At 47.1% G+C, this 140,733-nt stretch overlaps 4 protein-coding genes and 1 long non-coding RNA gene across 13 annotated transcripts; 3 read left to right on the forward strand and 2 right to left on the reverse strand.

Moving 5' to 3' along the window:
* The first annotated feature begins 222 nt into the window (after positions 1–222).
* CDC42EP1 (CDC42 effector protein 1) lies at positions 223–56,700 on the forward strand. 3 transcript variants are annotated; one of them, XM_074226876.1, is made up of 4 exons: positions 223–419; positions 45,989–46,356; positions 49,903–50,751; positions 54,890–56,700. In XM_074226876.1, the coding sequence occupies exons 3-4, from the start codon at positions 50,295–50,297 to the stop codon at positions 55,510–55,512; spliced, it is 1,080 nt and encodes a 359-aa protein (XP_074082977.1). In that variant the 5' UTR covers positions 223–419; positions 45,989–46,356; positions 49,903–50,294; the 3' UTR covers positions 55,513–56,700. The 3 variants fall into 3 exon arrangements, with proteins under 3 accessions (XP_074082977.1, XP_074082978.1, XP_074082975.1); XM_074226877.1 differs by lacking the exon at positions 223–419 and having other exon boundaries at positions 45,941–46,356; XM_074226874.1 differs by lacking the exons at positions 223–419; positions 45,989–46,356 and adding an exon at positions 47,002–47,095.
* On the reverse strand, positions 7,606–46,753 carry LOC141515372 (uncharacterized). 2 transcript variants are annotated; one of them, XR_012476314.1, is made up of 4 exons: positions 46,330–46,753; positions 26,518–26,765; positions 19,144–19,200; positions 7,606–8,804 (listed from the first exon to the last, which is right to left on the reverse strand). It is a non-coding gene; the product is annotated as an uncharacterized LOC141515372 (long non-coding RNA). The 2 variants fall into 2 exon arrangements; XR_012476315.1 differs by lacking the exon at positions 19,144–19,200.
* Positions 56,701–57,654: 954 nt separating the features above from the next.
* Positions 57,655–64,990, reverse strand: LGALS2 (galectin 2). Of its 3 annotated transcripts, none has more exons than XM_074226878.1 (4): positions 64,885–64,990; positions 61,741–61,827; positions 59,241–59,400; positions 57,655–57,891 (listed from the first exon to the last, which is right to left on the reverse strand). In XM_074226878.1, exons 2-4 carry the CDS (start codon positions 61,815–61,817, stop codon positions 57,745–57,747), a joined length of 384 nt encoding a protein of 127 aa, XP_074082979.1. In that variant the 5' UTR covers positions 61,818–61,827; positions 64,885–64,990; the 3' UTR covers positions 57,655–57,744. The 3 variants fall into 3 exon arrangements, with proteins under 3 accessions (XP_074082979.1, XP_074082981.1, XP_074082980.1); XM_074226880.1 differs by having other exon boundaries at positions 61,741–61,823; positions 64,885–64,989; XM_074226879.1 differs by having other exon boundaries at positions 64,874–64,983.
* A 29,703-nt stretch (positions 64,991–94,693) lies between these two features.
* GGA1 (golgi associated, gamma adaptin ear containing, ARF binding protein 1) lies at positions 94,694–106,511 on the forward strand. Of its 3 annotated transcripts, none has more exons than XM_074226881.1 (18): positions 94,694–95,160; positions 97,178–97,326; positions 97,819–97,903; positions 97,995–98,070; positions 98,525–98,623; positions 99,209–99,332; positions 99,505–99,605; positions 99,845–99,925; positions 100,554–100,691; positions 100,780–100,861; positions 101,289–101,396; positions 101,613–101,762; positions 103,527–103,591; positions 103,806–103,966; positions 104,212–104,384; positions 104,686–104,855; positions 105,046–105,156; positions 105,303–106,511. In XM_074226881.1, the coding sequence occupies exons 5-18, from the start codon at positions 98,540–98,542 to the stop codon at positions 105,411–105,413; spliced, it is 1,659 nt and encodes a 552-aa protein (XP_074082982.1). In that variant the 5' UTR covers positions 94,694–95,160; positions 97,178–97,326; positions 97,819–97,903; positions 97,995–98,070; positions 98,525–98,539; the 3' UTR covers positions 105,414–106,511. The 3 variants fall into 3 exon arrangements, with proteins under 3 accessions (XP_074082982.1, XP_074082983.1, XP_074082984.1); XM_074226882.1 differs by having other exon boundaries at positions 94,842–95,160; positions 97,183–97,326; XM_074226883.1 differs by lacking the exon at positions 97,178–97,326 and having other exon boundaries at positions 94,842–95,160.
* A 10,214-nt stretch (positions 106,512–116,725) lies between these two features.
* SH3BP1 (SH3 domain binding protein 1) lies at positions 116,726–139,665 on the forward strand. Of its 2 annotated transcripts, XM_074226884.1 has the most exons (18): positions 116,726–116,861; positions 119,194–119,236; positions 120,482–120,586; positions 122,504–122,580; positions 122,779–122,890; positions 125,852–125,928; positions 127,287–127,422; positions 128,617–128,685; positions 129,011–129,101; positions 131,073–131,218; positions 132,020–132,131; positions 133,406–133,487; positions 133,923–134,003; positions 134,156–134,272; positions 134,697–134,794; positions 136,529–136,667; positions 138,024–138,121; positions 138,767–139,665. In XM_074226884.1, exons 1-18 carry the CDS (start codon positions 116,800–116,802, stop codon positions 139,237–139,239), a joined length of 2,118 nt encoding a protein of 705 aa, XP_074082985.1. In that variant the 5' UTR covers positions 116,726–116,799; the 3' UTR covers positions 139,240–139,665. The 2 variants fall into 2 exon arrangements, with proteins under 2 accessions (XP_074082985.1, XP_074082986.1); XM_074226885.1 differs by lacking the exon at positions 116,726–116,861 and having other exon boundaries at positions 116,917–119,236; positions 120,422–120,586.
* The last annotated feature ends 1,068 nt before the right edge of the window (positions 139,666–140,733 follow it).

The raw sequence follows: 140,733 nt of genomic DNA on the forward strand, positions 1-140,733 counted from the left end.
CACTACCCCTAAATGCCAACTTCTTTAAGTCCTCAACACATTCTTTCATTTCAAACTTTTAACAAGAGTCTGAATTTCTCTTAGCCTTTCCAAATGCTCAGAAATTGGTTTTTTTGTTTCTTTTGAAGCCATTTTTCTTTCTGGGATTCTGAGCCCAGGAACATTTCATTCTTTGTGATAATCAGAGTAGGTTCTATCTGTCCCTAGTTTATCTGAAGGTCTTGAGGCAGGAAGGGGTGGAACATGGGGGTTACCCAGCTAGGGAAGTCAATGAGTTAGACAGTAGTTAAGTAGGGAAATGTGGTTGAAGTCCCCAAAAGCCACCAACAATGGAGATGCCCACCACCTTCTGATTGACGGAGAGCAAGCCAAGGATTGCCATGCAGACAAAAACAAGTCACCTTATCTGGAACACCAAGGTAAGCGCCAGTCTTATACTCTGGGCAAGGGGGAGTGCCCTAACAGGGAGGGATGGCATTCTCCTACAGACATAGCGGCTTAAGCACCAGACCAGGTCTGGAGGCATATTGGTCACCATCCTATCCATCTACTTCTCTCTTCTTCTGTTTCTTTATCTATCTTACGGAGTTGCTAACAAAAGTTTCCTGTTGGTTCTTTGTAAACCTCAAATGACTACTAAAATGTGAGTCATCCTAATAAGCAGGAATCGTGGTAGGGGAAATATTAATCAGACAGGATGAATTAGAAAGTATTCAAGACATCCAGTGTACCTTATGAAAAATGTCAGCTCTTGGAAGAAAAGCATTGTTTTTGTGTTTGTCTTTCGGTCTCCAGCACCTACACAAGCGGCTGGCCCAGCTAAAGGCTTATTTATTGTAGGTTGGATTGGACTGAATTGTGTAAAATTCTCTTGGGAACCTTCTTGATTCAATGAGTCTTACTTCTGTGGTTTCCTTTGTTCTCTTTTGCCTTGTAAATAAATGCCTTGGCAGGCTAGTGGCCTGAGATGATGTTGTAGGGGGCAAAAGAAGAGAAAAGGAGAAGGGAGTTGGAATATACAGAGATGGTGGTAGTAGAATGATCACGGGTTGGCAAAAAATGACAACAACGTGGAAATGGGATGGTAACTGAAACTGCATTGAAGTGGGATGGCAATAGATTGGCAGCAAGATATAGCAGGATGACAGGGAGAGGGACATTTGGGTCCAGGACCACATTACAGCAGAATACTGAGTTTTACTGTTGGTTCAGCCACAAAGCAATGGTTTCAGGCAGGAGCCCATCATGGAGGAAAAGAAGCCCTGGTTTAGGGAGAAGAGTTTCCCAAGTCAATCTCTAGAAAAAAGAATACTCTTCCTTTCAGGTGCCCCTCCAAACCATTTTCCATTCTCTGTCCAAGAAATCTTCTGATATTCCACTATAATTTGTCATTTTTATATCCACCAGGAAAAAAAACTGAGCCCACAATACATATATATATATATATCATATTTTACATAGATACATATATTTTAAAACCTATAAAGCATATCCCAATTAGTTCAACAATAAACCTCCCAAATGGTTTCATATTTTTGAATTTGTACTATTCGTGTTTTTAACTAAGCAAACTCTGGGAATAGGTTCCAGCCCAATGAAAATATGAAGCATGAATCCAAGTAACCGAGCGACTCCGGGGGCCTCGCTCACCCTACTCATCAGGAGCTCAATGCGTGCTTATTTCTAAATTTCGTCCAAGTCCCACAGTGTATATTATAAAACCATACACGAAATAAGATTAAAATAATGAAGCAGGGAACAAACAGTATTTGAAAATATGTTGATTCATGTAACAACACAAAAATCTTTTTTTGCTTTCTGTAAAGATTAGTATATTAATAATATTGTTAATGAGACAAGTGACTGAATGCATTTAATTCTTTTTTGGAAAACTCAGTTTCATTCCTATTATAGTTATAAGCTCAGTTTGAGGATTTGGGTTTGGTTTGGTTTTTGGTAGTTGGTTTTCCTGGTTGTCACAGCTGAATAAGGTAACTTCCAAAGCTACCTAGATCCAAATGAAAGGAGTGTTTATTAAATCGTGACATTTGTTTTCCAGTCCAATCCGACAATTATGCAAGGTCTTTGGTGAAACTCAGCTATTCAATTTCCATCTTCTCTAATACGTATCTGTGGGGTGGAGTAAGATAATGTCTGGAAGTCAGGACCCAAACCTGGAGGGCAGCTTTTCCAGGGAGAAGACAGAAGGGAGCTGCAGCAGTGGGGATGGCAAGATACCCCTGTTTCCTGGTGATGGATAGCCTTCTTGATTGCTTCCAAGCTATCTGAAAGAATAAAACTGAATTGCAGATCTGAAAGCTCTGCAAGTGGCTACCTGAAGGCCAAAGCTTGCTGGCTGCAGTAGCCCTTCACCTCGGTTTGGCTGCCAAAACCTACTATGAGGTTTTGCCCACATTGGCCTTTTCCCATTTGGTGCAAGTCTTCATTTTTCTCCTAATAGACAGTGAGAGGAAGACCACCTGCACCCCAGGATTGGCCTCAGTCTGGGGACAAAAGACTTGGGCTATGCTGCTGCTGCTTCTATATTAAAGACTAGGGAGGGAGGATAAGATCATTGAGGACTAGGCAAGAATAACTCCTTCCCACCTCCTCACCTGCTGCTCACCTGCCCACCTACCAAAAGTTAGCAGTCTAGGCAGGGCAGACACTGTGGCCAAGCAGGGAGGAGAGTCTTTGAGAAAGGTAGCAGTTGGGGCAGCTAGTGGTGCAGTGGATAGAGCACCGGCCCTGGAGTCAGGAGAACCTGAGTTCAAATCCAACCTGAGAAACTTAATACTTATTGTATGACCTTGGGCAAGTCACTTAACCCCATTGCCGAGAGAGAGAGAGAGAGAGAGAGAGAGAGAGAGAGAGAGAGAGAGAGAGAGAGAGAGAGAGAAAGGGAGCAGCTTCAAGAGCTGAGTCACTTCCCTCAACCCTAATGGTTTCTTAAACATAAGGACATAAGTAAATTGGATCACCTAGCGCACTCATTAAATTTTAGGGATGTTCAGCCTAGAGAATAAAACCCAACTGCTGCTGGCTCTCCATAGGATGAGTCCAACACAAAGATCCACTGGTAAATGTTTAACAACCAGCTTTTCAGGGAAGGGAGAAAAAGTAACTAGATAAATCTTCATTTTAATGGGCAGCTGCTTCTGCCCCTTCTACCATCATCTTTTCCATCACTTTCTTAAGTCTAAAGAATAACCAAAACCGTAAACCAAGCCCCAATTTGTAATCTCTGCTGAATTCTGATGTGGCAATGCTCACTCTAGTCGTGAGAGGGTCACACAGGCTCTCCACAACCCATTTTCAGCCCAGGCAGCCAGTCTTCCATAGTTCTCTTCCCACCCCATCCCCCCCAACAGACTTTTTTACTGTAATCAAATTGTAACTTCCTTGAGCTCAGAGTTGGGGGTCATTTTTGCCTTTGTCGCTTAACAACAGTCCTGGCACATGGGCATTGGATCCGAGCTTATTGTCCAGTCTCCCCTCATGCCCCATTGTCATCCTGCTCCAAGTCTTTGTACAAAGAGTGCCCCATCCCTGGGAGTTAACTCCTCTTCTGTCTCTAGCTCTTCATGTCCTTTTCTTCCCCCAACTGCCAACACAGATGCCCCCTCCTGGGGAAACCTTCCTGGATACCCTCTTCAGCTGAAAGCAACAACTGAATGAACTGTTTTCAGTTTCCCTAGAATATTTTATTTTGCTTTGCTTCCTTTTCATTACTTTCTTTTAATAAAGATCTATTTTCTCTTGGTCTCATCTCCTCTGTTCATGGGAAGAAAATAAAGAAAATAAACTTTTCTAAAGAATATGCATGAAAGGGGACAGCTAGATACAGCTAGGCACAGTAGATAGAGCATCAGCCCTGGAGTCAGGAGGACCTGAGTTCAAATGCAGCCTCAAGCACTTAACAATTCCCTAGCTATGTGACCTTGGACAAGTCACTTAACTCCATTGCCTTGCAAAAAAAAAATATGTGTGTGAAAGGAGGCAGCTAGGTGGTGCAGTGAATAGTGCACCGGCCCCGGAGTCAGGAGGACCTTGGACAAGTCACTTTAATCCCATTGCCTTACAACAGCAAACCAAAAAGAAAAGAATCAACATGATCAAGCAAAATAAATTATGATGGAAGTCAAGTCCAAAGGTGCATTTGTCTCATTCTGGCCATCAGGGCCATCTGCTTTTTATCAGGATGTGTTTTGTCACCGGGTTGGTCATTAACCTGATCAGTTAAATTGTTCTTCTGGTTCTGCTTGTTTCCCTTTTCATCAGTTCATACAAGTCTTCCCAAGTTTCTCTGAAGTTGTCCCCAGGGCCCTTTGAATCTGCCCTCTGTCCCCATGACTGACTGTGCTTGTTAAATCATGAAACTCATGTCCCAATTCCATCCATCAATTATGCAAATGACCCTGAGGGAAGTGACTGAGCATTCTTCCTGTTTCCAAGTTCAAGATCATATACCTAGGAAGGGCTTAATGAATGCCTGTGGGAGTGCTGGGACAGTTTCATTTTTGTCTTCGTATCTTCACCTCCTATTCTCTGATTTTTTTTTTTTTTTAGTTTTTGCAAGGCAATGGGGTTAAGTGGCTTGCCCAAGGCCACACAGCTAGGTCATTATTAAGTGTCTGAGGTCAGATTTGAAGTCAGGACCTCCTGACTCCAGGGTCAGTGCTCTATCCACTGCACCACCTAGCTGCCCCCGTATCTCCACCTCCTAGAACAAGAAATGAGGAAAGGCAAGGTGATCTCAAAGACCAGGGTTCAAATCCTACCTTTGACACATACTGAGTCTGGGACCCCAGACAAGTCACCTAACCCTGAGTGTCCAAGACATCCCTCTAAGACTATTCAGAGAAGATGTCCACCCGCTTTGAAAAGAGACTTTCCTCACCTGGGAGGAAAATAAAAGCATAGATCCAGTTCCTATTCTTATCTTATATTGGGAATCTGGTAAATGGTAGGTATTTAATAAAGACTGATTGAATGAATGAGTAGAATTAGAAAGTTAATGTTCTCCATGGAATCCATGGTCAATAGTGATTTTTTTTTTTAGGTTTTTGCAAGGCAATGGGGTTAAGTGGCTTGCCCAAGGCCACACAACTAGGTCATTATTATATGTCTGAGGTCAAATTTGAACTCAGGTCCTCCTGACTCCAGGGCCAATGCTCTATCCACTGCACCACCTAGCCACCCCAACAGTGAATTTTTTAACCATATTCATAAGGGTCATTAAGCTCTGGCCTTGCCCATCTCTGGCCAGGAGACCCTGCCCATCTTCCCCATCATCCATCACTCTTTCTTTACTTCTTTCTTTTTAACCTGGTGCTATTTTTCCTCCCCCCGCCCCAAGAGAAAACCGGATGGTAGTAATATAATTGAAAATCATTTCCAGTAGAAGCAAGAAGAGCAGAATCCCTCCAAAGGTGTGATTTTGAGTATGTCCTTGTCCCCTCTCTATGCCTCGATTCCCTCATCTGTAAATGAAGGGGGGAGGGGAGTAGGCTTTATAATCCTGGGTTTGAGAGTAGAAATGGTCCTTAGAGGAAATTTCAACTTCCTTGTTTTACAGAGACTGACACTGAGGCCCACAGAGGGGAAGGAGCTTGACCGACGTGTCCTAGTGAGTTAGCAGCAGAACTGAGATTAGAACCCAAGATGTTGGGCTCCCAGACCAATACTCTTCCCACTTTACCACACTCCCTATTTAAGGAAAAAAGGAAGGAGTTTGGAAGACTTAACTTCAAATCCAGCCTCAGGTTCTTACCAGTTCTATGATCCTGGACAAGTCACTGAATCTCTGGCTGCCTCAGTTTCCTCAACCATAAAATGGGAGTAATCGCACATATCTCACTGGATTGTTATAAGGATTAAATGAGATAATATTTGTGAAGTGCTTAGTACAGGACCCACCTGTTTGTTCCCCTCTCAGATAAGGATCCTTCCATCTATAGTTTTAAGGACTATGGAAAGAGAGAGGAGAGCTAGATCCCAGTCCTGCTTTGACCCTGGACTCCTTGTGTGACCTTGGGCAACTTGAATTTTCCTCCACGTCCAGAGGGGGTCCACTGGCCAAAGGCACTGGAACTTGGGGCTTCAGGAAGAGAAACTTGTAGGGATCTCTAACTTTGGAAACTGGTCTGGCCCCACCTCTCCGGGAGGGAGGGATTCCCAGGCACCCAACCTAGTCCTGCTGTGCCCTCTCCTGGTTATGGAGGAAAGAAGGTGCTCTCAGCTGATTCATTCTCTCTGCTGTCCTGTACCCAGTATCCAGGCAAGTGAAACTGGCCTGCTCTGGGGCTCAAAGAGGCCTTCCATAAAGTGTGGGAATAATCTCTATGCTCTCTCTCCTACCTCTCATGTTCCCTAGATGGTTCCTTCTGGATCTGGCATTCCCTGTTCTAAGGCCCCTCCCAGGTCCATTGTTCCCTAGAAGGTCCCTTCTAGATCTGACATTCCTTGATCTACGGCCCCTCCCAGCTCCATTGTTCCCTAGAAGGACTGTACTGGATCTGATATTCCCCGTTCTAAGCTCCCTCCCAGTTCCAATATTGCTCGCTCTAAGGTCCCTCCCAACTAGCTCAGCATCTTGTTAGCCTAGAATCCCATGCAATGATCTGTGCTTTGCACTCTGAGTCATGAAAAGAAGGGAAATATTTCAACTCTCCATGTCCCTACAAAGCATACAGGGAAAGAGGACTAGATTGAGAGTCAGAGAACCTGAGAGAGAAAGTGAGAATCCTGACCCTCTTCAATTCTGGTTTGTTTTGGGATGGGGAGAGTGCAATGAACCTGTGGTTTCATTGGCTAGCATTGGAGATGGGCACCAATTTTGCCTTTCTTTCCTTAAAGAGCAACCTGGGGCACCTGAGGTAAGTGACTTGTCCAGGGTCATTCATCCGGGATGTTATCAAACCCAGTCTATCCCAAACATTTCAGACTCCAAAGCTGGCTGACTGATCACTTCAATGCATTGCTTCTCTTTGCTGGGATCAGAATGAATGATTTCCATTCCAATTACTCTCATTCCTATCATTCTCTAAGGAAAACCTCCCAGATAAGGATAACTCTTTAATACAGAAATTGAAGACTTGCAGACTCCTTTCCTTCCACCAGTCCAGCCATGTGAGTTCTATAGGAACCCCACTTCACAGAGGAAGAACTGAGACAGAGACACAAAAGGTCTTATTCGTGATCAGAAGTATCTGAGGTGAAATTGGAAGGCAAGTCTCTCCATTCTAGGTCCAGAGCCAGAATGACAGCAATTTTAAAAGTAATAGTAGTAACTAGCATTTCTATAGTCCCTCGTATATAATACCTTATTATGGCACCTTCAGGTCAAAAACTTCATATATATGCACTCATTACACCATCACAAAAATCCTAGCAAAGAGATACTTTTATTAGCCCCATTTTATAGAAGTAGATCCTGAGACCTGGGAAAGTTACATGATTTCCCCAGGATCACATAGTTGAGAAAGTATTCAAGGCAGCATTTGAATTCAGGCCTTCCTAACTCTCAGGTCATTACTCATTATATTACTACATATATATATATATATATATATATATATATATATATATACATATATATGTGTGTGTGTGTATAATTGGAAGCATCAAACTAACTAGATAGATGGATGGATGGATAATGGATAGAAAGACCAATGGATCGATGGATAGATGGATGGATCGATGGATGAATGAATGAATGAATGGGTTGGTTGAGAAAGTGAGGTATCACCATCACTAAGGACTCTCCAATATCCCTCTTCCAGCTCTATCACTAATTTACACGTTATAAACCAAATCACTTGAATTCTCTGGAGATTCATTCTCTCATTTGTGAGATGTGGGAGAGGGGGAACTGCATAGTTCTGATATCATAGAATTTGGAACTGGAAGACATCATTTAGTGCAAAACTCATTTTACAGCTGAGGAAACAAGTGCAGAGAGGAAATGATTTGCCCACGGAGGGATATTCGATGAATTGCTGGGAGAGGCAATATTAGCATCCCAGACTTGGAACTCCAGATTCAAGGCTCCTTCTACCACATGACAAGCCCTTCCCAGGTCTAACAGCCTCTTGGAGGCTGTGTCTCTTCTGTCCTTGAAGAGATCAGGGTCATTCCACTGGGCTCTGCCTAGGTTGTATTGACTGAGAACTTATCTGACTTTTTTTCTTCCATCCTTCTTTCCTTTTTCCCATCCTTCCTTGCTTCCTTTCTGCCTTCCTTCTTTCCATCCTTCCTTCTTTCCATCCTTCCTTCCTTTCCATCCTTCCTTTCTTTCTTTCTCTCCTTTTTTCCAATTTTTATATAAAGATAGTTTTCAACATTCATTTTTGTAAAGTTTTCTCCCTCCCACCCTTCTTTCCCTTGTCCTAAGATAGCAAATAATCTTTACGTAACTTTCTTTTTGGATTTGAGACCCAAATAGTTTAAGAAAAAACCATCCAGCTGAGGAAACTGAAGTCCAGAGAGGGAGTAATATCCCCAGGGTCCTCCAGGGAAGTCTTGGGTTCTTAGACTGTAAAAGCAGATTGGAGTCCATGAGTAGAGGAGCCTTGAATTCAGTGATGGACTGTATGCTGCTATGGGCAATGGGGAGCCTTCGGAAGATTGATGAGTTCATGTGAACAAGATGGCCAGGAGATCAGTGGGGATGGAAGGTGGCAGGCAGCTGGTACCATCAGCGCTATCGTGTTATCAAGACCCTTCCTGTCATCTTTTTGTTGTTTGGTGGCCCCACCTTTCCTCTCCCCAATTTGACTGTTTCACATTTCATGTGGCATTTCCTGAAAAAGAAGAACAAACAAAAACCAAGACTGATGTGAAGTTATGGACGTCAAGGGGATGCCTGGCAACCGAGGGGAGCTTGGGTCAGAGTGAGGTAGCGGATCTTTTATCATCACAATCTCTTCACCTTAAAAGTTGTCTGAGGCAAAACCTTCACATTACAAAGGAGGAACCCAAAGCTTAGGGAGGAGACTTGGCCAAGGTCTCACAGAGAATAACCCACCAAAGCTGCTTCTTATGTCTCCTCTGGACTCTGGGCAATTCTGGGAGACATGATGAGAGGAACCATCCTATCTCAGGGTACAAGGGGGAAGCAGCATAGCAAAAATCAGAACAGTACTATATTTTTTTGCAGTCTGGGTTCAAATTCTATCTCTGCCACCTTTTTGATCCTTAATCTCTCTGCACTTCCACTTCCTCATCTAGAAAATGAGAGGGTTGAACTGGCCGATATATAAGACAGCCTCTGCCTCAACAATCCATGTATGACCTCAGAGGTGATCCATCCTAACCTGAGCAGAAAACAAGATTTATTTACACTATATTCCTGAAAAGCATTCGGCTATGTAAAAAATTATTTATAGCAGCTCTTTTTGCAGAGCAAAGAATTGAAAACTGAGAGAATGGCCATTCACTGAGAAGTGGATGGACATGTTGCAGCATATGAATGGAACAGAATAGAATTATTCTGTAAGGACTCGTGAGTAGGCAGACTTCAAAAAGACCTGGAAACACTTATTCGGACTGATGCTGAGTAAAGTGAGCAGAACCAGGGGAACATTGTACACAGTGATAGCAACACCATGTGATGATCAACTATGGAAGACCTAGCTCCTCTCAGCACCACAGGGATCAAGACCAATTCCAAAAGAGTCACCTGGAAGATAACATCCACATCCAGAGAAAGAACTACGGGTGGCTAGGTGGCACAGTGGATGGAGCACTGGCCCTGGAGTCAGGAGTACCTGGGTTCAAATCCAGCCTCAGACACTTCATAATGACCTAGCTGTGTGGCCTTGGGCAAGTCACTTAACCCCATTACCTTGCAAAAAAAAGAAAAAGAGAAAAGAACTATGGAGTCTAAATGCTTATCAAAGCAGACTGTTTTCACTTTTTTGTTTTATATTTTTCCTTTCTCATGGTTTTCTCCTTTTGCTCTGATTCTTCTTTCACAACATGACTAATACAGAAATATGTGTAATGGGACTGTACATGTAAAACCTTTAGCAGATTGCTTGCCATCTTGGGGAGGAGAGAGGGAAGGGGAGCAAAAATTTTGGAATGCAAAATCTTATCCAAATGAATGTTGAAAACCATCTTTACATGTAATTGGAAAAACAAGATACTATGAAGAAAAAAGATTTTTTAAAAGAATGTATTCAGCTTTTCACTTCAGCCCCACTAGTGATGGGGAACTTACTCCCTCCTGAAAAAGATTATACTGATAGATCAAATTATTAGGAAGCTCCAAAAATCTCAGAATTGACAATCTGTGTGTGAGCAAAAGTGCCTTCCATGGCATCCCCAATGAATGATTCCCCCCCCTTCCAATTAAAGAGCTCCAGGGGTAACACATTCCACCTTGGACAGCTCTACAGATTCTCAAGTCTTCCTCAGTTGGAACTGAGATCTCTACTCCTTTGCAACTTTCACCTGGGGCTTCCAAATCCTTAAAAGAAGCTCACCGACTAGGCAGAGACAAAAGATTGCCAGCCATGACAGAGAATAATGCCAGACAATAGAAAGTCCTACCTATGACGATGTGCCCCCAGGAAACCTCCCAAAATGAGTCAAAAAGAAACCAACAGAGAAAGAAATTGATTACAAGATAAGAACAATCTTCAAAAGAATTGCAAACTTTAAATGAACATAGGAAAAATGTTCTGAATCTCTATTAATGAGAGAGACACAAATTAAAACAGCCATGAAGTTTCTCATCACTCCACATGAACCAGCAAAGATGATCAAACATGAAATGTAACTTGTCCATTTTGGGGGGCAATGGGGAAACAGGCAAGCTGATACATTGCCGGTGAAGCAGCAAAGTAGTCTAATCATTGTGAATAGCAACTATTTTTACTTTTATTTATTTAAGGCAATGGGGTTACGTGACTTGCCCAAGGTCACACAGCTAGGCAATTGTCAAATGCCTGAGGTCAGATTTGAACTCAGGTCCTCCTGACTCCAGGGCCGGTGCTCTATGCACTGTGCCACCTAGCTACCCCTGTGAATATCAATTTAAAATAAAACAAAGTGATTTTTTTTTGCTTTCTCATGGTTCATTTCTAAATTGTCTCTATTTTTAATCTGGTGATCCTACTGTGTGGATCACATGACACTCCAAGGATACTGAGGGCAGAAATGAAGGACCAATCCACACCACAATAATCACAGCAACATTCTGCATGGTAGCAAAGAATGGGAAACAAAATGGATGCCTAATGATTGGGGAATGACTAAAAGCTGTGGGTGGTGTGTGATAGCGTTGTGCAGTCAGAAAAAGCAAATACAAAGATTTCAGAGAATAAGATTGCTTTTGTTCAGTTGTTTCAGTTGCGTCTGACTCTTTGTGATACCATTTGAGGTTTTCTTGGCAGAGATACTGGAGTGGTTTGCCATTCCTTCCCCAGCTCATTTTTTTTTTGGTTTTTTGCAAGGCAGTGGTGTTAAAGTGACCTGCCCAAGGTCACACAGCTAGGCAATTGTTAAGTGTCTGAGGTCCGATTTGAATTCAGGTCCTCCTGACTCCAGGGTCAGTGCTTTATCCACTATACTACCTAGCTGTACTATACTATACTATGCTATACTACCCATCTCATTTTACAGATGAGGAAACTGAGGCAAAAAGGGTGAAGTGACTTGCCCAGGTTCACATAGTTATTACATGTCTGAGGTGGGATTTGAACTCAGAAGGACTCATCTTCCTGACTCTAAACCCAGTGCTGTAGTTACTGCGCCACCTCGCTGCCTTGTGAGAAAATAAATTTGAATTAAAGCAGGGCAAAAGTAGTAAGTCAGTTTGTCAATAAATATTTAATAAGGGCGGCTAGGTGGCACCTTGGAGTCAGGAAGACCTGAGTTCAAATCCCACCTCAGACACTTATTACCTAGTAGTGTGACATTGAGCAAGTCACTTAATCCCATTGCCTTGCCAAAAAATTTTTAAAAAGAAGCATTTAATAAGCTTCTATAGGTGAGGCACTGTGCTAAAGAGGACCCAAATCAATAGAGCCCTAATAGATAAGCATGCTGAGACTGGAGCCAGAAAGACCTGAGTTCATAGCTGGACTCAGACACTTACTATGTGATCCTAGGCAGGTGATGTCATCTTGGCTGCCTCAGTTTCCTCATCTGTAAGATTTAAATGATAATAATGGAAGCTTCTTCCCAGGCTTGTTTTGGGGATCAAATGGTATTTGGAAGATTCTTAGTACATAGCTAACAGACCTTTAAATACCCATTCTCTCCCTCCCAAGACACACTGGGAGGACAACATTCCAGGCTGACAGATCACTCAAAGGAAGTCTAAGCCCAAGAAAGTCAGCAGCAGCTCCAGTTTGGGAGAGCTGTTACTGAAACAAATCTCTTCCCTCCAGGCTCAGAGAGAATCTGATGGACCATTCAATCCGTCACTGAGAAAAGCTGTTGACGCTGAATTGTTTGTCCTTATCAGAAGGAAGGATTCTTTGTAGAGTGGTTAAGTTCCCAGAAATGACTGCGATTGAGAGACAAAAGGCAGCAATAAAGTGTATTTCTTTTAAAGCTGCAAGCACAGCCTCTGTCGTTTGCTCTTGATAACAATCACATTCATACCTCACTCCTCTGAAGAATCCCAGCAGGGGCCTGACTATCCATAACTCACTTCAGAGCCTTTGATTACTGAAGCTGGCAGGTAGCTCAGGCCCATCTAATTCAACTAGGCTAGGGAACTCCCTTGTGAAGTAGGTCCCTTCTAACTCCTGGTAGCTTAAATCATTGGGAAAGTCTTCAGAGAATCTCAGAGTGAAAAAGGACCCCAGAAGTCATCTCATCCAAAACCCTTCATTTTACAGATGGGAAAACTGAGATTCAGAGAAGCCAAAGGATTTATTATCCATGCTCTAACTAGAAGGAAATGGCAGATCCAGGATTCAAATCCAGTTTGATTCCAAGCGTCACATTCTTTCCTGTGTGCTACATAGGATTCTGGTCTATTCCATATATGGGGCATCTCTTTTCCAATCTCTCTGCCTCTATTGATAGTCCCCCAAGCCTAAGATGATTTCCCTTCCCACTTCTATGTCTTGTGTTTAGTCGTTTCAATATTGTCTGATTCTTTATGATTCCATTTGGGGTCTTCTTTGGCAGAGCTGATGATGTTTGTCCTTTATTTTTGAAGAAGGTCATGACAAGGAGCACTTATGTGCTACAATGGATAAGCACTGGCTCTGAAGTCAGGAGGACCTGAGTTCAAATCTGACCTCAGGTACTTAATAATTACTTAGCTATGAGACCATGGACAAGTTACTTAACCCTATTCCCTTGCAAAAACCAAGGAGGAAGAGGAGGAGGAGGAGGAGGAGGAAAAAAAGAAGAAAGAAAGAAAGAAAGAAAGAAAGAATGAAAGGAAGGAAGGAAGGAAGGAAGGAAGGAAGGAAGGAAGGAAGGAAGGAAGGAAGGAAGGAAGGAAGGAAGGAAGACCATGATATCAGGGAGGTGATATGACAAATAAGTGAGTTGATTTGAGTGAAGGGAGGAATGTACTAAGTCGCCAGCCTCACTTTCTCCTCTGGTGTCATCTAGATCCATGACCAGAAATGAATCACGACTAGAGATGACCAGGATGAGAGGCAATCAGCATTGAGTGACTTGCCCAAGGTCACACGGTTAGTTAAGTGTCAGATGTCTGAGATCAGATTTGAACTCAGGTCCTCCTGACTCCAGGGCCATAATAGTTTGCTTTTTCCTTGTCCTGCTATTTTTTTTTTTTACAGATGAGGAAATTGAAGCAAAAAGGGGTAAGTAACCTGATTAAGATCACATAACTAGTGAGTATCTAAGGCCAGATTTGAACTCATGAAGATGGGTTTTCCTGATTCCAGGTCAAGTGGTTTATGGAACCACCTAATCGCTCTGATACTTATACTTTTGATGTCTTAAAATCACTAATTTCCTTCCCGACTCAGCTCCAGTTGAATGCTCCCCCCTCCCTAAACTGCTAGTGCTGATCCCTCAAATCACTTTGTACCCACTTTGTCTCCATCTATCTATCGATCAATCAATTTATCTATCAAGTGATCAATCCATTTCTCTACTTCGCACTCTATCTCCCTACCCAGCTATCTCTCTAGTCTGACTCTCTCTATGTACAGAGGGAACCAGGTCCCAGAGTGGAGAAGTTATTTGTCCAAGTCATACGGCAGAGTAACAGAACTGAGAGTGGCCCCGGTCCTTCTGGGTCCCCATCCAAAGTGGCAGATCCCGAGCAAGAGACCAGTCCAAGAAAATTATGTTTGGCAATGCTAGCTTCAACTCAGATCAGACAAACATAGATAAGCAAAGAGTGTGTGCCCGGTACACTGCACTAGGTAATGGCAACACAAGGACAAAAATGAAACTATTGTGATGGGGGGTAGATCACCTGTACAGGTAAATAATACCAGGTCCTTGGAGAAAGACAGACAAAAGGAGAGGGAGGAGGGAGGAAGGAAGGGAGAAAGAAAAAGAAGGGAGGAAGGAAGGAAGGAGGGAAGGAGGGAAGGGAGGGAGGGAAGGAGGAAGGGAGAAAAGAAGGAAGGGAGGAAGGGAGGAAGAGAGGGAAGAGGGAGGGAGGGAAAGAAAAAGAATGTGTGGAGGAGAGTCCATTCCAAGCCAGGAGGGTTCCTAATGGAAATGCCTGGAGGCCAGAGATGGAATGTTGAGTTGGGGACCGGTAAGCAAGCCAGTTTGGCTGGAATGTAAACTGCCTAAGGGGAAAAAATATGAGAAAAGACTGGAAAAGTGGGTTAGAGTCAATGTGTGAAGGACTTACAGAGGAATTTGGTTTTTATCCAAGAGGTACTAGGGAGCCACTGAAAATTTCTAGGGTTACCTAAGTGACACTGCAGTAGATAGAGTTTTAGGTCCAGACCTAAACTCTCATCTTCCGGAGTTCAAATCTGATCTCAGATACTTAGGAGCTGTATGACCCTAACCAAATCACTTAACCCTTTTTGTCTCACTTCCCTCAACTATAAAATAAACTGGCAAATCCTCCCTGCCAAGAAAACTCCAAATGAGGTCGTAGAGTCAGACATGACTGAACAACCACACTTTTAAGTAGGGTACTTACATGGTCAGATTGCTTTGACAGTTATGCTGAGGATAAATTGGAAAGACAGAGGTTGGAAGCAGGTAGATTAATTAGGAGGCCATGATTTTGGAAGTTGTTTTTCTGAATGAAAATGTTTTTCTTTTGTTCCCTTTTTGAAAGCAAATTTCATAATTTTTGTAGCCGAGAACTAGACTCTGAACCATTCTATCAAATAAATCACTGTTTGGGGGCAACATGGTGCAGTGGAGAAGGGCACTGGACTTGGAGTCTGGAAGACCTGAGTTCAAATATTGCCTCATACTCTCACAAACTCTATGAGACTGGACGAATCTCGTCGTGCCTCATTTTCTCCATCTGTAAAACAAGGAGGTTGGACATGACGGCTTCTATGATTTAGGAGACCATTCTAAGAGTCTGGGCTTAAAGGTGATGAAGGCAGTGGCCCTCCCTGGAGAAAGAGAGAGAGATGGAAGGGGATGCAAGAGATATTATGGAGATACACTGGACAAGACTTGGCAACTGATTGACTATGAAAAGTATGGGAAGAGATGAGGATGCCTGTGAGGCGACAAGCCTGAGTCAGTGGAAGGATTGTGGGATCCACAACAGACAGAAGGGAAAGTTTAAGAGGGGAGAAAATGAATTTAGCTTTGAACTCATTGAATTTGAGATATCTATGGGTTGTCCAAGAGAGCTGGTCCCGCAGACATGGCCAGTGACTCAGGGCTGACGCTAAGGGAAAAGATTGATGCTAGATGTTTAGATGTGGTTATCTGAGCAGAGCTCACGCAGGCTGAGTAGAACTGGAGAAAATCTTCATCACATCAATGTGCTGATTGGGTCTAAGGCAGCTCTCACAATCACAGAGCGATCCCTTGACACAGCCCTAAAGTGATTCCCTATCACAGCCTCCTCTCTCCTCAAGCTTCCCACTCCTCCCATTCCTCCTATTTGAGCAGCTGAGAGCCCTGACTCAGACATAATAAGATGATGGAGGCTATGTCCTTTAAGGTTCCTCTTCTACCCTTCTCTATATCTCAAAAAAATTCTGACATCATCCCCCATCCCTCCACTCAGGAAAAATGCAAAACTGAAAAGGGACCCCCAAACCCACATTCTCTCTTAGGACATTTGGTTTAACTGCCCTATCTTCACACCAACCCCATCCTTCCAAGGCGATATTTGAAGGATCCTGAATCAGTCAGCAAATGGGAAGAGAAAAAGGATCCCTCTCTAGGGTCCATTGAGTCAGTAGTTTTTCCTAATCCCTAAGAGTGTTGAGGGTTTAGACATATATTCTTGGAAGTCACCAGGCAACTCTAACACAAGCTCTGTGAGAGACAACTCTTGCTACATTAATATTGAAATTTTATTTTATTTATCTTATAAGGTAAGCTCTCTGAGGGCAGCATCTGTTTTGCCTCTTTTTTAATCCCCAAACTTCACAATGCTTACTTAGCACAAAGTAGGTGCTATATAAATCCTTATAGATTGGCTGGCTTAGGTGATCATTGAACTTAGAAACATGGTTGTACATATATAACTTATTTCAGATTACTTGCCATCCTAGGGAAGGAGGGAAGGATAGGATGGAGAAAATTTTACAAAACTGAATGCTGAAATTATCTTTATATATATACTTGGAAAAATGAATAATTTTTAAAAGAAAAAAGAGAGATAATTGAACACATCAGAGTGAATGACATCACCAAAGGAAAGTTAAGGGTGGGAGGGAGAAGGCCCAAGGCAGAGTCTTGGAAAATGTCCATAATGAGGAAGAAGGGGATATGACAAATAATGAAAAAGAGATTTTTTTTAAATGATAAAGGAACAGTCAGAGGAGGTAGGATGAGAACTAGGAGTAATCATCAGATCATAAAAACCCAGTTGGGACAAAGTGTCTAGAGGAGAGTGGTCAGCCACTAGTCCATCATGCTGAAGATAATCACATCAACCAAATCTGTAAGAAAATAAAAGAAGTCAGCTAAGACTAGTCACGGGTGACAGGATAGAGCCTTTAGGAGAGAGTTTATGACCTCAGAGAGAAAGGAATGGAGGGGTCAGGTGGTGTGGTCAGAGGCCAAACAACAGGAGTCTGAGAAGAGAGTGGGACGTGAGAAGGTGAAGGGAGCAGCTGGAAGATGGCAATTTCTAATACTGAAGCCAGCCATGAAACAAAGGAAAGGACAATAAATAGTTTGAGGGACTCACTGGGCCAAGTGATGGGTTTTATTTGTTTGTCTGAAGACTGGTAGAGACCAGGACATGTTTGTAGACAACAGGGAAGGAGCAGTGGATAAGAAGAGATGAAAGATGAGAACGGAGAGAACATGTTTCACACAAAGGGAGGGACTGGTCTTGGCCAGGAGAAGGGTCAGTTCTTCAGAGAAAAAGGGAACAATGAGGGATGGTGAAGATGTAAAAGGAGGGGGCAGTTCAGAGGTCAAGGGAAAACCAGGGGCTCACAAAGGATGAGCTCAATGTAATGGCTAAAGTTGGAGGGGAGATCCTCTGCTGGGGATGACATCAAGGATTGGGGGAAGAGAACAACTGTTGGAACAACTGCTCCAGGTTTTGGACAGAGTCCATAAGTCAAGAGTAAAAGGATTATGCCAAAGCAGGGGGCCCTGTGGGGATGAGAAAACATACTTTCCTATAGGTTGGGCAGGGTTTCATGATTACCTTCAACATTATTTGGCAGTGTAAGAAGAGGAGTGAAAGTGGGAGTGATCACATGCTGGGTATGTTCTAACAGAGACGTCTCTTGTAGAGGCTGGCTTGCCTCTCAGCTCCCTCATATCTCACCTTTCTGGTCCATTCTGCATTCTGATTGGGCTGTGCCAAGGTGTGAATGGCAGGAGACCAAGGAAGGAAGCATTCAAGGGGAAGGGTGAAGGATGGTGGAACTGATCAAATGTAGGGTCCTAGCATCAGGAAGGAATGGGAGACCAGAGCAGAGTCCGTCTCTGGGTTTAAAAAAGGAAAAGTTCCATGGGGTTTAGGAGAAAGACTAAAAGCTGTGGGAAAAGGTGAAGACTAAGTTTGGGAGCAATAAGGGAGAGGGAGAAAGGGAAGGAGAGATTTTTAACAGATAGAGCCTTCTGAGTTCAGCATCATGGCTAAAGGAGGAAGGGACATCGCAGGTGAGGTGGTGAGATGACCATACTAGCACAGGGGTAGAAGCTAAAAATGTTGGAGTTGAAATAGCTGATAAACTGAGAGTCCTAAGACCCCTCCCAGCTCTGACATTCCTTGTTCTAAGGTTGCTCCCAACTCTGATATTCTCTGTTCCAGCTCTGACATTCTTTGGGCGCTTCCAATTCTGACCAATCCAGCACCCTCTAAAGATATTATTATCATGCTATCAACACTATATTATCATACTATATCATTTTATTATCCATAGGTTTTTTTCCCACTGAATAAACAAGTGTTACTTAAATTATTAGATCTCTAAGTAGCAAACCTCAAACCCAGAAAGGTGAGCTGAATTGGAAAAACTATCAACTTTAAATAAAAAATAATAAAATTTTATGGGGCAGCTAGGTGGTGGCCCTGGAGTCAGGAGGACTTGAGTTCAAATCCAACCTCAGTCACTTAATAATTACCTAGCTATGTGGCCTTGCAAAAACCTAATAAATAAATAAATAAATGAAATTTTAGCCAGGAGGCATATTAATAAGTGGAAAAAAAACTGGATTTAAAGTTAGAAAATGTGAGTTTGAGCCCCAAACTGCCATTTATTGCCTAGGTGACTTTGGGCAAGTCATTTCTCCTCCCTTTCCTTCTCTGTAAAAGGAAGGGGCAGGACTAACTTTAATCCTAGGAAAGAACATAAACATAGTACTTGTGATCAATCAAACTGGAGCAATCCCAACCTGGTTGTCATACAGACTCTTCCTACCTCAGTATCCTCAGTCTGTGTACATCAGCATGTCGAGGTGCGGGTCCCCAAGGTTAGATCCCCAAGTTTCTTTCCATCTCTAAATCTATGGTCCTGTGTAAGATGGCCCCATGTGAGGACTAAAGCTTCAGCCTGCACTTACCCAAATCAGCCACAAGGTGCCACAGTCTCCTTGCCAGCATTGAACAGGACCCCAAGCCTGTAATGACACCCAAAATCACTATTTGGATCTTCAGGAGAGGCATGGGAAGATGAGCAATGACTGCATTAGGATGAGGCAAGTAGGTAGGAGTTTGGGGTCCAACTTAAGTCTCAGAGTTGCCCAGGAAAAATCACCCACCTGAGTATCACCTTCTGCAACAGTTGGGCACCCCCTAACCATCAGACCAGGATTAACCCCGAAAAACCATCAAATGGTCATCAAAAAGGACAGGGGAGACTGGGTTCTAATCTGACTGGCACTCTAACTTGCCAAGTGACCCAAATAAGTCATTCCCTCTATCTGAGCTCTAGCTCCCTCATCGGCAAAATGAGAAGCTAGGCAGCCAAAGAGAATGAAATGATCCATTAGATACTCCCCTAGTTCATGGCCTAAAAAAATGACACTTAGGAATCCTAGAATGTCAAGTCAAAGGAAACCTAAACAGAAATCCTAAGATTGTGGTTTTGGAGCTGAAGGGATCCCTCCCAACCTCTAGTCCCAAATCTCTAATTTCATAGTCGGAGAAACTGAGGCCCAGACAAGGAAGTGTCTCATGGGTCACTTCCTTCAGAGGCAGGATCTAAATCCTGGGCTTCAGCCTTTAATGTCAGTGCCCCTTTCTCTCCAATATTTTCTCCTCATTTTACAGATGAGGGATTTTGCCTGAGGCTGAGGAAGTTACTTATTCCTCCAAGGTCACTCAGGGTGATAATCCTAGTGATACTATATTCCTGCCCCTCTGAGAGAGTCCCTCTCTTCTTATTTCCATGACTCAAGAGGGGCAGGAAGGCATCTTTCATAATAAATACCTCATATAAGATTCTGCCCCCACCCATGCCCTTTTTCATACGCTGGCATCACCCAACCACATATAAGTCTATGGGGATGAAGGTTTGCAGTATCCTAGCCACCTAAGAACCCCTTTACAAATAGTACAAAGCTTATTATCCCATCTCACAGAGGGGAAAAATTGAGGCTCTAAAAAGTGGGAGGGGGGGTTGTGATGTTTTGTGTCTTCAGTCAATTAGGTGAAATTCTCTTTTATAAAATGGTCTCATGAACAGAGGAAGATAGCCATAAGGAGGAAGAAGAGGAGGAGGAGAAGAAGGAGGAGGGAGAAGAGGGGGAGGAGGAGGGGGAGGAGGAAAAGGAAGCAGGGTTGAAAACTAATTACTGCCCGTGTGACCTTGGACAAATCCCCTGACTTCCCTGAGCCTCAGTTTCCACATCTGTAAAATGAGGGGACTCGATGACCTCTGAGGTCCCTTCCAGCTCTGGATCCATGATCCTATAAGTAGAACTGTCTAAATGGACTGGAGTCACCTTGTGAAATAGTGAGATCCCCGATTCTTAGAGGAATTCAAGGAGAGACCAGTAAGTGACCTTATGCCAGATACTGCTACATGGGGTTGGAAGCTGGACTACATGACCTCTGAGGTCCCTTCCAACTTTAAGTCTATTATCCTGTGATGGTCCCCAAACACTTCTGGCTTATTCAGGGTTTGGGTCAAACTGTCTCCATCTCTCCCCCTCCCAAGGATTGGTTCAGATTCTGCCCCCACCCATGCCCTTTTTCTTACACTGGCATCACCCAAACACATTCTCTACACAGGGTCAATGTGAGATCCCAATTCAAACAATTGTACCTTCTTCAGTTTCTTAGAACTAAACCTCTCAGCCCCCAAATACAAGTTCCCCCCATTCCCCTCCCATTAGTCTCAAGGGATTGCCCTGGAGCCTAATAGGTCCTGGTTTCCCTTCTTTCTTTGTTGTGTTCCTTCCTCCTTTCTTCCTTCTATCTCTTTCTCCCTCCTCAACTGTTCTTTTTGTCTCCCTTTGTCCATCTCTCTCTCTTTGTCTATCTTTCCTGTCTCCCTGTCCTCTATCTCCTTTCTGTCTCTCTCTTTCTATGTGTGTGTCTCTGTCTCTCCATCTCTCTCTCTGTCTCTCTCTCTCTGTCTCTCTGTCTCTCTGTCTCTCTCTCTCTCTCTCTCTCTCTCTCTCTGTGTGTGTCTGTGTGTGTGTGTGTGTGTGTCTCTTCCTCTCCCTTTCTCTCTGTCTCTTTCGGTCTCTCTCTCTCTCTCTCTCTCTCTCTCTCTCTCTCTCTCTCTCTCTCCCCTCTCCCCACCCCAGTCGGGAGTAAGTTCCAGGTGGGAGCAGCCCTAGACGTGCAGAGAGGGGAACCTCTAGGTGAGTCACTTGTTGTTCTCAGAGACTGTAAACTAAACCCCAGCAAGATTAAAAACTTAGAACGGGTGAATCAGAGCCCAGGACGCCACCAGCGCCAGGCACGTCAAGGGAGGTGAGCAGCCCTCTCTCCCTCCACCCGCACCCACCCTGACGCCTTAGGCCCTCTTCGTCCCAGATGCTCACAGCTGTTCTGCTCTGAGAGCTGTTGCAGCTGCGGGCTCTGGGGAGGGCGTCTGGCTGTCTGATGCAATTACAGAGAAAGGACATCCCCTGGCTCGCCTTCAAGGATCAGGACCTTGACTTGGGGCTAGGTAGAGCCTCGGGAAGCCCAAAAGATAGACCAAAAGTGTGTGGGGAGGGTGAATTGTAGTGTGATCACTGAGGCCCAGGGATTAGTGACTTCCCCACCGGCTAACACACAAGGGAGCTAGGATTTGGCCTGGATCCTCTGCTTCGTATCCAAGCTCCATCACTCCCAGCACCCCATCTCCATACCTTCGCCCAGGATCCATAGCTCTTATCATCCAAGATACAGCTCCAGTGCCACCTCCTACTATTAGGCCTCTGCAGATTAAGTGGGACTGCTATGTAAAACACCTTGCAAACCTTGCCTAAATGCTAGCTAACTTTTGCTATTAACATCATCACCACCACCACATCACCACTCTGAGTCTCAGTTTCCTGATCTGCAAAATGGATCCTATAAGGTATATATCATGTCCCTCACAAGAGTTATTATGATGAAATTAAGAATTAGAACTATATTGCAAATGAGATTAATATTTGCTCTGCAAACCTTAAAACACTGTACCAGTGTTAACTATTGTCATAAGAAGAATGAGACGTTTAAATAAAACATGAGGTATTGTAGCATTGGTACTGGTTTATATACAACAGATACCAACTAAATGTTTACCGAGTGAGTGAATGAATGAATGATGTAGTGATCTGAATGCTACACTGGAAGTCAGGACTCCTGCCTCAGACTTATTAGCAGTGTATCCCGGGGCCAGTCATTTAACTTCTGTTTGTCTCAGTTTTGTCATCTGTAAAATGGGGTTAACAATGGCACCTACTTCCTTGGGTTGTGTGAATCAAATGAAACTCAAGAAGGGAAGGGAACCTTCCAATACCATATAAAAGTTAGCTACTATTATTAGTCTTATGATTACTACCATGAAAGAATGCTTTACCAGCAGGTTTGCTCACCTGCTTCCTCACCAGGCCCCAATGCCTCCTTTCCAGGTTAGAATGAATGAAATTGGTTTCAGGTAGCATCACCCCCCCCCACCGGCCCTCAGTTTCCTCCTTGGTAAAATAAGAAAGTCTGATTTGATGACCTCTGAGGTCTTCCCATAATAGCCAGGGGTCCCCATACAGGGGAGGGGATAAGGGAAGGACGGAGCACTCACACCTGGAAGCAGGGAAAGCTGCTGAGTGGGGGGGGGGGTAAGATCTGGTCTGGGGCCTACAAGTAAACAAAGGATCCAGCCACCAGGGAGAGTCTATTCCAAGCAGGAAGGATAAAAAACAGGAGCAAAGACAGAACATGGGAGAAGGCAGGAGGAGGAGAACAGTGATCAGTCCAATATGGTTGGAAACAGAGGGGCAATGATACAAGATAAAACTGGGAGGGATGGAGTGGAATATGACTGGGAGGGCCTTGAATGCCAAACTCAGGAGGCAGTGGGATGGTGGAGAGGACTTCAGCCTTGGCATCAGAATCATCACATCTAGTTTCCAATCTGACCTGGGATCCTTAGAATTTATATCAATATATCTATATATGTATAAATATACATGTGTGAACTTAAATGTGTAAATCTACATGCATTGACATACCCCCCTCCTTCCAGAACTATTGCCAATCACTTAATCAATCACCAATCATTTATAATAATAAAATATATAAAATACGATAATAAACAGCAGGCATTATGGTAAAAGATGTTGAGAATAAATATGAGCAGGGACAAGATCATTTATAATATGAAGGCACCGGCCAGTGCGGGGGTCTCAGGGAAGGTCTCCTGGCAGAAGTATTGCTGAGCTGGGGTCCTAATGGGCAGAAGTGAAGAAGACGGGCATCCTGGCATTCCCATCCATTAGGAACCTCCGGAAGGTTCGTGTGGAGTAGAAAGAAGGGAAGTTCAATGAGACTGAGAAAAGAGGCAGGGTTGGGTGGGGAAGGCTTTTAAACTCCAAGAGTGGCCTTGATGTTGTGGGATGGCAGCTTTGTAAACCGGAGAGGACAGAAGAGAGGTTGCATTGGGCAGGTAATTAAGAGGGCAAGGGCGAGAGTCTTGGGGCACAGGGGAGGAGAGCTTCAGGAGCTTACAACTCTGCAGAGAAGCAGAGCATCCTCCTAAGGGACCAGTCAAGGAAGGGGGTGGGTGTGTCTCAGAGCAGGACGCCGCCACCCCAAGGCTTTCAAAGGCGTCTAGCAGGGGGCCAGCTCCTTCCAGACTCTGGTGCCCAAGCCTCCTCTGCCAGGGCCCCTTCCAGGATTCCCCCAAATGGGTTCCCTCCCTTATCATGCAGACATTGCTCTGGGAAGTTGAGAGGATACAGGGACGGCCCAGATTCGAATCCTTCTTTATCTGCCATACGATGGCTGTGTGACCCTATGTGGAGTCACGTAACCTTCCAGAGAACCCTCTGAGATAACTCAGTTAGAGCTGAGGTGCCAGTTCCATTCGGGGATTTTTTAACTCTGATAAAAATCCCAGATTTTTCCCTTATCCTCCCTGCCCCTCCAAATTCCACTTAGCTGCATAAATAGGAGAGCTCTCCCAGGAAAAATATGAGCTCCTTGGAGTCAGAGACTTTTGTCACCACGAGTTTAATGTGGCCTCAGACACTTCCTGGCAGTGTGACCCTGGGCAAGTCACTTCACCCTGTTTGCCTCAGTTGGCTCCTAGCAGAGCAGAAAATGCCAAACCACTCAAGCGGCTACTGAGCAAACCCCAAATGGACTAGAGTTGGGCACGACTAAACAATAACATTTCTGAATGCCGGATGTCAATGAGTGCCGGAAGAGGAGTCTTCCCGACTCCAGGCAGAGCGTTCCATCCACTGCTCCCCCTTGCAAGCCTCAAAATGCTATTTACGGGCTAGATGCTCGGGATTCTCAGTACGATTGATATTGTCGTTATCATCATCATTATTATTAGCTCCAAGTCATACTATCAGTGCCTAAAAAAAATGGAATTTTCATCTAGACTCAGAAAGCGAAACTGCTAACCACCAGGATATGAACCCAGGACCCTTACTCTGACTTCTAGTGCTTTGTCCACCCCCCATGCTGCCCTGCTTCTCCATTTCCCACTATCCTCTTCTCGGTCGAAGGTACCTAGGGACCCGTTCAAACTAACACAATAGAATCACAGTATGTTTGAGCAAAACAGGATCTTAGTGACTATCCAGTCCAAGCTCTCCCTTGGACAAAAAGGGAAACTGAGGAAGAGAGATGCTTCACTGTGGAAAGAATATTGGACTTGGCTCACCCAGCCTCAGTTCCCTCCTTTGTATAATGGGGGTAAAATTCTTGAACTCTCCATTTCATAGTGTCCTTATGAGAACAGATGATTCAAAGTGTGCCAGTGGTGTTCCTGTGAAGACCCCCTGGGTTCCAGCAGTTAGCATAAACTACTGAACCCAGTTTTCTTTCCTTCTCATTATTGCACCCTACTCTCTCTCTCTCTCTCTCTCTCTCTCTCTCTCTGTCTGTTTCTTTCTCGCCCCTCTGCCTCCCAGCCCCCCCCCCCAAACAGGCCCAAACGAGGCCCTGGGGACTGAGAGGGAGACCAGAGAGATGGAGTAGGAAGGTCTGCTTGTCTCCAGGCCTGCTAGGAAGGCTAAGCCTCAGAGAGGGGAGAGTCTGGGGGACTGCTTCCTCTAGACATTTGACTCCCACATTCCTGACCATTCCCAAGGCGTCTCCTCATTCCTGGACTCCCAGCCAACATACCCGTCCATCCTCCTCCCTCCCCCCGTCCACCATCCTGCCCACAGAGAGAAACTCAGGCCAAGGACAGAGACAGAGAGGCCCAGTGGGAAAGGGAGAAGGGTCCCCAGCCTCCCCAGTGCGGAGGTGCAGCTACCCCAGACACACCCCGGGGAAAGGCAGCTGAGCCCAAGTGGGCTTCGGGGGAGCTGCCCAGCCCCAGTGAGGGAAGGGACCCATCCCCCTGCTTCCCCCTCCCCTCCCCTCCCCCCAGGGGGTCTGTGAGTCGGATAAACAGGAAGAGGCCACCCTCTCCTCCTCCTCCCCCCAACCTTTCACTGCTGGCAGATGAAGTCCTCGTGCTCTACAGACGCCCCGGGGGAAGGCGCTGCTGCTGTCCAGCCCCTGACCTCGCTGGCCGCATTTCCTGTCCCTTGGAACATGAGAGAAAGAAGGAAAAATGGGAAGAAGAGGGGTGGGAAGAGACTAGACTTGGAATCCATGATGGAACCGTGGTGGGGAGGAAAGGGGGTGCCCAAAAAGTGACCCACTGTGGGGCAGCCAGCTTCAAGCCCCAGCTGGAGAGGAGGAGGAGGAGTGAGGAGATGGAGAAAGAGACAGACAGACAATGTCCACTGATAAAGCACCCACTATGGGCCAGGCCCTGCCCTCCATGTTTTAACAAATATTGCCTCATTTGAATTTCACAACAATCCTAGGAGGTAGGTGCTATTTTTATTATTCCCCTTTTACAGTTGAGGAAACTGAGGCAGAGATTAAGTGACTTTCAAGGCTGGTCAGTATATCAAGCTAAATTTGAACTCAGGTCCATCTCCCTACCATTATCCTACTGGCTGTCTCAGGGTGATGGGGGCTGGGATGAAGAAGTAGGGGGAAGAGAGAAATGAAGAAGAACGAGGAGAACGGGAAATTGTTGGAGAAAGAGGGATGCAGTCAAGAATGGAGAAAAGAGGAGGGGATAAAGTGAGATGGAAATAGTGAAGAAAGAAGGGATGAGGGAAATAATAGGAAGGAAGATAATTCCTCGCCATTATTAAGATCAGAATGAGAACTAATGGAGAGAAGTAGGAAGAAAGAGATGGGGGAAGGGAGAAGAGAAAGGTGAGAAGAGAGAAGCATCCGTGGAGAGAGATTCCATGCTGGGAGCCCCAGACTACCTTCGAAGCAAAGCCAGCAGCCCACATTCCTTCCAGACACTCCAAGCTGTCGGTGCTACTGCTGGTGATGCTTGTCCTTCCTTCTCAAAGTAGACCATGACATCAGGGAGGTGATGCCTCGACAAGCATGGGAATTGGATTTGAGGGCCGAGGGCCGTGCTAGGTCACCAGTCTCACTTTCTCCCCCAGAACCATCTGGGTCCAGCGACCAGATATGGGTCAGAATGACTGGAGGTGCCCAGTTAGTGCTAAGAAACAAGCAAAGAAATGAATTAATAAATAAGCAAATAAATGAAAAGATTTATGTTGCATATATTTAAATGTGTGGAGAGAGGTGGGCCAGCAGCCTCCTTTTATAATGAGGAAACTGAGGCATAATTTGAAGCAGACCTGAAGGCAGGTAGAACTGAGTTCAAAACCCCAAAATGAAGAAGGCTAGAGACAGTGAGCATCAAGGGATGGGAGTTTTCAGACCCCATGGAGCAAATAGAGGTAACCTTGCATTAAAGATGTAAGCCAGAGCAGTTGGGTAGTGGAGAGGATAGAGCACCAGCCCTGCAGTCAGGAGGACCTGAGTTCAAACCTGGCCTCAGATACTTAATAACTACTTAGCTGTGTGACCTTGGACAAGCCACTTAACCCCATTGCCTTAAATAAATAAAAAAAATTTTTAAAAAGATGTAAGCCTCTACCATTGCATGTAGTTGGAAAAAATAAATAAATAAGATGTAAGCCCACTGCCCTTTCTCAGGGCACCCAAGTGAATTCTCTTGCTCCAGAGTGAGTCTGCCAAGGGGGGTTGAGATCAGGGCAATCCAGAGTATCAGATTTCCCCCACCCACCCTGCCTCGGACCCACCACCTATAAGACCATGTGGTCTGGCCTCTGCCTCGAGGCCCTTTATTTTTAAAATCCCTGTGGGTTCCCTCCCCAAACCAAAGACCACTATGGTAACCCTGGCCTTGGGCCCAGGAGACTGGGGTGGGGCATCCGGCCACACCACCCCATCCCTGGGGATGGCCCTGGGCCAGTGGAAGGGGCAGGGAGGCGCCTGGTCCCAGCCTCAGGCAGCTCAGCTGAGAGCCCTGGCATGGCCCTAGCATGGCAGAGAGAGAAAGGTATTAACCCTCCCCTACAACAATAAGAAAAATAGTCATTTTGGTGAGTTCTTAGCAAAGCATTTGACATCTATTGTCTCATTTGATCTTCACAACAACCCTTGGAGGTAGGTGTTATTATTCTACCCTTTATGCAGATGAAGAAACAACCAGGGCAGGCAGTTTACGGGCCTTGCCCAGGGTCACACAGCTGGATTTGAGGTTGGATTTGAACTCAGGTCTTCCTGACTCCAGCACAGGAATACAACATCCCTGCATTCTGTACCAGATCCCTCTCTTGACCAGCCTGTGTCCCTCACTTCACATATTAAAATGCGCCTGGCTAGAATCCCAGGATGTTATAGAATAAGGGGGCTCTAGAATAGAAAATGTTAGGAAACAGAACGGCAAGGCAGGGAAGAAGCAACAGCAGAACCCAGAAAGTCAGAGCTGGAAAGGTTCCGAGAACAGGGAAGGTCAGGGCTGGAGGAGTCTTAGAACAGGGGATGTCAGAGCTGGGAGGGGGCTTAGAACAGGGGGTGTCAGAGCTGGGAGGGGGCTTAGAACAGGGGATGTCAGGGCTGGAGGAGTCTTAGAACAGGGAAGGTCAGGGCTGGAGGGAGAGGGACCTTGGGGATTAGGTGATCCATTCCCTTCACTTAACAAGTGAAGAAACTGAGTTATGATTAAAGGAGCCTGTAAATCAAATCAGTTCATACATGCTAAGACCCCAGGCATGGGTGTATAAAGATGCCAACACCAGAGTTTCCACCCTCCCGGCTGCTGTGAGATTCAGATCTGAGCAGACCCAGTTTCAGAGCCTAGAAGACCTAGGGCTCATTCCTGCTTCTGACATATAAAATTTGAGTGACCTGGGCAAATCACAAACCCAAGGGTTCCTGTCTGGGCTCCCTGAACTTGTTTATCCAAAATATGAAGACATGATTAATGAATATTTCTAATTCAAAATTCATTGCCCTTGGGGCCTGGAACTGTCTGTTGCCTTTCCTTGTATCTCCAGGACTTAGGCTACTTGTGTTCTTCAGCTATTTCAGTTCTATCAGACTCTCTGTGAGCCCATCTGAGGGTTTTCGTGGCAAAGATTCTGGAGTAATTTGCCATTTTGTTCTCCAGCTCATTTTACAGATGAGGAAACTGAGGTAAACAGGATGAAGTGACTTGCCAGAGTCACACAACCAGTTAAGGCTAGCTAAAAGGAGTCTTCCTGACTCCAGGACCAGAGTTCTATCCACTGTGCCACCTAACTGTACCTTGACACAGCATGATGATGTTTATACTTCATTTTCAAAGGCCGTGACATCAGGGAGATGATGCCCTGATAAGCACATGAATTGGATTTGAGTGAGCACTGGTCCTGGGCTTGTCACCGGACTCACTTTCTCCTCCAGAGTCATCTGGGCCCAGTGGCTAGATAGGAATCTGGCCGACTGGAGAAGGCCCTGGATGTGAAGCAATCAAGGGTAAGTGCCTTGCCCAAGGTCACACAGTAAGGGTCTGAGGTCAGATTTGAACTCAGATGGTCCCAACTTCAGGGTCAGTACTCTGCTCACATCTCTATAGTAGGTGTTTAATACTTTGCCTACAGACTGCCATTACTCAGTGTATAAAATATTTTGCTTTATATTTTTAAAAGAATGTTACTCTGACAAAGGGCCCGTGGGCCTAAGAACTCTTCACAGATGCCTCTTTAAGACCTAAGTTACAAATATGGTGCTAAACTTCATTGGTGGAGCAAGTTTCCTCACCTGGAATTTCCCTCTACCAAAGAAATCCCCAAATCTGGTCCCCGTGACTCTTCCCCCTTCCGTGAGCACTCAGCGCAGTGAATAATCATTGCCTCCCGCAAATATCCAGACCTGCTCATACATGCACTTTTATTTTTAGGGGAGCAGAGGGGAATGATGCATATTTTTCTAGACACTGCTTATTCATGTGCAGGGATACTTGGGCTGCCACTCAAAAGGATGCTCCCTCAAAGGAGACCCAGTCAGGTCAATAGGCCAATGCCTTGGCCCATCACTGTGGGCCCACACAACCCTTCCCATGTCCACCTGGAAAAATGCAACGTCTTCAGCCTATCAAATACTTTTGACATTCTTTCTTTTTGGGAAGGGGGGGATGTTTGTGGGACAATGGGGTTAAATGACTTCTCCAAGGTCACACAGCCAATATCGCCAGATTTGAAATCAAGTCCTCCTGCCTCTAGGACCAGTACTCTACCCACCGCACCACCTAGCTGCCTCCTCCTTTTGACTTTCAAAAGTATTTCTCACCCTCCTTCCTTCCTCTGAGCCAACTGCAAAGGAGGCAGGGGAGTATGGGGCACCTTAGAGATACTGAGACCCAGAGAGGCCCAAGGTGAGTAAGGACACAGAGCAAATCAGTAGGAGAGTTCCTATTGGTTATTCTTGGAGATGTATCACCACAATCTCCAACCCCAAATATAACAACGGCCACAGTGACAATAAGCAACAGTTTATCAGAGCTGGTCCTTTGTTCCCCTTGTGTGGTGGGCCACAGAGATATAAGAGAACAGCAGCAGGAGAGTGGCCTAGATCACTTTTATCTCTACTCCATCAAAATAAGCAGATAAGAAGATAGATAGGTAGACAGACAGACAGACAGATGGCTGGACAGATATACAGACAAATAGAAAGATAGACAAACAGATAGATAGATAGATAGATAGATAGATAGATAGATAGATAGATAGATAGATAGATAGATAATAGACAGACAGATAGAAAGACAGACAGACAGGTAGATAGATAGACAGATAGATAGATAGATAGATAGATAGATAGATAGATAGATAGATAGATAGATAGATAGATAGATGATAGATAGATAGATAGATAATAGACAGACAGATAGACAGACAGACAGGTAGATAGATAGACAGATAGATAGACAGATAGATAGATAGATAGATAATAGACAGACAGATAGAAAGACAGACAGGTAGATAGATAGACAGATAGATAGACAGATAAATAGATAGATAGATAATAGACAGACAGATAGAAAGACAGACAGACAGGTAGATAGATAGACAGATAGATGATAGATACATAGACAGATAGATAAATAGATGATAGACAAACAGAAAGACAGACAGACAGATAGATAGATAGATAGATTAGAAGACAGGCAAACAGACAGATGGGCAGACATACAGATAGGTAGATTAAAAGACAGACAATTAAGCAGACAGATAGACACGTAGATAAAGTAGGTAGACTGACAGATAAAGGATCAACAATTACCAATCACAATAATAATTATAATATTTTATATGGTATTTTAAGTTTTCTAACTGAATTTCCCTAAAATTTCTGTGCTAGGTGACTGCTGGGTGTCACTACAGTGATTAGAGGACTAACCCTGGAGTCTGCAAGGCCCGAGTTCAAATTTGGCCTCAGGAACTTGATACTTTCTAGCTGTGCGACCTTGAATAAGTCATTTGACCCTATTGTCTCACGAAAAAAAATTCTCTACTAGGTTAACAATCAATGCCTACTGTGAGCCAGGTAATATGCCAAGTACAAAGGATGGGGGGGGCAAGGCAGCCCAAATAGTAGCATCTCCATTTTACGGATGAGCTGACTGGCCATTCTTCAGTCAGAATAAGCCTTCATATGAACAGCTTTGGCCCTGTCGCTCTGCTTAGAAATCGCCAACGATTTGCTACTGCCTGCCCAGTTATTCTATTTCCTTTGTCTAACATTCCAAGTCCTCCATCGTTGGGTCTTCTCTTCCATTACTCAGCTCCCACATTCTAGGGGGTGGCGAGAGGCTGCCTCCACCCTGGCATCAGAAAAACCCTGAGTTCAAATCCAGCCAGAGACACATCCTCCTCCTAGCTGGGTGACCCTGAGCAGGTTGCTTAAGTTCCAATATCCTCAGTCACCTCATCTGTCAAAGGGGGAATGACAGCAACTGCAGCCTCCCACGGTGGTTCTAAGGACAAAATGTGACCGTGTTTGTCAAGTCCTTGCCAACCTTTCAACACTGTATAAATATTAGCTATTATTATTGTGCTCTCCCAGGAACTAGGGCGGCCCCATGCCTTTGAGCAGGGCTTGTTCCTGGAATGTCTTCTTTGCCCCTCTTTACCTGGGGCACCCATTTTTCCCCCTTCTTTCTTGTAAAGACCAGACTTGTGATTTCATTTGATGTGGAGAACTCTCCCATGAGGAAACTCCTTTTCTTCAGCATTTTTTTTTGTTTTTTTGCAAGGCGATAGGGTTAAGTGGCTTGCTCAAGGCCACACACGGCTGGTAATTATTAAGTGTCTGAGGCCGGATTTGAACTCAGGCTCTCCTGACTCCAGGGCTGGTACTCTATCCACTGCACCACCTAGCCACCCTGAAACTCCCTTTCTTAATGTAGATGGACCCTTGAGCTGTGACTGTTTCTGTTTCAGAGAATTTTCTGGGGTACTAAGAGGTTGAGGTGAACTTCCCAGGTTCCCATGGGTCCCAGGGGCGGCTTTCTGACTTCAAGACCACTTCCCACTATGGCACTCTGCCCTCTCCCAAGTGAATGGGAGTTGTCTATCCTATTGCAAAGGCCTCTGGTGGGTCTCCCTGCTTTCACTCTCCAGTCCCATCTGTGCTTCATCGTTACCACGACCATGGTTCTAGATCTGGACAGTCCCTCTTCCCAAAAGTCTTCAATGGCTCTCTGTGGGCTCCATGGACATAAAGGCCATTTGGTGCCATTCTACTTTTCCAGATTTATCTCCCCAGGCGACATCTCTTCATTCACTGAATGAACTGCTCTCTATGGCTTGGTTCACACAACTCCCTGTATGGGAATGCCCTCCTTCCCCTCTTTGGCTGTTGGAATCCCTCCCTATCCTTTAACAGCCAGATGAAATGCAGTGTCCTCCAGGAAGCCAGATCAGTAAAGCTCTTTTCCCTCAGACCTAACACATTGCACATACCTTCCTAATGCACCTCATGGAAAGACTTGGGGCTGGAGTCAGGAAAACCCAAGTTCAAATGCAGCCTCAGTCACTCACTAGCCATATGACCTTGGACAAGTCACTTAACCTCGGTTTGCTTTAATCCACTGCAGAAGGAAATGGCAAATCACACCAGGGTCTCTGCCAAGAAACCCTCCCTGACAATGTCATGAGGAGTCAGACAGGACAGTCATGAACAATAACAATGTACTGTGGATTCAAGTGGATAGAGAACCAGCAATGATGTTAGGAGATCCGGGGGTTCGAGTCCCCCTTCTGGTGAACACACTGACTCCGGGCAAATGGCTTCAGCTCTCAGCATTCCTACACCCATGAAATCAGAGTACCAGTCTTCCCCAGTCCCACCTCTCACCCCAAGAAATGGAAAGTGTGACAGAGGGTTTTGGTGCCTTATCTCCTTTAGGAGCTCTTAGAAAGCAGAGACCCCGGTATCTTATCACAGTTTCTGAACTCCCAGGATCTAATCCCATTCTCTGACAATTGTTGACTGGATAAATGAGAAAAAGAGATAATATTCAAACTCCAAGCTTCTCCTTCCAGTGCCAGCTTTCATTTCCCAAGGTTAGTTCTTGTACTTCATTATCAAAGATGACCAAAATGTTATCACTATGCTTGAGACAAATGGCAGTGGGTTCGACTATGCCTGATCAGATCAGTAAGAGCTCGGAATGTTCTACCACAGGTCGGGCACAACCAGTCCATGTGGACACCTGGGATGTTTACTCTAAACTTATGGATCTCACATTTCTTTTTGAGTTACTTCCATTCTGCCTTGCTCATAGAGCACACTACCCTCTCTGATGAGGGCATGCCATTCTGGCCAGTCCTGTGCCCCTGATGCACATTCAATTCTAAGTTCTTAAGAGAGACCTTCAGGGTGTCCCTGTATTACTTCTTCTGACCCTCTTGTGAGCCCTTGCCCTGTGTGAGTTTTTCAAGAATGACTCAATGAAATGGACTCAAAACTAGTCTCTAGCCTCTGAGTTCATCACCCTTTCCATTAGGGAAGAGACCTGGTCTTATCTCACCTTTGCATCTCCCCCAGGAGGATCCCTGTCCTCAAAGTTTGTTAGGCTAAAGAGCTTCCAAGAACCACCTTAGACCAGAGCTGTTGGAGCCCCTTTCTCTAAGATCGATGAAATGCTTTTTAACAGTCCCCCAGAGCAAGGTGTCCAACCTGATCTCCAAGAGAGGGAAGCTCAACCAAGGTTGGAGCAGGGTTCCAGTAGCCTGGGCTTCCCCTGCCCCAGCCACTGACTCCCCCAAAAAGATGACTGAAAACTACATGTGAAAATAAACACAGGGCAGGCAGGGACCTTGGACATGTCAGTTGATGGCTAAGTAAACAAAATGGCCCTGGCAAGGTCTCTAACTTCAGTGTCAGAGACCTTGAGAAGGGCCCAGCCCCCCCTCCATGCTGTGCCTGAGTCTTTCCCAGACCAACACACACACACACACACACACACACACACACACACACACACACACACACACACACACTCATCACCGATACTGCCCTTCCTCTGGGAGCATCAAGTCTGCTTAACCCCTTCAGACCGGGACTGGGAAGAGGCTCTCACAGCTATCTTCAAGTTGGAGATGACCATAGAAATGATCCTCTCTAACCTTGTCATTTGACAGATGAAGAAATTGAGGTCCAGGGAGATAGACATTTCACACCAGAAGAAAGTAGCCAAGCCAGAATTCCAACAGAGTCCCTCTGACCCCAAAATCTAGACTGCTTTTCACTGAGGTATTTTTGATTCTTTTACCAGGAGATTACAAACTCCCTTAGGGAAGGGACTTTGTTTTGAGCTTTGTGAAGAAGAAATGAAACAAAGGATTCCCTCAGGAAAATGTGGAATGTAAAATATGTGTGTATACACACACACACACACACACATATACACACATGTATATATACATATATTTATATATATTTGGGATGATCATCTGCCTCAATTTACCTTTTATAGACAGGAATTTGACCATTGTCTTGATATGTCCCCTGTTTCAGTGGAAGACGAGGAAAGCTTCCAGCATCTTAAGTGGATCTCCCATTAGTGAACTTAACAAGAGAACGTGAACAATTTTCATAAATAATGGTGGGATGTGGATGAGTGAAAACAATCATCTCATTGGAGTATCTTCCTCAACATCAAGAGCAGAGTTCTGTATGCAGAACTTTGGGGTCAATGAACTGGGAGATACCGGCAAAGGACCACCCAGCATGGTATTCCCATATCAAAGAAGCTGCTGGGTTCTAAAGGGAAGCAGAATTGCAGTAGGTCAAAAGAAGTCTGAGATGCACAAATTTAGAGCCATCTCTATTCCAAATGTTCATGTGGACTATTTGTGACCAATCTTCCACACTGGTGTTGGTCTGGTCAGCCACAGTGGACACCCTGTACCTTGGCCCCAATATCATGATGTCATTGGTCCTCTTTGAGAACAAAGGACAACAACCATAACCATAAGAGGTCTCAAACATCTTTGTTGAATGAATGAATGTGAGTGAATAAATGCATCTCTGGGGTGCTTGTCCAAGTCAGCATTCTAAGTCTGATTCATGGGAATCAGGATGATCTGATAATGTCTGTGATGATATCTCTATCTTCTCCAGGCTATTAGCATCTTATCTAGATGTTAATAGCCTGAAGAAGACACAGGGGAGTGCAACATCTTCAAATACCTGAAATAGCACATGGAAAGAAGGGTTAAAATTGTTCTGGTTAGTCCAGAGGCACAAAGAGAAGGACAGGAGGCAGTTAAAGCAGGCAGATGTCAGTTGGCCAGAGGGCAAATCAGAACTAACCAACAATGGAATTGGACAGCTTCTTCGAGGAGTGAAAGATGCCCGAAAATAGTGGTCTGTTTGTTGGTGATCCAAGACAATAAGCAGAAGAGTTCAGGGGTACCAGAGGCACAAAGGGGGTGGGGACCAGGCTCCTCTAAATCATTCCTAAAGCCTTATCACAGAGTGGGCTCATAGTAGGAGCTTAATCAATGGAATACCTTTCCCTTCCCCTCTAAGGGGGTTCCATCTCAGAATTGCTATGGGTCTGACAGGAAACCACACAACCCAAGAGGGCTGGTTTAGTGGCCAATTAATGAAGTATTTATCAAATGCTTCCTGTGTGACAGACATTTGGAGATCCAAACCTAAAAGTCAGCTCTCAGGGGGCTTGTACCCCAGTGGTTCAGCACAGAGGATTTGCTCTCAGTAAAGGAAGGAGAGAGATATGGTCTCTGATATTGGGGAGTTTGCACTCTCCTTAAGGGCCACCAGATTATTGATTCTGAGGCTATAAACTGGAGACTGACACACACACACAAATACACACACACACAAACACAGATGCACATATAAACACACACACACATAAATACAGATGCACATACAAACACACACATGCATCCACCACCCTTCACTGGATGGGGCTGCTAAAGGGAAAGCTGAGGGAAGAAGTTCTATGGGATTCCAAAGAAGGGGTAGATCTTTGTGAGTTGGGGGAGCCCTTGGACTACTTGAACCCTCCCTCTGAGATTACCTAACCACTTCCTACAGAATATTTTGTAAAGGCCTACTTAAAGCCACCAGTGGCACCATAGTGCACCAGACAGGAAGATCTGAGCTCAAATCCAATCTCACACACTAGCTGTGTGACCCTGGGCAAGTCACTTCATCCTGTTTGCCTCAGTTTCCTCACCTGTTAAATGAACTGGAGAAGGAAATGGCCAACCACTGTAGTACCTCGGCCAAGAAAACTCACATGAAGAGTTGGACTCAACCAAATTGAATGACCTTTTTTCCTACTTCCTTTTATAACTCCAGGGGTTACCACATAGTAGTACATAATAAAAGTTTGCTGACTGACTGTGACTGAACACTCACTCTTACTAAATGGCAAACCTTGCAATGGTTGTGCTTCCTCCAAGTGTGGAAGAGGATAAAGATATTCTCTGACCTCTTCCATGTCTCTCACTCGCACCCTGTTAAGAGTTAGGACCTTATGGAGAAAGAATGTAAGACCATCAGGTGGATAGGAAGGAGGGCGGCGTGCAGAGACTGTCAGAGCTGGGCAGGGAGCCTTAGAATAGAGGTAGACACCCTGACTAGGGAGGATCCTCTTGGTTGACCTTGACTGAAGTCCCTAGAGAGAAAAGATGGTAGAAAGTCAAAGACAGAAAGGACCAGAGAAAGATCCCTTAGTCCTTTGGCTCATTTGACAAAAGAGAACATTCAGTGCTTCCCTTACAAATCTGCAGAATTCCCAGAGGTCATCTTAACCCACCCCTTCCTGAAGCATGGATTCCCAGGACAAGAAGCTCCCACCTTGACTTCAACCTCCTTTTCCATTATTTTTATTGCATGCGACTTTGCTTTATATGCTGTATGGTCCCACCAAGCTGTCCGCCACACTGTTCCTCAGAGAGTGCATCCTATTTCTCAATGCCACATTTTCCTACCTCCACACCTTAGCACAGGCTGGGCCCTAAGCTAAGCATTCCTTCTGATTTTCCACCTTGTTGTTCTTTCATGATGACTCCTCATGACCTCATTTGAGGTCTTCTTGGTGGTACTTTGTCATTTTCTTCTTTAACTAATTTTAAAGATGTGGAAACTGAGGCCAGAGCGGGGAAGTGACTTGCCCAGGATCACACTAGTAAATGTCTGAGGCTGGATTTGAACTCAGGTCTTCCTGACTACAAGTCTAGCCTTCTAGCTAGAAAAGGGGCCACAGGATCATACAGATGAAAGTCCAGGATTGGAGACTGAGCATTGGTCAAACAGAGAGGAGGAGTGTCATAAAAACCTAGAGAGAAAAAAAGAATCAAAGAGAAGATGGCAGCAGTGACTGACAAGTGCTAAAAACTGCAGAAAGGTCAGAAAGGATAAAGATGGAGAAAAAGCGATTAGACTTAATCCCTCTTGCCTGTTTTATGTGATTTCTACCCATCTGCTTTTTTGGCACATTGGGTTGGGAAGTGCCCACCTTCCAGGGCCCATGCCCAACAGAGGGGGCAGACCCAAGTCAAGGTCAGAGAGGGAGCCTCTCTGTCTTCTTGTCCCCGGTCCCAGGGACCCCTTCGGTACTCTGACTGGGCCCCTGGCTCTCCGCCCACCTCCCTATCACCGCCTGACAGGCCCAGACTGGACAGAATGACCCATTGTTCCCTAGCCCCAACACTCTTCCTGTCCCCTCTGAGGGCTAGCCAAGAACAAAGGGCAAGGGAGTCCAGCCCAGAGTCAAGGACCCCTCCTCACAGAAGTACCTCCTCCTACCAGCCCCAAGCCCCAGGCCCCAGAATAGCTATCTGAAAGCCAACTCAGCAAGAAATCCAGACCTCCGGAGCCTCAGAGTCACTCCTACTGAATCCTGTGACTCCTGCTTCCCCCCCACCCAAGTCAAACCACAACTGCCCTCCCTGCCAAGTGCCCCCCAGTTCTGTTCACTGGGAGCCACTGCCTGCCTGATAAGACTGTAAGCAGGGAGAGAGGGCAACCAATTCAGTTCCTTTCCCCATCCCCAAGTCAAATGAGAATCACTGAGCCATAAAGGGTCAGAGCTAGGAAGGACCTCAAGACATAGAATGTCAGAACTGGGAAGACCCTTAAAAGACATAGAATGACAGAGGTGAGAGAGACTTTAGAACAGGGGATGTCAGTGTGGGGAGGACCCTCGGCACATAGAATGTCACGGTTAGGAAGGGCTTCAAGACAAAGAATGTCAGAGATGAAAGAGACCTTAGAACATGGAATGTCAGAGTAGAGAAGACCCATAGAACAGGGAATGTTAGAGTAGGGAGGACTCTTAGAACATGGAATGTCAGTTAAGAAGGATCTCAGGACACAGAATGTCAGAAATGGGATATGGAACCAGATGGTCTTTAAAACACAGAATGTCAGGACTAGGAAGGACCTCAAGACATAGAACGTCAGAGCTGGAGGGACCTTAGAACAGATCCGAGTTAGGAAAGATGTCAGTGATCATCCTTCCCAAGCCCTTCTTTTGGGGGTAGAATGACTGAACCCCAGAAAGGAAGGTTTTTGCCCAGCTCACCTTGGACAGAGCCAGGACGAGGCTCCCCGGCCCGCTTAGGAGCCCAGGAATTCCGTGTATTCTACCACCCTGGTGCCTTTCTTAGCTAGTCCTGCTGCACAGGAAGACAATAGCTAAATGAAAGAATCCCTGCCCCCCCTTCTCCCTCCCCCCACAATTACCACTTCCCTGGAATCACAAAGTATAGTCTGACACTGATGAAACCAGACTTTGGATGGGGGGGCAGTCTGAGCAAAAGCTTCCCAGTCAGCCTTCCCCGCTGCCTGGAAGGCCGGGGACACTTCCGCTCTCTGACAGCTGTTCCTGCTCCAATGGGTGTCTCTTGCAGAAGTACAAGCGTCCCTCACCATGAATGTTTACTGCTGGCGCCCACTCTGTCCCCCTCCCCCAGCTCACACTCACACTCCATCTCTCACACTCCAGGACGTGCTTTTTCCTCTCCTCACAAACCCTTGTAAAGTCATCCATCTCCTCCTTCCCTGGGCCTCTCATTGTATCATTCACCGTCTCTGTGAATTCAGCCCAGACCTTCGACTGAGTCTCAGTTTCCTGGTTTGTAAAGTTTTTTTGTAAAGGTATTTATAAGAACAGGAGCCATTCCCTAGTAGAGGAATGGTAAAAGAATATGGACAGGCAGTTTTTAAAGGAAAAAAATCCAATCTCTCAACAGGCAGATGGAGGGGACAGTGAAGAATGCTCCAAAACATTAACCATTAAAGAAATATAAATTAAAGCAATTTTGAGGCTGGCAAAGATGGTAAAAAAGAAAAATTGTATTTGTTGCAAGGACTGTAAGAAAACAGGCACATTTAATGTAGATAGTCTGGAAAGCTAAGTTAGAACTATAGGCATATCACATTTTATTATTTTTGTTTTATTGCTTTTCCCAGATACTGTGGGGGTTTATTGGGTTTTGTTTGGCTGTTTGTTTTTAACAAATTGAAGGTTTTGGCAACCCTGTGTCTAGCAAGTCCATTGGCAACATTTTCCACCTCAGGTCTCAGTTGGGTAATTCTCACAACATCTCAAACTTTTTCATTATTCTTTTATCCATTTTTCCAATCCATGCACGTGGGGTCACTATGTAATTGTTTTGGGGTTTCAGGAATTGCACCCATGTAAGACAGTGAGCTTAATCATTGTTCTGGCTGCTCCACCAACCATCCACTCCCAGTCTCTCTCCTTCTCCTTGAGCTCTGAGTCATACCAACACTGAAATTAGGCCAAATAATAACTCTGCAATGGCCTCCGAGTAGTCAAGTGAAAGGAAGCGCCCATCTATGTAGCAAACTTCACTGTTGTCTCATTTTAAGAACTGCCACGGCCCCTCTAATCTTCATTAACTGAGCACTCTGATTGCCATCAACATCAAAGCAAGATCCTCCAAAAGCGAAAAGATTACAACTTGCTAAAAGCTTAAAGGATGATTAGCATTTTTTAACAATATAGTATTTTAAATTAAGATATGTACATTGCTTTTTAAGCCATCATACATTTTCACACTTAATAGACTACATTATGATGTAAACATCATTTTTATGTTCTCTGGGAAACCAAGAAATTAATGTGAATTGCTTTAGTGAAATTTTCCCTTTATTGCTGTGGTCTGTCTCTGTGATTTGCCTATAGGTCCAAAACATCAGGGAGATGGGAAATGGAATATCACATATGAAAAATAGCTAGTAATTCATTGTGGTTGAATCACAGAATACATGGGATAAGCCTGGAATCCTAGTCTGGACACCAGGACCTCTGACATCCCATCTACTTTTTGGGTTTTTTTGTTTTGTTTTGTTTTTCATTTCACCACAAGAAGGGAAGAGATTTATGCAGGACTTTGAAGGACAGAAGAGATTTTGAAACACTGAGAAGGGCATTCCAGGCTCACCTTTCCTTCATAAGGAGATACTCACTAAGCCCTTCAAAAACTGGTAGTTATCTCAGATCCAGTCAAACCTATATATGATTCCCACTCATGCCGAGAAGATAGTCAATGTTTCATATAGTGGATTAAGATGTTGGCTCATGGGCGGCTAGGTGGCGCAGGGGATAAAGCACTAGCCCTGGAGTCAGGAGTACCTGGGTTCAAATCCAGTTTCAGACACTTCATAGTTACCTAGCTGTGTGACCTTGGGCAAGCCACTTAACCCCATTTGCCTTGCAAAAAAAAAAAAAAGATTTTGCCTCTTGTTTTGCCCAACTATATGTCAATAAATCTGACTATCTAAGTGAAATGGATGAATATTTACAAAAATTCAAATTGCTCAGATTCCAGAAGAAGAAAAAAATACTTAACCCCATTTTAGAAAAAAAAAAATTGAACAAGCCATCAATGAATTCCTTAAGAAAAAGTGTTCAGGGCCGGATGGGTTTACAAATGAACATTTAAAGAACAATTAATTCCAATATTATATAAACTATTTGGAAAAATAGGAGGAGTCTTGCAAAATTCCTTTTATGACACAAATATGGTGCTTATACCTAAACCAGGAAGAACCAAAATTAGGAAAGAAAATTATAGATCAATTTCCCTAATGAATGTAAAATTGATGCAAAAAATTAAGGAAAATATTTACAAACTGATCACAGCAATTTCTCACCAGGATAATACACTATGACTAGATAGAATCTATAGAGGAATGCAGTTAGTTCAGTATTAGGAAAACAATCAGTATGACCGACCATATTAATAACAAAAATCACATGATTATCTCAAGGGATGCTGAAATAACTTTTGACACAATACAGCACCCATTCCTATTTAAAAAAAATAGAGATCATAAGAAGAAATGGAGTTTTCCTTAAAATGATAAGTGGGATCTATCAAAAACCAACAGCAAGCATTACATCTAATGGAGAGGAACTAGAAGCATTTCCAATAAGATCAAGGGTTAAACAAGGATGCGCGCCATCACCACTATTACTCAATATTGTACTAGAGACGTTAGTGTTAGTGATAAGAGAAGAAAATAGTGTTGGTTTTGTTGAGGCCATGGGTTCAAATCCTGTTTCTGATGTTATTTGTGAACTTGGGCAAGTCATTTCTCTGAGCCTATTTCCTAGAGTGTAAAATAAAAGGGGGGCTAAGTGGTCTCTTTCAGCTCTGGCTCTAGCTTCTGATGACAGTTCCTTCACCAGCTTTTCTCAAGGCAGGCTACAAGTCCTGCCTCCTAAACAGAGAATGTCCCAATGTTCTCCTAACCACACTTCCCCTTTATTACATATGCCCCAAAAAGGACAAATGCTTCATTTTTTCAAGACTTAGTAGCATCTTCCCCACCAGAGCTACAGAGTTCAGGTAAAAACCAAGTCAACTAGCAACCCCCCATGCGTGAAGAGGGCAACGCTATTCCCCCTGCCCTGCCCCATGAAATCATAATAATAAATCCATCATCCATTTACTGAACATCCCCTGGGTGTCTGTCCCCTCCCCAAGTTCCCAGTGGCTTTGGGCACTACAGAAGAAGATTCCATCCTGCCCCAGAGAATTGAACAATGTGATGGCAGAGACAGGAAGCAATACCGAATTCTAAAACAATAGCAGCCAGGATAGAAAACAAAACCGCTGAGTACAATCATCTGATGTTAGAACTATAACTGGCCTTGGAGAATGGTCTGTCACGCCTGGGAGGGGCCACCTCAGAACAAAGGATGTCAGTCCTGAGAAGAACCTTAGAAAACAGAATATAAGAGCAAGGGGGCCATTGAATGTCCGCGCTTCCATTGTCAGAGTCTTTAAATAAATAGTTTTTAAATAAATAAAGAGCTGGGAGGGACTTTAGAATAGGCAGTGTCAATGATGAACTAGATCTTAATGCAAATAAGATCAGAGCTAGAAAAGACCTTAGAATAGAAGTACTGGAGTTGAGAACCTTAGAACCTGAAATGACCCAGCTGGGTAGAACAGGACCGCAGAACAGGAGATGTCAGAGCTGAAAGAGAACCTAGAACATAGACTATCAGAGCAGGGAGGGGATGTCAGGGCTAGCAAGGGGCATTAGAACAGGGAATGTCAGAGCATGGAGGAAACCTTAGAACAGGCAATGTCAAGGCAGGGAGGGCCTTTCAGAAGATGGGATGTCAAAGTTAGGAGGGGCCTGAGAATTTGGGGTATCAGAGCTGGGAGGGACCTTAAAGCCTGGGCAATCCAACCTGTTCAGTGATGTAATTACAGAGTCTAAAAGTTGTGGCCATTGCAAAAAGAGGACACAAGGTGGAGTGTCCTTCTGTGACTTTCTGAGGCTTCCCTCCTCCTCCCTTCCCTCTCCCTCTCCTACTTCCCTTTCCCAACAATTTTCCTCTCAGCCCTTTCCAGGGTGGAGGTGGAGAGGGACTGAGCCAGTCCAGCAGCTGACTTCATGTGGGTATGATGGGGCAAGGGCAGGCCTTCTATCAATGGCTTCTGTTGGCTAACATTGGCCAGAGATAAGAAACTTTTAGTGGACTAGATGGGGGATGGACAACCGAGCATGGAGGCCAATGGCTGGACCAACAGACAGACTGGTGAGGAAACCAATTGGCAAGGAGAGGGTCTAGTGGACCTGTGTGGCTGAACAGATGAACAGACTGATGGATGGAGACACAAGCTGTGAAAAGCAAGATAGATATCTAGATGCACAGTCTGAGCAGAGGGAATAGCTGGACAGAGAGATGGAGGTACACGCTATCAGGTGAGCTGACAGACCAACAGAAAGAACAGGTCATATCATGATAGAGGAAGGGGATAGGCGTGGAAGAGGCAGGCCTTCTATTTTTAATTGGAGACCAGATCTGTTTCCACATGGGCAACCATCAGGGTAATGGGTTGAACACTACCCCTGTGAAAAGGGTGATGCCATCCTCTCCATCCCCCATGTCATTCTCCAAGCCCTAAATCCCTCTCTGTTCTCAATTCATCTAAGACATGAAAGCCAGCTAACCAGGGGAGCCTATGACCATAACCTGAAGGGATTCCCCCTACTTCCCTGGAGAGAGAAAGAGATGGGAGGGGGGAGAGCAGGCAGCCCTTGCCCCAAGATAGTCTCCCCCTGCCCCCATCTGGAAGGGATTCGTTCTGCATTCTGCAGCTCAACTGTGCAGCCCACACTTAACCCTTGAATTGCATCCACACTGCTGATGATGATCTAACTGGTCTGGTTTCATTCTAACCCTGTCCAATTAGACTAGCTGGAAGAGGACCATTAGTAAGACAGGTTGGACCTGACAAAATCCCTTCTACCTCCTCCAGAAGGACAAACTGAGGCATAAAAATCTAGAGAAAAGTCATCTGGAGATGCCACCCCACAAGTATTTTACATAACTGGTACTAAAAATACAAAAGAAGGAAGGAAGGAAGGAAGGAAGGAAGGAAGGAAGGAAGGAAGGAAGGGAGGGAGGGAGGGAGGGAAGGAGACGGGGAGGGAGGAAAGATGAAAGGAGGGAAAGAAAGAAAAAGAGAAAAGAAATAATTCTTTCCTTGAAAGTGTTTATATTCTAATAAGGGAATTCAGTCTATATAGGGGAGCAGTGCCCAGGAAGGGGCACTTTAGAGGAGTGTTGAAAGGGCCCATTAGGGAGAAAAAAATGATACCTACCCCCCACACACAAAAACACATAGTTTGATCAGAGTTTCACAACTGGGGGTGGGGAAATAAAGAAGGTAGGAGAATGAAGGGTAGTTAGCAAAACAAAATCCAAAATGTTGAAGAGTGGGATTGGGGGGGAATAGAACTAGAGATGATGCAAACATGGCCTGAACCTACCTCAAATGGTGAGGGTGGAGCAATTACCATTTGGGACATCAAGATCCCATGGCAGAAGTTCAGGAGATAAGAGCAAGGCAAATGGTGAGAAGATAGTCTGGAGTGAGGAGGAAAGCATCAATCGTTGGAACTAGCAACGAGCGGGGAGCCTTCCACTTCATCCTGCCCCGCTCTGTCCCCAACCATGGTCTTCCCTTATAATAAAAGAAAAAACCAAAACCCAATTTGGTCAAACTAGCTGAATGTCATTTGGTATATTTAGTATTCCTCTCCCAGAAGCCCCCAGCTCTTCGACGAAGGGTGATCCTCTGCTGTTTCCTTCCTCCCTCCCTCTGCTCATCGCCTCTGCTTCTCTGGTCTTCATATTCTTGCTTACTTCTGTATTGTTTCTGGGGTAATATTCCACGCTATGCATGGCCCCAAATCTGGCCTCCACCTCTTGGCTTACTACAAGGAACCTTTTCAAACTGGCCATTGGATCCCCCAAAGTGTTGCCTGGAAATCCCAGGGTCACTGATTTAAACCAGGAGCCTCCTCAAACAGCACCTCATCCAACCCTCTCGTTTAAAAAAAAAAGCAGGAAACTGAGGCCCAGAGGGGACACATCCCTTGTCTATGGGGACACGCATGTTAGAAGCAGGCTCAAGAGTCCAGCCCAGGTCCAGATGCAGGCCCTGAGGGGAGAGGCTAGTCTCACAGTAAAGGGATGAGGGTTTGCCAAAGGGTTCTCGAGCCAAGTGCCAATGGGTCACCCCTGAATCCTCAGGGCCCTCATGGGTGACTCCCCAGGGCAGACACCAGCCTTGTCTCACTTGCTTCATGCATGGTCATCTTGTCAGTCCCCTCTTATGGCCAGGACCAGGGGCCAAGCCCTCAGATTTCAACCTGAACCTTTTCTTCTCCTGAACTTCTCTGCCAGACAAAAACCTCAAGAAGCTATTGGTTGGGGGGGGGGGGGCGGGGATGATCATTCTTATTTATTTGGCAATTTGAAGTTTGCAAGTGATAGCTATATCCGCATCTCTCACTTTCTGTATGTGTGAACTTAGATGTATGTGGATTGTGTTTGTGGGCATCTCCACACATCACAGATATGCAGTATATTTATGAACATGTCGCCAAGCCCTCATGTAGTCTCAGTAGAAGCCATGCCATCCTTCCTTCTTCTGTGCCCTGTTCTTCCCCACTTCCCTGCCCCTCTGCCCCACCAGCCCACCTCCATCATAGTGGTACCCAGACTTGGCCTGAGGGATGGACTCACTCCTCTTGACTGATTGCCTCCCCTTGCTCTCTCTGGCTGTCTCTCTGTTTCTGTCTCTCTGTGTGTCTCTCTCACTCTGTCTCCCTCTCTCTGTCTCTAGTTCTGTGTGTGTATGTGTCTGTGTATTTGTGTGTGTGTGTGTGGTGTGTGTGTGTGCATGTGTGTGTCTGACTGTGTGTTTGCCTCTTGTCCCTGTCTCTCTGTCTCTGTCTCTGTCTCTTTGTCTCTCTCTCTCTCTCTCTCTCTCTCTCTCTCTCTCTCTCTCTCTCTCTCCCTGTTTTCATCCCATTTGCCAGTTCTGCAGGTGACAGCTCACTGGCCCCCAGATCACGGATCATAGAGTTAAAGCTGGAAGACGCCAGAGGTCTGAAAGTCGCAGCCCCTCGTTTTACAGAGAAGACTCCTGAGGCTGGGAAAAGCGAACTGCCCTGCCGACGTGGGGACGCAGGATTCTAACTCAGCTCCTGTGATTCCACAATCCCCCCATCTCCCCCGGTTCCTTCCCTATGAAGGAGGAGGAAGAGGAAAGAGGAGGAAGCTTCTGTCTGGAGAGTAGGGGTTCCGCACCGGGATCCCGGAAGGTGCCAAGGGGTGGGGGTGCCATGCCAGGCCCGACTGCCGCAGCAGGGCCACTCACCTGGGTCCCATTTCTAGAGGAATAGAGGTTAGTGAACATCGTGTCCATTTTACAGGTGGGGAAACCGAGGTCCAGGGAGAGATGAGGGGTGGCAGGAGGAGCGCGCGCGTTTGTGCGTGTGCGTGTGTGTCTGTGTGTCTGTGTGTGTGTCTGTGTGTCTGTGTCTGTGTGTGTCTGTGTGTGTGTCTGTGTGTGTGTCTGTGTGTGTCTGTATGTCTGTGTCCGTGTGTGTGCCCATGTGTGTGTGTGCCTGTGTGTATGTGTCTGTGTCTCTGTGTGTGTCTGTGTGCCTGTGTGTGTGTGTGTCTGTGTGTGTGTGTGTGTGTGTGTGTGTGTGTGTGTGTGTGTGTGTGTGTGTGTGTGTGTCTGTGTGTGTGTGTGCCTGTGTGTGTGAGAGGGAGGGCCGCCCGGCGCCCCGGCCCGAGCCCCGAGCCCCCTCCCCGGCCGGCCCAGGCACATTCTTGCTGTCCCGGATCCCGGGAGGCCATTGGCCGCCGCGGCCGCCCCGCCCCCCGCCCCCTCCCCGGCCCCTCCCTCTAGAAAGTCAGGGCTCGGGGGGCGGCGGGCCGGGCAGGGAGGGCAGGGCAGGGCGGCCGGCCCCAGCAGCAGCCCCGCCGCAGCCCCGCCGCAGCCCCGCAGCAGCCCCCGGCGGCCCGGGCCCCGGCCTGCCCGCCCGGCCGCCGCCTCCGCCCCGGGGCAGGGCGCCGCGCTCTCGCCGGGGAGAGAAACTCGAGGGGCCCGGGGCCCGCCCCCCCGAAGCCGAGAGGTAAAGGTGCCCGGCGGGGGCCGGGGGGGGGGGCGAGGACGGGGGGAGCCGGGCTGGAGCGCCCCAGACAGCAAAGGGGGCCCCTGGGGGCGGGGGCCGGCGGGCGGGGAAGGCGCTGCCCTGCCCTGGCTGCCCTGGCTGCCCCCCGGCCCCCAGCTGCGGGCCTGGGGAGCTGGGAGCAAGGCTGGGGGAGCGCTGCGGACCCCCGAGGCCGGCCGGCCGCGCTTGCCGAGTGCCAGGACTGGGGGAAGCGGACGAGGGCATCTCCCCGGCCGGGGACCTCCCGGCGCTTCCAGCCCGCGAAGGGCAGAGCTGACCCCCCTCCCGGGCGGCCACTCCCCGGCCAACAGCTGGATGGCCCTGTCCGAGCCCCGAGCCCGGGGGGGGCCCAAGGTGACAGGAAAAGGGAGAGGTCGGGCCGGGCCGGGGAGGGGCGGGAACCAAGGACAAGTCCCCGGGAGGCCGGGGAGCCCCGAGCTGGGGGGCCAGGCCTTGGCGCCCGCCGTGGGGCGAGGTCCTGGGCGCCGCCGGCCAGCCGAGCTCCCTGCGCCCGGGGCACCGTCCGCGCCTGCCTGCGCGCTGCCGGGCAGCTGGGGGTGGCAGGGGGCGCCGGGGGGCGCCGGGGTGTCCGCCGCAGAGGCAGAAGGAAAGCCTTCGCAGGGGCCGGGCGCGCTGGGTGAGATCGGGGCGCTGTCAGACCGGGCTCGCTCTGTGGCCTCAGTTTCCCCCGGTGAAAACGGGGGGCTGCAAGGACGGGGCGGAAGGCGGCAAGCCTCCCTGCCCTGGGCAGCCCACTGGTGTTGGGGGCGGGCTTACATTCAGGAGGGGAGAGGTGGGGAAGGAAGTGGGGATCGCCCATCACCCTCCCCTTACACCCTTCCCCAGACTTCTTCCTTAAGGCTTGCCCGTGGGGGGCGGTGCAGGAGGGCGGGCCGTGAATGAGCCAAGCTGCCCTCCCGCCCCCCTCCCAGCCCGCCTTCGGAGCCCTCGCGCTCCCTGGCACCCTGGCACCCTGGCACCGCGGCCCCGGGGACTGGAGCCATCTCCAAGCTGCGACCTCCCTGCCCGCGGCCCAAAGGACACGTGGCGGCCGGGCGGCCGCTTGCCCCACACACACAGCGAGGGAAGCGAAGTGTGGGCGCCTTCACCCGGCGGGGTGTGCCCAGCGCGCCCTTGGGCCATCCCTGCGCCTCCCCGAGCCTCAGTGTCTTCCCTCCTGCGGCGCTGGGCTTCTGCAGCAGTTCCAGCTCTCAGCCCTGGCCCCCCAGGCAGTCCTGGACACTAGCCAGCCCTTCCTCCTCCTCTGGGGGCTCCCGCAGCCTTAGCTTGGAGCCCCCCGCTTGGCCACGGCTGGCCTTGGCACCGCACAGGCGCCCCCTGCCGGTGGCCTGGGTTCCGGCCAAGGACCGAGCTATACCCCAGAGCCCCTTAGGAACCCCACGGTTGAGGACTCTAAACTAGCCTGCAGCCCATCAGCTTCTTTTTCACATGGTTTCACCCTTATCGCTGCTTCCTCTCTAATGCCTCCGCCGCCACCACTTTGTTTTAAACAAAGGAGAAAACCAGTTCAATAGAATTCAACAGACATGCGCCAGACACTGCGTTAACTAAGGCTCAAGAAGGTGGTGACTTAGCCAAGGTCACCCTGCTGCTCCTCCTGAGCTGAGGATTATCGAGCACATCTCCTAAGCATAACGCTTGGCAGGATTAGTGTGCCCATGGGGTGGCTGAGGCCCTGAGACAACCCAGTCACACGGCTAGGCTCGGACCTGTATAGGATCCGAACCCAGGGCCGCATCCTCTTCCCTCATACCCTCTGCCTCTCTGGGAGACACCCTTGTAAGCAAATGAGGGCAAATAATAACCCCTCTCTGGTGAATAATTAAAATACTTTCCCATCGGTTATCTGATCTGGTCTTCTGGCAGGGCAGGGCTGATGATTCCCAAAAATCCGTACCAAGATTTGAGGTGATTTTACCAGAAGTTTAAAAAGGAAAAAAAGGGTTGCTGGGAAGTGGCAGAAAGGATTGTGGGAATTCCAAGGAGGCTGGATGGCAGCAGCTGTGAAATGAAGAATTTGGGGAAGGGGGGGTCATCTGGGGAGGGAATTCCTCTGACAGATTATTGACTGCTCAGCAATGTACAGTCAGAGAGTCGCCTGGGTCACTATGATCTCATCTGTTCCAACCCTGTCATTTGACAGATAAGGAAACTGAGGTTGTGAGACAAGTGTCTCCATCTGCCTGGAAAGCTCCGGGCTAGGCTCTCCATCGCTGATCCTACGAAGCAGAGGCAGGCTCTCTAACCACTGAGCCGCCTGAAGAAGAGTTGGGACTTTTATATAGCTAGAGAGGAGGGGAGCTGTCCCTGTGGGAAACCACATAGCTGCCGAAGGCCTTTAGGAAGAGTCTTAGAGGACTGCTTGGGATCCTGAGAAATGACTTGGCCAAGGTCACACAGTCAACATGTGTCAGAGGCCTAAAGCACTTATTATGTGCTAAGAACTTGATACTGATCTGAGAGATATGATCTCCATGTGACAGAAACTGGGACTAAGAGATGAGGGGCAACTTACCCAGGACTCTTAGAACTCACCTCTAGAACAGAAAGGAACCTGGGAACCAGAGACCTGCCTTTCCCCATTCTAAGACCTCTCCCCACTGTGACATTCCCTGTTCTCACTAGCTGGGTAACATGAGGCAAGCGGCTTCCTTCTTGGAACCTGTTTCAAGGGAAAGGGCCAGCCTTGCTGACTAGTTTGGTGATTCTGAACCATGTCTTCACTTTCCACCCCTCCCCTCCTTCAGGTCTCCACCCATTGGATTTGGCCAGCTTGTCCCCAGCCAACCCCTCAGGAAGAAGGGAGCTGGCAGATTCTCCTGCTAATCCCCCTGTCCTCCCTGACGGTGGGGCCTAGTCCAGCCAGTCAGACCTGCTCCAACTACATCCGGGAGAGCTCCATCCCAAGTCCTTCCAGGGCCATGGCTCCCCCATGAGCCACACCCTCTAGGGCGGCACCTGTCCCCTAAGAGAAGGCCAAGGAACGGGAAGAGGGGAAGGAGGAGAAAACAGGACCCTCATCTCCAGGACTGACAAACCCATCCCTTTCCACAACAGCCCCTGGCAGGGGGGAAGCAAAGACTGGGGCAGGGCCTTCTAGCCCCTTGACCATCCATTACCCTCTAAGAAAACGGTTGGCATGGACACAAGGAGGATTGAGCAGCCCAAGGTGGCTGGGCCAGCACTGGGTTGGATGTCTGGCTCACATAGGAAAAGGAGACCGATGAAGGCCGACCTGACAGCAGACATGATCAGCCCACCCCTGGGCGATTTCCGACATACCATGCATGTAGGCCGAGGCGGGGACGTCTTCGGGGACACCTCCTTCCTCAGCAACCATGGTGGGATGGGCCGAGGCAGCGGGCGCTCTCCCAGAAGCTTCCTGCTCCGGACCCTTCGGCAGGTCCGGCGAGGAGGGCATGCTTCCCGGGGGTTCGCCTCCGCCTCCTCTCCTGACCCACCTGCCATCTCTCCCATCATCAAGAATGCTGTGTCTTTACCCCAGCTGCACCAGGCAGGCTATGACAACATGGTGGTGAGCAAGCTGAGCTTCCGAGACAGCCCCCGGGGGTCCCCTGATGGTCACCATGGCTATGGTAAGCATAATCTTCCCACCCACCCTCCCCTCTCCCTGGTTCCCCTCCAATTCCCCATCTCTGGTCCCTTCCTGAAGAGGTAGATATTGCAGGTATTGTAATGCCCATTTTCCAGAACAGTAAACAGAGGCCCAAGTTACCCAACTAGTATTGGAGGGAAAATCCGACTACCAGGACCAGCCCCCTAGATGGTGTATCTCACTGCCTCTCAGGATCCCTCCTGACTCGTTCCTGAGCTTCTGGGACATCTCCAGGCCCTTCCAACTATAATAGCTTCCATTGTTGGGGGACAGGGTCTTGGCTGGCCTGGAGATAGCTATAGAGTGATGCTGCCATCTTGCGGCAAAAAAAAATCATCAGCCCAGAGAAATTAGGCTCGATTCTCCAGAACTGGATCCCAATCTCCTCATTTTAGAGATGAGGAAAACTGAGGCCCATTGGGGTGAAGGACTTGTCCAAAGTCTCCCATGTACACAAGGAACAAGTATGAGGGATGGGATTTACACCCCTCTAGAGCAGGGGTCCCTGCAAAGAACCAGGCAGAGAGACCTTGGGATCTATGTCAGGTGGCCAGACCCAACCAAGGACATCGCTCCCTGGTTTCTCCATTGGTACAGAGTCACTCACAATAACTCAAGTGGATTCAATTTAATTTAACAGAGGGTAGGACGTGGCCTGGTGACTTTGAGTGACCTTCAGCCCTTTTTGCCTGCTTTCTAAAATAGTCTAATAGAATTTAAGCTCTTTGAAGGATAGGGTCAACTTTGTTTTTTGATTTTATATCCCTAGATCCTCTGACTTAATAGGAGCTTAAGGAAGACATATTGAATGAACATTGAATGCATAGATCTATCCCTAGTCTGATCTGTAAACAGACAGGACCAACACATTAGTATCCAGATGGTGCAGTGAATAGAGCACTGGACCAGGAGTCAATTAAATCCTGAGTTCAATCCAGTCTCCTTTCAAAATCAGGAAGACTCATGTCCTGACTCCAAGCTCAGCTCTATCTACTTTCTACTTAGCTGCCCTTGGAGTAAGGAAGATGTGAGTTCAAATGTAGATGTAGGCACTTGGTGACCCTGGGCAAGTCACTTCCCCCCATTTGCCTCTGTTTCCTCCAATGAGCTGAAAAATGAAATGACCAACCACTCTTAAAAACCCTAAACACAGAGAGTCAGAAACAACTGAAAACAACTGAACAATAGCTAGAAAATGGAGATAATACTAGAATGGCCCTCAGGGTTGTTGTGAAGATCAAATGAGAATATCAATTCATATATAGATATATATATGGGGGATACATGTGTGTTTATATGCATGTATATAGCATGATATATGTCTTAAGATGCTATATAAATGTCAATTCTTCATCTTCATCATCATCATCGCCTCTGAAATAGTCCATATGGGAGGTGGAAACAATATGATGTTGGGGGGGGGGGTGGAGAACCAGCCTCATGAGTCAGGAAGTTTGAGGTTCAAGTCCTGATTCTGATTCTTCCTGGTTGTATGACCCTGGTCAGGTCACTTCCCTTGGTGCCTAGGACTCATCTTTAAGCCTCTCTGGGGGAGGGGGGGATTTGCAGGGCAATGGGGTTAAATGGCTTGCCCAAGGCCACACGGCTAGGTAATTATTAAGTGACTCCTCCTGACTCCAGGGCCAGTGCTCTATCCACTGTGCCACCTAGCTGCCCTCCAAGCCTCTTAAAGTTGCGGACACACATGACCTTTAATTAGCAGAGAGGGAATCTGATGAAATCCCAGGTGTGGTCTACTAGGGGACTGGGTGGAAAGCCATGAACTAGGAGTCATGGGGATCTGGATTCAAGTCCTGACTTCTCTAACTTAATAGCTGTGGGATTCTAGGCAAATTACTTAACCTCTGAGGATTAGTTCTTTTATTTATCAAATGTGGTTTTCATTGGGTGTTCCATCTGGGGGGTCCATGGGGGGGGGGGGAGTCAGATGAGATTAAGACCTTCATCTCCAGACTGTACCTTTACCCAAGCTGTGTCCTTTCTTCCTCCTCATCTTCCCTTCCTGGTTTCCATGGTTTCTTCCCAAGTGTCAGTCAAAGATTTACCTCCTGAGGCCCTGAATGCCAATGTCTCCCTCTGTGATTATCTACGTTATGTCGTATGTCCCCCATTAGACCATGAACTTCTAAAGGGCAGAAATTGCCTTGGTCTACAGTGCTTAGCACACTTCTTGTTCTTCTATCATCTTTTAGTCATGTCCCACTGGAGTGGTTTCTCCTTTTACAGATGAGGAAACTGAGGCAAACAGGGCAAAGTGACTTGCCCAGGTTCCCACAGCTAGGAAGTGTCTGGAACCAGATTTGAACTCAAATCTTCCTGACTCCAGGCCCAAGTGCTAGCCCCCATCCAACTAGGCCTTTCATGTCAATTGACTCACTTCTATAGAACTCTGAATTCATTGGTGTGGGTGATAATAATACACCCAAATCTCTGAGCTTTTGAGTTTCACAAAGGTCTTCCCCCCCCGCCCCAACTATCTTGTGAGTTAGGCAAACTCCATTTTAATGGATGAACAGATGGAGGCTCAGGAAGGTCCCAGAAAGTGGGAACTTGGGTCCCTTGCCCATACAGTAGGTCCTTCATAAAATGCTTTTTTCATTCATTCAGACCTGGACCTTTTTATGATACCTAGGTCAACCCTGTTCCCACTCTATTTGGGTATTTCAGCCAACCATGTAGGCAAGTCACAATTCTCCCCCACTCTGCTCCCTCCCTCCCATTTGAAGGGACATCTTCCTTGGTGGGGGTGACCAGTCCTGTGGTCTTTCTGACACCCATTGATGGCTGGTCACTTGAATAGGGGACTTTGTCCATCAGTGAGGGGGCTTCAGTGGAGGCTGAAAAGTCCAAGGGATTAGATTTCTATCTTGGGGTTCGCTGGAAGTTGGTGTCAAAGGACCTGGGTTCAGATCCTACCCTGCCTTTGCAGCTTGCTAGCCTGTGTGATCCTGGGCAAGTCACTTGTAAAATGAAGGGTTGAGTCAGAGGGTTCTTGAGAATTTTGGGACTGCAAATTCTAGGAACCTATGATTATTTAGATATCATTCTCTCTCCAATCATGCCATCCAACCTAACTCTGCCTCCAGAAGATTTCAGTTAACATTTAGGGGAATCTTAAACAAAGCTAAGAGATCTTAAAATTCAGCCTGGGTTATTGAGCAACCAAGTCACAATCCCAACCCTCCTCCCTCTGGGAGTTAAACAAAGGGACCTTTGGCCTTTCACTGATAATGTAATCCTTTCTCAATGGAGTGGGATGAGTGCCAGCCTGCCAATCTCTTCTGGAGGACAGGGAAAGGGTAGATTGCCCCTAAATGGCTCAATTACCAAACCACTTTGGGGCCAGGAAGGCAATATTATCAATTAAACTTGGTGATCACCCTTAATCCATTCAAGAAAAGGATCTCTGTTCCTTTGTCCTGGTTTACCTACCATCTTTCCTGGGGACTTTTCACCATCTGGAAAGAGCTTTAGAGAAAATTATTATTGCTTCATGGGGCAGCTCAGTGGTGCGGTGAATAGATTGCTGGGCCTGTAGTCAGGAAGATTTGAGTTCAAATCTGGTCTTATACATCTACTAGCTGTGTGACCTTGAGCAGGTCACTTAATCCATGTGTCTGTTCCTCATCTCTCCATTGGGAATCCATTGAAGAAGGGAAGTCCCACGGACTTTCAGGTAGGATCAGACACAACTCCACAACAAAAATTATATGTTTAAATACATTTCCAAAACTTGGACAAGACATTTTTCAACCCTGGGCCTCCATTTCTAAATCTATAAAGGGATGGGCTGGACGGGATGGCTTCTAAGACTCTGTGTAACTGACCCCAGGTTCTAGGTTCCTTTCCCCCTCTCCAGATGGCCTCTGAGAGTCCTTTGGATCTTAGAGTCCTCTAGAACATTTCTCCTGCCCTGACTATGGATTCTGTGACTATAGCAAGCCCTGTGATGGGTGCTTATAATAGGAACAGAAGATGAGAGGCTCCAGGGGCTCAGCAGTGGTGCCTGGCCAGGACTGGGCAGAGTGGGGGACAGCAGTGGGCCGGCCCGACCCAGGAGCTCTCTCAGACAGAGTCCGTCTGCTCTCTCTTTGCAGGCCTGGATTCTGGATTCTGTACCATCCCTCGCCTCTTAGCCTCTGAGAGGCCCCTGGACAAGGACAGCTCCTTCCCTTCGGAGTCTGAACTGCCTCGGTCAGACTCCGAGCCCGAGCTGCTGCGCTCTGATTCCGAGCCCAAGCTCCATCGCTCTGACTCCATGCTCTCCTTTCGCCTCGACCTGGGTCCCTCCCTCCTCAGCGAGCTGCTCAATGCCATGAGCCTCTCGGAGACAGCTGGGCAGGAGCAGGGCCTGGCCCAGAAGGCAGAGCCCCAGCCACCCGCCCCAGAGCCCCGAGCTCAGGGACACTGTCCCAACGGGGTCTCAGTATCCAAGAGCCCCACTGGGGAGAAGCCTGTCGGGTTGACCTCAGCCAAGGGACACTGGGGGGGCAGCTGGGGCCCCAGGCCCCACTATAGTGAGGTGACCGCCCGCCAAGAGCTAGCCAGAGTGCTGCCTCAGAGCCGGGCCTCATGGGAGAGCCAGGATGAGGGACTGGGTGTCTCCCCTTACTGGGCAAGGAGCGGCTCGGAGAGGGAGCCCAGGAGAGTTCCAGTCCCCAGTACTGTTCAGGCATCCTCGTTCCAATTTGCCGATGAGGATGATGAGGTGAATATGTGAGTGTAACCCTGGCCAGCACCAGCACCTCCAACGAAGGCCCTCCTCCCACCCATCTTGGAGGGTGGGGGATTTGGGGTGGAGAGGGGTCACCCACTACACCCAGTAGGACAGACGGCAAAGCCAGGAACTGGAAGGAACTGGAGGGCCCGGGGAGGGACAAGGAAGGAACTGGCATTGCTCCCCCACCCACCCACCTCCAGTCCCTGGCCCATGGCTCATCCTCCCAAGGCCAAACCAGAGTGAGTGGAGTATTCAGGGATTTGGCAAGTCTCACCCCCCACCACCCATTCCATCCCCCCCCACCTCCTACATATAGATCCTTCAAAGGGTGATGGGGCAGCAGGGCAGTCTTGCCCTCTCGACCTTCCCCCCCTTCCATGGTCAGATGAGGCTTCCTAAATAGGGGTAGTAGGTGGGTGCTGAAAGAGGAACAGCTGACAGGGATTTGTTCTGAAAACAGTCATTGCAGAGTCCCTGACAGCCAGCTTTGACCCCCTCCAGCCTTGGGCACCAGATGCCCAGCTTCCCCCAACACCACACCCACAGCCTAGCTGGGACCAAACAGTGGAGCCTTTGTGAGAAGGGGAGAGGAGGGAGGGGACAGTACAGGAGCCCATTGTCTTCACCACCACCACCACCACCACCACTTTGTTGGCCAACCCCCAGGGGGTCCATTCCAGGCCCTGGGGAGGGGGCCTCCTTCACCTGGGGGAGGTTCCTCTTGGCTCCCCTAGCCTTTGCCCCTGCCACTGAGGTGATGGACCCTTCTGATAACCCTCTCTCACGCTGCCACCCACTCTCATCTCTTCCAGACTATTCTAGAAGCCATAACCAAAAGGTCACCATGACCTAAGCCAGGAGGAATGCCTGGCCTTGGCCCTCAGGCCATTCAGAGATCTCTCTGTCCAGCCTTATTCAAAAAAAGAGGGGTTTTTTATTTGATTTTTTAAAAATACAAACTCATCCCTCCAGATGATGCAGAGAAACTGTCTCTATTCTTGTCTGTCTCTGTCTTTCATCACTAGCTATCCTGGACAGAGCCCAGGTCCCTCCCAGAGAATGGGGGGATATCCTTGCATCAACCCCCACTGTGGGGTGAATGATATGGACTAAGGGGCAAGTGCATCCAAATGCTATGGAAGACACCTCCCCAGCTGTGGATATTGGGGACCGGAGGACTGATGGGGACTGGGGGGCATAGGGGCAATGGGGGCATTGGGGCAATGGGGCCATTGAAGGCAAAGGGAGCATGGGGGCTGGGAGAGGAGCCATGGGGGTGGGGGGGGAATGGGTAATGAATAACAAGATTGGAATGTCTCCACTGATAAAGGTGCAGGTGCATGCCTATACGAAGGGGATAGGGAACAAGCCTTATCTCCCTTTCCGGGAACATGGGGCTTAAACCCTCCCCTGCCTGCCCCCCAGGTGCCTGGCACAAGGTACTGCCAGAAACAACAGCAGTTCATGTTGTTGGAGAACTTCAAGACTTACAAAGCACAATGGCCCTGGGAGACAGGGGTGAGAAAAAGTCCTTTTTCCAAAGGAGGAAATTGAGGTCCAGAGAAGTGATGAAAGGACTCACTTTGGATCATGTACTCCCCCAGCTAAAAAGGGGTCTCACCTTCAGCTTATTCCCCTGGCCCCAGTCACAGCAACAGAGGCCTAAGAAAGAAGAGTCCAAAGCACTAGGGACTATCACTTGTCCCCTGGAAGAGGTTGTTCTAGATGAATTCTAAAGGTCCTACCAGACTTGCCCACCTTCTAAGATCTTTTCCAGCTTTATCATTCTAGGTTGGAATTCTAGGTTCCCTCCCAGCCCTGACATCCCTGTTCTAGGCTCCCTTCCAACTATGCTATTATTCCCTTTTCTAAGGTTCCCCCCGGTCCTGACATACCCTGTTCTAGGTTCCTCCCAGCCCTAATTTCCCCTGTTCTAGGCTCCTTCCCAGCCCTGACATCCCTTGCTCTAGGTTCCTTCCCAGCCCCACATTCCCTGTTCTAGGTTCCTTCCCAGTCCTGGCTTCTTTTCTCAGGCCCCTTGGCCATCATGGTGCAAGGAATGATAGAGGCAGATGAGAAGCCCAGATGTTGGGCAAAACAGAGGTGCCAGAGTCCCAGGAAATGGAAACAGCCCAGACTGGGTGCTGAAAAAGAAGATGAGTAGCCTTTATTGGGGCTTCAGTGGGGCTAAGGAAGGAGAGGTGGAGGGGGAGCTGCTCAGGCCATTCCCCCTCACTCCAGCTTGAAGGAGATGAGTTGGATTCCATCACTCACTGAGAGGTAGGACAAGTTGCTGCACTTGGAACGGTTGGGGAATTTCACCTCGTGGTCGTCAGGAAGTTTCACCTGAAATTCTTCATCATCAAAGGTCACGATCAGCTGGGGAGGGGGGGAGAAAGGAGAGAAAGCCAGGGGATTACCCAAAAGTCCCAAACAAGTAAAAGACCATAAGAGGATCATAAGTCTCCAGATGAGTCCAATTCATTTATTTACAGATGAGGAAACTGAGGTCAATTTGGTGAAGGACACATGGAGAGTAAAGTCAGTCACTTTCTGATTCCAGAACCAATGTTCTCCACCGTATCATTCACTGCATCTGTTGGAACTGGCTAGAAGTGAGGTCTGAAAGGTCTAAACAACAGCTATTTATTTCCTCCTAAGTAACAGGAAGACATCTTCTTGAGTTCAAATCCGGCCTCAGGCTCTTCCTAGCTGTGTGATCCTGGGCAAGTCACTTCTCTCCAGTCTGCCTCAGTTTCCTCATCTATAAAATGAGCTGGAGAAGGAGATGGCCAGCCCTCATCTCTGCCAAGAAAACCCTAAATGGGATCACAGGGAGTCAGACACGACTGAATTAAAATAGAGGCAGCACATATCTGATAGGATGAACATTGTATTTGGACCTAGGTATGAATCTCAGGTGTATCCCAGAGGGGCTGTGTGACATCAGGGAGTCCTTTACTTCTCTGGGTCTCAATTCCCTGTAAAAATAGGGGGAGAGAGCTGGGTGCTAATAGCTCAAAATTCTATGAGGCCCTTTAGATTGATGAAGTAGTCTCCCCATAAACCATTATTACATGTCCATCATGGTGCCGGGGGAATGTGGGGCGGGGAACACCTTCCCTCTATCCAGGGAAACAGTGAAAGTGCTTCTAATCAAACTCCCTCCTAAGGGAATTATTCCAGACAAGTAAAGCCACTTATGCTAGATCACATGGCCTTGGTCTCCCAAGCGCCAAATCTTGGGCTCTTTTCACGCTGTGTCCTTGGGAGCCTGAGTCACCTGATTTTCATCTTTAACAGTCTTATCTTTATTTGACCTTTACCAATCACCCTGTTCCAGAGATATCATGGGCATTATCCTCCCTGTTTTACAAAGGAGAAAACTAATCCCAAAGTAAAATCCCCAAGGTCACCCAGTCAGTGTCTTGGGTCGGGTTGGAACTCAAGTCTTTCTTGCTCCCAGAACCGCAGCTCTTGGGGCAGCTAGGTGGTATAGTGGATAGAGCACTGGTCCTGGAGTCAGGAGGACCTGAGTTCAAATCCAGCCTCGGACACTTAATAATTACCTAGTTGTGTGACCTTGGGCAAGCCACTCAATCCCATTACCTTGCCAGAGAGAGAGAGAGAGAGAGAGAGAGAGAAACAAAAAAACAGAACCACAGCCAACCCTGCCTTTCCTCCTAGAACTGTGTGACATGCCCCCAACTCCTGTTCCATTTCCTCACCTTTATCTCCATCCCTTGTTGAAAGCACATGTGACTGTCACGATGTTCCTTCTCCCAGTTGCCACCATTTTGGGAGTTGCAGACAATGGCTTTCTCCCCAAATCTTGGATTGAAATGCAGCGCCAGATCTTTAGGACCACAGCCCAGATTAATAAAGAATCTGTCAAGGTGGGAGGATGGGGTGTCAGTGATCAGTCTGGGTCATGGGAGCAGGACGGTGTCCTCAAGGGATCCCAGAGAGATGAAACTTAAAGGGACCTTGATGCAATTCATTTTACATCAGAGTTGGGATATGAACCCAGATCTTGGAGGCCAGCCCTGCCTACAAGTCACACTGTCACCATCAAGGGTTCTAGGAATGAGACCTTCTATATCTCAATTAACTAGAGTTTCTTTTTCCCTTTGGGGAGAGAGAAAGCAATGAGCTAGGGTAGGAGGACACTTCACCCTATGTACAGTGATGAACAGAAACCAAGGACTAGAGGATACTGGGTTAAACAGGAAAATCCCACAAGCCTTCAGGAACTGCCCCTGTGTGAGGAGCTGAAACCACCAAGACCTACTAAACAGTATTGGCCTTTAAGGAGCTCCAGTTCTCTCAGGGGGAAAGGATGAATACTTATGTACAAAATATACATCATCTTTCTCCCTTCCTCTTAAACCTACTATTATGACCAGGGGCATCCCCACCCTGCCAGTTCCTCAGGCTCATCACCTTGGTGCTCACCTCATTGGCACTCACCTCACATAGCCAATGTGTTGCCAGATCTTAATTTTTCCCATTTTTACAAATCTCTCCTATAATTGAACCCTCATTACTTCTACCCCAACTATTGCTCATCATTTTCCAGTTGGCCTCTCTGCCGCACATGTCACCTCTCTAATCCATCCTCCTCGCAGTGGCCAGTGTGGTTTTCCTGAAACCTCAGCTGGGCCCAGGCCATCCATCTGCTCAGGCTTCAGTGACCCTGAATTACTTTGAGGTTCAAATTGAGAAATCTCTATGTGGTTTTTGAAACTCTTCACTTAGCCTCCTCCTACCTTTCTGGTGGTATTTTACTTGATTACCCTCCAAACACCCTAAAATGGATCTTTTTTTTTTTTGCCTCTTTGTTGCTCTACCTCCCAGGCCCCTCAAAGTTTGATCCTCAGTCTTCGGATCTTTCTGGCTTCTTTCAAGACTCAGATCAGATCCCAGTATTGAGAATTTGCATTCTTTGTATTCCCAGCACCTAATATACTAACTGACAAATCATAGGCACTTAATAATTGGGCACTGGCTAACTTTACATGTACCTTATTGTTCTCTCTCTCTCCCCTCTAATAAAATGGAACCTTTTTGAAGGTAGAAGTTTTAGTTTTGTGTTTGGAGTCAGCCCAAGCTCAAAGGTACATTGCCTGACTCGTAGGAGGTGATATGTAGCATCTATATCTGTTCATATATCTATTATCTTACTGCTTATTGGTTTGTTGATTGCTCAGTTCCAAAATTATAATATTCATTTTTAAAAATTCTTATTATTTTAAACATCCTTTTTTAAAAATTATTTTGAGTTTCAAATTCTCTCCCTTCCTCTGGCTCCTTCCTCACCCCCTGAGCAGTTAAGCAATATGAGAAGATTCTAATGTTCTAAGATTCCAGAATGGTCAGATTCCAATGATCGCAGAAATGGGAGAGTTGAAAGGGATCTCAGTGTAACCACTCCAACGAGCCACACCAAAGGTCACCCTCCCATGTCCAAAAACCCCCAAGGAGGAAGAACCCACCACCACCAGAATCTTTCCATTTGGGAGCAGCTTAATACTCAGCATTAGGAAGTCTTTCCTGACTTTGATCCTAAAGGTGTTACTACCTATTGTGCCAGGTTTTATCCTTTGGGACCAAATGAAACACTCTCATCCTTCCTTCAGGTACTAAGTGGTGCTGGGCCTGGAGTCAGGAAGACCTGAATTCAAATTTAACCTCTAATATGTACCACAATGTGTGACCCTGGATAAGTCACTTAACTTTTATCTAAGTTTTATATAAATTCCAGAATCAGGAATCAGGAAACCTGAGTTCAAATATAATCTCAGATACTCATTAGCTACATGACCCTAGGCAAGTCACTTAATCTCTATCTCAGTTTCCTCCTCTATAGAAATTAGACATAATGACACACCTTACTTTCTATAGTTTTAAGATCAAATGAGAATATTTATAAAGTGTTTTGCAAGCATTTGGGTGCTTTAGAAACACTTGCTATTCTTGAAAACAACCATCATATCCTCTCTTTAGTCTTCTCCTGTCTATACACTGCATGGTCCTGGACTCTCTCCTGATTACTTCCTCTTTGGGCAAAGCACTTCACCCTGATTGCCTCAAATCCAGAGCCATCTCCAGTCATCCTGATTCATATCTGGCCATTGGATCCAGATGGCTCTGGAGGAGAAAGTGAGGCTGGTAACTTAGCACAGCAGTCACCTCTTTCAAGTCCTACCCCCAGAACCCCAGACTTACTGATTTGCATTATTATTAATCTTCCCCTTCAACTTCAGTGTCATTCCCTTCTTCATTTCCAGCTTGTGAATCTCCATTTTATCCTGCCTAAAAGAAGAGAGGGTTACACTTATCCAACATTCTTAATTCCCCCTTGTCTATCACAACTCCTGATCCCCCCAGTCTCAGAGAGCAAAGGAAGGCACCCACGGCCAATCTAGTACCAGACTTGTTTTTAACCATCTCCTCCTCTGCCCTCTCTGCCCTCATTTCAAAGTTTACCTCCAAGGGCCTGCTGACTTCCCTTGGTGAGAGGAATGGATCTCTCCATTCGGATATTATCAAGGGAAACCTGGCACAGTCTTTAACCCTCTAAAACATGGTTTTTCTCTTCTTTGAAATGAATATAATAACACATATTAGCTCCTTAGCATCCATTAAGAAGCCTTTTCTCATCCCCTTAATGGCAGCACCTTCAGTACCTTATTTCTTATTTCTATCTTGTTTGTCCATAGTTGCTGACTTATTGACTTCCTCATTAGACTGGGAGCTCCTTGAGGGCAGGAACTGTCTTTTGTCTTTCAGGGTGCCCCAATTGTTGTTTGCCATTCATTGTCAAAAAGGACCAATGACATCACGGGTGATGTCTTGAACCATGTGTGAATTGGACTTAAGAGAGGCAGAGCTGCACACAATCATCGACCTCACTCTGCCTTCCAGTCATCAACGTGCAATGGCAAGACAAAAATTAAGGTGACGTGATGGTCCAGGATGCAGTGGATGACCTTGACATCTTCAGTGTCTGACCAATTCAAAGTGTCCCTGGAGGGGTGGCTAGGTGGCACAGTGGATAGAGCACCGGTCCTGGAGTCAGGAGTACTTGAGTTCAAATGCGGCCTCAGACACTTAATAATGACCTGGCTGGGTGGCCTTGGGCAAGTCACTTAACCCCATTGCCTTGCAAAAACTAAGAAAAAAAAAAAGTGTCCCTGGAGCCTCCTTCAGCCACCTTCATGTCCCATTGAAGACATTGTTCTCACCCATCCATTGAGGTAGAAACCTCCCTAACTCGCCAATGTGTTTAGGATCTGTTAGTTACCCTCAATCTGCTTTAGCCCGATTGCCCAAACAGGGTGTCACTGCCCATACACCAGCTTTTTGAAGCCACAGGTGAGAGTTAGGGGAGGGTGGACACTAAAGATGGAGGGACCACCCTCCCACAGAAGTGACCACCCCATACACTCCTATGGACCTGGTACAGTAATTGCTGCTTACTAATTAGAGATGAGAAAACTAAGCCCCATTTCTGCCCTCCCCCAAAAAGTCACTACTGTGAGGAAGGCATAAGAAAACCACAAGGTGCCCAGCATCGAGTGTCATAGGATAGACCCAATGGAAACAACACAGAAAAGTAAGCAGTTATTGTGAGGATCACCTTATGGAACCAGTCACTCTAAGGGGCTGGGCACTCCCCCCCACCCCCCCACTTCCTCCTCCTGAGGGCTGATATCTTAAACAAGAAGGTTAGGTGGAGAGAGGACAAAGAAATGAAGCACTAATAGTGGAAATTCAGACACTGTGCCACAAGAGAGGGGTAAGAGCATATGGCAGAAGGAGGTTAAAGTGCACCATAAAATTGATTCGTCACTATAGGAACCCAGGCAGTCCAGCCTGGCATGGACTGTTCATTCCCTTCTCAAGAGCCTGGCATAAGACAAGGGGAACAGACAGCAATGCATTTGAAGTCAGAACCTCAGGGCTGAAGCCCACCTCTTCCACCTGGTACCTCAGACAAGTCATCATCACCTGCCTCGGTTTTCCCAGTTGGAAATGAGAGGGCCTAGATGACCTCAATGGACCTCTGGTTCAACATATTCACACCTATATATGTGGTCTACAGAACTGTGCCTCTGGGGAAGTAGAGATTGGGGGTCAGAGACCTCAAGTAAGATCTCAAAGAACTTTGGGGAACCAAAGGCAGGGAAATTAGCAAGGAGACAGTCAGCTAATCAGAGAGCATTTAACACTTGGTAAATGCAAAGACATATATATGTATTAGGTACTAGAATTTAAAATAACAATTTAACAGTCCTTGCCCTCAAGGAATTTACATTTTATAAGGGGAAATAACATGCACATCCAGAAGTACAGTATAAAATGAATACAAAGCAGCCACAAGGGAATTACTGAAATTTATTAGCTGTGTGACTCTGGACAAGTCACTTTACCCTCTTTTCCTCAGTTTCCTCATCTATAAAATAATTTGGAGAGGGAAATGACAAAGAACTCCAGTATTTTTTGCTAAGAAAACCCCAAATATCAAACAGCTAGGTGGTGTAGTGGATAGAGCACCCACCCTGGAGTCAGGAGGACCTGAGTTCAAATGCGAACTCATACAATTAATAATTACCTATTTGGGGGTAAGTCACTTAATCCCATTACCTTGCAAAAACAAAAACAAGAAAACTCTAAGTGAAACCATGAAGAGTCAGACATCACTAAAAACAACTAACCATCAATTACCGAAGGGATGCATTAGCAATTGGGAGGATCACTAGAGGCTTCACCTGGAAGGTAGCATTTGAATGCAGCTTTGAAAAAAGTTGGTCAGTATAAGAAGCAGGGATGAAGGTTTATATTCTGGTCAGTAGGAAGAAAGCAGAAGGATCTAATGGAAAGGACCCTAGAGTCAGAATCAGGACCTTAGCTTGAAGAATTCTAATTGCTATTTAATCCCTTGGATACATTACGTCCCCTCTCTGGACCTCAGTTTCTTCATCTATAAAAATGGAAAGGGGTGAACTTAGTGTCCTCTTCCAGCTTTTGATGAATGATCCACTAGAATGAGGACCACCTCCTTATCCCTTCTCCCACTGGACCCTCACAACCCTTTTTTAAAGACAGGCTAGGCAGACGGGTAAGGGTTTCTATAGAAGGAAAGTGAAGACCCCCAAAGTTTTGTGGCTTGTGACTACACAAGGTGACTTAGGGGAAAGACGCAGACTGGCACCCAAGAGTTCTGATGTCTAATCTAAGATCCTTTCCATGATCTCATATCGCAAAGATTGCAGGGCAGGAGGAGGATAGGGAGGCCCAAAGGAAGATAGAGAAATGAGGCAAAGGAAGAATGGGGAGAGCTCTCCCCACCTCCTACCTCTTTCTTACCGATGGAGTAGTGACTGGTGGACGCTATTTGCAATAAGTTAGGAAGATCTGATCTGAGCCTTAGAAGTTGCAAGGAGCTCTCAGCTGTCCAGGTAGAAGGTTACACATTAACTCTGGGAAGGTTACAAAGCTGGGGACTTTGCCCACAGGATCTGAGCTCTCCTCTTCCCATCTTCCTTTCCTGAAGAACAAATATATTATCTACATCTCTTCCTTCCATGATGCTGTGCCAGGCACTCCTACCTCCCCCACCCCACCCCATCTGCCTATCAACCGTGAAATGAGAACTTTATGCAAGTGGGGCCAATTCTGTAGGACTAGATTATTTAGTTTCCAATTAATTTTTGATTATTTAATTTTTTATCACATCATAACCTGAAAAGGATGCATTTAATATTTCTGCCTTTCTGAATTTGATCATGAGGTTTTTATTCCCTTTTTACATGGTTCATTTTTGTGTGGGTGCCATACCCCCTTTCAGTAGTTCTATCATATCCAGATTTTCTAAAATTCTATTGAGCTCGTTAACTTCTTTCTTGTTTCTTTTGTGAATGGTTTCATCCAGTTCTTAGGGCGGTTGAGGTCCCCACTAATACAGTTTAGTCTCTATTATTTTGACTCACTTAACTTCTCTAACAATGTGAAATTGGTACATATATATAATATTGATATTACTTTACTTTCTGTTAAATTTTAGCAATATGTAGTTTCCTTCCTTGTCTCTATTAATTAATTTATTTTTGCTTTTACTTTGTCTGAGATCAGGATGGCTACCCCTGCTTTATTTTACTTCTGCTGATACAAAATATATTCTGCTCCTGTCTTTTACTCTGTGTCTCCTTCTGCTCCAAATGTGTTTCATGTTGACAACATGTTGTATAATTCTGACTTTTAATTCACTCTACCATACACTTTGTTTTATGGAAGAGTCCATCCTATTCACATTCACAATTATGATTGTTGTGTATTTCCCTTCATTCTTTTTTTCACCCAGGTTTATATTTTTGTCTCTCCTTTCACCCTGCCCCACCTCAGCAGAGTTTTACTTCTGACCACCACTTCCCCCAATCTGTTCTCCTTTCTATCATTCCCTCTCCCTTTTTTCCCCTCGTTCCTGTCCTGCTTCCCTACAAGGTAAGATAGGTTTCTCCATCCAACTGAATGTGCCAAAATCCAAGGAGAGTAAATTTCATACAATGCTCACATGTACCCTTTTCTCCCATACACAGTAAAAAGTCCTCTGTACCTCTTCATGTGATATAATTTATCCTATTCAGTCTTCTCCTTTCCTCTTCTCACAGTACAATCCTTGTTTAATCCCCTTAATTTTTTGATCATAACATTAAAGTCAATTTATACCTATACCCTCTATCTATGTATACTCCTTCTTACTGCCCTAATGGAAATACAATTCTTAAGTGTTACAAGTATTATCTTCTCATGTGGGGAAGTAAATAGTTTAACTTTATTGAATACCATGGGTATCTTTTTTCCTATGGAATTAAGTAACTTACCCAGAGTCACATAGCTAAATAAACATTAAGTGTCTTGAGGACAGATTTGAATTCAGGTTCTCCTGACACCAGAGCCGATGGTCTATCCACTACATCACCTAGCTGCTCCAGTCCAATAATTTTTAACTTCTCTCTCCTAGATCTACTTCCCAGGTCAGTTGTTTTTTCTTTTTTCTTTTTTTTTAAGGTTTTTTGGGGGGTTGCAAGGCAATGGGGGTTAAGTGGCTTGCCCAATCCATTGTTTTTTCAATGAAGTGCTTTATATTTTCTTATATTTTTTCATTCTTTTGATTTTATTTGACTGATTTTTAATGTCTCATAGTGTCATTAGCTCCCATTTGCCCAATTCTCATTTTTAAGAAATTATTTTCTTTAGCTAGCTTCGGTACTTCCTTTTCTATTTGACCAATTCTACTTTTAAAGATGGTATTTTCTTCAGTTAATTTTTTTTTCCATTAGACAAATTATCATTTTTAAGGAGTGGTTCTTCAAATTTTTGTTCTTTCTTTTCCAAGCTACTAACTTTTTTGCATGACTCTCATTTCTTTTCTAAATTTTCTTCTACTTCTCTTACCTAATTTTTAAAATACTTTTTGAACTCTTTCTAGAGATCTTTTGGGGATTACCAATTCATATTCTCCATTGAGGCTTGTATGCAGAGTTTTGATTGTTGTCCTCTTCTAAGTTTGTGTTTTGAACTTCCCTATCACCACAGGAGTTTTCTATGGTCAGGGTTTTTTCTGGGGTTTTTGGTTCATTATTAAAAGTTTAGTTGTGTCCCTGGGGTACAGAGGGCATTGTCCCAAGTTTCTTGTACTGGGGGTCGGGGATTTGGTCCCTAGCTTGCTGTGTTGGGGCCTCAGGCGTTGTCAGCATGTTCATTGCACTGAAGGTTATCAGTCTAGTTGCATCTGCTGAGTCCTGGGTTCTAGGGCTTGAGATTTCTCTCCTGCACTAGGGCTGGAGGCTTCACTGAGGCCTGGCAACTGAGTCAGAACTGCGTGGCCTCAGCCGCTGATTTCTGCTACAGCTAAGAGGTGCCCACTGGTATACCTGGACACTTCCTACACTGGCCTGTGCTCCCCTTTTACCCAGTGAATCAGACCTTTCCTGAAGTCTTTCTAAGTTATCTTAGGCTGAAAAATTGTTTCATTCCATCTTTTTTGTGGATTCTGTCATTCTGGAAGTTTTTAAGAGTCTTGATTTAACAGGGTTTCTAAAGGAAACTGTGGGAAACTCAGGGAACTTCCTGGCTTTGTCCCACCATTTTGACTCCACCCTATCTGGAGTCAATTCTACTGGGCAGGGGATGATGAGAAGTGTCTAAAGGATGAACAATCTTGTGTGTTGTTGAGCTAACTGGAGATAAGCACTCATAGGAGTTGGAGAGTTTTAGGAACTGAGTGAGCAGGGTGTAGGAATGAGGCAGGGCTTAATGTAGAAGACTGACCCAAGTACTGAATGGAGAAGGCAGAATGACTTGGAGTTAGAACTACAAGGAAAGGGACTGAAGCTGCTCCTTCACTGGTATCGGGAACACCCACGAGTGAAACATCCCCGCACCAGTGCAAGCTGCTACCTTCTTTGGCTATAGCACCGGGAACTGAAGGGACCTGCACACACTTGATCTTACTGGTTTCAGGGATCATTCTCAATACACAGCACCACAGGGGAGGAAATTTCTGAAAACTGGTGTCTGTGTGTGTGTGTGTGTGTGTGTGTGTGTGTATGTGAGAGTGGCCACGTGGAGTGAGGAAGATGACGGCTTCTCATCCTGTGTGAGGGCTGTACCTTAAAACAGGAGCAGAGAGGTGTCAGCAATCAATAGGCACTGATGAAACCCTTTCTCTACACCAGCACTATGCTAGGAATACAAAGAGAAAGGCAAAAACACTGCCTTCAAGCTTACAGACTAATGAAAGGGAAAATAAACAAGAGAAATAATAGACTAGATATCCTAAAAGTGGAAGCCTTTAGAAGCTGGAGGACTGGAGTTTTCAGGGGAAAGTTGGGTTACCAGAACATGGAATAAATGCTAGAGGAGGAGATCTAAGATCACAGACTCTCATCTCTAAATCTGGATGCAATCCAGAAGTCATCAAAGCCAAGCCCCTCAACTTACAAATGAGGAAACTGAGTCTCAGAAAGGTTAAGGAGTCAGGAAGACCTGAGTTCAAATCCAGACTCAGACACTTACTGGATGTGCTGACATGTCACTTCACCCTGTTTGTCTCAGTTTCTGCATCTGTAAAATGAGATGGAGGAAATGGCAAGCTAGTTCAGTATCTTTGCCAAGATACTCACATTGAGTCAGACGTGACTGAATGACTGAACAACAAAAATGCGGAAGGTTTAAGTTAACCACAGCAGAAAGATAACAGAAGGGGCACAGAAGAAAGGGAGGATAGAGGAGAATAGGGACAGAGGAAGGTGGAGAGAGGAAATGGAGGAAAGGTGTGGGGAAAGGAGATGTCTAGGAAGAAGAATCACAGATTCCTGAATCACAGAACTACAGAAGCTGGAGGAGTTTGCCAGCCTTCGTGCAAGAGGAAGCTCAAGTATGGGGAGAGGCTTAAAGGGCCCTGAGGCAAGGACTTGGCAAAACCTCTTCAGTGGATACTAAAAGGGGAGGGGGAAGGGATGGATTATTTCTTAGACCGGAAACAGATCCTGGGTAATAAGGCTCAACAAATATTTAATGAGTTACAGGGCAATCAAAAGACAAAAGGAGAGTCAAAAAGGCAATGAGATCACCTTCAGAGATATGGCAGCCGGTAGAACCCACCTGCCTCTATGGCTGCTATGGGGACAATGGGGGAGATGATGGTTACTGTCACTTCTGCCTCATCAGACCTCCCAGGTCAGCCTAACTCACAGTTCTCTTCTCCTATACCTACTCCCCCTCTCCCCCCACCAAAAAAAGTCAGGCACTGGTCTTTCCATGGATGTAGCCTAGAAGTGTCCAGATCAGATTGATTTGGCTTTTAAAGTCCCCTCCTACCTTCCTCCACTTTACTCACCTCCACACACTTGGGGTTCCAAGACTCTAGCTTCCCCAGGTGTTCCTCCATCCCCACACTCCATGTCTTCTCTCTGGCTCTCCCCCAAGCCTTCTCCTCTCTGCCTCCTGGCTTCTACCTTCTGCAAGAATCCCAAGTAAGACTCACATCTTTTCCCATTTTTATCTCCAATTGATCCTGCTATAGTTTGTTTCTACAAAATCACTTTCATGTTTTTTCCAGCATCTTTGCTCTCTTTGTAGCCCCAGTCTTAGCTTGGCACCTATCATATATTTGTTATAAAAGTAAACATAACCCCCCACACACGCAAAAAAGAGAAACCTTGAGAAAGATAAATTAGAAAATAAAAGCATGCTTCAGTCTGTATTCAGACACCATTAACTCTTGTCTTTGAGATAGATACCATTCTTTACCATAAGCCCTTTAGAGTTCTCTTGGGTCATAGCACTACTGAGAAAACATAGGTCTTTCTCAGCTGATCGTTCTACAGAATCATTGTTAACTTTGTATAAGGTACATTTCCCAATGAATCTGCTCATGTGAGTATTTTTTAATAAAAGAAAGATTTTATTTATTTTGAATTTTACAGTTTTTCCCCTAATCTTGCTTCCCTCCCCCCACCCTCCACAGAAAGCAGTCTCTTAGTCTTTACATTGTTTCCAAGGTATATATTGATCTAAGTTGAATGTGATAAGAGAAGGAAGAAGCATAAAGTATAAGAGATAGTAAAATTACATACTAAGATAATGGGGGGTTTTAAATTAAAGGTAATAGTCTTTGATCTTTGTTCAAACTCCACAATTCTTTCTCTGGATACAGATGGTATTCTCCATCACAGATACCCCAAAATTGCAACTGATTGTTGCACTGATGGAATGAGCAAGTCCATCAAGGTTGATCATCACCCCATGTTGCTGGTAGGGTGGACAATGTTCTTCTGGTTCTGCTCATCTCACTCAGCATCAGTTCACACAAATCTCTCCAGGCTTCCCTGAATTCCCATCCCTCCTGGTTTCTAATAGAACAACAGTGTTCCATGACATACATTATACCAGTTTGCTAAGCCATTCTCCAATTGAAGGACATTCACTTAATTTCCAATTCTTTGTCACCACAAACAGGGCTGCTATGAATATTTTTGTACAAGTGATGTTTTTACCCTTTTTAATGATCTCTTCAGGGTATAGACCCAGTAGTGGTATTGCTGGATCAAAGGGTATGCACATTTTTGTTGCCCTTTGGGCATAATCCCAAATTGCTCTCCACAAAGGTTGAATGAGTTCACAGTTCCACCAACAATGCATTAGTGTCCCAGATTTCCCACATTCCTTCCAACATTGATCATTGTCCTTTCTGGTCATATTGGCCAGTCTGTGTGAGGTGATACCTCAGAGATGCTTTAATTTGCATTTCTCTAATCAGTAATGATTTTGAGCAATTTTTCATATGACTATGGATTGCTTTGATTTCCTCATCTGTAAATAGTCTTTACATATCCTTTGACCATTTGTCAGTTGGGGAATGGCTTGGTTTTTTTTTTTTAATCTGACTCAGTTCTCTGTATATTTTAGAAATGATTCCTTTGTCAGAAATACTAGTAGTAAAGATTGTTTCCCAATTTACTACATTTCTTTTAATCTTGGTTACAGTGGTTTTGTCTGTGCAAAAGCTTTTTAATTTAATGTAGTCAAAATTATCTAGTTGTTTCTATTTCTTCCTTGGTCATAAACTGCTTCCCTTTCCATAAATCTGACAGGTAAACTATTCCTTGAACTCCTAGTTTGTTTATAGTATTGTTTTTTATGTCTAGATCCTGTATCCATTTTGATCTTATCTTGGTATAGGGTGTGAGGTGTTGGTCTAATCCAAGTTTCTGCTATACTAACTTCTAATTTTCCCAACAGTTTTTATCGAAGAGAGAGTGTTTATCCCACTAGCTGGACTCTTTGGGTTTATCAAACAGCAGATTACTATAATTGTTTCCTGCTATTGCACCTGGTCTATTCCACTGTTCCACCACTCCATCTCTTAGCCAATACCAGACAGTTTTGATGACTGATGCTTTATAATATAATTTTAGATCTGGTAGAGCTAAGCCACCTTCTTTTGTACTTTTTTTCATTAAATCCCTGGAAATTCCCCACTTTTGATTTCTCCATATGAATTCTCCATTTGGAATTTTGATTGGTAGGGCACTAAACAAGTAGTTTAATGTTGGTAGACTTGTCAATTCTATTATATTAGCTCAACCTATCCATGAGCAGTTGATTTTTGCCCAGTTGTTTAAATCTGATTCTATTTTTGTGTCTGCCTTGGCATGTAAATTCCCAGGTATTTTATATTGTCTGAGGTTACTTTGAATAGGATTTCTCTTTCTAGCTCTTCCTGCTACACCTTGCCAGTCACAAATAGAAATGTTGAGGATTTATCAAGGTTTATTTTATATCTTGTGACTTTGCTATAGTTGCTAATCATTTTTAGATGATTTTTGGGGGATTCTCTAGGTATACCATCATGTCATCCACAAAGAGTGAGAGTTTTGTCTCTTCCTTCCCAATTCTAATTCCTTCAATTTCTTTTTCTTCTCTAATTGCTGAAGCTAACATTTCTAATACGATATTGAATAGTAGTGGTGAAAATGGGCATCCTTGTTTCACCCTGATCTTACTGGGGATGCCTCTAGCCTGTCCCCATTGAAAATAATGCTTGCTGATGGTTTCAGATAGATACTGCTTATTATTCTAAGGAACAAACAATTTATTCCCACACTCTCTAGTGTTTTTAGCAGGAGGGGGTGATATATTTTGTCAAAAGCTTTTTCAGCATCTATTAATATAATCATATAATTTCTGATAGGTTTGTTATTGATATAATTGAGTATACTAAGAGTTTTCCTGATATTGAACCAATCCTGCATTCCTGGGATAAATCCTCCTTGGTCATAATGTATTATCCTAATTGTTTTGCTAAGATTTTATTTAAGATTTTTTGCATCTATATTCATTAGGGAAATAGGTCTAAGATTTTCTTTCTCTGTTTTAACTCTTCCTGGTTTAAGTATCCGCACTATATTGGTGTCATGGAAAGAGTTAGCCAGAGTTCCATCTTCACCTATTTTTCTAAAGAGTTTATATAAAATTGGAACCAATTATTCCTTAAATGTTTGATAGAATTCACTTGTAAATTCATCTGACCCTGAAGATTTTTTCTTAGGGAATTCAAGAATGACTTGTTGAATTTCTTTTTCTGAGATAGAGTTGTTTAGGTATTTAATTTCCTCTTCATTTAACCTGGGCAACTTACATTTTTGTAAATATTCATCCATTTCACTTAGATTATGAAATTTATTGGCATAGAGTTGGGCAAAATAATTCCAAATTATTAGTTTAATTTCCTCCTCGTTTGTGAGTTTATCTTCTTCATTTATGATACTAGCAATTTGGTTTTCTTCTTTCATGTAAGTTTTTACTGAGAAAATACTGTTTGTCATTTCACATAACAGAACAGCATTTCATCTCAATCACATACTACAATTTGTTTTGCCATTCCCCAACTGCTGGTTATCCTCTCAATCTCCAGCTCTCCGCTATCAGAAAAGAGCTGCTATAAATATGACTATACATAGAGATTCTTTTCTGCCCACATTTATTTCTTTGCCCCAGGAAAAATATGTTCAGTTTTGCTGAGCAGTTGATCCTCAGTTATAAATCCAAGCTCTTTTCCCTTCTTTATTATCATAATCCGAGTCCTATGATCCCTTTATGTAGAAGAGGCTAAATCTTGTGTTATCCTGGTAGTTTCACAATATTTGAATTATTTGTTAATGGTTGCTTGCAATATTTTTTCCTTGATTTGGGAGTTCTGAAATTTGACCATAATATCCTGGCAAGTTTTCATTTTGGGATCTCTTTCAGAGATGATCAATGAATTCTTTCAGTTTCTATTCTACCCTCACCTTCTAGGATATCAAGGTTGTTTTCCTGGCTAATTTCTTGATATATAACTTTCTAGGCTCTTTTTTGGTCGTGGTTTACAGGTAGTTCAATATTTTTAAATGATCTCTCCTGAATCTGTTTTTCTAGCCCAGTTGCTTTTCCAATGATGTATTTCACATTTTCTTCTAGTTTTTCTCTTTTTGGGGGGTTTTGTTTTATGGTTTCTTGATTTCTCACAATGTCATCAGCTTTCCTGAGCTCCATTCTACATTTTAAGGAATTATTTTCTTAAGAGAGCTTTTGTATTTCCTTTTCCATTTGACCAATTCTGCTTTTTAAGTCCTTCTCCACCTCATTGGCCTTTTTTGGACTGCTTCTTCTATTTGACCCCAAAGTGGTTTTTAAGAAGATATTTTCTTCAGTATTTTTGATATCTCCTTCACCAAGCTACTGATTTGGTTTTCATCATTTTCCTTCCTTGCTTTCATTTCTCTTACCAATTTTTCCTCTACCTCCCTTGCTTGATTTTTTTTGAGCTCTTCGATAACCTGAGACCAATTCATATTTTTCTTGGATATTTGCATACAGAAGCTTTGACTTTGTTATCTTCTTTTGATTGTATATTTTGATGCTCCTTAGGACCAAAATAATTGTCTATGATCGGATTTTTTTCTTCTGTTGTTTTCTGATTTCCCCACCCTATGATTTGATTTTAACTCTTTACTAAGGTGGGGCTCTGTTCCCATGTTGGAGGACACACCATCTCAAGATTTTGAGGGTTTTTGTAGTTGTTTTCAGGGATACTCCTAAGAGACCTGCAAGTTTTCAATTCTTCCAAGGTCTCAAGAGAGGCTTTGCCTACTCTCCTGTCCTGTGCTCTGGTTTGTGGATGGCCACAAGCACTCCTTTCTGCTCTGGAATTGTGAGGAGTCCTGCCTTGCTTAGGCAGTGATTTCTGTTGTGCTTCTGCTTCTTTTCTTGAGACTAGGACCCCAGACTGTAAGCCAGATATGAGTATAGGTGAAACCACAGAGTCCTGTCTCAGGAATAACAAAGAGACCTCTGCAACGTCCCCTACCTCCTTACAGTCCATGGGCTGAGCATTCTGGAAGCAGCTGCAGGGTGGCTCCCTGGGCCCCTAGGGCCAGAGCTGTGCTGAGACCTGCACTAGCCTGGACTCCACTCTCACTCGGATGTGGCAGTTTTCCTGCTGACCTTCCCAATTGTCCTTGGCAATCTCTGGGCTAAGAGGTATGGAAACTGCAACAGCTGCCACGGCCCCAGGTATCCCACAGTCTGTTCCTGGATGGCTGGAGCCGCTTCACTCCAGTGTGATCTGGGCTGCACCGCTGGCCTTTTCTAACCCTGATGTAACATACCCTTCCCTTAGATCATCCAAGTTGTCTTGAACTGGAAAATTATTTCACTCAGGCTTTTTGTGGGTTCTGCCACTCTGGAATTTGGTTAGAATAATTATTTAAAGGAATTTGGAATGGTTGGGGGAGAGCTTGTGGGAGTCCCTGCCTTTACTGCATCATCTTGGCTCAAAACCTGCACTCTTAATGCTAATTCTCATGTACTAGATGCCTTTAGGATTACAAAGTTATTATTCAGTGAAGTAAGGCATCTAATTGTTATTCAGCTCAGTTCAATAGAGTTTTCAGTCCTGTCCAACTCTCCATGATCCCATTTGAGATTTTCTTAGCAAAGATACCTAAGTGGTTTACCATTTTCTTCTCATTTTACAGATGAGGAAACTGAAGCACAGGATGAAGTGACTTTCCTAGGGTCTCACAGCTAGAAAGTGTTAGAGATCATATCTGAACTTAGGAAGATGAGTCTTCTTGACCCCAGACCCAGCATTCTAGCCACTGTACCATGTGGCTGCCCTCCCAGTGTTACTACCATCCTTATTTGAAAGATGAGAACTGGGAGAAGCAGAGGAGAGGTCAGGGGGTTTGTAGAACTAGGGTCAGAACCAAGACTTGAAAAATGGGGTCTTCTGGCTACAAGACCACCATCTTTACCCTAGTAGAGCCCACTGGGCTCATCAGCCCTGAAGCAGAATTTTTTTTTAAAAAATATGTTTTTGAGCAGCTTAGGTAGTATAGTGGATAGAGCATTGGCCCTGGAGTCAGGAGGACCTGAGTTCAAATCCTGTCTCAGACACTTAATAATTACCTAACTGTGTGACCTTAGGCAAGCCACTTAACCCCATTTGCCTTGCCAAAAAACCTAAAAAAAAATATGTTCTCAGGATTCTACATGTGGATCTGGAGAGGACTTCAGAAGCCATCTAGCCCAATATCCCTCATTTTACAAAGGAGAAAACTGAGCTCAAAAGGATGGTGACTTGCCCCAGGACTCACAAGTAAAAAGGAGCAGAGTTAGATTTCTAAATCAAATCCTCTGACTTCTTCCTTCAAGTCTCAGCTTCCATCCCACAAAAAGCCTTTCCCAGTCCTCTTTAATCTTTGGTCCTTCCCTCAGAGACCACCCCCAATTTATCCTATGTATGTCTTGTTCATACAGAATTGTTTGTATGTCATCTAGCCCATTGGACTGGGAGTTCTTTGGGCAGGGATGCCTTTTCACCTTTCTTTACATTCCAGTGCCTGAAAAAGTGGCCAATACTACTTAATCTGCTTGTGAATTTGGTTCTGATTTCCTTCATGCCAAATCCAGTGCCCTTTCCAGTATGCATGCCCACTTTATTAAATCCTTTCATCTTTACATCACAACTATTTCTGGAAAGAGCTGCCTTCCCCCACTCCTCTGCAAATCAAATCTTCCCTTGTAACAAAGAAGACTGGACTTGCCTAACAATGTATACAACATTCTGATCTAGTAGCCCCCCACACACACACACACACCTCTCCTGGACAGATTGGTCATCCTTTACAGGCAACAAGTATGGGAAACAATAGGGTGCCCCAGAAACAGCCTTGAGAACAGCATCAGGAGAACTAGGTCTTTGCCTCACCCTGCTCATTAACTCTGTGGCCTAGAAAATGACTTTCCTGGGCCTCATCTATAAAATGAGTCTGATTCTCCATAGACTATTGTTAGGATGAAAGGGCCTATCATCATGTTCTAAATGTAGGGTGCCCCTGAATATAGACTATAGAACATAGCATGAATAGGCTGAATATAGAGCTCTAAAAATGGGCTCTCACAGGCTTCTGATAATAATAGCCAACATTTATATAGTGCTTTCTGTATGCCAACCACTCAACCAAATGCTTTATCAATATTATCTCATTTGATCCTCACAATAACTCTGGGAGAGAAGAACTTTTATCCAGTTGAGGAAACTGAGGCAAACAGAAGATAAGTGACCTGTCCAGGGTCACATAGCTAGAAAGTGTCTGAGGTTGAAATCTCCAAAGTGTTGAAAGTGTCTTAGAAATCATCCAGCCCAATTTCTTCATTTGACAGAGGAGGAAAACTGAGGCTCAGAGAGATGTCAGAGTGACTCAAATAGAAGAAAATACACATAAATGCATAGGTATACACATGGAGTTGGGTATATGGATATGGACAGAGAGGTAGAGATGGACAGAGAGAGGAGAGGGACAGAGACAGTCACACACACACACACACACACACACACACACACACACACACGACAGACTGACAGAGATGTGTCCTAAAACACTAGGATTTGGGACCAAAGACCACCCAATTTCAATGACCACAATAAGTAAAAGCCCTTGCTGAGGACAAAGAATATAGTCTGATTATTGCCTGAAGGTGGCCTGTAGCCCAGACACCATGCCATGCACTGTGGGGGGAGATAGAGGAGAAGTCCCAGACACGAGCTAAGCAATGCTTTGGGGGAGATGAGACCTGACCTTCAATAACTTGAGAGGAAAACACAAGCAAGTAGGTCATGGAGGGGAGCTGGGGCCTCTCCACTCCCTTTGGGATGAGCCTTAACTTTAGTCTGAAGACAACAGTTTTACAGATGCTGATTTTCCCTTCTATATCTCAACCCCTTCTCACCACTGGCATAGCTGCCCCTTAATGCAGCCCTCAGCCCTTCCTCCCTGGCCTTCTAACTGCTCATTCTGCCTCAAAGCTAAGGGGAAAGGAGAATCTCAGAAGGTTTCTGAGAGAAGGTGGGGTTGAGCTGGACTTCAAAGACTAAAGAGGATTTGAGGGAACACACCCTTTGGGGTGAGGCAAGAACACTGGGAATCTCCCTCCCTGGATGATAAAACTGGGTAGCTGTTTTCCATGCAAAGGCTGTCCAAGAGTTAAGCAAAGATCATTAGAGATAAGAGAAGGCAGAGGCTCCTTTGTCTGCTGCCTGACACCTGGAGCCTTGCCAAGTGGAAAAGAGGGTGGTGCCCACCTCCACAGGGTGGACTCTGGTACCATATAGGATTTAAAATGGGAAGAGAACTTGAAAGTCTTCTAGGTCAATGTCTTCACTTGAAGGAGGATATCCTAGAGAGGGGAATTAATTGGCCAATACCAGAGCTAAGACTTGAACCTGAGCCCTCTGAAACAGAAGCCAGCTTCTACACCAAGCCCCGTTTGGTGGAGACAGAGATATACAGGACTAGGCTAGATCCTGGAAGACTCCAGTGCTCTGAAGGGTGTGGGCACTACCTCCACCCAGAAGATCAAAACCCATCCATGCCCACAACTCTCCTCTGGGTTTTCCCATGAATTTGCCACAAAGGATCCACCCAAAGTTCTGGGAGCCTTCCTTGAACTTATAATGTGACTCTCAGTAGAACCCCATCACTCCATCAGAGGTCCCCCATTCCCCAACACAACTAGCCCTTTGTTCCCCCCCGCAAATTTCTCAGCCTGACACTCTTCACCCCACTTCTTGAAATTCCTTGTTGGTCCTAGGCTAAAGGCTTCTCCAGTCTCCTTGGGATGAACTTTAACTTCAGTCTGATGACAGCAGTTTTTAAAAATTTTTTTTAATTTTCTTTATCTAAGGCAATGGGGTTAAGTGACTTGCCCAAGGTCACACAGTTAGGTAAGTATTAAGTGTCTGAGCCACATACGAACTCAGGTCCTCCTGATTCCAAGGCTCTGTCCACTGTGCCACCTAGCTGCCCCTTAATGACAGCAGTTTTCAACAGCTACCAAGTCTTGTGGATTTTACCATTTGTATTCAACCCCTTCACTACACGAATAGCCACCCCTAATTCAGCCCTCATCTCCACCCCCTTGAACTACTGAAGGAACCAGATCTTCCTGCCGCAGGTCTCTCCATGCTCCAGTCCTTTTTTCAGCAGCCAAAGCAATTGTCCTAAAATGCAGATCTCACTAGGTCATGCGCCATCTCAGGACACTTGGAATGGCTCCCTATGGCCTCTGACATTGCACATTTAAAGTTTTCATAATTTGGCTTCAACCTGGTCTTCAAGATTTACTTCCCATGGCTCCTTTTCTCATATTCTATGCACTATGTCCAGCTCCAGTCTCTAGACCTTTGTCCCCTAGGCCTGGAACACCCTCCTTTCTCACCTCCAATTCTTGGAATTCCTCCCTCTCTTCAAGGCTCAGCCCCTTGGTTTATGTACTATTCTCTCCCATCTTCCATTAGAGTGGAAGTTCTTTCAGGACAGGGATGATTTCAATTTGATTTTCGTGTCATTAACATCTGGCCCCAAGTAGGTGTGAGACAACTGCTCGGTGAATCAAACAAAAATTCTGTCATTCCCTTTGAATGATATCTGTGTTAAAGTCTAGGTCATAGACTCACAGATTTGGAGTTCAAGGTTCTTAGCATGCCAGGGTTGAAATGAGATCATCTGGGGCAGCTAGGTGGCACAGTGGATAGAGCACCAGCCCTGGAGTCAGGAGGACCTGAGTTCAAATCTGGCCTCAGGCACTTAATAATTACCTAGCTGTGTGGCCTTGGGGAAGTCACTCAACCCCATTGCCTTGCAAAAAAAAGAAGAAATTAGATCATCTAAACCCTTGGACAATCAATGAAGCCTATAGATCTCTCCTCATAATTGTGTTTTATAATATAATATAAAATCAAATACAGAGAATTAGAATCCTATCTCATCATCATCCAAGGGAAGAGAATGAATCCAAAAGAGGGGCAGAAATTTAGTTGGTGAAGCTAAAATCCTTCCTTTTTCCAAAGGTCTGTTCCCTGGAGGGAAGGCCTTGAGAATGGGATTGGAAGCTCCAAATGCCCCAGTATCCAGGTTGAGGGCTAAATATGGGGGTTAGAGGGAGGCAAAAATAGAAAGGTGAGGGGAAAAACAATTCCTCTTCATCTTGGAAGCTTCTTGGATGCCTCTTGTGGGAGATGGTATTTCAGAGAAAAAGTCCAGGAAGCTGAGATGTGTCAGCCAAAGGTCAAGGAGTTTTGGGGAGTCCCCTGTCTCTCTCCCAGCCAACTCTCCAGTAGAGAGTCCATCTCCCTCTGCCTCTCCCAGGTTGAGGTGAAACTGAGGCTCTGAAGGACAGAGGAGCAGGTCCAGCAAGGGATTGAGGAGGAAACCAGAAAGAAGCTCCTCCGAGCTACATCCTTTCAACCGTGTGACTTGTGACTCTTCCAACTTTAGCCTTGGGGAGTCCAAGAGAAGGACATAAAGGGAAGAGGAAGGAGATAGAGAAAAACAGGAGTAGGAAAAGGACAAGAGAGCAAGGGAGGAAGAAGAGAAAGGAGGAAGGATAGAAGAAGAAAGGAGGCAGGAGGAAGAGAGCCAACAGAGGATGAGAAGGAAGAAGAAGAGGAGAGAGAGATAGAAGGAAGAGAAATTGTCCCCTTCCATTACAGAAGACAGGACTTAATTGGGCAGGAAGAGGGAACTGAGATTTATTAAATCACAAAATCTGAGACCCAGAAAACATCCCTAAAAGGAAAATCAGTTGGGTCAACCTAGATGGGAATTTTTTCTTAAGTGATTCCTGACAAGTTATCATTCATGTTACCAAGCCACTTACAATGTGATCCCTACAACAACAGGGAACTCAGTACCTTAAGAAGCTGCCCATTCCTCTAAAGTTGAGAAAGATGCACACACACACACACACACACACACACACACACACACACATTCTCCTTCTATTGACACAAAAACCCCTCTTTAAAAATCCTACCAAAATTCTTAGTTTTTCTGTCTGGGGTCATAGAGAACAATATTTATCCCTTCTCCCACAAGGCAACCCTTCAAAAAAGATGTCATTTATCAGTCAATTCTAGCTCTGGAATCCCAGAACCCTGAGACCAAGATCAGCCCAAGACAGGGTCCCCATGGGCTCACTCCCTGGAGGAGCCCCCACCCCCCCACCCCTACATACACATACAAACACCAACACAGACACACAGACACACAGACACACACAGACACACACAGACACACACAGACACACACACACACAGACACACACACACACACACACACACACACACACACACACACCCCTAACACTTCCTCCAGCCTTTCAGCTCAGACCCCACAGTATATAGAGCATTTATCTGTCCTTCGTCTGCTTCCTGGCCTTGAGGCCAGAGACTGAGGGGAGATTAGGGTCTTAGGTCCAATGTTGGATACATTTTTCCAAGTGTATCAAATTTTGCAGTAAAAAATACTTGGAAAGTTCATCCCTGGTGTCAATTTCTTTTATTTTAGATTTTTGAAAGTTCCCGAGTATAGCAGTCACCTAAATGATATAATAAGCACTTGAAATATTCCCAACTACTTGAAGACAGGTCGATCCAGGATGCTGGTTGGACTCAGTGGCCTTGGATCTTCCCCTCTTTGACTCAGTTTTCTGAAATGTAAAGAGATTGGACTAGCTCCTCTCTGGGTCTCTTCTAGTTTAAATTCTCAGAGTTTAGATGGTTGCTCTTATCAGTGACATGTACAAGTCACCAGCCATATTTTGGTGGTAACCCTCAACCTCCCAAGGGAGGCATCGCATTGTGCTTCTGAACAGCTCTAGTCATCTAAGGAAAGTCATTTTCTTGTTGTTCAATCATTTCAGTCATGTCCGACTCTCTATGACCCCATTTGGGGTTTTTCTTGGCAGACATACTGGACTGATTTGCCATGTCCTTCTCTGACTCATTTAAAGATGAAGATATTGAGACAAACAGGGTAAAGTAACAGTGAGGCCAGATTTTCTTCCGGACCCCAGGCAGGCACTGCTCTAACCACTGTACCACCTCTTTACAAACTTCTACCCACTGTTCTTGGTTCTACCCTCTGGAGTCAAACAGAACAAAGCTGGCCCACATGGTAGCTCTTCAAATACTTGAATCCTGAGACATAGGTACTTTTATTGTCCCCATTTTGTAGGAAACGGCAGAGAAAGTTCAGTAATTTGCTCAATGTCACCCAGTTAATAAATATCAGAAGTTGGATTTAAATCCAGTTTCCTGAGGCCAGGCCCAGGACTCTATCTACCAAATCACCTAACTACCTCATAATTTATTATTTCTATTCTCGGTGGAGAATGAGAGAACTGAGGCTCAAGGAGATTAAAAGACTGGTTGATCATTCCACAGGGACAGGGCAGGATTTGAACTCAAAGCTGCCTGACCCAAGTCTGGTGCTTTCTATGATACAATCATTGGAGTAATCCCTAGAATTGATCCATTCATGCTTTCTAGAGAGAGGAAGCTGATAAGTTGGACCTCCCCTGCACTAAGGAGGATTGACAAAGGGAGAAGTCCAGAGTTGTACAGGATAAGATCTCCAGGTATCACTTAGCAGCCATGGCTGAATTAATGAGTTCATGGTTCTATTGAAATAACACGGTTGTATTTATCAGACAGAATTTTCTGCTCCATTTTCAATTTTAATGGCCAAGAGAAAGTTCGATTTATAGGTGAGACAAGCAGTCACAACCTAGCAACTGCAAGTGACTTCTCTGGAATTCTGGTCCATTATTGTTATTTATGGTCAATTCTGGATCCGCGTTGACAGCTTCCTCCTGAAACAATATCTGGAGCAGAGCTGTTTCTCTGCTTTCCCTCCCTTTGGTGGTTACATTATGGATTTCAAGTTCTGGGAAAATAAAATGTCCATCTCACTACAGATCGGGATACAGTGCTTGTGGATGGACTGGGGGGAGGTTAGAAAGAGGCAAATAGAAGAAATAAACATCACATAATTCATTGTCCTCAAGGGATGGAGGGTGGTCTACACAGGAACTGGGAGCCAATGGTGATGAGCTGAAAGAGACTGCCCTGAACCCTTGGAAACCCTTGAGATAAGGTAGTGGAGAAGTTTCTATCAAAAATTGTCTATCCAAGGGTTGACAGGTGAAAGCAGAACCTGGAAGAGAAGGTAGAAAGCCAGATTCTGACCAAGACCCAAGCCAGGGCAGGTTCCAAGATGGACCCTTTACTCTCTATTTTCAGCCAGTCAATTGTTTTAATTTTCATCAGAGAGTTATTAGTCCCCACCTTCCAAGGTCACCCCAAAGGAGGCTCCCATGGGAGAGAGAAGACCTTAGCCCTGGGGGGGGGGGGTCACAAGTCAGCTGGTGCAACCCCCATACGTCACAGAAAAGAAAATCGAGACCCAGGAAAGGATTTTCTCAAGGTCACAGATGATGAGAGAGATGGGAAAAGAGAGCAAGGGGGTGGCTGCGTCTGGGCATGCTCAGTTGGTGGTGAGCCAGGGCAAGACTTGCAAAGCTGAGGGCCCGCTCAGACACAGGTGAGGTGGTGCCAGCCCAGGGCTGCAGCACCACCCAGTGGTCTGTGCCGGTAATGCCCCATGAGCAATCCTCTGATGGCATGCATGTTTGTGTTTACATGTCTGGATGCATGCATACAAATGTCAGTCACCTGTGTCTGGGGGTACATGCCTTCACATTCTCTTTACCTCTAACCCTTCTACTTCTGCCTTCACTCACTCTGCAGATGGTTTCCCCACTTGCCCTGGCTTCCCCTATCTTATCTGTGAGGTTATGGTTTCTACTGCTTGCTTTGATATATCACAACATGCCCTTCAGTGCACCATTCAAACCCCTTGCAAAATACAATCCCCAGATGCCATGAGCCATTTTGCTTCTCCATTTTGACAAGCAAGAGTGGTGGTAAAGACAGCAGTGCCAACTAATACTCCAGTAATATGTTTTGGAAAGACAATTTCAAATGGGAAAACTGAGGCTATCAGAGAATTATGATGATGTTTGTCTTTTGTTCTCAAAAAAGATCTTGACATCAGGGAAGTGTCACCATGGCAAGCACATGAATTGGATTTGAAGGAGGGGAGCTGTGCTAAGATCAGTCTCACTTTCTCCTCCAGAGTCATCTGGGTCCAGATTTGGGAATAGAGAAAACTGGAGATGTCCCTGGATGCAAGGCAATCAGGATCAAGTAACTTGTCCAAGGTCACACAGCTAGTATGTGTCAGGTGGCTGAGGCTGAATTTGAACTCAGATCCTCCTAACTTCAGAGCTGGTATTCTATCCACTGCACCACGCAACTGCTCACAACTCCATCATCTCTGGAGGCACAGCCAAAATTCCACTTTCTAATAGCCCTGATGACAAGGTTTGTTCTAGCTTCAAGCCTAAATTGCCTTCTTTGCAATTTCTACTGAATATGTGGATTCTTGACTCTGAGGTTGAAGAGAACAAGCCCTTTCCTTTCCAGCACCTGAACACAAAATCTCAACCCTTCTCACCCCAAGTTTTCTCTTCTCCAAATCAAATGACCCAGTTGCTTCAACCAGTTTCATAGAACATGGACTCTAGGGTCTTTAGCACACGGGTGTTTTTTTTCTGGACACAATTTGGCTTCTCGGTTTGTTCTGTGAATTTTTTATGGGACCCGGAATCGAATACAACACTCCAAATGGGGTCTAAGTGGGGCAGAATACAGAGAAATGACGTCACCTCCTTATTTTCAGATACAACCCAAAGTCACATAGTAGGAAGTGGCAGGGCTGGGATTTGAGCCTTTTCACTTTACATTTTATAAACCATAAAGTCACATTAATAACAAGCAGGAACTTTAACCATCTGATTCCAAATCCAGAGTGCACAGTGCAAGGATTATTGTACCCACTTCACAGATAGATCAACTAAGCCTTGGAGAGATTAAGTGCATTGCCTCAGGTGACATAGGATAAATATGAAGAAAGGGTTGAAGATGCTGAGATGGGAAACCTGTGTTTGTGGAGAGGGTGGTACTCTCACAAAAATGAGAATTAGGGAGTGGCCAGAATTGGGGAGTAAAGAAAAAGAGGTCTATTTTGGGCTGCAGGCAACTGGTGACACAGGGATAGAGTCTCTGAAGACTAGTTCTGTATATAGAGATCTTAAAGTCATCTATATTGAGGTACAGTTTGAACCCCTGGACACTGCTAACATCATTTAGAGAACAGAATGAGAAGAGAGTGCCTGGAACTGAGCCTTGGGGTATATATATCCACCTGTAGGGAGCAGGATATGGGTGATAGATACAGTCAATCAGTTTAGAAATAAACTCCCAAAGGAGGAAGAAAACCAGAAAGAGAATGATATCACCTGAAAGGAAGGGAGGAGAGAGTACTCTGGAAGTGAGCAGTTAAATGCTGCATAGGATTGAGAAGTTTAAAATTATTTACTTAACAAAAAACTGTTTTTTCTCCCTCTATCCTCTCCCCTCCCCATTAGAGAAAGAATAGAAAAACAAAACCCCTTATAACAAATATGTTTAGTCAAACAAAATTCACCCCATTAGCCATGAACTAAAAAATACTAGGTCAGATTTTGCACCCTGAGTCCACCATCTCTCTGTCTAGAGGTGCAATGTATAGAAGAAGGCAATGACCAAGAGGCCATCATATCTGGGGCCTGAGAGATCAGTGTTGTCTTAGAAACAAAGCTTCAGGTGAGTGATGAGGTCAGAAGACAGATTGCAAAGGGTTGAGGGGCGGAGAGAAGAAATAGAGGCAATGAGTGTAGTCAACTTTTTCTAGGGAGGTATTATGAAAAGGGACAGTAATTACTAAACCTTTATTTGGTGCCCATTGCTTTATAAACATCTCATTTTATCCTGATAACCACCTTGGGAGGCAGATGTTCTAATTAATCCTCTCCACCCCAAGATTATTTATTGGTGGTAGATATTCAATGCATTTTGCTTCTCACTTTGAGCAAGAACATACCAAAGTCTCATCTGGTCGTCAGAGGCAGTTGATCTGCCCCTTGTAACTGGTTCTTATCAAAGGATAAAGGAAGTTTGGGATGATCTAAGTCTTTCCTTCCTCTAATTAGATCTCCCAGCACAGGGTGGGCAGGTTGAGCAGAGAGGAATTTCCTGAAGGAAATGTGGACAGCTTCAGTTTCTCCCAAACTCAAAAGAATATCTTCCTTCCCCTTCCCCTCCCTCCCTCCCTTCCTATATAACTTGAACTCAAAGCCCCAGAACCCTGGAGGGTTGAGGAAGAAAAGGTTGGAGAGTAATGAAGGGTGGGGAGAGAAGTACAGAGGATGGTGGAGGATGGGGGGGAGGCACAGGTAGAAGAGACAGTGGGGGGAGGGGGCTAGAGAAAAGGAGGAGGAAGACTGTTCAGTTTGGGGCCTGCCAGATCATTTCATTACACATGTGCAAACACACTCATATACATACATATATGTAAATAAACATATGTGTGTATGAATATATGTACGTATTGTGAAGGCAGCTAGGTGGCTTAGCCTGGAGTTAGGAAAATCTGAATTCAAATCCAGCCTCAGAACCTTACTAGCTTTGTGACCCTAGTAGAGTCCCTAACCTCTGTCTGCCTTAATTCACTGGAGAAGGAAATGGAGATCCCCTCCAGTATCTTTTCTGTGGAAACCCCAGCAATGGCACATGATGGTCTGCAGAGGCACAGACCTGGACACTACTGAGCAACAATATATTTTTGTATAGACATATATATGTATATACATATGCATATATGTATGGTATGGCTACCTATGTGAGCATGGATATGTGTGTGTGAGTGAATGAATGCAGGTCCACCTCCTTCCTGACCAAATGTCAGTTCATTCTGATTTGCCAGGTGGGTGGGTCACAATCAACCTATTTGTCCCTTTAGAGCTATTTTTAAAAATAAAGATTACTTCAGCAACATGGGGGCAATGATCAACCTTGATGGACTCCCTCATTCCATCAGTACAACAATTTGGGGCTGTCTGCAATGGAGAATGCCATCTGTATCCAGAGAAAGTACTGTGGAATTTGAACAAAGACAGACTATTACCTTCAATGGGGGGGGGGTTACATTATTATGTAATTCTGCTATCTCTTATAATTTATTTTTTCCTTAAGGATATGATTTCTCTCTTATCACATTCAACTTAGATCAGTATATACCATGGAAACAATGTAAAGCCTAACAGACTGCCTTCGGGGGTGGGGAGGGAAGCAAGAATGGGGGGAAAATTGTAAAACTCAAAATAAATAAAATATTTCTAAAAAAAAAAATTTAATGGGGCAGCTAGGTGGTGTGGTGGATAGAGCACTGGCCCTAGAGCCTGGAGTACCTGAGTTCAAATCCGGCCTCACACACTTACTAATCACCTAGCTGCGTGACCTTGGGCAAGCCACTTAACCCTATTGCCTTGCAAAAACTAAAAAAAAAAAAATGAAAAAATGAAAACAATAAAGATTTGACCACAAGAAATGAGCTTCCTGACCAATTATCTAATTCCTTTTGGAAGGTTGTTAGGGTCTTTTAAAAACTATTAGTTGGGGCAGCTAGGTGGCGCAGTGGATAAAGTACCGGCCCTGGAGTCGGGAGTACCTGGGTTCAAATCTGGTCTCAAACATTTAATAATTACCTAGCTGTGTGGCCTTGGGCAAGCCACTTGCCTTGCAAACCACCCCCCAAAAAACCCCCAAAATTCTTAGTTGCTGTGGTGTCTAAGGCCATCAGCAGATATGATATTTCTCATCATGGTTGCTACCTTTTGCCCCATCAGTCCAGACTTTCTAGTATAAATTCAATACTGCCTGATATTGCTGATACTCTTGCCTGATTGTCTTTTTTTATTGAAATTTTGTTTTGTTTTCCAGTTACATGCAATGGGAGTTTTCAGCATTCATCCATTTGCAAATTTATGAATTCCACATTTCTCTATCACCATCCCTTCCCATTGCAGTGAATATGGTACAAATCTGTTTAACATATTTACATATTAGTCATGTTGTGAAAAGGGGATTAGAATTAAGGGGAAATGGGAAAAAATCATGAGAAAGAAAGGAAAAACAAAAAAGTTTTTAAAAAATGAACACAGTATACATCCAGATTCTGGATGGGGATAGCATTGTCCATTGCAGGTCTCCCAGGATTGTCCTAGCTTTCTGAACTACTAAGAGGAGTTGCATCCATCAAGGCTGATCAACTTACAATGTTATTGTTAATGTATAGAATGTATTCTTGGTTCTGCTTCCTTTGCTCAGCATCAGATCCTGTAATTCATTCCATGCTTCTCTAGACTCTAACCACTCATAGTTTCTTACAGAACACTAATACTCCATGACATCCTTAAACCACAGCTTGTTCAGTCATTCTCCTTCCAAGTCTGCACTTGGTTCCCTTCCTCAATGACATTGACCCTGGGCTCAGCTTCTACCCTCCTCTTAGAGAAATGGGCATCCGAAGAGGAAACTGGCACCTGACAGTGAGCAGAGATATAGGATAAAGGTTAGAGATGACATGACCTACTACTACAGACAAGGAGGACCATCAGCTTAGAAGCCTAGATCAACAATGAACAGAGAGAAGGTAGGCAAACTGGATCTCATGGAGCAAGGCTGATCTCAGAGCAGAAGAAAAGAAAAGGGCATTGGAAGAGCCAATGTCCCTTTGTGCAGCCCCTTTGGGCTTTAAAGACTCACTACAAATTCTTTGGACTCATTAAGCAAAGGTCCTTAACCTTTTGAGTGTCATGGGCTCCCTCTGACAATCTGGTTAAATCTACAGGCTCCTTCTCAGAATCATGCTTGTGTCTACATTCATAATTTTAAAAAATTCATATCTTCAGTTCAAGGTTAGGAAAAAATAAAGATTTCCATCTATCTATTTTATCTATCTATCTATCTATCTATCTATCTATCTATGCAAATATATTCTTACTGGGCTCCAGTTTAAGCCAAACCAAAATATTGGGAAGGAGCTTTTGTACATTGTAAAGCACTTTAAAAATGCTTAGCATTCATTCATTCATAATATCCCCTTTGTAGAAGTCTCTAGAAAAGCCTGGTTCTTGGCCCAGGTCAGGATGAAGAAGAGACAATGAAAAGTAGAATGGAGGCAGCACTTTGAGGAGGGAAGGGAGAGGCTAAAGTTTATCCTCATCATTCACATATGTCAAGAGGGAAGGAGAAAAAAGAACAGATAAGGTTGGGGAGACTTCAAAAGGGATTCAGGGTAAGGTACTAAGGTAGAGGGAAGGGATAGCAAGGTAGTGCAGTGAATGGAACACCAGGCCTTGAATAAGAAGGACCTAAATTCAAATCTGGCCTTAGATATTAGCTGTGTGATCCTGGTCCCTTCATTTTATTTACCTCAGTTTCCTCATCTGTAAAATGAATTGGAGAAGGAAATGGCAAACTGCTATAGTATCTTTGCCAAGAAAACCCCAATTGTAGTCCAGGAGAGTCGGACATGAGTCCAAAAAAAATAAGGGAAAAACAGGAAAGAAAAAAATTATTAAGCATTTGCTTTGTGCAAATACGCTGTGCTTAAGTGCTGGAAATACAAGTAGAAAAGACAGACCCTGCCTTCAGGGACTTTGCCTTCTAATGAAGGGAGACAACCAATGTGGAATTCCAAGTTCTTCCCAAAACTCTTCCAGTGAATCTGGCTGGGATGTGTCAAGATGGAGTCATCAAGGAATGACACAGATGAAACCAAAAGATAGATATAACACAAGAAATCCTCTTTACTATTGTTTTGTAATAAATGATGAGTAGGGGCAGCAAGGTGGTGCAGTGGATAGAACACTGGCCTAGGAGTCAGGAGGATCTGAGTTCAAACCCAACCCCAGACACTTGATACTAGCTGTGGGACCTTGGGCAAGTCACTTAACTCTGTTGCTCAGCCCCTCTCCCTTCTACCCCAACCTGGAGTGAAGTGAGCAGAACCAAGAAAACCATGCTCACATTAACAGTAACAATGAAATCAACTATGATGGATGCAGTTCTCTCAGCAGTTCAGTTATCGGGGACAGTCCGGAGAGACCTGCTAATGGACCATGTCATCCACATGGAGAGAAGAAGCTATAGAGACCAAATGCAGAGTAAAGCTATGATGACTTTTTAAAACTTTTTATGTTCTTTCTCATGGCTCCCCATCCCCTTAGTTCTAATTCCTCTTTCACAACAACAAGACTAATACGGAAATATGTTAAACACAATTGTACATTTACAACTTTTACCAGATTGTTTGCCACCATGGGGGAGAGGGGAGAGGAAGGGTGGTAGAAAAATGTGGAACTTGTAAACTTGCAAATGGATGAATGTTAAAAACTACTTTAGCATATAACTGGAAAAAAAATAAAATCCTTAAAAAACTAAAATTTTTTAAAAATCATGCTAACTTGGGGCGGCTAGGTGGCGTAGTAGATAAAGCACTGGCCCTGGAGTCAGGAGTACCTGGGTTCAAGTCCAGTCTCAGACACTTAATAATGACCTAGCTGTGTGGCCTTGGGCAAGCCATTTAACCGTTTGCCCTGCAAAAAAAAAAAAAAAAAAAAAAAAACTAAAAAAAATCATGCTAACTCAACAATTAGCAAATCACCTCTTTTGGAGTGAGTCACCAAGCAAACACTGAGTTTTATTGGTTTTTTAAATGGTCATTTTGTAACTTTCTATCTCGAGTATAGAAAGAAAATGTCCTTCCAAAGGTTTATTTGAAAAAAAAATGGCAAGCATTCTTCATCCAATTCAGGCGTTCTTAAACTAATTTCTGAGGGTCTATGAACATAGAAAAAAAATACATCTTTATTTTCATTAACCTCTACGTGAAATTTCGCATTTCCTTCACATTTAAAAACATGATTCTGAGAAAGAATCCATATACCTCCTCAGACTGCCAGCGCAGTCCATGCCATAGGAAAAGGTTAAGTTGTTCAATTTTGACTTCTTTGTGTTGTTTCTCGGATGCTACAATGGGGGATTTGGGCTTTTTTCTTCCAAAACATCTGATTTGTTGACCAAAATGTTACTTTAGAGCCTCCCTTTCAGGGTCACTCACAGACACCAAAATTCTCTGAAAAACCAGCCAAAAGCCTCATTTAACCCTCTGAGCATAAATGACATCAAGCAAGGAGATAGATTATGGGTGCCACATATGGAGCCCAAGGGAATGTCTCCTGGGGATGAGGAGGTCCTCCAAGTGCACCGGGAACTTTTATATAATATGGTATTGGAAGCAGTAATTCTCAGACCACTGCAGAGCCTCTCGGAGAGCCAATATCGATCCAGAGAGTTTGGACCTTCTATCCCCGGGAGATGAAAAACAACTCTGAAGGACAGTCGACTGGGCCACTTGCTTAAAAGTCCTCCAGAAATATCTTTAGCTTGAGCAGAGAATACAAATAGATAATGAGTGGGGCCTAGAATCAACTGCCACTGGAAAACTGGCAAGGTCTTATAAGGACTCCTTGGATTCTTAGCATTTAGTAATCTCCCTGCATCTCCCTGCAACAAAAGTCCATGTTTTTAAATACCCAGATCCTTCTAGCAATGTATGACTGATTAAAAGCCACTGGACACTAGAATCTCTGAGGAATTGAAAAATAGTCTCACCCAGAAGCTGATGGAGGAAGTGTGTGAGTAGACTATGCCAGATTAAAACAAGGTAGTAAGGAGAAGCAGAGTAAAAAGATCATCAAAGAAATGTGTCAAAGGGGGAAAAAAGCCTATTAAGTGCTGAGAAGAAGCAGGAGATAACCCACAGGATTCATTAGGAGCTCACGATGCCAAGAGAAACCAAGGAAAGCCACCAGGGTATTTGAGGAGAGTGAACCTACAGGAAGACAAGAATGGGTGGTGATTTACACCATACGAGAGGCTTTTCTGTCACATTGTGTGCCCAGGAATCAGCTTGTTAGACCAGAGGATGTCAAAGGCTTCGATTTCTCCTAACTCCAAATCACTTTCCAGAAGCATTGGACAGTTCCATCAATAAAGTACTAATAAGCCTCAAAGCTGCACCAGTGTAGACCCTTTCTATCTTCTTAACTTTGCCAACCTGATACATATGAGGGGAAAAGGGTTTTTGTTTTTTTTATCTTTACTGTCAGTGATTTGGGGTATTTTTTCATGCTCTTAATCACTTGCATTTCTACTGGAAATTATTCATATCCTTTGACCACTTGGTTTTGGGTCTCTTAGATCTGTATCTATTTCCTTTATTTCCCATCATGGCTATCAGATTTTGATCAAGTTTTCTCCTCTGGAGAGTTCTTAGCTGCACTGATTGTTTTTCTTCTATAATTTAAAAGAAACCAAATGAACTGAGTGGTGTCTGGGTTCATAGTTCTAGAGTTAGCAGGGACATAGCTAGTAGCTGCAGTGGATAGAGTACCAGTCCTAGCCTCAGAAGGACCTGAATTCAAATCCAGCCTCAGACACTGGACACTTACTAGTGGTGTGACCTTGGACAAGTCACTTAACCTTGATTGCCTCGCATCCAGAGCTATCTCCAGTCATTCTGATTCATATCTGGCCCCAGACCCAGAGGGCCCCAGGGAGAAACTGAGACTGGAGAAACTGGCACAGCCCCCCCCCCAATCCAATTTTTGTGTCTCTCATGGCATCACCTCCCTGCTGTCATTGTTTTCTTTGAAAATGAAGGGCCGGGGCAGCTAGGTGGTGTAATGGATAAAGCACCGGCCTTGGAGTCAGGAGCACCTGGGTTCAAATCTGGACTCAGACACTTAATAATTACCTAGCTGTGTGGCCTTGGGCAAGCCACTTAACCCCGTTTGCCTTGCAAAAAAAAAAAAAAAAAAAAGAAAATGAAGGGCCAAGGGGTGGCTAGTTGGTGCAGTGGATAGTGCACCAGCCCTGGAGTCAGGAGGACCTGAGTTCAAATCCAGCCTCACACTTCATAATTACCTGTGTGGCCTTGGGCAAGCCACTTAACCCCATTTGCCTTGCAAAAACCTTAAAAAAATGAAGGACTCTTTCCTCCCAGTAGCAGCAGGAACTTTAGAAGTCAAGCTGATGTCATTATTTCCTTCTTCAGCTTATTTTGTAGATGAGAAAATCAAGGAAAACAGTTAAGTGACTAGCCCAGGATCATCAGCTAGTAGGTGTCTAAGGTCACATTTGAACTCTGATCTTACTGACTTCAGACCCAGTGCTCTGCACTACCAGCCTCTACGGAGCTAGAGAGTAACACCCAAAAGTTAAAGATCCCTTGTTTAGTAGGTTCATAGAATTTATATAGAGTTTCTGGTGCCCAAAGAGGATGCACCAAGAGACACTGGCCCCTCCAAAGCCCCTTTCTTTTCTTCTTCTCTGAGAGCAGGCCTCTGTCCATGAGATCCAGTTTGTGGCCCTCTCTTTCTTCATTTCTTTCTAGGTTCCTAACATGGATCATCATAGTCTCTAAATCTTAATGCTATATCCCTGCTCGCTGTCAGATGCCAGCTTCCTCTCCTGTTGCCCGTTTCTCTAAGGTTGATAGGCAATGTCACCGAGGAAGGGAACCACATACAGGCTGTACTCAGGGACTATACAACCTGGGAAGGAATGGCTTAAATATGGATGAGACTGGTTGGTCATTTTACTACCCCTTCAAGACAACCAAGCATTATCAGGTAATAGTGGATTTATACCAGAAAGTCCTGGCAAATGGGGCCAAAGTTACCAGCCACGATGAGAAAAACCATTTCTGTCAATGGCCTAGACACCACAGCAACTAATAATTTATAAGGACCAATATGATGCAAGTCCAGTGGGGATACAACACATAAATAGGAACACAGGAACGCAGGGAATTCTTTACAAAAGGACACAATTACAAGTCAACTCTAACATTTCTTTTTTTGTTTTTATAGGTTTTTGCAAGGCAAAGTGACTTGCCCAAGGTCACATAGCTAGGTAATTGTTCAGTGTCTGAGGCTGGATTTGAATTCAGGTGCTCCTGACTCCAGGGCTGGTGCTCTATTCCAACATTTCTTGGTTTAAAAAAAAATCCAATTAGAGAAAATCCCTCAAAACCTTTACTCTCATTCTCCACTCAGCATGGTGCTAACATGTAGAGGCTTAACAAAAGCTCGTGAATTAACTGACCAACTCTGCACCCTTTGGTGGTTTAAATAATGTGAGGAGATAAGAGGAAGGAATAGGGAGGTAGAGACAGCTTTACATGAGAGCTAGGACTCCCTGCTCCTCAGCTGTGTGGGAGAAGTGGCAGGGCCGACCCCCAGCCTCTGTCCCAAGCAGCTCAAGGGTGATAACTGCTCTGATTTCCATGCCCCAAAGAGATTTATAAAACTCAGCCTACTCCAGACTCAGGTGGTCGGGACAAGTGCACCATGCCACACCAGAGGGACCTCAGGGTCAACCCCTGGGCTCTCTCACTCTCGGGGAGCTGGCTGCCTCTCTCCTCTTAGCTCTGCCCTCTTTGGGGCTGAGGAAGACCAACTGGTTACTCTTCCAGTGTGATTTGATTGGCAGGAAAATACTGACCCTGGATTCTGACCCAGGGCAGTGGGAGAAGGTAGGCTGCCCTCTATTCCTTTGTGGGAGAGAGGGAATGTTGGTCAGGTGCTTCTTCCTCCTCCTCCTTCTCCTTCTTTCTTCTTCTTCCTTCTTCCTCCTTCTTCCTCTTCCTCCTTCTTCCTCATCCCCTCTTCTTCCTCCTCCTTCTCCTTTCTTCTTCCTCTTCCTTCTTCCTCCTCCTTCCTCCTCCTCCTCCTTCTTTCTTCTTCTTCCTTCTTCCTCCTTTCCTCTTCCTCCTCCTTCCTCTTCCTCCTCCTTCCTCTTCCTCCTTCCTTCTTCCTCCTCCTTCTCCTTTCTTCTTCCTCTTCCTTCCTCCTTCCTTCCTCCTCCTCCTCCTCCTCCTCCCGCAGCCCCTGGCCGCCCCCAGCTTTCCTCCACGGCCCCCAGCCCCGCGGGGCGCCATGCGGAGCATCTGGCCGGGGCGGGGGGGCCGAACTTGACCTCGGCCCTTCCTGACCCCGCGCCCCCCGCCGCCGCCGCTATCTTCTTTCCCCGCCGAGGCGGCCGGGCCTGGGTTCCGATCGCGCTGGTCTCCTCGGGGAGCGGCTCGGCCTCCCGGGGTCCCGGGGTCCCGGGGTCCCACCCAAAACTACGTCAGAGGCCCTTGGAGGCGGCGCCCCGGAAGCCCCGCCCCCGGAGGAAGCCCCGCCCCGCGCCCTCCGACCGGAAGTCGATCCCAGGCGCAGCCGGAAGTGCGCCGCGAGGAGCCCCGCGGAACATGGCCGCCGGCTGCTCTTCCGGAAGCGGCCGCCGGGGCTCCCGGGGACGCGGCCCGCGGCCGACGCGCTAGCCCCGCCCCTCGGCCGTCCATGGTGCCGGCGGCGAGCCGCGGCTCCCGCTTCCCGTCAGGCCCGGCCCGGCCGCGAGGGGACGCCGCCGAGGGGCGGCGCCGTTGGCAAGGCGACGCTCCGGGCCGCTTCCGGCCCGTCTCGATGGCCGCGCGGGCGGCGCGCTCCTCGGCCCCGCCGCGGCGCTCGGCGCCCCGCTAGGCCTGGGGGGCGGGGCCGGCCCGGTCTCGCGAGAGCGCGGAGGGGGCGGGGCCGGGGCCGGCCCGGTCTCGCGAGAGCGCGGAGGGGGCGGGCGCGCGGCCCCGCGGCGGACGGAGCCCGAGATGGAGCCCGAGAGCCTGGAGTCGAGGATCAGTGAGTGACCCCCGCCCGGGCCCCCCGCGCAGCCCTCCCTCCGGGCCCGGGGCCCCCAGCCCGGCCTGCCCAGGGCCCCCCAAAGACGCCCCCAAACCCCCCGAGACCCCGCCCCAACTCCAGTCTCTCTCCAGGACCCCCCAATGCACCCTAAAGTCACAAACTTGACACCCCAAAACCTTCCCCACGAGCCTCCCCGAGCCCCAGCCCCATCTTCAGTCTCCCCAGGACCCCCCAAATGGACCTTAGAGCTACAAGCTCAGCACCCCAGATCTTCCCCATGAGCCTCCCCGAGACCCCAGCCCCCCACCTTCAGTCTCTCTCCAGGACACCCCCAATGTACCTTAATGTGATTCAACACCACAAAACCTTCCCCATGAGCCTCCCCGAGACCCCAGCTCCCCACCTTCAGTCTCCCCAGGACCCCCCAATGTACCTTAATGTGACTCAACACCCCAAAACCTTCCCCGCGAGCCTCCCCAAACCCCAGCCCCCCATTTTCAGTCTCCCCAGGACCCCCCAAATGGACCTCAGAGCTACAAGCTCAGCACCCCAGATCTTCCCCACAAGCCTCCCCGAGACCCCAGCCCCCCACCTTCAGACTCTCTCCAGGACCCCCGATACACCGTAGCTACAAACTCACCAAGTCTTCCCCAGGACTCTCCGAGCCTCCCCCAGACCCCAGGCCACCCGAGGCAATCCATCCCCCCTTTGTGCACCCCATATTTCTTCCCATTCTATCCCAACACCCACAGCCTGTGTGCCTAGATGTGACCCCAGGAACCCCCAAATCTGCCTCCAGGACAAGCATAAAAGAAAATCTCCGCCCAGATCCCTCTTTCTGTCGGCCCCCAGAGCCCGCTCACTCCTAACCTAGTGACCTAAATCGGCTTCCAGAAGCTCCCAAAAATTCCTGCCCTGATAGCTCTAGCCCACCCACCCACGTCTGTCCCCCAAATCTCATGGTTTTGTCTTCAGGTGTTCCCAGCCCACCCCCTTAATTCCTGGCTGCCCCCAAGATCCCCTCAGGATCCTCTTGTCCTCAGATCCCCAGGATTCCCTCCTTAATCTCCTCCCATCACCCCATCCCCTTCCTGATATCCCAGCTTGATCCTTCCTAAATTGGGAGTTGCCTCCCCGCCCCCGAAACCTCTGACTTTTCCCCCAAAATCCACCTCCACCTCTCATTTTCCCCTTGCTCATCCTGAAGCCATCCCTATAACCCAAATGACATTGTCATCCTATCCCCACAAATCCTCCTCCAAACTCCCACGGGACCCCCCAAAATCTCCCCAGGCTTCCCCTTCAGACTTTCTCTGGCTACTCCCAGACTGTTCCTACCCCTCCACTCACACAGCCCCCCTGTACTCCTCCCAAGGACCCACACCCTTCCCCAAATCTGCTTCCAGGACCTGCCTCCTCCCAAGCTCCTTCCCAGTTTCTTGGCCTCCTCTCCCCATTGCCCCGAGACATCCACGGGATGGGGGGGGGGACCTCTCACACACCCCCTTGCTGTAGCTTCCCCTGGTTTCCTCTCTACACCCTCATTTCATTTTCATCTCTACACTGCACACCCCCAACCCTGGAAGAACACACATTTCCACCAAATCCTTGCCCACCAGAGCCGGCCCGGGTCATTCAACCTCATCTCAGCAAGGGGAACAGGTGGACTCGGGAAGGCCCCTGACCCGGCGAGATATTGGCGTGTATGGACAAGGGGGGTTGGGAGAGACTCACCCCTTAATTTGGGGGACTGGACCTCAGAAGCTGAGGTATACAGGATTGGACTGGAGAAGACCCCAAGTATTTTTTCAAGAGAAGATATTGGGGGAGCTCAAGGGGGGCTTTTAAAACCCCCAGGAGGTGGGAGGTTTGGAGAAGAGCTTGGGCGACTCTGGGAGGCTGGCTCTGAGGACTCAAGATATCTGACTGCTCCCCCAGTCGCTGTCCCCACCAATCCAGCCTCGTGCCCCCCCATGGGTCCGTCAGCTGCCGTCCCCATTTCTCTCTCTTCCAGAGCAGGTGACACCGATCTCTGGGTCTCCTCTCCTGCCCCACCCCCGAAGCATGTGCTCTCCGGGCTGGCCAGTGGCCAAAGGAAGACCTCCCTCCCCCTGCCCCCCATTCACCCGTCTCCCGGAGTCCCCCGGGACTCCCGGACCCTGAGTGAGCTCCTCTGCCCCCTCCTGGGGTCTGCCGGCCCTATGGGGGTGGGGGTGCAAAAAGCTGCTCCTCAAGATCTGTCCCTGGTGGCCCAGACTGACCATCTAGTGGCTTCTCCCACCCTGGGCCCTTTGTAGAGAACTGGAGATTTCTGGGGCCCCACACCTCATTTCGACCCTCCAAGACAAGGTCTCTGGGGAGGGGCCGAGCCCTGGGGGGGTCTGGCTCCTGGGGCCTCCCCAGACAAAGCTCTGCAGCTCTCTCCAGATCTTCCTCCCCATTCCCTGTGCTTGTGTTGGTGCTGAGGCTGAGCTGGTCACCACCTCTAGAGTGCCCCTTCTGGGCCCCCCGACAACAGTCCTTGAAACTCCCGCCTCTCCATAGCAGCAGCCCCATAAGTCAGGGTTATCATCCACCACCAGAGGTCTTTTGTGGCTCAGGCCTTGGGAGGCCCTCCTCCCTGACCGTGCCCCCTGCTCCTTCCCTGTGGCGCAGACAGAGCTACCAACCCCCTCAACAGGGAGCTGGACTGGGACAGCATCGACGCCTTCTGCGAGCAGCTCAACAAGGAACTGGAAGGGTGAGTGGGGGGGGGATGCCGGGGCCAGCCAGGCACACCCACCCTCTGGGGAGCAGGCAGCCCTGAAGACATCCCTTTGTCTCTCCTCCAGGCCGCCGCTGGCCACCCGGCTGTTAGCCCACAAAATCCAGTCTCCCCAAGAATGGGAAGCCACCCAAGCCCTGACGGTGAGGTCCTGCTCCACCTTGAGACCAGAGCTGAGCCAGCCTCTGGCTGTGCCAGTGGGGGGAGGGCCCAGGAGAGGGCAGCCCCTGAGACAGGGATGGGGAGAAGAGAGACTTTTTTAAGTGTTTTCTCAATGTTTTGTATTTTTATCATTACTCACTACCCCAGTCCTACTCTGCAACCCTGGGCACCTTCTCTTGTGACTAGATTCCAAAAGAAAAAAGCAGTGGAGCCTAGCCAGCCAGCCTGTTGGCCACATGACCACATCTGATAGCACCCCAAGACCCCCCCCATGTTAGGAAAGGGTCCTGTTCCCCAGCCTAGACTCATAGTCCTGAACCCTTAGGGAGACGAGAGGGGAGAGAGTGCCTGCGAGTCAGGATGCTGGGAGCAGGGAAGGGGGCTTCCTTGGGGAAGGGAGAGATGGGGTTTCAACTGTCCCTGCCCTGCCCTCAGGTCCTGGAGACCTGTATGAAGAACTGTGGCAAACGCTTCCATGATGAGGTGGGCAAGTTCCGCTTTCTCAATGAGCTCATCAAGGTGGTATCACCAAAGGTGGGTTCCAGGAGACAGGTGGGGCACACGGCCCCCTCCCTCCTCCCGGGGAATCTGGGCTCTTGTTTGTATCTATCACATGGGCCAGGGTACCTGGGGAGGAACCCCTGCCCCATCCCTGTCAGGCAAGCCCCCCCACCCCCCCAAAGGTCCATATCCCCCTCAGATCCATGCCCCTTGCCCCCACAGGTCCATGCCCCTTGCCCCCCCCCCCATAGACACACCTGCCTGCTCATGAGAGGCTGGTGAAGGTGAACCAGTGCTGAGATGGGACCTTGTTTCTCTTTCCCTTCCCTTCCTCCCCATCTTTGTCACTCTGTCGCCCCAATCCCACGTGTTCCCTCTCTGTGCCTCCCCTGGGTCCCCCCTGTGCCTTCCACAAATCAGCAGGGATGACCTAAGTGCCTCCAGCTCCCTCCTTTTCTCTTCCGCCTTGGGAGAAGGAATGGCCCTGAGGGATGCGTGTAATCCAAGGACCAGAGGGCTGCTGAGAGTTGTGGGGGCAGAGACCAGGTCTGGGGTCCTGGGGCTGGGCAGAGGGCAGAGCTGGAGGAGTCAGGGTTCTTCTTCCTCCTCCCTGGGCAGTACCTGGGTACCCGCACCCCGGAGAAGGTGAAAGACAAGATTCTGGAGCTGCTCTACAGCTGGACTCTGGGGTTGCCTCAGGAGGTGAAGATCGCCGAGGCCTACCAGATGCTAAAGAAGCAAGGTGAGCCAGGGGCCGCCCTCCCACGGTGGACTGGCCCCGTGGGCAGAAGAAACCCAGAGGCTGAGAGGGTTGGGGCTAGGAGGGCGACTCCGAGCCCTGGGCCCTCAATGGGGCCCAGGGGCTGTCTAGCCTGCGCACAGTGACAGCCACACTGGCTCTGCTGGTCTCACAGGGATTGTGAAGATAGATCCCAAGCTTCCAGATGACGCCCCCTTTTCAGCGCCACCCACCCGGCCCAAGAATGGGATCTTTGAAGATGAGGAAAAGTCCAAGGTAAGGAGACTGTAGGGGCCAGCAGTCACCGCTCTGGGACAGGCTTGCCAAGGTCCGACAAGCCAGTAGGGGGCCCAGCCCCCTCAACATCCACCCCTGGCCTTTTCCTGGAGCCCCTGGCCCAGGCAGGTCTAGGTTAGAAGGTGGCCTTGCCAAAGAGATGTTGGGGGGGGCATGGAGGTGCTCACCGTCTGCCCCCGGCCTGCCCCTCAGTCCTCTTCCTTTTGTTGTATCCCCAGATGCTGGCCCGGCTGCTGAAGAGCTCCCACCCGGAGGACCTGAGAGCAGCCAACAAGCTTATCAAGGAGATGGTCCAGGAGGTGCCTGCTCAGGAGATGGCAGCTCCCGGGGCGGGCATGGTCAGGAGGTGGGAAGGGAGAAGAGGCCAGGCTGGCAGTGAGCGGGCTTCCTCAGTGCCCTCTCTGAGCAGGATGACAGCTCCCTGGCTTCTTCGCAGACTCGCAAGGATCCCCTGAAGTCCTGAGTAAAGGGGGCCATGCACACGCACACACACACACACACACACACATTCCGCTTTCTCTTCCTCTCCTCTTTGTCTCATTCCTCCCCACACATACACACACACACCTGTCTCGGCGCCGGCCGGCAGAGCTTGGCCACACTGCCCATATCTATCCCACACACACACACTGTGGTTCCCTGAGGTTTGCTACATTGACCAGCTGCTTAACCAACTCTAGGAATGATTCCCAGCATCATCTCATTTTACACATCAGGAAACTGAGGCCTAGAGAGAAATAACTTGCCTGAAGTTACTCAGAGAAATCATGGAGAGGCCAGGATCTGAATCCACCCCCCAGTGACTCCAAGCCACACTATTTGCCTAGGAACCTTCCAAGTGGGGCAGAGGGGATGTAGGAGCTCTGAGTGCCACAGGCCTCCAGGGCTGGCACACGACCCTCCGCCCTTTGTCTGGCCTGTCCCTAGGACCAGAAGCGGATGGAGAAGATCTCTAAGCGGGTCAGCGCCATAGAAGAGGTGAATAACAACGTGCGACTGCTGACTGAGATGGTGACCAGCTACAGTCAGGGGGAGACCTCAGTCAGCAACGATGAGCTGATGAAGGTGAGGCCTCGCCTCCAGGGTCCCGGGCAGCTTCTGGGGGGTAGGGGCTCCTCTCAGCCTCTCCTCCCTCTCCCCTCTGCCCCTGCAGGAACTGTACCAGCGCTGTGAGCGCATGAGGCCCATGCTGTTCCGGCTGGCCAGTGACACAGAGGACAATGACGAGGCCTTGGGTGAGCCCCAGGACCTTCAACCCCCGGGGTGTGCAGACTCCAAGAGTAGCCACCAGGGGGCGGGTGGCCTCTATGAGCTGGCACAGACCTGCTCCCTGGCTTCAAGCCTTTCTGTGATCCCCTCCCCCTAGTGGAGACACCAGAGAGGGGGGACTTTGCCTACCTGGACAGGGTCAAGCAGGGCTTCGTTTTTGAGCCAGTCCTTTTGAGGTGGAGGTAATTATTAGTATCTCGGTAAACCCACATCTCTTAGAGGGCGTGCCCCAACAATAGTCAAATATTTGGAGACCCCAGTGAGAAGCTCTGGCATATGAAGCCCTGGCCTCGGGCCTTCCTCCAGGGTCAGAGCACCCCTCCCTGAAGGGGAGCCCCAGAAGGGGCTGGTCTGGGATTCCTTACTCTCCTTCCTCCCTCCTGCCTATCCCAGCCGAGATCCTGCAGGCCAATGACAACCTCACCCAGGTGATCAACCTCTACCAGCAGTTGGTGAAGGGAGAAGAGGTCAATGGGGACCCAGCCTCCGGCCCCCTTCCAGGTGAGGCTGAGGGACGGGGCAGTCTAAGAGTTGACTCCAGGAGAGGAAGGGAGCAGGATGAACCAGGGCAGCATCTGTTCCCTGGGCCAGATGCGGGGAGGATAGCACGGAGCCTGTCCAGGTGAAGGACCAGAGATGTCCTCCTGTCCGTGCTCCATTTCTTATAATGTCCAACTTCCCTGTTCAGGGCCCTGCTGTCTTCTCCCTCCTCCCCAGGTAGCACCTCTGCCCTCCTGGACCTCTCTGGACTGGACGTACCTCCAGCAGGCCCGGCTGGCCCGGCCCCCCCCGGCCTGGCAGGTGGCTTGACCGGGCCAGAACATCCCACCGCACTCTCCCTGCTTGACGATGAGCTCATGTCTCTAGGTAAGGCCAGGAGGAAGGGGCAGGGGTCAGTGCCCAGCCGTGTGGTGCTGCTGCTGACCCTTAGAGCCAACACGGCCACTCATGGACCAGGCTGAAGGGTATCATTGGGGAAGGGAATCAGCTCCTTGCGGGCATTGATGGGGGGCTGGGCCCAGGAGGGCAGTCAGAAATGCCTAAGGGTGGGGGCCTCAGGCCAGGTCTCTGTCTCAAGCCCCCCAGCAGAGTTTAAGGAGCCCCCAGGAAGTAGTTTTCCTAGACTTCTCTTCTGTCTACTGAAGAAAGGCTTCTTGGCTTGGGAGCAGCAGCTGCCAGAACAGGAGGGCAGAGGTGACTTGTTGGCACTGCACCCCCACCTTTCTGGGATGGGGGACTGGTGGTTTGGCTAGACTCCTGATCACCACCCCCAACTCCCCATTGGTGAGCATTAGGGCATCAGGAACTGTTGAGTTCTGAGACCAGCCTGGTGGGAAGCAAGGCTGAGCCTGTAGAATATCCACTCCCCCTGGACCCAGAGCCAGCACTTGTGCTTGGACCCCTCTGGGGCAGGAGTCCAGGGGGCAGAGCCAAGCCTGGGGCTTGGTCAGGCAGGCCAAGGGTCCTGGCCCCCCCCCCCCCCAGCCTGAGTGGGTAGGAGAGAACTCAAGTCCAGCCCCGGCACTTGACAGTCAGGGAACAGGCCCAAAACGAGGACCCAGCTTTCCTGAATCCATCCAGAAGTTGTGGTCGAGGTCCATATCGTTAGACCGTAGCAGGGCATGGGGACCACACCCTGTGGGGTGTAGAGCCTGGCCATGCCCCAAGAGCCAGCCCACCCACCCCCCACCTCATCCAGACCTGCGACTCACACAGGAGAGTTCAGACTGGCTGGAGCCCTGATGCAGCCACCACACTTCCCTTCCTCTTGTGCCCACCCCCTTCAACTTTTGCTCTGAGTTGGCAATGAGTAGAAATAAAGGAAGGGGAAAGTCTGTGGTTCGACTGGGGTGTGAGAGATTGAACGGCGGGGAGGAAGCTGCGGGCGCCTCAGAGAAGTCCCCAGCTTGGGACTGAGCAGGGCCTGAAGAACAGTAGTGACCCCTGCCACCAGACCCATGCTTATGGGCACATTCACACAGGCATCGCCAGCATCCTTACAGCTGGACATTGTCCTTACACCCATTTCATAGATGAGCAAATGAAGACCCAGAGGGCATGACTCCCAGGGCCCTTGTCTAGAGCCTCTGCTGCGTAGGACCCCCCCACCTCCCCCTGCCCCCCCCAGCACTCGCGATAGAGCTAGGACTGGCATTGGACCCCAGGCCCTGACAGAGGCTCCCCACACAAAGCAACATGGGAAGTCGGGAGGCCCCTGCCTTCGAGGGAGGCTCCCAGCCCCTATTTGGGGAGTCACATGGCTCAGAACAAGTCACTTCCTGCTTCATGAGGCTTTTTGTTCATCTCTAAAATGGGAGATTTCTGTTTGTACCAGCTACACTACGAGCCTGGGTGATGCAGACCCCCATGTCCCTCCCCCAGAGCCCCCAGGGCAGCTCTCCCCTTGTTGCTGGGGAGCCCAACAGAAGTCTCATTCCTCAGCCTGGGAGCTCTTGGTTGGTTTTCTCTTCCCTCCCAGTTCTCATCAGCTCCTTTTGCCCATTCTCTGGGGGGGGTTGGATCAGAAGGTTGTCATGCCCCTTTCCCACACCAAGGTGCCAGTTCTGGAAGATGGCCTGGGGAGGCAGAGGACCAGGGCAGCCTTCCTCAGGCGGACGCTTTTGTCTCTAGGCCTCAATGACCCTACACCGCCAGCAGCCCTGGGCCTGGACAGTGGAGGATGGAATAGCTTCCAGGTAGGGGGAGGAGGAACCTGCTGGGCCTGTCCAGCCAGGGAAGGGGCCAGGCTGAGGAGGGAGGAGACTGCTCAGGACAAAGTGGGAACGAGGCCCAGCTTCCTGGGGAGTCTCCTGGGCTTGACCAGCCTCTCCCCAGGAGCAGAGAGCCACCCTCCAGCCTTTGCCCTCCAACCCCTTCTCTCTGTCTCCACATGCACTTCTCCTTTGCCAGTCATCCGAGAGCTTGGAGTTCTCCAGTGTGGCTCCCAAAACTGAGAGCCAGCCCTTGCCCCCGACGCCACCGTCATCCTCCAGCGGGCTTGACGACCTGGACCTCTTAGGGAAGACGCTGCTGCAGCAGTCCCTGCCCCCAGAGTCCCAGCAAATGCGGTGGTGAGGACAGTGCCCATTCAGCTGTCCGGCACCTTTGGGCTCCTGCCCTGCTGGGGAGAGGGGGGAAATGTAAGAACAGAGAAGGTGCCAGCCCTCATCTAGCAGCAAAGACAGGCCACCTGCCGGGAGGTCTGGTGTCAGGAGTGGGTGGGGATGGGAACAGCACAAGGGAATGGAGGCCAGTGAGGGCCCCCCGCCTCCTTCCCATCAGCACAGCCCTTCACCTCCCTTCTTTTCCTCTGAAGGGAGAAGCAGCAGCCAGCCCCTCGGCTCACCCTGCGTGACCTGCAGAACAAGAGCCTCTCTGGTGCCCCAACACTGCTCCCGGGTGGCACCTGTGAACCTCTCACGGGTCCCCAACCCCCGGATGAGATCTCGCTGGCCAATGTCTCTGTGCCCCTGGAGTCCATCCGACCCAGTAAGCGAGGGCAGAGCTGGGGAGCCTGGGCTGGGCCCTGTCCTGGGGGCTAGGACACAGCTGCTCATGCCAGCCAAGCTCCCGGCCTGGGCCCGTCCCCTCCTTGTAGAAGAGTGGCTGTGAGGCTCCCCGCCATCCCTCCCATCCGTGGCGCATGTGTCCGTGATCTGTAAAGTGCTGCCCAGGTGGCAGCAGGCGATCGGGGGAGAGAGTCAAGGTTTGGGGGCTTCTCCATCAGTGTGGCCGCCCTCCCAATGCCTGCCCCTTCTTTCTTCTCCCCCATCCCCCACCCTGGCTGCAGGCAGCATCCTGCCCGTAACTGTCTATGACCAGCATGGCTTCCGCATTCTCTTCCACTTTGCCCGGGACCCCCTGCCCGGCCGGCCCGATGTGCTGGTTGTGGTGGTCTCTATGCTGAGCACGGCCCCAAAACCTATCCGGAACATTGTCTTTCAGTCTGCTGTCCCCAAGGTGACCTTATGGGGTGGAAGGGTCGGGGTGGGCATGGGAGGGAGGGGACCTCAGACAGTGACTTAAATAAGCCAGGGGAGACCCCCCGGGGTCTCAGTCTCCTGATGCACGTGGGTTGAGGAGGGGGCGGGGCAGGGCCCAGGGTGGAGACGTGGGGATCATGGCCCTCTGCCCTGACACCATTCCCCAGGTGATGAAAGTGAAGCTACAGCCCCCCTCAGGCACCGAGCTGCCTGCCTTCAACCCCATCGTCCATCCCACAGCCATCACGCAAGTCCTGCTGCTCGCCAACCCCCAGAAGGTAAGAGTGGTCAAGGGCTGGAGACCCAGCCCCTGGCCTTGCCCTTCAGCTGCAGGAGACCTTCTTTCCTCTCTGGGCCTTAGATTTCTCCTTCCTAGGACTGCTGCCTCCCCGCTGAGGCCTGTGATTCTCCCTCTGCCCCCTAGGAGAAGGTCCGTCTCCGGTACAAGCTTACCTTCGCCATGGGGGACCAGACCTACAACGAGATGGGAGACGTGGACCAGTTCCCCCCACCTGAGTCTTGGGGAAGCCTCTAGAAGCAGGCCAGGGAAGGGAAGGGTGCCGGAGGCTCCAAGGAGGCAGGAGAGGACTCCCCTCCCACAGAGTGGGTTTGGGTTCCACCCCCAGCCCGGTCCCTCCCCCTCCTCAGGGCCTCTTTTGGTTAGGACCTCACTTGGAAGCCTGTGCTCCCTGGCAGACAAGATGGGGGCCAGCTTCCCCCTCTGTAGCCATACGCACTGGGGTTTGGTGCTTCTCTCCCTGGTGTTTCTCCAATGACTCGCTCTCCCCCCACTTTCCTCTTCTTCACCGAACTAAACCCAGATGGAGAGACTGAGGCCAGGGCCCCCTCCCCACACACAACAGCCTCATCTCTTAGCAGCCTACCCCTTGGCCAAGGACGTCCTGCTTTGATCTGTGGAGATGTGAGAGGATGGGGCCGGGAGGTGGGTGAGTGGACTTGGGGAAGGACCCAAAGAGGCCCTGGGGCCCCCAGCACCAGTGTAGCAGTCCTGGGGAGGGGCCAGGCTTGGGCACCACAGGATGACCCTGGACCTGGGTGGGGCTGGAGCCCTGCTCTCTTATGCCTTATGGAAAGGACTAGCCATAACCCAGGGGTGGCCTTACTGGAGCGGGGATTGTTCTACGGGACCCAGAGCCTCCCCTTCTCCCTTTCCCCTTGGGGGACACGGGGGCTAGCACCCCCACAGGAACTGGGTTGAATTTGGGGGCTTCGCCTCCAACTGTTTGCACTTCTCTGGTGTGGGCTTTGATGTTAATTCTTTCGTGTGAGTCTGTCTCTGTCCCCGTCCACAGTCTGGGTGGAGAGTATGGCTGGGGAAGGGAACCCCTGATGCTCCCCTCCTCCACATCCCATTTGTCTCCCCGATAGAACAGGGAAGGGGTGGCTGGGCCAGAAGAACGGTGACTCGTGGGTCGGGCTCTTGCTGGGGTATTTCTGGGATTTTCCATGCAGCTTCTCCCTTGCCAGGCCTCTCCATAGCTCTCTTCTGTCATGGGCCTGCAGGACTGCCCCCGGGGCCCATAGGTGGCTCTGGTGTCCTGTGGTCAGAGGGACATTGTGCTGCATCGAATGTGGTGTATTTATGGAATATAATAAAGAGTTCTTTCCTGGACCCTTGTGGAAGTGCCGAAGTTGGGGAGCCCTCCAAGGAAGGGCTGTAGTACCTTCTGGTCCCAGGACCCTGGGCTGCAGCAGACAGCGTGCCCTCCCCTGTTTTGGTCTCTGCAAGTGCTGGGTGAGGGCCAAAGATCACTGAGATTTCAAAAATGAAAGTTTAAGAGGAAATAGTGAGATCAGAAGAAGCTGGAGCTTGTGGAGCCAACAGTTGGGATCCTCCACCTGAATATTCCAGGGGTCTTTATTGACATGGTCCCCCCTCTCTGGGGTAATGTACCCACAAACAAAGTGACATCCCTCACTAAACCATGTGCCCCAGGGGCGGCCTGATACACAGGGCAACACACCAGAGATTGTCACGATCTGCCAGAGGGCTCAAGGTCGCAGTCCACCTGGAAGTAGTATTGAGCCTCAAAACCACTTTGTGTTTCAGTCGTGATCAATTCTTGGTGACCCGACTTGGGTGGCTTTCTTGGCAGAGATACTGGAGTGATTTGCCTTTTCCTTCTCCAGGTCATTTTACAGAGGAGGAAACTGAGACAAACAGGGTGAAGTGACTTGCCCAAGGTCACACAGCTAGGAAGCGCACGAGCCTTCCTATCTCCAAATCCCAAAAGCTGCCCTGCCTCTAAGTAGCAGAGTCACAATTTGGAATCCGTGCCCTCACTATGGTCAGAGGAGGGAATTTGGAAACCCCTCTGCTGCCTTCTCTGATGGGCTTCCCATGAGTTGAACTGATAGCCCCCCAAGCTGGCTGCTTGAGTTTCAGGACCCTTCTGGTGCTCTCCCTCCTCACCACCCCTTAGAACCTCTTGGGTCCCTAGTGGTGAGTCCTCTATTACCTCATCCACATTGTCTTCTTGAACTTTCCCAGCCCCATGCCACCAGAACACTTGGTTAATTAACTTCACCTACTGACCCAACCATTTTCCTAGTCAGGCAATAATTCCTTACATTTTGAGAGTTCTTGTTTTGTTCCAGGTCTGAGAAAGGAAAAGTTTAACAAACCTCGGTCCCCTCAAGCAGCTTACGATCTAATAATAAAGACAAAAGTAGAGCAGAATACAAAAGGGGTCCAGAAAAGTAGGGAACTGGGTGCACCCTCCTGTCTGGGATGGTCTTGCCTAACTGGATTGATGAGAGAAACTTCTTGGAGAAAGTGAAATGCCCACTGAATGAGGATGACTAAAAATTCAATGGTGAAGTGAGGGTGGCCAGGCATCAGGCACAGCTTGAGCAAAAGAAGAGAGGTGGGATAATGCAGTCCTTAATGACGGTTGTTGAGTGTAAGATGTTTGGAGAGGAAGAACCAAGGTTGGCAAGGTAAGTTGGGAAGTCTCAAAAGCACTTCTGAATTGCGCCTGAAAAGCAGACACCTGAAGCTGCCTGAGCAGAGGAAGGGACATGGGATCAAAAGTGATTCTTTTCCTTTTTAAAAATACATTTCTTAATTGACTCTGTTTTTACATCACCTAGATGTTCTCAATTCTTTATTTTAAAACTATTTTTGGTTCAAAATTCTCTTCCCATTGAGAAGACAAAGACCCTCACATAAATGTATGGTCACGCAAAAAATTGTTCTATTAGCTTTGCCCCCCCCCCCCCCCCCCGCCAAAAAAGGAAAAAGGGAAGAAAGAAGGAAAGAACCTCTGCTTTGGTCTGGATACATCCATCATTTCTCCCTTTGAAGGTGGGCAGCATGTTTCATCAGGAGACCTTTGGAATTTTGCTTCATTGCCTTGTGCCTCTGAGCCGAGAAATTTTTAAAGAATTATTATTTAAGGCAATGGGGTTAAGTGATTTGTCCAAGGTCATGCAGCTAGACAATTATTTTCTGAGGTCACATTTGAACTTGGGTCCTCCTGACTCCAGGGCTGGTACTCTATCCACTGTGCCACTGTACGGATTCTAAGACTGTCTCCAAATGCAGGCCGGAGACCCATGTTGACAATGATAAACCTACTGACCTCCTAAGCAAGCTCCTCTCCACATCCTGCACTCTGCAACCTCTAATTTACCCAGAAAAGCCCTGTCTTGCTCAGTTCTTTACCTGCTCTATATTTAGACATTCACATGTACAGATAGAAGATGCCAAATGATCGGTTTTCTCTACAATCCTATTATGCTATTGTGTGTGCATTTCCAAACCTGGTCCCAAGAAAGAACCCTAGGCTTGGTCAGATGCTGCCAGAGGGATCCAGGTCACACAAGAAGGGGAGAAACCCTGCTCTAGGTCAGATCTCTACCAAGCAAAGAGCCATGGGCTGGGAGGCCTTCCTCGCTCCTCAGGAGAGGAGAAGCTGAAGTGGGGGAGGGGTGAATGATCAGAGGAGAGCCTGGCATCCTAGTGCCAGGCTCTAATTCTGCCTCCTACCAACTGTAACTTTCCACAACACTTTGTCTCTTGGGTCTCAGAAGTCTATGCTTCTAATGACCCATTTCAAAGATACTTCTGGTTCTGACATTCCCTGTTCTGGGGCCCCTCCCGGTCCCATCATCCCCTGTTCTAAAGTGCTGTCCAGCCCTGACCTCCCTACTCTGTGACCCATCCCAGCCCTGAGCTCTCCTACTCTAAGGGGTCTCCGACTTGCAGAATGTAGGGGCAGCGGTTGAGTTAACCTTTGCATGCCCTTAGTTGTCTAAGACAATGTTTAAGTTAATTTATCCCTATGTCTTTTCTGGCCATCATTATCATCACCCTTAATTATCAGTAGCTGACCTGCCCACAGTTAGGAAACCTTTAGGTATTGCTCATTTGAGAAATCTGAGGCTGGGGGTGGGGGGAGGCCTCCGGTCCCAGGTCCCCCAGGTGTTGTAAGGGAACGAGGGAAAGAGATGAGAAGCTGGGTAGGGAGATAGGTAAAGGGGAGATGAGGAAGGGAGCAAGGGGAGGGTTTCTTTTTCCAAAATAACATCTTATTGCATACTTAATGAATATAAAATGAGCATTTCCATATACAAGATAAACGGGGAGTGGGGAAAGTACTGTAAGTGAAGTTTCAGGTATCTCCTACATTGTTTTGTTGTTCCTTTTAATTATATAATAAATTCAACACATCATTTTCAAGACTTCTGTTTCTTGTTCCATACATTAAAAAAAAATACTTTGATGACCCATTTTCTTGTCAACCATATCATTATTCCTCCCTCCCGTCTCTTTTTTCCTTTGAAAAAATGAAAAACAAAAACCTTTGTGACAGATCTAGGCAACCAAGAGGAAACAAATCCCCACATTGACTGTGTCTGCAAACAATATGTCTCATTCTCCATCTTGAACCCATCCAAGTGATGAGCTTTTCAAAAACAACCTGGAGGAGAAGGGGCAGGGGGAGAATCTGGCTACTGAGAACCAAGGGACTGGGTGGGCTGAGCCTTGATGCCTCAGAGGGGAGACTGGCGGGCAGGTTCCTCACTACCTCGCAGAATCTAGCAGGCTCCCACGTTTGTGGGTCTCTCTCGGGTTATGTCAGACTGGTGGGAATCCAGAGAGGAAGTAGGCTGAAGGACTAACTAACTGGACCTCAGACTAAGAAGAGGAAGGTACTTTTGTGGGAGAGAGAAGAAGCTATCAATCTGAAATGTAGCCTACTCTGTCTGATGGGGAGGTACTGATTGGTTTCAGCTGATTTCAACTCCACTCAGGTGATGGGGAGGTTAGAGGAATATATCAGGAAGTGAATGTGATATATATTTTAATTTTAATTTGTTTTAATAACCCCTTTAATTCTGAATTATCCCTTCCCTTCTTATCAAGTCTTGTAACAAACATTAAAAAAAAAGATGTCTGACAAAATTAATCAGGAATTAGATAAAGTATGCAGTGTTCCACATCTGAAGGCCCCCACCTCTGGGAGGGAGATACATTTCTTGGCTCTTCTTCCAAGACAAATTGGCATCACTAAACCTTTTATTTTTAACTTTTTGCAAGGTAATAGGGTTATGTGACTTGCCCAAGGTCACACAGCTAAGTCATTAAATGTCTGGGGTCACATTTGAACTCAGGTCCTCCTGACCCAGGGTCAGTGCCACTTAGCTGCCCCCTAAATTTTTTTTAAATTAAAAAAAGTAAAAATAGATATCTAAGGAAAGAAGAATGTGGGGCAGGGGTCCAGTCATACCAAAGGTGTGGTATTTACTTAAAAGAAGCACTGGCCATGAAGAAGCCTCAGCTAGGGAGTGGAGACCTGTGGAGAGGCTTTCTGATGCCCTGGCCCATTCAGAATAGGATTCTCTGTATAGCCAACTTTTCAAGGATGTGTTTATTGTGTAAAGTCTGCCTGTGTAATCCTACCATGGAGATTATAATATTTTATAGGCCCTGCCCTACTCATGCTTGTGCCATGTCAGTGCCTCAGTTTCCCCAGGTGCTCAAACCATTGAAACCCAGGGTTGCTGCTGCCAACTCATGCCTCTGGAGTGTTTGGGGAGTCTTAAAAATGAAATACAAATAGGAGGAGTACCCAGATGCCTGATGATTGGAAACTGAGTCATCTATCCAGAGGCTAACACTGAGTGACTTGACCTGCCCAGGTCAGGAGCACACCCAGGTCCTTGTCATCAGGGTCTAATGATAATCCCAGCTCACATTTACCTGGGGCTTCATACTTCCGGCCCAGCATCATCCTTGTCCTCTGGGGACCTAAGCTCAGTAGGGTGCGGTCCCAGGAAAATTCATCCCTTGTTGGCTAACCTCCTTTGTTGAAGGAAAATTCCTGTTAGGTTGAATTCATTTTTGACAGGTGGAGATACTGAGGCCAGGTCAGTTCATTAAAGTGACCCAAGACCACGGCAGTGGGCTCTTCTCCCATCCCCAAATCCCTTCCCCCATCCAAAAAGGTCTAATTACTATCTCCTTACTCAACATGCAAGATTCCATCTCTGAGATTTTGCTCGCCCATCTAAAACTCCACCTTTTGCAACCCCTGGCTCCCTTCAAAGTTCAGCTCCCTCTTAGGCTGGACACACAAACCAGATTTCATGACTTAGCAGAGATTAGTGAATAATCAGGCAGCATTGTCTCAATATTGTACAGTTAGCCATTGAAAAATGTCTACCTAGGAGAGCAGAATTTGAACTCAGGTCTCCTGATTTAGGTCTAGTGTCCACAGAACCTTTCTTCCTTCCTTGACCTTCTTAGAAGTTATGAGTGGTGACTGAACCAGAGCTATGACTTCAGATCCCAGAGACTAAGAAGCCGAGTTGGGGTCCAGGGTGGTCTGGATTAGAGGTATCAGGTTTTTCTTAACTTTCAGGTACAGTGGATCTCAATTCTCGTGCCTCGGAGCATAGTAATCAGAGGACAGACTGATCACAAGGAGATTCCTTTGTGTGGATCCTCCGAAGGAGGCAGCAGAGGTAGGCATTTTGGGGCAGAGGCAGGTAACCTTGGGATGAAGGTGAACTCTTGTCTTAGCCACCATTCCCCAACCCCCACTTCCCACTCCCACACAAGTGCTATCTTTCAAGGCTATGGACAGGCTTCCCCAAAGTGGGAGGGACTTAAAGAAGTGGGGTAGGAGTAGCTATGTGATGTAAAGTCACCTCCCTACTCTAGACTTGTGAAAGTCCATCTATATTTAGGGCTTAGAAGTTTACTGTTAGTCCTGTCTAGGCCAGGACAGAACAGAGAATGAATTTAGGATCATAGAATTTAGTATGCCCTCTGAAGAGATGGAGCCAAATATAGGGAAACTGAGGTTCAGAGAAAGGAAGGAGAGCCAGAAACCAAGTCCTCCTCCTGCCTTGCCTTGCTTCACCAAGGGAGGCCCCCCTTAAGATGGAGTCAGAGACCCAGATGGGGGAAGATAAAAATGAAACAGATGCAGAATCAGAAGACTTTGATGACCCCTTTTCTTGTCAACCAATTCCCTATTCTGCCCTCAGAGGGATGCCAGTTCAATGGAGAGTCAAAAGGAATAGCTGGGAAACTATTGGGCAGAGATAATAATGGGATACATCAGAGGGCTCAGACTTATCGGTACTAGAGAAGGTCAGGGGAGGAACCACTCAGTCTGGACTACAGTAGTCAGCCCTGAAAGACTTCTTGGAAGAAGTGAGACAGGGGTTGCCCCTGGAGCACAGTCATCAATTTTCAGATAGAAATCTTGAAGACTTTACCCATTTTTCAAAAGAGGAAACTGAGGCACAGATTTGGTGATAAGACAGTATGGAAAGATTGTTGGGATTTAATGTCAGTGACATTAAAGCAACTTAATCCCTGGGCAAGTCACTTCTCCCTTGGCCTTGGTTTCCCCTTGTCTAAAGTGAAGGGGTTGGTCTAGGTAGCCAATGATGTGAGTTCTGGTCTGCATCTAAGATCCTGTGACCCAGAGCTTAAAGGCTGTTTCATCTGGAAGGGTCTTGGGAGGTTGTTTAGCCTATTTCCCCCTCATTTTAAAGGTGAAGAAACTGAGACTCAGAAAGTTCAAGGTACCAAGAACTGTATGGCCTTGGGCATGTGAGAACCTCTCTGAGCTTCTATAAAATGGTGGCAGTAGCAGTCCTGAGGGAAGGACTTTGTAAATCTTGCAAAGCTACAGAAACATCGACTTTTATTATTTTGTCCAACATTACATCTAGTTCATAAGCAGGAGGGCTGGGAGTCCAGATCGTCTCATTCCAATTCACTGGCAAACATGAACACACAGGACACAGGAGCTAGGAAAAGGGGAAAAATACTTATACTTAATATACTGCTTCTCCTGGGTCCCATGAGCCCGAACCCAGGAGCTCTGGATCCCCCACCCTCCAGTCTAAGAAGCTAGTCTATCCTGGAGTCGGATTTTACTGTCAAATGTCGGGTACCTAAGTCACGCTTGAGCTTCTAAGTCCAATCACAGGATGGCAATGACCTTGGGTTCATAGAGGTGTCCTGAAGGGCCTACTATGTGCTAGGGAATACAAGGACTGCTCAAAGAGCTGCCGTTCTCTTGGAACGGCTCAGGACTCTGTCTGGTGGAGTCCAGGCTTCTGATTCTGCCTGTTTCATTTTCATCTTCCCCCATCTAGGTTCCTGACTCCATCTTAAGGGGGCCTCCCAGATCTAAATCCAGGCCCCTGGCCACAGAGGGAGGCATGTTGTACCCACAGCTCTCTGAAGCCAGCGGCATACAAGGCTCCGTTCATAGGGGAGTGGATCCATCCACATCCCCAAGAAGACAGACCCCAGAGCTTATCTGGTCCAGGGCTCTTCATCGGAGACTGATGAACTTAAAGCATGTATAATATGTGACTACCTCAATAGTTGTTTCCCTTTATAATCGGGTGTTTTACTTTATGTATTTGAAGCATTATTTTGGATGGGCTCCAGCACCCTGGGCTAACTGCCAGGTAGATGGGAAGCCCTCCTTTATTCATCCAGTCCCTGCATTTTACTGAAGAGAAAACTGAAACCCAGACAAAGGACGCCTGCTTGTCCGAGATCCCACTTCCAGGGGAGGACCGGAGTTCAAATTCAACCCCCAGATCCCTGACTCCAAACTCCAAAGCCTGGCCCTGGGAATGTGTCCGGAAGCAAGGGTTGATGGCAGAGTTTAACTCCGGTGAGGTGATTTCAGTCTCCTGGGGACGTTAGCTGGGACCCGCCCCCTCTTCCTTCCAGAAAGCCCTCCGCTATTCTTGGCTTCCAGCCTCCCCTTTTGAGTGGGGGGAGGGGAGATCCAGTCAACCTCCTGGGCTACTTGGCCTGGCCAGAACCTGAGCTTTTGACCCTTTGCCAGGAGTTCCCTTGGCCCCTGGCTCTGTTTTCACACCCCTTGGAGATCCCTGGGGCTGGCAGGAAGTAGTTGGTCTGTGACAGCCCTCTGATCAGCATCTGAAGCCTCCCCACTAGGGATCACAGACTTCCACTAGCAGAAGAGCTGGGGCTGGAGGGACAATTCTCTGTTCTTTTTGTGTACTGGGAGACTTCGAATAGCACCCTAAATTTTCTGGACTTCAGTTTCCTCATCTAAACTTGAAGGGGTTGGACTACATGATTGAACATCACAGAAGGGATCACCCAGGTCTTTTATTCCAACCCTCTCCATTTACAGGTGGAGAAACAGATCCGCAGAGGAGACCCACTATCACAGAAGCATAACATAGGAAGCTAGAAGCAACCTCTTCAGGACAGAAGCCTAGGGAAATTGAATGTCTTGAGCAGGGTCCCTTTCCACTGTATTGTCTCCCTCCCTAAGAATTCTCAGATCCCTCAGGACCCCAATGTTCCTTCCCCTGCTCTGGGACCTGAGGGGAAAAGGAGCAGAGGGAAAAAGGAAGAATCGGAGGAGTTAGTGACCAAACAGATGAATAACAGGTTCATTCCTTTATCACTGCCAAGATCCTGAGCACCTCTGGCCTCAATGGGCAGGAAGGGATGGCAAGAGACTTGGAGCTAGGAGATTCAGGTGTTTCCCAAAGCTTTCACTAATTCGTCATGTGCCAAGGAGGGAGCTGCTGAGGCAATAAGTGCCTTCACTGAATTTCTCTAGAGTCTAGACCTTCATTTCCCCATCTAGAAAATGAAGGATTTTAATTAATTCTGGATTGGAGTTCTGGGAATGAATCGAGGCAAGTCTCTTCTCTTTTGGCCTCAGTTTCCTCATGTGTAAAATGAGGCGTTGGACCCGATGACGGATGAGGAGTCTTCCAGCTCTAACGCATTACCTGTCTCTCCAAAGGTATGAGGTTTTAAAGGGAAGAAGCTGGCTGAATAGGAAGGGTATCATCTAGATGAGGTTTGGGGTAGGGAGAGAGGAATATAGGTCCTACTTCCCTCCCCAAGGGGCCCTGGTGGGAAGTCCCCTGGGGTCAGTAGCTTGTTACACTTAGACCCACTTCCTCTTCCTGCACTTGGTGTACAGCCCCTGCTGCTGTTGCACCCTTTGCAGCTCCAGCAGCCCCTGCAGGAGACATGAAGCAGTTTGAGGAAGGGGAAGCCCAGCTCTTCAGAAGGCTGTGAGGGGCAGGGTCTGCCCTTCTGACAGCTAATGAGACTGAGACCCAGAGAAGAAAAAGGACTTGCCAAGGGTCAAGCGTCTGGCAGCCGCGTGTGTGTAACAGCCTGGGCCCCTGGTCCTGTCTTTCCTTTCTCCTCTTAGCACCAGACTCGTTACAAAAGCTTCCATTTCCTTGGTAATCAGTTAAGCTTCCCCAAAACAATTTCCTTATAACAGTTTCCTGAAGTAATTAATGCAAGTATAAAGCCGATGAAGACATTGAGGCTCAGAGTCATCAGAGCCTAGATCTGGAGCCCGAAGGAACGGCCCCTTGTTTGACAGCTGAGGAAACTGAGATCACAGCTACAAATGATAACAGTGGCATTGGCCCCCGGGACCAGTGACTGCGATGGCGCTCCTCTGTCCAGGGTCCCGGGCTCGCAGTTTGTAGGTGGCCCAGCCAGGCCGGCCAAAGTGGAGAAAGGGACCTCTTCCTGGCCGCTTGGCTGAGTCTGACGGGACCGGCTCACTGTGTCGTCTGCCCGACATTCTTATGCCACCCCTACCCCCAAGTTGCTTTCTGCCTTACTGGAGGTGGGGACAAGGAATAGGAAATATGGGGGGGGTCCCAAAGAAATTGGGAAACGAGGAGCAGGTGAAAGACCCCGGAAGCCTCCCCGAGAGGCCCCGGAAAGTGTGCCAAGGGACAGGACACCAGGGTAGAGACCAGATCTCACCCGGATTATTGAATGAGTCGGAAGAGACCCTGGAGGGCTGGAGAAGCCCCTTTATTTTTTAAAGATGAGGAAACTGAGTCCCAGAAGGGGGCCAATGACTCGCTGAAGGTCGCTCGGCAAGTCTGCCTCACGGCAGCCACGTTCAAGGCTGAGAGTCCCAGGAGCTGTCCCGGCAGGCCCCGGCCCCGCGCGGGCTGGTCCCCTCGTGTCCCCTAACAGGCGGGGCCCCGGGGTTCCTGACGGCCGCCCCAGGTGGGGCCTCGAAGGCGCGGGCCGGACGGCCGGGGGTCGCCCAGGTGGCCGGCCCGACGGCCAGACAGACCGGGCAGGGCCGGGGGCGGGGCAGAGTTAGCGGAGGAGGGTGGCGACCTGGGCTGGGGGAGGAGAGAGACCGAGAGGAGAGGCCGGGCCAGGGGGAGGGGGAGGAGGAGGAGGAGGAGGAGGAAGAGGAGGAGGAGGAGGGGGGGAGAAAAAGAGAGAGGGAGCGAGAGACCGCGCCGGGGAGAGGAGAGAAGCCGCCTGCGCCCGCCCGTGGGTCCGCCCGCCCGTGGGTCCGCCCGTCCGTGGGTCCGCCCGTCGGCCCGGCCACAGCGGAGCGAGCGCCCACTCCCATGCGCGGCTCCCCAGGATGATGAAGAGGCAGCTTAACCGAATGCGGCTGCAGCTGTCCCAGACCGGGGGCTCGGGACGGTGAGCGGGCGGCGGGGGGCGCGCTGGTGTCGGGGGGCCGGGGCCGGCCGCACTGGGGCGCCTCCCCCGCCAACCTCTGCCCTTGACTTTGCTTTCTCTTTCAACACCCCGGGCCCCCACTCCCCAAAGAGGGCCCCTGGGGAGGGAAGTCTCCTGAGGTGAGGCCCCAGGGCCCCTCCACGCTCCCTCCCCGAAGCCGAGCTTGGGAGTCCTCAGCCCATCCCCCCAGGCAGACGTGAGGCAAGGGGGGCTGCCAGCTTGGGGAGAGGGGTCCTCTCCACCCACGGAGGAGGGCCTGCCGAACCTCGGAGGTCAGGTGGGCCCGGGACTTAGAGGCAGCCAGAACCTGGGGGAGCCGAGAGAAGCTCCAGGGGGGCCTGGAGAAGGGACCTTCCCGCCAGAGCCCGCGAAGTCCAAGGGAAGGACCCTCAGAACAGAGATGCCAACCCGCCGGGGAATCCGAGAACCTGCCGTGCCACAACTGGGAGAATCCCTTGCAGGGGAATGGCCGGGCCTGGAGGACCCTTGGGACAGAGGAAGTTAGGGTTTCCAATTTAGAGCTTAGATCATCTGTTTTAATCCCCTCATTTACGGCTGAGGAAATTAGGAAGTGTCCCCTAAAGAGACCTCTCCTCCCCCTGCTCCCAGTGCTGCTTTCTGCGCTCCAGTTCGGAGCTACCCCAGAGCTGATGGAGGCCAGGCTGAGGCTAACCTCTTCTGCCTGGGCCCCGGGGGCTTAGTGTCTCCCTTCCACCCCCCTCCTGTCTCAACCAGTCTGGATCCTGTAAAGAATTTCAAAATCCTCCCTGGAGAGAAGGAAGGAGAGAAAGAGGACTCTGAGACCCGTGGGGAAGGGTGGGAAGAGAGGAATCTGGCCTGACCCCGGCTCCCTGGAGAGAAAGACTCCAGGGGGACCTTTTAGGAGGGCTAGAAAGCCTTGCATGGCTGCTCTTCCCAGATGTCTTTGCTTTTCCTGTCTCTCCCCACCCCCCTTAGGATTTCAGTCCTTGGAATTCTACTTTGCTTTTCCCAGGGTCAGGTAAAAACTCAACCCCATTCCCAGGCCTAACTTTACCAAAACCAAAACCAGATGGCCTTACCCTGACTCCCTCCCCTCCTCCTCCTCATCCCCTCTAGGAACTAGAGTTCTGGAATCTTGTAGGGTAAAAAAACCAGAATCAGGATACTTGACTTGTGATCCTGTCTCTGCTCCTTGAGAGACCTTGAGCAAGTCCTTTCTCTTTGGACCTCAGTTTCCCCATCCTTCAGATAAGGAGCTTGGACTGGAACATCTCTGAAATTCATTTTGGGAATTATAGTCTATGTGGAGATGCTGGGGGCAAGGGGGGAAGTGAGAAAGAAGGCAAAGAATTTGGATTACAAACTGAGAGGCACTTTAGAGGCCATCGAAGCTAAGAACCTCCTGTCTTTTTTTTTTTTTAACAAAGAAGGAAACTGAGATTCAGAGGGATAATGAGTTTAGGATCATTATTTTCAACTGCAAGAAACCCCAGGGGCCCTTCTAGTCCAGATCTGTCATTTTATAGAGGGACACTGAGTCCGGAAAAAGAGAAGTGGTTAAGCTAACAGAAGCCTAAATAGAAAGCTGGAAGGGCTATTTTTACAGATGAGGCAATTGAGACTGAGGGCAGGTTAATAAAAAACACCCGATTCTCTGATGACAAATCCAGTGCTGATGCTTTTCACCCTTTCTCCCCCAGCTGAAGCCTCAAGGCTCTCCCCCCCTTCCCTCTGACATCTCCCTCCACCTTAGAACTTTACTCCAGCTGCTACTTATCATGGCAGTCCTCACAGGTTTGGTTTGGGCCTCTGAGAGGCTCTTCCTGCCGCCCTACCCCATGTTCCCAGGTGCAGCTCTGGGTGGAGAAGGAAGCGGCTGGCTTTGAATTCCCTGCTGCTTTGGAATGTGCTCTGGCTGGAGAGGGGTGTGGGGAAGAATGGGTGAGAGACAGGAATTAGGAGCTGAATGTGGACAGGCAGGAGCCTTCCTGGAAGAGGCTTCTCCACCCTCTGCTCAAACCCCTTTCAGCTCCTAATTCATTACCCTGAAATGCCTTCCAGCCTTGACTGGGCTGGTATTAGGGTCAGGGATTTTGGGACCTCGGAGAACAACTAGTTTAGCCATTTGTTTAGGGGAAACTGAGGCACAGAGCCAGCCAATGACTTGCCCTGGGGCATATAGCCTAGACTTCAATCTAGATCGTCTTTACTCCAAGTCTTCAAGTCTGGCAGGGAGTTTTGGGGGAAAAGGAAAGTAGATTGAAAAAAGGCCTCTAACCTGCCCTTCAACCAGTCTCTCTGTCCCCCACAGGGCCCAAGAGACTGCTGAATTTCTAAGCGAGGACTTGCTTCAGGTATGGCTGTGAGTTTAAGCACAGTGATGAGAGGCAGGCCTGTACAGGAGTTGGGAAGGTGGAGGGAGGAAGCCAAGTGGGAGCTATGAATCATCAGAACCTCCTGGACTGGATTTCCCTTAGAAGGAAGAAGTCACCCTGGGGAAAATAGGGAGCCTGAATAGGTCAAAGGAGAGGGAAGAAGGGCAATGTCAATGTCCCCAAAGGAGGCCCCAAGAGGTGATCAAGTATTGGCTATGTGGCAGGAGACTACCTGGAGATGAAGAAAAGGGAAACTAATCAATGGATTAATGTAACAGGGAAACTAATCAATGGATTAATGTAACGATCAGATATTAATGTTAAGATTAGGGTTAGGTGGTGAGGATATAAACAAAGACAAAAGATAGTCCCTGCCCTCAGGAAGCTTATAATCTTTCTTTCCCTTCACATTTCCTTTTTTTAATTGATATTTTCTTTTTCCAAACATGTCATGAAAGTTTTTCAATATTCATCCATGTGCCTATGTGTATTTTTAAGTTACATCATTTCCTTCTACCCTCCCTTCAGTGATGAATAGTCTGGTGACTATCATACATGTTTATATACATACACATGTTTATATATATACACATTTTAAAACATGTTTATAGATTAGTCATTTTTGGTATGTGGAATTAGGATTAAGGGAAAGAAGTCCAGAACAGAAATTTTTTAAAAAGTGATTGTAGTGTTCATCAGATTCTGTTTTGTTTTTCTTCCTCTGGATGAGGATAGCATTGTCCATAGTTGATCTAATAAGGTCATCCCAGCTCTCTGAACTGCTGGGGGGAATTGCTTCCATCAAGGTTGATCAACTCACAATGTTGTGGTTGATGTGGACAAATGTTCTCCTAGTCTGCTCCCTTCACTTAGCATCAATTCCTGTAATTCCTCCCATGCTTCTCTATGACCATTTATGGGGTGGTTTTTTTTTTTTAGTTTTACTTATTTAAGGCAATGGGGTTAAGTGACTTGTCTAAAGTCAGACAGCTAGGCAATTATGAAGTGTCTGAAGTCAAATTTGAACTCGGGTCCTCCTGACTCCTGGGCAGTGTCACTGCGCCACCTAGCTGCCCCCCATTTATGGTTTCTCACAGAACAATAGTTCCATAATATTCATGTACCATAACTTGATCGACCATTAAGAAACTTCCAATCTAACAGGAACTGTAAACAGAGCATCCAGTGCCCTTTTCCTTCTCAGCCTCTTTCTGCCACCCTCAGGTAGAACAGAGGCTAGAGCCAGCCAAGCGGGCTGCTCACAATGTCCACAAGAGGCTGCAGGCCTGCTTACAGGGCCAGAGTGGGGCAGACATGGAGAAGCGTGTGGTGAGTACCCATGGGACCCATTTCTTGGTGGGGGATGGAGGTGGGGAGAGAGATGATTCCAGAGCTTAGGGGTAATAGGAGACAAGATTAGGGCTGGTCACCCATAGGATGACAGAGCAAAAAAGCCAAGCAAGTGAGTGTATTAACATTGAAGTGTTTAATCTGAAAGGTAGACTAGACCCAAGCCAACTGTGGAGGAATGCTCAATGGAGAAGTCTGTGTTTAAGCCAAGAGGGAGCTACTGTTAGCTTTCTCTTGGCCAGGAGAGTAACATGGTCAGATCTGGGTTTGTGAAATATCCATTTGGATTGGAGAAGGGAAAGGCTGGTCATTCTGTGTTAAAACAAATTGATTAAGTACTGTGTTAAGTGATGGAGAGTCAAAGAAATGTCAAAACATGGAGAGCCACTAGGTGGTGCTACAGCGGATAGAGCATCAGCCCTGGAGTCAGGCTGATCTGAGTTCAAATACAACCTCAGACACTTGATCTTTACCAGCTGTGTAACCTTGGGCAAGTCACTTAACTCCATTGTTTTGCAAAAGAAAGAAAAGAAAAGTAAAGGTAAAACAACAACAAAACCCCGACCCCCAAATGTTCACAGGATGTTACAGAATGTGGTGGTGGACGTTTCTTCTCTTGCTTAGACTTAATTCAAAAATGGGGTTAGACTTCAAAAAAATAGCTGATGATTCTCTATCTTGCCCAGATCCTGTCATCCACTTGGCCCTCTCCCTTTCCATGGGCCTGATACTGGGAAATCAGGAGAATTGAGTATGAGTCTCAGCTCTATATATGCTCTCAGGCAAACTACATGGTTCCTTTGATCCTCAGTTTCTTCACCTGCAAAATGGGGGTCATAATAACAGAACACTGAGCTGGAAGGGACCACAGGGTCATCTAGATCTTTTTTTTTCTTTTTTTCTTTTTTGTTTTTTTTTTGCAAGGCAATAGGCCTAAGTGGCTTGCCCAAGGCCGCACAGCTAGGTAATTATTAAGTGTCTGAGGCTGGGTTTGAACTCAGGTCCTCCTGACTCCAGGGAGGGTGCTCTATCTGCTGTACCACCTAGCTGCCCCCCACAGGGTCATTTAGTCCAAGACCCCCAACCAGTAGGTCTAGGTCATTCAGCCTCCATCGGAAAATCTCCAGGGATAGAGAACTAACTCGCTGCCCCCAGAAGCAGCCAACTCTAGTTTGGTCAGCTCTAATTGCTAGGAATTTTTTTCCTTATATGGAGCCCAAATCTGCCTCTCTCAGCCACTGTCCCCCCACCCCTTCCCGCCTGCCCCCTTGCTCCTGGTTCTGCCTTCTGGGGTTGAGCAGAACAAGGCAGAACCTCTTCCCCATGACAGTCCTCAGCCCCATGAGAAGAGCTGCCCCATCCTTAACCTTTCTCCACCCCATACTGCCCTTCATCCTTTGCTGCCCTTCCTCCTCCCTCAGAGAAGATTGTAAGGGCCTGAGGGTGCAGGGTTGCTTTGGAAAGTAGGAAACACAGGAAAAATCAAACTGTTATCTAGTTCTGAGCAGATGCCACTGTGTCTTTCTGGGGATTTTTCTTGTGCAGTGCATTCTCCACTTAGAGTACTTGGTGGTGGGGGGGGGGGGGGCAGGGAGCTGGAGGAAGCAACATATCATCTTACCTCAGGAGACAGGTACATTGGAAAACTCACTGTCTTCTCAAGAACTTGGGAGCTGATTCTTCTTCTTATATTTAATATCCGTATGATCTTGGACAAGTCAGGACACTTCCCCTGGGCCTCAGTTTCCTCACCTATAAAATGAGAGGGGTTGGACTAGTTGACTTGGAAGTCTCACCCAGCTGTGAATCTCTGGGGCTGTGATCCTTGGAGTGCTAGCTCTGTGCTCAGTGGACAGGACCGGATCTCAGCCTCTCACCTCCTTTTTTACCTTGCAGAAGAAATTGCCCCTCATGGCCCTGTCTCACACTATGGCTGAGAGCATCAAAGAGTTGGATCAAGATTCTAGCATGGGGTGAGTGAGCTAGGGAGGGATTCCTTCATGGAATCCCATTAGCTGGGAGTTCTTCCTTCCTTTCCCTATCAGAGAGGAGCACTGGGGCTTCGGTTGGCTTGTTATCCTCCCCTTCCATTGGGGTAGAGGACTGGGTTTGGGGGTGATCAAGAAGAAGGAAGGGGTCTTGGTCTGACTTTGATCATTTGATCCCCTCAGGAAGGCTCTAGAGATTAGCTGTTCCATCCAGAGTCAGCTAGCTCGGGTCTTGGCAGAGTTTGAGATGGCCCTGGAGAGAGATGTCCTACTGCCCCTCAACAGGCTGAGTGAGGTAATCATTGTCATCTTAACAGCCAACAAAACGCTATCAGTTTTATTAAAGATTTTACATTCATTATCGTGATAATTAGGTCAACTTCCCTTGCCTCATGGTTGCCTAGAAGGGTCTGCTCACAGAGTACAGCTCTGACATAGGTCTTACCTGGCTAGAGAGGCTTTGCAAAGGAACCAGAGGACCTGCTGGAAACCTCTTCCCCAGTATTCTGGCCCCCAAGGGATGAATTCTTTACCCCTGAATTAATAGTATAAGATTATATTATAATATATTGTCAATTATATATTATAATTAATATTGCTAATATATTAATCATTCTAATAATTATCACTTATGTAGAACTTTTAAGGTTTTATTTATGCCTTTTGTTTTTTCATCACATACATTTCCCACTATATTTCTTCTGTATTCCAGAGAGTCAAACTTAGGAAATCACTTCTTTTTCTAGGCCTCAGGGTCTTTATTTGTTTTTTTTAATTAAAACCCACTTTATTAAGAATTTTAAAAAAAACTTTGAAAGGATACAGTTCAAATGTTTTCTTTTTTAAAAAAATATTTTATTTATTTTGAGTTTCACAATTTTTCCCCTAATCTTACTTCCCTTTCCCTGTTCCCCCCCACAGAAATCAATTTGTCAGTCTTTATGTTGTTTCCATGGTATTCATTGATCCAAATTGAATGTGATGAGAGAGAAATCATATCCTTAAGGAAGAAACATAAAGTAAAAGAGATAGCAAGATGAGACAATAAGATAGCAGGGTTTTTTCCTAAATTAAAGGTAACAGTCATTGGTCTTTGTTCAAACTCCCCAGTTCTTTCCCTGGGTACAGATGGTATTCTCCATTGCAGACAGCCCTAAATTGCTCCCAATTGTTGCACTGATGGAATGAGCAAGTCCATCAAAGTTGATCATCGCCCCCATGTTGCTGTTAGGGTGTACAGTGTTTTCTGGTTCTGCTTATCTCACTCTGCATCAGTTCATGCAACTCCCTCCAGGCTTCCCTGAATTCCCATCCCTCCTGGTTTCTGATAGAACAATAGTGTTCCATGACATACATAGACCACAGTTTGCTAAACCATTCCGCAATTGAAGGATATTTACTTGATTTCCAATTCTTTACCACTCAGGGTCCTTATTTGAAAAATGATAGGTTGGATGTGATGATAACTTCTAAGTTTACTCCTGCTCTAAATGATAGAATAGAACTCGGTTAATAAGGAAAAAAGAGGGGAAAACATCAGTTTTGGCAAAAACTAACCATTATATCAATTGAGTGAAACATTATAGATATAGATTAAAAATAGATGGAGATTAGATATAGATTTCGATATAGATAGTGACTCATCTCAAACCCAGCAAATGGGCAAAGATGGGAATAATCAGATTTGGAGAGACTGTAGAAGACAAAAACACTATGCTATTATTGCTAGACTTTTCAGAAAGTTCAAATAAACAATTCAGTGATTACATGGTACAGTGCACTTGGAATTAGAAGACCTGAGTTCAAATGTGACTTTAGACATTTACTAGTGCTGTAACCCTGGGCAAATTACTCAGCATCTGTCTGCCTACATTTCCTCATTTGTACAATATTGATAATAATAATAACACTTCCCAGGGTGGTTGTGAAGGTCAACTGAGAATATTTGGGGTTTTTTGTTTTTTTAGGTTTTTGCAAGGCAAATGGGGTTAAGTGGCTTGCCCAAGGCCACACAGCTAGGTGATTATTAAGTGTTTGAGGTCAGATTTGAACTCCGGTCCTCCTAACTCCAGGGCTGGTGCTCTATCCGCTGCGCCATCTAGCTGCCCCAACTGAGAATATTTGTAAAGCTCTTTGAAAGCCAATAAGGTACTATATAAATGTTAGTCTTTTTTTTTTTAGGTTGTTGTAAGGCAAACGGGGTTAAGTGGCTTGCCCAAGGCCACACAGCTAGGTATTATTAAGTGTCTGAGACCAGATTTGAACCCAGGTATTCCTGACTCCAAGGCCAGTGCTTTATCCACTACGCCACCTAGCCACCCCTAAATGTTAGTCTTTTGACCCAGAAATTACATTGCTAGGATATATATATTCCAAAGAGGTTACAATAGTAAGGCTTCATCTATATTAAAATATTTATAGTAGTACTTTTTATAGTAACAAGGAACTGAAAATTAAGGAGATAGTTTCTTCCTCAATTTCTATTGAAAGTTGACTAAATAAACTGTGGCACTTGGTTTTAGTGGACTATTGCCATGCCATAGGAAATGATGGGTATGAAGAATTCAGAGACAACTGACTGATATGAGTTGATACAGAATGAATTAACATACCCTTGAAAATATATATGATGACAAAAATGGTGTAAAATGAAGGAAGAAAAGTGGCCCAAACTGAACATTATAGAATTATAATGCTTGATCCCAAAGAAGATATGAGACAAAGCATTGCCTTCCCTTCTTTGCAGGGGAAGGAATTGTGGACCTGGAGTGTTACTATATTAACTTAGTTAATGCGTTCATTCGTTTTATTCAACTATCTCTTTATTATCTTACTCTTTGTTACAAAGGATAGGAAGGATGAAATAGTTTTATATATCCTATATTCAGAAGTCAAAGTATTTAAAAACAAAAGAAATGAATTTTTTTAAACAAAGAATCAAAGGAGAGAGACTGTTATTTGCTGATAACTGAAGGGTTTAACTTAGAAAATGCCAAAGAAGTAGTAAAGAAACAAACAGTTGCCATTGTAAAGTTGCCATTGCCTTGATGTACATCTTAGAAGCAGAAAGTCAGAAAATCTGGGTTCAGACCTGGTCCCATTACTTCCTCGCTGTATGCCCTTGGAAACATTACCAAACTTCTCTGGTCCTAAGTTTTCTTTTTTATGGGGAAAAAACAGCTGATGGGTTGGCCCAAGAGCTATTAAAAACCCTTTCCTTGTCCTGACAGTCTGTGCCTTTTGTCTGATCCACTAGGAGGAGCTTCCATCCATTCTCAAGCACAAAAAAAACCTTCAGAAATTGGTATTAGACTGGAATGCCCTAAAGAGCAGGTGAGTGGGTGGGGTTGACTCGGGGTTTGGACCCCCACAGACTAGGTGACCCATGTTGGATTGTGTATCTGGTGGGTTCTGGGAACAGAGCAGGAGCCCCTCTCCCAGCTCACTTTGCTCTGTTTCCCAGTCACAGGCCAAACCCTTGATACCACCCTGGTCAGCTCAACATTCCACCCTCTGACTGAAGGGGACCTAGGGGAAATCATCCAACACCAAGAGTCTGTTCTGCTGATAATAGTAGGGCCACCTTCCCAGACAAAGGGAAGGCCTTTATAAAGTGTGTACATCCTTCCATGCACATGTATGCTTTGTGGATAGCATGTGAATACAAGTATAGCCATGTGGACACACACACACACACACAAACCGTTATATGCTTATGGATGTAAGCACAAATTTGTTGCACAAATATGTTAATGTTTTGTATATGCAAATGTGTGTATATAAGCACATCTTGGTGTGTTGATTATACAAGCATCCACATGTGTACTGTTCAGAAATGTGAGCATGCAGGAGAGTTGTGTGTACCTGCACATGCATGATGAACACATGCACACACCTGAGCCTATGCACACATGTGCAAGCATGAGCACGCCATGACACAAACATGGATAGTCACATACAGTGCCATCATGACAAAAACTCTGGATTTGGAGCCAAAAGAACTCAGGTGCAGCTCGGGTTGTGTGACCTGGGGCAAAGGATTTCCTGTCTCTGTGCCTCACCATGCTAGTTGTAATGAAAGTCATGATAGCTCCTGCTTCTGCTGCCTTCTAAGGCTGACCCAAAACTTTGGGTTTCTTCACAATACTCCTGAGAGTTGGATATAACCCATCATGGCCCAGTCTATGGTCTTGGGGAGTCAGGACATTGCCCATCTCAGCAGCCAACACGTGTGTGTGTGCGTGCCTGTGTGCGTGTGCCTGTGTGCACGTGTGTGCACGTGTGTGTGCACCTCTGTGTGCGCGCCTCTGTGTGTGTGTGTGTGTGTGTGTGTGTTCTCTTATTTTTAAAATGTACTCCTGATGAAGCACCTCTTCTGTTCTGATTTGTCTGTGGATCAGTGGGTCAGTCCCCAGGCGAAAGCTCTAAGCAGGCTGTGCTTCCCAGAGGCCGCGAGGGGGCGCCTGGCCCTGTGTATCCCCTAAGGGGAGGGCTCAACCTGTCTGTCTTGTCAACACAAGGGGGTGCCCACATGCACATCACTTGGCCAGCTCCTCGGATGACTCCTTAGATGATCCCATTGCTCATCTGTGTTGGAACCACCGGATTCCTCAGAGCTACCACACGCCTGGATGACTGGGGGGGCAGAGGAGATTGGTCATTGTGTCTCTTCCCTCCTGACCCTTCTGCAGGCTCAGTCAAATGGCCAAAAGTTCAAGCCTCGGCCCTGGGGTAGGTGGTCCTGGGAGCCACAACACCGCGACCAACAAGCTGGAGACCCTGAAGGAGGAGGAAGAAGAATTGAAGAGGAAGGTAGAGCAGTCTAAGGTGAGGACCTCAGCGAGGCCGACAGTGGGTTAGAGCTTGTTATCGTCCAGTCAGTCTCTGAGACTCAGTTTCCTCCTGTGTAAAATAGAGAACTTTGTTGCACTCACTCATAGCCAAATGAAGCATAAGATAAACTACCTAGGAATCCGTATGAAACTGATGATATTGAAATGTAATTATAAAAATAGACTATAAAATAAAAATAGTCAGATCCTCAGGCTAAGCACCCTTGATCTAGAGCTAAAAGGAACTTCAGAAGTCAAACCATCTCCAATTTTCCCATTTTACAAAAAAGGAAACTGAGGCCTGAGAAGCAAAGAGATTTGTCCATGGATAGTGACGGGCAGGATTTGAACCAACTCCTTTGCCTCCAAATCCTAACTCTTTTCTACTATGTATCACTGTCCCCAAAGTAGTAAATATTAGAGGTAATTTGAATCCAGGTCTTTTGCCTCCAGAATAGTCTTTCTTGCCACTGAAGCCTAACTGATTTTTACATTGGACATTAAGCTTCGCAAAGTTTATTTCTATCTGTTCTCTATTCTGACCCTCACAACCACCCCAGGAGGTAGGTGATGTTCTTGTACTCATTTTACAGAGAAGGAAACTGAGGCCCAAAGAGGTTAAGTGACTTTATTAAGTTATTAAGGGCCAGACACAGTGCTAATCACTAGAGATACAAAGAGAACCAAAGACAGTCCCTGTCCTTGAGGAGCTCACTGTCTAATGGGGATGTATCCAGGGTCACACTGTAAGTGGCTGGGGCAAGATCTGAACTTGGGTCTTCTTCCCTGGTTGAATTGAACTCAACGCACTTGAAACAAAAAGGAAAAACTCTTTCAACTTATTTCAAGCTTGTATTAAGCTTGCGTTATTCTATGCAAGCACTTTGTTAGGCGTGGAGATACAGAATGGAGGTGACGGGATTTGTCCAGAGTTGAATGACAAAGAAGTGATGGCCCTGTGGGTTGAGTTCAATTCAACCAGTATTTATTTAGTGCCTACTGTGCCAGTCCTGTACATGGTGCTGGGAATAGAAAAAGTAGTTACTGTCTCCAAAGAGCTTTTCTTCTGTTGAGGGTGGGGGTGATCATTATGGGCTGTTATCCTGCTCCCCAAACCAGAGGCAGGTCCAGGAGGATGGGTTGGGGAGTGGGGAGGAAGAGGTTTCAAGTCCTGCTATGTCTCTCCTAGGATGAGTATCTGTCAGACCTGTACCACTTCGCTACAAAGGAAGACAGCTATGCCAACTACTTCATCAGTGTAAGAGCCTCCAGGAGTTCCCCCTCCATCTCTGCCTGGGGGATGTTACCAGAATGATGGGGAGAGTTCTGGGGGGTGCTAGAGAAAGGCTGCCCCTTCCTGGAAAGGAGGAGATAAGAGTATGCCCAGGCCTCCCCAATTTGAGGAGGAAGGCGCTCCCTACCTCTGCATAACATCCAATGACCCTCTTTCTGCCCTGCTGGGGGACTCCTCCCAGGGTGGAGTTGGGGGAAAGCAGGAGAGGAATTCTGACAGGGGAATCCCCAAATCCTTAACCCCCCAAAACTCATCCCAAGGCCTTTATCTTACCTTTCCTCTCACACAGCTTCTGGAACTGCAGGCTAGTTACCATCGTAAATCTTTGAGCTCATTGGACACAGCCTTGGCTGAGCTGAAGGAGACCCATGGCCACACAGGTATGGTGGTAGAGATAGCCCCCCCCCCCCCGTCCCTTCCTTTGTCGCTGCCCAAGGAGTTATTGGAGATTTCAGGGCGCTGACCTCTTCCCCTTAAGGTTTATGTGACCTCAGTCAAGTCATGTTCCATCTTTAGCCTTAGTTTCCTCACAGCACAGTAGATCAGATAATGGCACTGGAGACCCAGGATCTGGATTCAAATTCTCCTTCTCAAGAGCCTTTATAACAAAGAATAAAAACAGGCAGGAGGGGTAGCTGAGCAAAATTAATGCACATGATGACCAAGTTTGGCACCAGACCAGCTATGAGAAACCATCACAATAGCACCTGCTCCAGCTAGCTCATAGAATGCACACTGCTCCAGGGCAGGGACCATGGGCCGGTTGTCGCCCAGTGAGGGGCCCGAGAGAGAGTGATCCCTTGATCAATTCTCATTGGATGGATGATTGTTGGATTGGACTAGTGACCTGGAGCCTGCAGTGTTCTAGGCTCTATCCGAGGTGCTAGAGCTAGAGACTAAAATGAGAGTAGTTCCTGCCTGCAGATAGTTTATATTTATTAGATAAATTAAAAGCAAACCAGAATATATATATACATAGTAAATGAACAGATGCTAAAGAAAAAGGAAAAAACCCAAACCAAATTTGCATTTTATATCCAGGCATTCCAAAGACTACTAAAACTTGAAATTGCTGGGATATTCTCTTTTCCTTGAATGTGCCATCCTTTCTCCATGCCTTCTCCTCTGAAATTTGTAGAAATTTTTCACAGGTCCTTGACTGAGAGGAGGAAGGACCAAAGAGGTAGGAAGAGGAGGGCTGGGTTAGCAGACTTCCTCTAGGGCTGCTCTGGGGGCTGAGAGAAAACCTAGAAACAGTGGGTGCTGGAGAGGTGAGATTTAAAGGGAGTAGGGGTAGAGGAGGTTGAAGTGGAGGATTAACAAGGAGAAACCTTCCCTGCCCCCCTCCTTCTCTGGACTTCTGAAGTTTTACCTCAGTCCTATCTAATGGAAGGAGGATTAATTAAAGAATTAGAGAGAAAAGAAAATTTAGAGAGCATTTGGTCCATCCCATCCAAACCAGTTTAAACCAACACACTTTGGTGAAGTAGCCAGGATTCTTTGCCAATCACTGTGTGTTTGGGAACAGAGAGACAACCTCTCCCTCTGCCCTAATTGATAGCTAAGGAAACTGAGGTTCAGAAGAGGAAATGACTTGTCCAGCATCCCATAACCAAGATGGGATTCAAACACCTATCTTCTGATCCTGAATCCTCTGTGTATGTAGTTAATGAAAGTTTTTTCAGTTCACAAGTCTTTGTTTTCACCCACTCCGGCTTCCCTCCCACTGGGGGGGGGGGGAAGAAAAGCAACTGTCTTGTGACCAGAGAGAGAGGCCAAGACAGTGTTCTTTCTCCTACGCCCTGACAGGATCATGGATTTTCATATGAAAGGATTTACTGTGACTTCATTCTGAAGTCAGCTAGTTGGACCCTCTCTTTTTACATAGAAGGAAAGTGAGGAATAGAGAGGTGCCCAAGAAGCATGAGAGATGAGATTTAAACCAGGCCCTTTGGCTCCTGATCCAGCATGCTTCCCGTTGAGTGATATTCCCTTTTAACCTAGGATTCCTGAGATAAACTGGAGGAAAGACAGGTTGGCAAGTTAGTTTGAGGGCCCAGAAGTGACAAAAGAAGAGTAAGATAGGGCGGCTAGGTGGTGCAGTGAATAGAGCACCAGCCCTGGAGTCAGGAGTACCTGGGTTCAAATCCGGTTTCAGACACTTAATAATGACCTAGCTGTGTGGCCTTGGGCAAGCCACTTAACCCCATTGCCTTGAAAAATCTAAAAAAATAAAAAGTGTAGGATAATCTTTTCAGTCTCATGCCTTGCCTCCAAGGCTTTCTTTCAGAGGAGGGGAAGACGAAGCTCTTCCTTTCTTCATCCGGTACCATCTCATCTTCCCCCCACAGATAGCAACACCCGGGTGTCAGATGTTCCCTCCACCAAAGTATACGGGGTGGCCCTGAGAACCCATCTGCAGGAGACAGGCCGGGACATCGCCCTGCCCCTGGAGGCTTGCGTGTTGATGCTTTTGTCTGAAGGCATGAAAGAAGAGGTAGAAGGGAGAAGGGTACCCACAGGGTCCACCTCACACCTGGGAGGGGCTGGGGACAGGATCCTAGGTGGCAAAATTAAGATACTTCTTACTCCATGTGGCTATGGAGAATCACAGAAGGAGCAATGGGTTAGTTCTGAGAGATTGGCCTATCCAGACCTGCCATTTTTACAGATAGGGAAACTGAGACCCTGAGAAGAGAAAGGGCTTGCTTAAAGTTGTATTAGTGAGTGGGCAGCAGGACAGGGATTCCAACAGATCTTTTACAGTCATCTCTCAATAGCCCTAGGAGAGAATGGGGTGGGGCTTATTCTCTTCCAGGTAAGGTGCCCTGACGGTTCAGATAATTTAGCCAAGGTCACATAGATTAGTGACAGAGATGGAACCTAAGAGCTTCCTCTCCTGATACCATCCTGCTATTGAAATGAGCCATCTCTGCCAGCTTCTGACCTGTCACTGTTGTTGGGAATTCTATCATACAAGTCTTCAGGTTAAGAACATGGTTCCCCTCCTAGGAGGGCTAAGCTATTATTAGTCATTTCCACCTTAGTGTGAGTGAGTGTATCAGAATAATATGGGGAGGCTGTACAAAATATTCCAACCTTAGAAGTTTGAGGGTAAAGGGAGAAGCTACATTCCGTGGAGGGTTGGGTGTCCAAGGTGGCTAATCTCACCCCTTTGCCTAGTTTCACTGCTTTCCATCACCTGTTCATTCTCCTCTTCCTCAGATTTCTTCTCTTCCCCTTGGCCTTTTTGCCTCAAAAGGCAACCTACCACAACAATGACTTTCTATTTACCTAGGGTCTCTTCCGTCTGGCAGCAGGGGCCTCCGTGCTCAAGAGGCTGAAGCAGACCATGGCCCTCAGTCCCAGCAGCCTGGAGGAATTCTGCTCCGACCCTCATGCTGTTGCTGGTACAGGAGGCTTGGATTGGGCTAGCCATGAGGGCTGATGGGGCACCTGCTTTTCTTTTCTTTTCTTTTCTTTCTTTCCTTCCTTCTCTTTCTTTCTTTCCTTCCTTCTCTTTCTTTCTTTCCTTCCTTCTCTTTCTTTCTTTCTTTCCTTCCTTCCTTCTCTTTCTTTCTTTCCTTCCTTCTCTTTCTTTCTTTCCTTCCTTCTCTTTCTTTCTTTCCTTCTCTTGCTATTCATTTCTTTCTTTCCTTCCTTCTCTTGCTATTCATTTCTTTTTCTTTCCTTCCTTCTCTTGCTATTCATTTCTTTCTTTCTTTCCTTCCTTCTCTTGCTATTCATTTCTTTCTTTCTTTCCTTCCTTCTCTTGCTATTCATTTCTTTCTTTCTTTCCTTCCTTCTCTTGCTATTCATTTCTTTCTTTCTTTCCTTCCTTCTCTTGCTATTCATTTCTTTCTTTCTTTCCTTCCTTCTCTTGCTATTCATTTCTTTCTTTCTTTCCTTCCCTCTCTTGCTATTCATTTCTTTCTTTCTTTCCTTCCCTCTCTTGCTATTCATTTCTTTCTTTCCTTCCTTCCCTCTCTTGCTATTCATTTCTTTCTTTCCTTCCTTCCCTCTCTTGCTATTCATTTCTTTCTTTCCTTCCTTCCTTCTCTTGCTATTCATTTCTTTCTTTCCTTCCTTCCTTCTCTTGCTATTCATTTCTTTATGTACTTCTTCTTTTCACTTTTTTCCTTCCATCATTCTCTCTTTCTCTCTTTCTCCTTCCTCTTTCTCTTCCTTCCACTCCCCTCCATTCCAACTTTCTTCCTTTTTTTTAATCTTTATATTGGTCTCTAGCTTATACCCCACTTTCATTTGCTGAGATATCCCTCCCCCTGCCCCACCCTGTAGACAAAAAATAAAAAAGAAAGGCAGCATGGGAGGGGAGGGGGAGGAAGTAGAGTTTAGCAAAACTAAGCAACAAAACAACCAAACCCAACAGGAGGTGAAAGCCACATCTGGGACATCCCATTAGCAGAGGAAAGACAAAATCTCCATAACTGTGACATTGATTTCAGGAGATCTCTAGTCTGAAAAATACTTAGCTCATCAGTAGCTAATTCCACCATTCAGATTTCATTCCTTTGTCTAGAGCATTTGTGCACCAGAAATGAAATGTCAGTGAGAGACTGCCTTGGAGCAGGTTGGATAGGGTTGGGCCCAAGGGAGTCACTCTCTTGTCTGGTGTGGGCCCAGGCTGGGGGATACCATTGCCTCTCATTCTCCTCCTTTTCAGGGGCCCTCAAGTCTTACCTCCGGGAGCTTCCTGAGCCTCTCATGACATTTGAACTCTATGAGGACTGGATGCGAGCTGCCAAGTGAGTGGAAGCAGAGGGGGGATGGTAGCATTACGGGCTAGTGGTCAGAACACTGGAATTGTATTCAGGAAGATCTGAATTCCAATATCACCTCAATCCCTTCTTATCTAAGGAAGTTTAGCCTTGCTGAGCCTCCTCTGAGGGGGGTTTGGTTGAATGCCCTCTAAGTCCATCCTAATTCCAAATCTGTAAGCTTATAAAAATGAATGAGACAGTGGTGCAGTGGATAGAGCACCAGCCCTGGAGCCAAGAGGACCTGAGTTTATGTCCAGCCTCAGACACTTTCCACTTATTAGCTGTGTGACCCTGGGCAAGTGAGTTAACCCTAATTCTCACACACACACACACACACACATTGGAGACTTCCCTTCAGAGTGGCAAAATTCTACTCCTTTTTTTAAAAAAACATTATGTCCCTTCTTTCTCTGTTTCCAGTCTGAAGGAGCCAATGGCCCGGCTTGAAGGCCTTCAAGAAGTATGTGGGAAACTGCCTCAGGAAAATCTCTGCAATCTGAGGTGGGTTTCATAATGTAGTCCAGTGCCTGGGCTAAGTGGGGCCTGGGCTTGGGGGGGGGGGGGTAAAGGGGGGGTAGGCCCATTCAAATTGGGAAGTTAAAGGGCTAGAGCCAGGGGGTCCCCTTCCTGATGCCCTTCCCAACTCCCCTCAGGTATCTGATAAAGTTCCTGGCCAGGCTGGCTAAGGAGCAGGAGGTGAATAAGATGACTCCGAGCAACATCGCCATTGTCCTAGGGCCGAACCTGCTATGGCCACCCATGAGAGATGGGTAAGAACCTTAGATCTGGGAGGAGTACCTGACCAGGGAGGGACCTTAGCAGAGGATGCTGGGATGTGGAATGTTAGGACTGGCAAAGGCCTTAGAACAGGGAATGGCAGAGCTGGTTAGTGAGCTTCCTGTACTCAGAATCTCCTCCAGGCCATACTACACTATTAGAGGAAGACTTTCATGGAGGCTAGAAATAGAGCTATTTATTGACTAAAAGAACTGAAGTCCCACCTACCACTGCCACAAAATCCTGCCAGTGTGTGTTCATGTGCCATCCTTGCCTTGAGCTCTGACTCTTCCTGGTGGGATGGGGGAAAGGGACAGGACTCAACTCCACCGTTATCCTTATTTTCTTCTTAGGAAATCCTGGGAGAAGGGTTGGGACCTGGGCTAATGCTCACCTTCTTTCTCCTCCTCATTACAGGGACCAGGCTCAGTTGGACGCAGCCTCAGTGTCCTCTATCCAGGTGGTAGGGGTGGTGGAGGCATTGATTCAGAATTCGGACACTCTCTTCCCAGGAGGTAAGATCTTGTGTGTGTGTGTTTGCCTGTGTGTGTGTATGTTTCTGTCTGTATCTGTGTCTGTCTATTGATATGTCTGAATGTGTGTGTGTGTGTGTGTGTGTGTGTATGTAAGTCATGAGAGAGTCAGGGGAAAGGTGGAAGTAGGGAGGAGCTGGTGGACATTCTGCCCCTTCCTGTGCCCTCCAAACATGGAGCCTCCCCTTGACCCAGTGGGAGTCAAGAATCAGAAGACTCAGATGATGGCAGACACCTTAAATCCCCAATCCAAAATTAAAAAAGTTGTATTATTTTTGTAAAGTGAGAGAACCAAGTCATTGCTTAAGGGATGAATTCTGAATCAAAGATGCAAGAGAAGTGAGCACAAAAGACACAAGTCACCATTTCAGACCTAGGCACTAACAAGGTGAATGCAGCTGGGGTAAGCAGCAAGTTGGGAGGAACAAAACCTTGGCATCAGATAGCTCTGAGGGAGGGTCTGCTAGCCATGACTTATAGGTAATTATCAGAAACATTCACAACCTCTAGAACCCTGCTCCATACATAAGGAATGAAAGGCAATGGGCAGAAAGTTCTCAAAAGAAAGCTGAATGAACAAGTAGGGTAGGAAAGGAAAGAATGAAGAATCATTCTGGGCCCTTTGCTCAGAGTTCAGCCTGCATGGTTGTAAGGTTGTAAGTCTTGGGGTTGCAGTAGCAGGGCAGATGGCAAGAATCCATACTTTGCAATGTCAGTTCTATGAATAATTGATTTCTGATTGTGAATCATGGAACATCACCAAGGGAGAGGAGGTGGAGAAGAAAGAAAGTCAGAAGACCTGGGTTTATGTCTCCTCTCTGACTCTGTGTGTGTGTGTGTGTGTGTGTGTGTGTGTATACATACATACATACACATATATACATATATGTATGTATATGTGCATATGTATGTGTATGTATGTATATATATGTACATATATGTGTGTATATATATACACATATATGTATGTATATGTCTAGTGCTTTGACCTTACTTCTTAAAACTTCATTTTTCTTCTGTAAAGTGGGGATAATGACACCTGTACTGCCCATTTCACATGATGATGGGGGCAGAAATCTTGACTTACAGAAATGTAGGCTGTTGTCCTCCTTTTTAATCAGCCAAAAAGCCTAGCCTGCATCAGGCCCTGGGCTAGGTGCTGAGGAAACAAAGACAAAGGACACATTCCTTGACCTCAGAGAGTGTCTATTCTAACTGAAATGACTCTTGGAGAAATTACCTTGTTTTTGATTAATGGCTTTTGTTTTTATTTCTCACTTGTTTCTGAACATATCCCAAGTCTACCATTCACTGTATGACCATGACAAGTCTCTTTCCCTCCCAGGATCTCAGTTTCCTCTTCAGCAAAATGAGAGGGTTGTATTTGGTGGCCTGTGAGGCCCCTTCTAACCCTAGATCTATGACCCTCCCCTGCCTTATAACACTTAAAAAGAAAATAGTAACTTAGCAAAATTCACCAGCACACAAATGGTATCTGAAAGTGTATGTGGTGATTCTCACCCAAGATCCCCTAGCTTGTCAATAAAGGGAGGGTGGTGCTCAGAATGGACCATTTGAAGTTAGGGGACTTTGGCACTTTCTATCTTTGTATCTACCCCACCCCCAGCACTCCCAGATATATGGTAGGTAGCAGCCTAATCAGTGCTCATTGAATTCAGTTGGACTTTGGAATCCTCTTTCCCGCTTCTTTTGCAGATATCCATTTCAGTGTCTCAGGCTTGTTCTCTTTCCCCTCGATCCTGTATCAACCTCACCCCCAGGAAAAGTTAGCTGATAGTGGCCACTCAGAAGAAGTGCCAGCCGCCATCCCAGCCTCTCCACTGGCTAAGGAAGGGTAAGAACATTTGGACATCACGTGGCCTCAGGGACCACCCCAGAGTCACCCAGCTCCGTTCTTTAACACATTGGACCAAATGACAATTGGTGTCTCTTTCAATTCTTGGGATAGGAAAGAAGGAGGGATGGCCTTGTGGGCTTCCCCTATGTTTTCTAAAGTTAAGGATGCCCCCCTCTCATTGGTGGTGGTAGCAGTAGTAGTAATACTAGCTAGCATTGATCTAGCTCCTAAGGGCCTATCCTAAGCACCCTAAGATATCTCTTTTAATCCTCAGGACAACCCTGGAAGGTAGGTGCTATTTGGATCCCTGCTTTGAAAAACTGAGTCAGAGTTTCAATGACTTGCCCAAAGTCAAATAGGCAGTGTCTGAGGCTGGATTTTAACTCAGAGAGCTTCCTGGCTCTTGAGGCCAGCAATCTATATACTGTACCTATAGCTGCCTTCATGGTAGTTAGCAGATGTTATACACCCATTATTCTGAATTGCTCCAGATCTGTTGGGAAATTTATATTACCAGTTAATAGGAGAGTAGTTGAGACAGGCCCTAGGGGTCTGGAGATCACAGACCCTGACCTAACTACAGAATCAGAGGGTTTAGGGCTGGCAGGGACCCTTGAGGCCTTTTAGTCCAGCCTCCTCCATCTTCTGTTCCTTAGATTACATACTCCCTTGCTCTCCAACTTTAACTCCTAGGGTTTGAGGAATTGGGTAGGATAAGTAACCAAGGCAGAAGGGATGTATTCTCACTTAATAATTCTAAGAAGAGTCTAGAATCCAGAGCTCTTGAGATATCCTGTCCCCCTGCAATGGGCAAGTTCTAGGATTCTAGAACCTAGAAAATATTACTGTGCCTCAGTTTCCTCATTTATAAAAAGAGAATTAGACTAGATAACCCTGAGATCCTTTCCAGTTTTTTGTAAGACACTATAATCCTATTTTTTTTAATCCCACTACCTCCCATCTAGTCTTGGAATCAACTCAATCATCTTTCTTATAGATGTCAAAAGCACTTAGATTGATGGGGAGCTCACTACTGCTCCATTGTATTGAACTGAATCTTGCCCACATTGATCTGTGAGGTAACCTGCTTCCCTCTGACTGCCTGTTCCACTCTGCCCAGGAAGACTCGCTTGCTTGGTTCTCAGTCCCCCGACTAGGGTTGGGACCTTATGGTCTCCTCCTGGACCCTGGCAAAGGTGTCTCTCCCAACCATGGCCACGAGGTAGTAAAGGGATCCTTTGTACAAGTGGTTGCTGAGAAAGGCATCATGCTTGGTGTTCCAGAGGCTCTTGGTTCCTGGGTTCTCTGTCTCTGGTTGAGACTTGTGTTCTTATAGCCCTCTTTATCCCTCAGGAAGGTAGAGCTTGAGCTTCCACCAAGACCCTCCTCTCCAAAGGTCAGCAGGAACCCCATAGAAGCACCTGGACCAGCTGAGGAGACAGGCCGAAGAAGTGAGTCTCTCTCTGGCCAAGTGCTGAGGGGTTGGTTGCCTTGGGAAGTGGGTCCCTGAGAAATAAGGCTTTCAGGAGCTGAGATCTTATTCAGAGATGGGGTTGGGCCTGGTCTCCATGGAGAGGTACAACCTGAGCAGTATAAAAGGAGAGGGCAGCTAGCAACCCCAAGAAGGTTGGCACGTCGGGTCTGAGGGGAACTTCAAACAGGCACCCAAGGGAGGTGCACTTCTGTGGTATTCAATAGGTTCTCCCATAAATGCTTCTTGGCTAATCGCAATATAATCTGCAGGGCTGGGAGGAAGCGTCAGAGTTGGAAGGGGTCTTAGAACAGAGAATGTCAGGGGTGGGAGGGAGTTGCAGAACCCTAATGTCCCTTAGGACATAGCGTGTCAGAACACAGAATGGGAGGAACTCTTAGAGTATCGAGGCCACACAACCATACTAAAGCCCATGGAGAGGAAGTGAGTGTCAGAGCCAGGCCTAGAACCTGGGACTGAACTCTTGGCCCTGCATCCTGCTCCACTGGACTGGGCCAGGGGACTAGAACAGTCAGTGAAGCAGGGTGATGGCAAGGTCAAGGGTCAGGATAGAAGAATCTGGCATCCCTAAACTAACTTTCTTTCCCTCCAACTTTCTCTTTAGCCAAACGGCCAGCCCCGGCCCGGCCTATGGTGCCTCCACCCCAGGTCCTGACACCCAGATCTTCACCCCCAACCATTCCCTCTCCCTCTCCCTCTCCCTCTCCAGCTCCAACCCAAACCCAGCCTCAGCCCCAGCCCCAGCCTCAGCCTCAGCCTCAGCCCCAGCCCCAGCCCCAGCCTCAACCCCAGCCTCAACTCTCCACTCCAGGGAGTCCGGCTACTCCTAGGGCCCTCCCCCGACGTCAGGCAGGTAGCAATATTAAGGCCCCCTCGGTGCCACCCCCATTGCCTCCTCAACCTCCTCAGCCTGTCCGCCGGCTGACTCGACCCTCCCCTGCTTCTCCCAACCCCAGCAGTGAGCCTGATGTCCCTGGGGACTCTAGAGGTCCTGAGAAAGACAGCTCTGCATCCCAAGGAGGGATTACTGTTCCTCCCCAGCCCCGGCCTAGGACTCTTGCCTCAGAGACTGATTAAGCCAGGGGTGGATCTGCTGCCTCCTCCCACCATGGTGCACTGACTCCCACCCCTTGCTTCTTCTGTTTTCTGGGGCCCCCTTCCCCCCAAGCTCCAGTGATTCAGCCCACAAATGTCTCTGCCTCCAGTCCTGGCTGGGCTGGTCCCTTGCCTTGGGAGCTGAAGAGGAGCTGGGCCTTATTTCCTCCCTTCATCTGACACCCCTGGTTCTGGGTGTCCAGAACCTCTTTCCCCATTGCCTGGCAGGGTCCAGTCAGGGAGGGAAAGAGAAGAGCAACAGGGAGGGCATCTATTTTCCTTTTTTCAGAAATTTCTGTTTTTGTCTTGGTATGGCTTGTAAATTATTTTGGATTAACCTGGAGCACACTGTGGTGCAGCCAGCTTTCCCTTATGGCCTCCAAATAAAAGTGATCATTGAGAAATCAAGAGGCGTCCGTTTCAGTGACTGAGGGTCAGCTCTCTTCTGGAACAAATCGGTGATCTTTGTTTCTTCCACCCTGCAAGGATCAAGGTGATATTTGTAAAGTGCTTGGCACTTGACACAGATGTTAGCCTTTTCACAAAAAGCTTGCCCAGTTCTTCATAAGCCAGGACAGGATTCTGTGCTGGTCCCATTAGGAAACCTTGGAACTTTCCCAAAGCCAAAAGTTCAAAGCTAGCTTGGGAACTTGGGCTTGAGATCTGATGTGCATATGTAGACACAAATATCCAGTGTGTACACAGAGAGAAAGAGACAAATATATGTATAAATACAATGTATAGACACATACAAATATACATATATATATATATATACACACACACACATAGAGAGAGTGAGTATATGTGGACAGAAATGTAGGTGTCTATGCAAAGTGTATGCACTCACAAATCTTTCTATAGAAATAGAAATGTATACACAGCCACAAATATAAAGAAAAATGTGCATCACACACATACTATATATGGACAGAAATATAGGGGTATATGTAATGTGTATGCATTCACAAATATATATGTATGCATCAATGTATGTCACATACACATATCTATATAGACAGAAATATAAGTGTATAGGCCAGTGTGTTATCTAAGTCTTATTCTATATTTCTAATTCTGAAAGAAGATCATGAATTGGGTTCCAGCAAGGTGCTTCTGTGTTGTCACCCGTCTCACTTTCTCTTCCAGAGCTATCTGGTTCCAGTGGCCAGATATGAGTCAGGATGGAAGGGGGTGGGAGAGTGGATGTGTGAAGTGGGGAGGGTGGTCCTGGATGCCAGGCAATCAGGATCAAGTGACTAATGCGATGTCACACAAGTAGTGTCAAGTGTCTGAGGTTGGATTTGAACTCAGGGCTTCTAGGCTCCAGGACTGGAGCTCTATCCATTTTGCTACGTAGCTACTCCTCCAATGAATAGTTCTAAATCTGAATGTTGTCTCTGTGTGCAAAAATGTCAATCTGCCATATCAAGGCCTGTTCCAATACCTGAATGTTGATTTGGCCTGTGTCAATAA

Source organism: Macrotis lagotis, chromosome 2, assembly GCF_037893015.1.
Source record: "Macrotis lagotis isolate mMagLag1 chromosome 2, bilby.v1.9.chrom.fasta, whole genome shotgun sequence".
NCBI classification, from domain to species: domain Eukaryota; kingdom Metazoa; phylum Chordata; class Mammalia; order Peramelemorphia; family Peramelidae; genus Macrotis; species Macrotis lagotis.

Excerpts from the sequence above, each read along its gene's own strand:
- CDC42EP1 (XM_074226876.1), top strand. The coding sequence starts at position 50,295 with ATGGACACAAGGAGGATTGAGCAGCCCAAGGTGGCTGGGCCAGCACTG. Across the intron at positions 50,752-54,889 it reads TGATGGTCACCATGGCTATG|GCCTGGATTCTGGATTCTGT; the intron begins GTAAGCATAATC and ends CTCTCTTTGCAG.
- LGALS2 (XM_074226878.1), bottom strand. The coding sequence starts at position 61,817 with ATGGAGATTCACAAGCTGGAAATGAAGAAGGGAATGACACTGAAGTTG. Across the intron at positions 59,401-61,740 it reads ATTAATAATAATGCAAATCA|ATTCTTTATTAATCTGGGCT; the intron begins GTAAGTCTGGGG and ends CCACCTTGACAG. Across the intron at positions 57,892-59,240 it reads AACAAGGGATGGAGATAAAG|CTGATCGTGACCTTTGATGA; the intron begins GTGAGGAAATGG and ends CCCCCTCCCCAG.
- GGA1 (XM_074226882.1), top strand. The coding sequence starts at position 95,130 with ATGGAGCCCGAGAGCCTGGAGTCGAGGATCA. Across the intron at positions 100,862-101,288 it reads GGACAATGACGAGGCCTTGG|CCGAGATCCTGCAGGCCAAT; the intron begins GTGAGCCCCAGG and ends TGCCTATCCCAG. Across the intron at positions 104,385-104,685 it reads CCTGGAGTCCATCCGACCCA|GCAGCATCCTGCCCGTAACT; the intron begins GTAAGCGAGGGC and ends CCCTGGCTGCAG.
- SH3BP1 (XM_074226884.1), top strand. The coding sequence starts at position 116,800 with ATGATGAAGAGGCAGCTTAACCGAATGCGGCTGCAGCTGTCCCAGACC. Across the intron at positions 116,862-119,193 it reads CAGACCGGGGGCTCGGGACG|GGCCCAAGAGACTGCTGAAT; the intron begins GTGAGCGGGCGG and ends TGTCCCCCACAG. Across the intron at positions 131,219-132,019 it reads CTGAAGGCATGAAAGAAGAG|GGTCTCTTCCGTCTGGCAGC; the intron begins GTAGAAGGGAGA and ends CTATTTACCTAG.